This window comes from Acomys minous (assembly GCF_964271855.1).
Source record: "Acomys minous genome assembly, chromosome: 20".
Taxonomy (NCBI): domain Eukaryota; kingdom Metazoa; phylum Chordata; class Mammalia; order Rodentia; family Muridae; genus Acomys; species Acomys minous.
In genome coordinates, this window is record NC_140502.1 from 6,155,880 (window position 1) to 6,282,107 (window position 126,228).

Sequence of the window (126,228 nt, forward strand, 5' to 3'; positions counted from 1 at the left end):
TTGAGGACTGAACCAAGGCCCACGGGCCATGGTGGCCATGGGAAGGGTATCCATAACTCAGACAAATGCAGGATAGCAGGATCCAGATACTCCATGACAAAACAAATTCAAACAGTAGCTATCCACAAATCCCTCCCTATAGAAGTTACTAGAAGGAAAACACCAACCCAAAGTGAGTAACTACAACAAGTTTTTTTTTATTTGAACTTGAGAATTGATCTTTCAAGATCTGTAATGTGTAGGTATTTTGATAGTGATTGCAATGATTCTGTAGATTCTTTTCAGTAAAACAGACATTTTTCCTATGTTGATCTTCCCAATCCAGAGCATTGGAGATGTTTCCATCTTTTGAAATCTTCAATTTATTTCTTCAGAGTCTTTTAGTTTTTTCTTACAAATCAATCTCATACATGGTGCTGGGTCTTCTACCTGGATGTCTACATGTAGGAGAATGCAAATAAAGCTATATTTATCACCCTCCACAAAACTAAATTCCAAGCAGATTAAAGACCTTAACATAACACCAGACACACTAAATCTGTTAGAAGAAAAAGTGGGGCAGATCTTTGATCTCATTGGCACAGGAGACATCTTCCTGGCTTGAATATCTATAGCTTAGGCATTAAGATCAGTAAACCATCAACTGGACATCAGGAAGCTGAAAAGCTTCTGCAAGGCAAAGGGCACTGTCAACCGAACAAATCAGCAGCCTACAGACTGTGAAAAGGTATTCACCAGCTCTACATCTCACAATGGGCTAATATGCAAAATATATAAAGAACTAAAGAAGTTAAACAGCATCAAAAAAATTATCAAATTAAAAAATGATGTACAAAAATAATGATGTACAGAGTTAAAAAGAGAAATAGCAAATGGTCAAGAAACACTTAAAGAAGTGCTCAACATCCTTAGTTAACAGGGAAAGGAAAACCAAAAAGACTCTGAGATTTCATCCTGCACCTACAAGAATGGCTAAGATTAAAAATTCAAGGGACAGCACATGGTGGCAAGGATGTGGGAAAAGGGAAACATTCCTCTATTGCTGGTGGGAATGCAAACTTGTACAACCACTTTGGAAATACTCTGGTACTTTCTGAGAAAATTGGGAACAGTGCTACCACTCTTAGGCATATACCTGGAAGATACTCCACCATACAACAAGGACATTTGCTCAGTTATGCTCATAGCAACTTTCTTTGTAATAGCCACAATCTGGAAACAACCTTTAAATTAAAGAAAGGATAAAGAAGTTTGGGAGATTTATACAACGGAATACTACCCAGCCATTAAAAACTTGGAAAACTTGATATTTGCAGGTAAATGGATGGAACTAAGAAAGATCATCCCGAGTGAGTTAACCCAGACACATAAAGGTCCGTGTATCGTTATAAGTGGATATTAGTCCAAGATAGATGTCTTCTGAGCAACTCTACCCATCATAGGATTTGAACAAATGCTGTGACATGCTTCTGGAATCTGTGTGGAGTGCAGAAAGAGGTATGGAAGAATGGGAGTATGGAAGCTCCCAGAGGCTTCAGATACCCCACAAGGAGACCATCACAACTGTGGATGTGGACCAAGGGGCAGCCTTGCACAAATGGATGCATCAAAGAAGGACAAAGCATGCAGGGAACCTAGACCCCCTATTAACATATAACCAATGTACAGTAATTCTCCATGGTTGTGTTGGGGGGGTGGGGACTGCCTCTGGCATGACTCTGGTTCTCCTGACTGATAACTTCCCCTCGGTGGGGAGACCATGGAGTCACACAGGGGAAGGGGACGTAGGCTATCTGAATGAGACCTGATAGTAAGTGGTCAGACTGTGGGGAAAAGGGGACCCCATCCAGAGGTCTAGGAGAAAGGAATAAGATGGAAGAGGGAGAGAGGGTTTGAATGGGAAGATACAAGTTAGGGATTAACAAAAGTGATGTAATTTGAACACGAAATAATTTCTTGTTGGTGCAAATTTATTTGTAATTATGAAATGTCTCCCCTTCAATCTACTGACATCTTTTGGCTTGAAGTATATTTTGCTAGCCATCTGAATACTTATATACATGGTAATTTGGTTCTGTATTCTTTGAATCCATTTGAAGCCATTACCACAAACATGTGTTTATGTTTGATGTTGTGGGCAGCTTGTTAGAGTCAGGAAACAGATGAATCATCTTTCTTATTCAATCTGGTACTCTGTATGTTCCTACTGACATATTGAGACAAGTAATGTAGTTAGTATTGAAATATTTGTTTTGATTCTTTGCATTTCCTTGATTTCATGCTGTTTTTTGAATCTGTTTTGATAAACAAACATTGTACTTGCAATCTTAAATGTATTTATTCTTCTCTTCAGATTGAAGTAATGCTACTTTTCTCTATAGAACTGTTTTTGTACACATGAACTCTTTTAATATGTTTTTTCCCCACAAAAGCTTATTCTTTCTTCAATTTTAACACATACCTATTCTGACTCTTACAGTCTAAAATAAGTTATGGTGTTTCAGGAGTTAGAGTACATCGTTGTGTTTTCTTCAGAGTTTAAAGTTTCCGTCACACAGTCTCCTATTATTCTAATGGGCCTTTTTAAGTTACTTGATATTTCTCAAGGCAAATTTCAATACCTTTTTAAAAATTTGAGTCTCTAAAGGTTTACCTACCATATGTCATGGAGAATTTATTTTCTTTGGAGAAACTAAAATTTCCTGCTTAGTCTTCTATCCTCAGTTGTCAATACTGTTAGTGTGACTTCATGCTAAGGTTTATATTTGCTTTCTTGTGTTTTCCTTTCCAGCATTGTTGCAGTGTGGATTTTCTTGAGAAATTCAAAGATGGAAGTTTTCCCTATTCCCAACAGTTAACCTGAACCTGAATTACTGAGAAGCAGGTTTCACTGTGCCTTTTGATTGCCTACAGTCTTACAATAGACAGGATCTGGCTACTATGTGCTCACCTCATAATGTTAATCAGAACAAAAAAGTCCCACCAAGGTACAGTCTGACCTGTTAACACATCTTGTCATGATGCTTTTTATTGTTGTTTCACCTAAATGTTTGTTCACTCTAGTCACCCATCCTTGCTTAGTGGAGTCTATTTATTTTAGGGGGCATCCTTTCATTACCACATCACAATACACTGTACCTTCATTGCCCTAAACTCCTGGTGGCTAGGAAGCAGATCCCTGCTCTGGATAATTTCCTTCAGTACGTTAGGTAAAAGGACTGCTCTAGAAGCAGGGATGTGGAGAAGTTTAAATCTCAGAATATAAAGCAGGGACTTGATTCTTCACAGAAATTAAGTAAGTGAGAAATCTATCAGGACTATTGGCTTTTCCAAAGTGGGAAATAAGGTGACTCTGTTGGGCGAAGATACCATACAGTTTTTCAGATACAGATTTATTTATCATATGAAAATTCGGGGACACTCACAGTCAGTAGGAAGAGTTGTTTAAACAAATTGACTTATGTTTGGAAAAGCCTGTTGCACCTATTTTTCCTGTGTGTGAATGGCATGGGTACTTTCAGCCCTTCTCCCAATTCACCTACAGTGGCCACCTCTGAAGTAGAATGTTTTCAGCAGCCAAAGTAGTGAAAAGTTTCTTACTTGAAACTCAGCTATAATTGCCCAACCAGAACGTTGATCCCTGAGCTCTTGCTGTCCATCTTCTTTGCTGAAATAATAGTGTCTGTGCTTAGAGAAGAAGATTCAAAACATATTTTTCAACTTGTTTTTAAGCAGAACACAGGGCCTCAGATGCAGAGCCTAAGGGAACCAAGAGTTTCAGAACTCTCCATGAAAGTGGAGGAAGTGCCAGGAAGAACTTGGGGTGATTATCATAACTGCTGCACTCATTAACAAAGTTGAAGCACACGTGTTCACAAGCACTTGGGCTGAGTATATTCCTGCTGGGCATTGTTAGATCTGTATCTACCCAAACAAACACAGTTTTATAAAGATAACTGTAACGCACCATTCTCATGGCTGGGCATATACTTGTGTTGATAGGATGTTCTGGATTTTGACCTTTGGGCTCCTGTATATTCCTGATTTTGTTGGTGCCTTTACTGACAATGACTGCTATGTAACAGTCAAGGATGGATTTTCCCATGAAGGAGATGTGACAGTTGGTGCATTTTTCCCTCTTCATACTTACTACACAACAAAAAACAATCCTGTTATAAAGGAAACACAGTATTACCAGGACGTTCTTATACAGTAAGTACAATTATTCATTGTAATGGTTCAGAATTCATGTAACTTCAATGATATATGAATTTAAATAGTTTTCCACAGTCACTCTTCATTCTCAAATATAGCCAAGTATATTATCAAGTCTGTCCTCTTTCAAAGGAAAAGTGATCATTTTCATGTTATTAATTTTGCTTTCCATACATGTTATTGGAACATCACGATCTTCATTTTTCATGCTTGTAATGCCAGATAATTTCAATATTTTCAGTATTATTATTTCAGAGTATGAATAAGTTGGTGGTAATTCTGGGGCTTACTTCAAGTCCAATGTGATCTTGTCAGAAGACAGGATGTCCCTGAATCAAGTCTCCTAAGTGCCAGAATATTACTATAGTGATGAATAGTAGCTATATTACATACAGCTGATTTCACAAGAGGTCTATCACCATTAAATTTTGGAAGCACTTTCTTCTTTACACATATAGTTTTCTATATGTCTCATTTATTTGCACCTCAGTATTTCTTTGCTCATCCTCGTGCATTGTCAGACAGATTTTATGAATATTTATAGGTTTCTTTGCTTATTTGTATGGATGCACATGTTAATATGCCTTTTATGTCAGAATGGACACTTAAGACTGTTTTTAGCTTCTGTGAAATATGCAAAGTTAAGGAATAACATCAGAAAATTATGATTTCCTTAGAAAATTAATAACAAATGTTCCTGTGTGTCTCTCTTAGAGGAAATAAAGTGTGCTGGTCCAATACAGACATCCCATATCTCTAGGGATAAATTAAAAACTCCCTGAGATAAAGCAACAGGACTTGGAAATATATTAACACATAAAAAATTGGTAGAAAAATAGTAGGAAAATATAGTTATGAAGGTGAGTTGTACTCTGAGTGACATAATTGTGTATTTGTTAAAACTTTGGTGGGGTGTAAAGTGAAAATTCAGGAACTGTGGCAGAAGAAATATGTTCAGATGTAAAAGAAAATCAGATATTTGATGGTGACGACACATTTAAACTAATTGTTAGACTAAATACTATTTTGAAACTAACATAGTATAGATGTCCCCAAATCAAAAAGTTTATATGTAAATGCAAAAATCTGTAATTCAGTGCAGTAACTCACGGCAGATTGCGTTTCTTGAGGATTATATTTTATTGCAAATAAGATCACAAACTTGTCTCATAGGCTTAGCAGAGTGGGGACTTTGGATGCTGGGTGGAGCCCCTTGTAGTTCATCATAGCTGACGTGTCAGTTACTCTCCTTTTCCTTGCCCTTTACTCTCATGAGCTCAGGCACCGATGTACATCTGTATTTTCTCTATATCAAGCAACAAGCCCATATGTGAAAAGATCATACTCAGTTTCCCATGACAGTTGAATGTCTTTCTTGTCCATGATGAATGAAAGGATTGTATTCTATAAGTTTTATTCTACATTTTATATAGCCAAAAATAAAATCTAAGTAGTTCATGAAGGGAAAACAATATTTTTAATATGCCAGATTAACAATCTCTTAATCCCAAACATTTTTCTCAACATACACAAACAAATTTGTGCTATATTTTTTTCTGGAATAAAAATACATAAACCTCACCTCGATATTTTGGCCCTGTTTGAGTTCCTGTACTTACTTCTTTCAGTGATGGATCTCCTCATTTTGTTTTTTTCCCCATGGTATTTCATCAGAGAATTTGTAACCATAATAAAGCCACCAAATAAACTCTTTCTTCCCAAGTTCCCTCACTATGCCAAACACCTCCTTTCAGGACTATGAGATGCAGACAGGAAATATAAGGCATCCAGCTGAGTAACAGCTTGATGTCTCCATATTCTGTAATTGAAGTTTGTAGTATCCAGAGTAATGGATTCTTACCACCAGGTTCTGCAGGATGCAATCCTGTCCTTTTCTGATATATACTCTAGAGGATGAATATGAAAGATATATATGATATTTGACTTTCTTAATGTGACTCAGATGGTTATTCTAAATGTATACAAGTTCACAAAGATGTACAGACTCGACTCAACGTCTGGTCAGTTTTGGAGCCTGGTGTTTTTGATTTGAGAATTCTTTGTAACAGATTTTTTTATGTAAAATATTTGTATTGCTAGTCTCAGCATTCCTGCTTTAGTCTTTGAGGCCGGTCACACTGCTCCTAAATGTCGTGTTTTTTTTTTATTTCACTCTGCTCAGAGCAATTGCATCCTTACTTAATAGTTTTAAATTATGACATATGCAGGATCTATTGTTTTGTTTTCTTTCATGTGAAGTTTCTAGACAAATCCATTAAGGTTAAAAGAAACACAGCCTCCGTGCATGCAAATTGAAAATCTCAGTAGCCTATGGGAAAGCGGGTATAGAGGAGGGAAGGAAACATTGCAATGTTCTTTTAGCCATTGTGCAGGCCAGATATGTCACACCACCAGTTACTCTATGGGAAAAAGTTTAAAAAAGGAATATGAGAGCTCAATGAATCAGAGACGCAAACAAGTAATGAGAAAAAAACCCAACCCAAACCAAAATAAATAGCAATGTGATTAAAAGTTCAGAACGTAGCAGTAAAATTCTATATTTAAAGATTTCTATTCTTTTCAAGTATGTATAATATAGAATTAATTTCTTTCTCTATAGCTCTTTCCTAAATATAACTTCATTGTGATTCAATAAAATCCTGAAAAAGACTTTGTATTAAATATTTTTATATCCACCTGAAGAACATTTTAATGCATATAACTTTAGGAAAACTGTTTTCTGAACAGCACACTTGACACTAAAATGAAATGCGATTGTTTGTGTAGGTGTCTTTTAGCATCCTACAGAGTGCATGTTCTTTCTTCACCATGTTATTATTAGACAGATGAAGATTTGCCTACCAGCTGAGTGCAGAGGCCGAGACCGTAATACATTAGTGTTAATATTCTAGATCTTACCTGATCCTATCAACTTAAAATGTTCATGCTAATTCAAGTCACTCATGATATGATGTTAAAGTAATTATATTACAGGAACATTGGCATTTGAATTATAATAGCCATTTCACCAGATATTAAGGTTTATGTTCTTTGTCTTCCTCCTGTATCCTTTTATGAAATCTGTGCAGGTATAAATTGAAGAACTACCGTTTTGTTCTGGCCTTGGTGTTTGCCATTGAGGAGGTCAACAGAAACCCTCATCTTCTACCCAACACAACTCTGGGCTTTGATCTCTACAATGCTACGCCTTATGAAATGAGTACCCTTATTCCTCCCTTTGTTTGGCTTACCAGGACAAGGAACCCCCTATTTAATTACAAATGTGTAAGGAAGAGAATGTCACCTGCTGCACTCACAGGAACATCAATGACTATATCTGCACGAATAGCGAATTTGTTACAAGTTTACAAAGTACCTCAGGTGAGGACTTGGGTGTGGAAAGTAGGAATCAAGTATCCATTTTTTTTTACATTATTGGCTGTCTTAAAATGTAAAATAGGGACAATTGGAGAAATAGCTATCAAAGGAAAGTCTGAAGTCCTTGATGGATCCACATTTACAGTACTTGAAAGAGAAAGGAAGGAGAAGTAGATGAGACCATCTAGTCACTGAAACTGAATACATGTCAGTAATTTCATTTTGGAAAATTCTATATTGGGTTTGATTTTTAAAATATGACAAAATATCTTAATCCTGACTGTTGACACTTGTTTATTCAGAACTGATATTGTGTTTGATGCCAATGCTCTTCCTCTGGTTTCCATTTTTTTCCTACAGCTCACTTTTGGGCCATTTGATCCTGCTTTAAACAACCCAGATCAGTTTAAATTCCTCTACCAGATGGCCCCCAAAGACACTTCTCTGCCACTTGCTATAGTTTCTTTGATGTTTCATTTTAACTGGTCCTGGGTTGGTGTGATCCTCCCAGATGACCACAGAGGGACTCTGTTTTTCTCAGGGTTGAGAGAAGCTATGGAGAGTAAGGACATCTGCATAGCCTTTTTGAAAATGATCCCTGGCACCTGGAATTCATTTTCCAGGGCAGTATGGAAAAATCTGGTGAATATTCAGGAATCAACAGCAAATATAATAGTTATTTATGGGGACGTTGCTTCTTTACAAGGTTTAATGCGACACATTTTGCAACTGTTAGTGACATGGAAAGTCTGGATCTTGACCTTTCAGTGGGATGTTGATGAAGATTCTGATTATTTCATGATAGAGTCGTTTCATGGGAGTCTCATGTTTTCACACCACCATAAAGAGATGGTTGACTTCACAAATTTTGTTCAAACAGTTAATCCCTACAAATACCCAGAAGACATTTATCTTCCTAAGTTTTGGTATTTATTCTTCAAGTGTTCATTTTCTGAGGCTGATTGTCAACTTTTGGAGAACTGCCAACCCAATGCTTCTTTGGAGTTACTGCCCAGACACCTTTTTGACACAACCATGAGTGAAGAGTGTTATAATATATATAATGCTGTGTATGCTGTGGCCTACAGTCTCCATGAGATGAATCTTCAACAAGTAGAGATACAACTAAATTCTAAAGGAGAAGGAATGGAATTTTCCCCCTGGCATGTAATATCTTTTTTATGTATTGTAATATGAGCAATGTGATATCTTATTATATAGCTTTTTATTGTCTAAGTCATTCATTTTGGGCATCTTAGCTTTTAGAATCTCTGGCCAATAAGCAAGGATGTACTCTTCAGAGCAGAGGCAGGAGCAGTAGATACTTAAGGGTAAATATGTTTCTGGGCACTACTGCAGGGTTATGAAGGATCACTTTCAAGTTAACATAACACTTCAGGACCCTCATGTTGAGAGTGAAAGGGCTAAATATATTCCAAATGTTTCTGAGATTCGCTAGTTTTCCAAGAAGTTTGAATCAGCTGAATCCAGACAACTTGCAGCCTTGATGACTTAGCTATGTTTAGTTCAATGAGTTATCTTGAACGGAAAGTGATTTTCAAATTTTAATGCATTTTAATCCAAGAATCTTTCATTTAATCAGCCTCATTGATTCCTCTCTTAGAGAAGGTATGAGTATAAGGGGCTAAAAACATTTAGATTCTTTGTGTTATTTAAAAACGTTTTTAGTATTCCCGTTGTACCTCAACATCTGTTCCTACATATCTTCCAGTTCCTTCCTTTCCTCAAGAACATCCTACTGAACAATCGCATGAGAGGTCACATAGTGATGGAGGAGAGGAGAAACTTAGATTCACAGTATGACATCCTCAACTTTTGGGGTTTCCCAAAGGGTCTTGGATTAAATGTGAAAGTAGGAAGTTTTTCTCCAGGTGCTCCCCTTGGACAACAGCTCTCTTTATCTGAGCAGATGATTCAATGGCCTACAAGGTTTATAGAGGTATGTAGAGGCTTACCGCTATACTTTGACTGTTCATAAAAACAAAAACAATTTTGAGGATGTCATGATCTTTGGACACTCATTCAGTACCAGCCAATATTCAGCTACAGATAAAGTCTTCACATAACAACAGACAACACACACTATTTTCTTATTCTCTGGCTGATGAATGGAAAAATTTACCTTCACATTTTATTGATGATCTCATATTTCTTTTGTTTTATTTTAAAATATTACCTAATTATTCACTTAATATCTCATTTGTAGCTGCTAATTCCTCTCTTTATTTCCCTCCCCTCTGTCCCTCCATCATCTTCCCATCTCCCTCCTCTGCCCCTCAGAAAAGGGAAAGCTACTCCCTAGAGATCTGTTACAACACTTAGCAGGACTCTACCCATCCTCTTATGCAGTGTCCTAGTGAGAAAGCCACATCACAGTGAAGTGATTGAAAGGCATCCTACTGAGAACTTATCAGATACAGCTCCTGTCCCATTTGTTGGAGACTCACATGGAGTCTAAGCTTCCTATGCCTATATAAGTATAGAAAGTTTAGGCCTAGTCCATGCCTGGTCCTTTGTTGTTGCTTCATTCTCCTTTAGCCCATCTGGGCCCAGATTATTTGTGGCTATTGGTCTCCTTGTAGAGTTCTTTTCCCCTCCTGACTGTGCTATCTCACACCACTCTTTGACAAGACTCCCTTTGCTCTGCCTAATGTTTGACTATGAGTCTCGGTTCATTTTTCTGTCTACTGCTAGTCAGATCCTCTCAGTGTCAGCCATGCTAGGTTCTGTATGCAATCACAGAAGAGCATTGTCAATAGTGTCATGGGTTCTCTCTCTACCATGGAGCGGTTCTTAGGTGGTCCAGGCATTACCCTGAACACATGTTTTTATGCATTGAGTGTCTGTTATGATATTGTCACTGATACAAAACAATGATTTTTTGTTTCCAAATCCTAAAAATGTCAGAGAAATGTTAAGTTTAGATTTTCTATTTTGTCAGCCTCTAAAAAGGTAGGATGGTATGGCAGATGTGTTTTGTGTGTGTGTGCAAGTGCATGTGCATGTGTATGTTTTTTGTGTGTGTTATACTTGCTTTTCTACTTTGAGTAAATAGTCAACAAATGCCATTCACAGGAGGATAGGGTTGTCTTGGCTGACACTGTGACCATGCTCTATAAGATGGTAGAAAAAAATGTTTCAGGGGTCAGAGGAGGTGATGATGTCATGTGCACAGAGCAGAATCAGAGATTAAAAAAATATGTTTGTTTACCTTCTATCTACTTTCCATTATTTCTGTGACAGCAAGCAAGGAAATATTGACTCCATTTTGTGATTTTCCTCTTCTCATAAATGTTTCTATAGAATTCTGCATAGAAATGCCCAAAGAGTTGTTTCCATAATGAATCCAAAACCTGTGAAGTTGTCAATCACCATTCTCAACTTCATTAAGATAAAACCTCAGACAAGCATCGCATAAGTATAGAGATAGATTGAATATGAAGTCATAAATTGACCTTCTAGAATACTATATTAACGACCTATTCTTAACAATGGTTTCATATATTGGCGTAATATTTAAACGTGTGTTACATAAGCCTCAAAGCTGCCAAAAGTAGCAATACCAAGACATATTATTTTACTTGTAAGTGAAAGCCTATCCAAACGAATATTCAATTATACTCAGAAATACTCCCTTTACTCAGATGTTTCACAAAAATGCAAAGATTTGCTAACGGCTTTCGTTTCTCTTAGATTCCTCAGTCGGTGTGCAGTGAGAGCTGTAGACTTGGATTCCGGAAAGCTGCCCAGGAAGGCAAGGCTGCCTGCTGCTTTGATTGCATTCCTTGTGCAGAAAACGAGATTTCCAACGAGACAGGTAAATACAGGAATACAGCCAACTTTCTACCCTATCTACAGGAGTCAGCAATGCCTCAGAAAATGGAATGAGACTGGAGGGATAAGAATTACAGCAATTGTCTGTTGTAGGCATTGATCCCAGAAGAGACCACCTTGCCCATAATTTAACAGACTGTTTCCTTTCACCATGAACACAGTGTGTTGAACACCATTTCATTTTTTCAGACCATGCTCAGTCACATATTTGTTGCCATCTACTCCTCTTGGGTGTGATTACATTTTTTGTTCTAGAGCTTTTGGGTGTTCTGTTAAGTTCTTAGATTAAGATGTCTTCAATTTTTTTATGTAGGCACCAAGTCTTGTGGACATTTCTCTTTGTACCATAAATATTGTGGCCCAATATTGGTATGCTGTGTTTTAATTTTCATTGAGTTATTTAAAAAATCATTAATTTTGTTCTTTTTTATGTCCTTTTATGTTGTTTCAAGACATGATTTCTCTGTGTATCTTTGGTTGTCTTGTACTCACTTTTCAGACAGGCTGGTTTCTGACTCACAGAGATCTACCAGACTCTGCTTCCCTGAGTGTTGGAATTACAGGCTTTGCACCACCAAGTCTGGCTATTTATGCCTTATCCTGCTTTTTATTCAGTAGATAGTTGTTCAGCTTCCATAACCTCTTAAGCTTGCTTGCTTGTTGCTTCTGTAGTTGTAGCCCAGCTTAGTCAATAATAGTCTTATGAGATGCAGGGAGTTATTTTAATTTAATTTTCTTGTGTCTGTTGAGACTTGACTTATGTCTGAATATGTAGGTAGTTTTGGAGAAAGTCCATGAGGTGCTGAGAGGAAGGTATATCCTTTTGTGTTTGGGCAAACTGTGCTGTAAACAGATTAAGTCTTTTTGGTTTAAAATATGTAAGCGCTAGTATTTCTCTGTTTAGTTTTTGTCTAGATGAGATATGCATTGATGCGATGGTGTACCGACATCCCTCACTCTCATTTCTTGAGGGTTCATTTAGGATTTCAGTGGAACTTGTTTCTAGATATTTGTTTTTGTTGTGTTGGGATTTTGTTTATTGTTCTCTGGATGTTTTAAAGAGTGTGATGTCTGTGTGTTACTTGTTTTACATGATTTTTCAGCTGGTGTGTACATGGGGAATACCTGCTGTGATTAGAAGTTGGCCTAATAGAATGAGTTGGGGGAAGACAACTTGGAAGAGAAGGATCTTGTGATCTGTTTCCACTTAGAAGTTTGTTTTAAAGTAAGCAGTAAAGTAAGCTAAATTGGAGCATCAAATTTTTCATTATGTGATATGCCCCACTCAGACCATGAAATTTCATGTGTGTTCATAGCAATAATCTTTTGTTAAATATCAGTCCCCTGCACTTTAACTATATGCTAAGTCCATAAATTCATTCAATACGCCCAGTTTGAATACTGCAGTCATAAATACAATAACCTACACAGTTCTGTGTTAGTGACTATATTTTGAAACCATATGTAATTAAAAAAGGCTGACCACATATATGTGATCAAAATTAAAATTTGAAAATATCAGTGATTCAATATTCTGGACTAAGAAAAGTGTATTTTTAATAAAGTAATGTTATTCATATAAAAATTAGTTAATGAAACATATATCAGGGACCTAAATTAAGTCAGAGTTGGGATTCTACACTTAGAGCACACCTATGTACAACAGAAAAGGAACAAGAAAACACTCATAATAGAAGCAATGAAATAAGCTGTGTGTGATTAGCTTGAGAACATATCTTGAGAAAAATTATTAGGGTTCCATAATCACTACAGAGGAACAAACCAATCTATCAAAATAGAGACTTGATTCTCCTGACAGGAAACTTGATAAACATTCAGTGTATATTGTAAAACAGAGAAAATTATTTGATGAGGTGATAGTTTTCAGATACACAGTGATTTAATGCAACAGAAACATTTTGTTGTATACCATGGTGTATGTGTTTCTTTTTGTTTTTTGTTTTTGTATCATTTTGTTTTTTCTTCAAGATAGGGTTTCTCTGTGTAGCTTTTGCTGTCTGGGATTCACTTTGTAGACCAAGCTGACCTGGAACTCAGATTGATCCATCTACCTCTGCCTCCCAAGTGCTCAGATTTAAGGCATGCACAACCATACCCAGTGAAGTATTGATTTTTTAAAATTCAAGATAAAGTAACAAATGTTAAGAGCATAATATTCAAGTATTATTTTTTAATACATATAAATATTCCAGAAATTCTCTCCCTATATGTTAAAATATAATGCTATAACTACGTGTATCAACATACTACTAGTGAATGATTTGAAATTCAAGATGTAATGGCATAGATTATTTCAAAACTATTCATACAATAAACCAAAGTAGTGTACAAAAAGGAGTTCATGGAAATAAGGAAATATGTGACCAATGCTTACAACACCATATAAGAAATGATTTTCAAAGATTATTGTCTATATTTTAATACACACACACACATATGTATATACAGAAATTAGTGATTTTAATAAGGTAGTATCTGAGTGAAATCATGTTTATACAATATTGTTCTGTAATTTTATGACTTACCAAATAGATGCAACAGAGTTAAAAATTTAGGGTAAAGATATAAAGATTAGGAAAAAAAACACTGGGCTTCTTCCATTTGTGTCAACATAGCCAACGATGGCTGCATAGATTTGAAATTATTCACAGAGTATTTGAAATTTTATGAAACAATAAAGGAAGGTGAATCAGAAAGTATTCCCACAAGGTAGGGTGGAGTAAGAACTTGTTGGGAAAGACAAGTCCTGAGGTTTGACTCACAATCACCTTCATTTCTGAACAGATATGGATCAGTGTGTGAAGTGTCCAGAAAGTCACTATGCAAACTTGGAGAAGAGCCACTGCCTCCAGAAATCTGTGAGCTTTTTGGCCTTTGATGACCCCTTAGGTATGGCTCTCACCATCACTGCACTGTGTTTCTCTGTTCTCACAGCTGTGGTTCTTGTAGTCTTTGTAAAGCACAGAGACACACCCATTGTCAAGGCCAATAATAGGACCCTAAGCTACACCCTGTTACTGACACTCATCGTCTGTTTCCTCAGTTCCTTGCTCTTCATTGGGAAGCCCAACACAGCCTCGTGCATCCTGCAAGAGACAGCATTTGGAATTTTGTTCACTGTGGCTCTCTCCACAGTGTTGGCTAAAGCTATTACAGTGGTTATTGCATTCAGGGTCACTGTTCCAGCTAGAATGGTGAGGTGGCTAATGGTATCAAGGGCCCCTAATTTTATCATTCCCGTGTGCACTCTGATTGAACTTGTTCTCTGTGGGATCTGGCTGCTTACCTCTCCACCCTTCATTGATCAAGATGCTCATGCTGAACATGGCCACATCATCCTTCTGTGCAACAAGGGTTCATCAGTTGCCTTCCACTCTGTCCTGGGGTACTTGTGCTTCTTGGCACTTGGGAGCTACACCATGGCCTTCTTGTCCAGGAATCTACCTGATACATTCAATGAAGCCAAGTTTCTGTCATTCAGTATGCAGGTATTTTTCTGTGTCTGGGTCACCTTCCTTCCTGTCTACCACAGCACAAAAGGAAAGGTCATGGTGGCTATGGAAGTTTTCTCTATCTTGGCTTCCAGTTCAGCACTCCTTGGCTTGATTTTTGCCCCCAAGTGCTACATTATTTTGTTAAGGCCAGATAAGAACTCCTGTGTTGACATCAGGCATAACATCCATTCAAGAATAAATAGCCATTTACAGTTTAGTTAAAATTAATATATTCTATGTTAGTAAATTAAAGAGAATGTTTGAAACCTGTTCCACACCAGTCTATATGTCTTATTCAGATATAATAAGATAATAATATGAGGGTTCACAAGTCCACATTCAATTGTACTAAAGTCCCTTTGCACTGGAACCATGACTGTTTTCATATTTAAAATCCATGTTATACTTTCCTCTGTAATAGAATTTCACTATGTATACTTTGTTAGCCTTTAGCTCCTTAAGTGTAACAGTGTGGAATAAACCCATGGACATCTCTCTTTCTCTGCCCACAAAGTGCTTGTACTTAAAATGTATCATCATGTTTAGATATGTTGTATTTTTTGACCCTTCATTGATTAAAACCCGTTAAATTTCATGTAACTTACTTTGTTTATTTTTGAACACCAGAAGATTCTGTTACGTTCTACTGTGTAAACTGAAAGTAACATCAGCAGATTGTTTCTCAAGCATCAGTTACACAGGTTCATTTGTTTCTGTGACTTTGAGAAGAAATTTCATGGTATAGAATGAATTTCAGAACTCCTATTTTCGTATTTCAATATTTTGTTACACGTAGAAACCAATGATGTCTCTTATTTTGCAGTTCCACAGTGGATGCCTGACTTGTAACTAGTAGTTTTTTAGATATATAGAGCTCAGAAATGGGATGTGAGTTCAGGTAGTTCATGCTTTGTTATGAGGACAATGTATTGGAGCAAGGTAAGCAGTGTGAGCAAAAGGCATTATGGAAGATGGAGTTACTCAAATGCTACAGAAGAGTTATATTGAGGTTTGAATCATCACTGTAATAAACTAAATTTATTTATTTTTCTTTTTTTTTTACTTTTGTTGAATGTCTATAATTTTCTCACCATGCACCAAAATCGCCCTCCTCTCCCCATTCACTCATGTCCACACTCTGCCCTTGCTACCTCTCCCCAGTAGAAGAAACAAACAAACAGACAAACATCTTGTGTCAGAAGCTGTAGTGTATCATGCAGTATAGACATTTGTCCACATGTTTACTTTCAAATGTTCATTGCTATGAGTCATGGGTCTGATTTCAGGCCTACACCACCGTTACCGGATCCTCAGTGGGATTTCTGTGAGAAATCTCATTGTTGCTGTGTGTCAAGGAGATTATTAATCTTTGAATATGCAAGTCCATCTCCTTCATGTGTTCCAGCAGGTCATACGTGGGGTAGATGCTGGAGTGAGGACAACTCAGAGGCCGGAAGCAGAGTCCATTTCCTTGTCCTCAGGGCAGAGCCTGCTCTCACTGCTCTGTCATCATGGCAGGGCCTGCTCTCTCAGTCCCTTCTCTTCAGGGCAGGGACCACTCTCCTCCTCCCGTGTCCTCAGGGCAGGGCTGGCCTACCTGCTTCTATGTCATCAGGGCAATGCCCATCCTCCCATTCCTCTATCCTCAGGGCTGGGCCAGACCTGCATCTCCCATGACATTATGGAAGGAACACCTGTTATCATGGCATGGCTGGCTCTCCTGCTCCCGTGTCCTCAGTGTAGGGTGCTCTCTCCCAATCCCATGTCATCATTGCAGGGTTGGCTCTCCAGTACCTGTGTCCTCAGGGCAAGACTGGCTCTCTTGCTCCCATGTCCTCAAGGCTGGGACAGCTCTCCTGGTCCCTTTCTATTTGATAGATGTTTGCTGGCTTTCAAGGCATGGATGGCTTCCTACTCCTGTACATACTTCATCTTGAGGACCATCAAATAGGTGGCAAGTAGAGGCGCCTCAAAGCCTTTGTTCCATTACTGTATGGCCCTAGCATATCAGGTCTCCTTAGGACAACCTTTATTCTCTTACTCTGTGGCCTGGCAAGGCTGCCCTACCAGGGGATGTGATCAAAATTTGGGCCCCAGAGCCCATGTCATAAAAAGCCTCTGTACCCCTTAGTAGGGAAGCCTCATGGAGACAGAGCTGCTCATTGGCTACATCTGAGCAGGGTCCAAAGTTTTCACCATGTGTTGTCCTTGGTTGGTGCATCAGTCTCTGAAGGTGCCCTGAGTGCAGATTTTCTCTTGTAGGTCTCCTGGTGAAGTTCCTGTCACTTCCTGTTTCCTCTCCCCTCACTTTCATATAATGCCCATTGCTCTGATGTGAGTCTTACCATCTGCATTGATGCACTGCCTGGTGGAATCTTTCAGAGAATATCTATGTTAGACACCTACCCTGTTCACTATCCTCAACCTGTTCGTGTCTCTACCCTATTTGCCCCTCTAAATGTGAATCAAGCAACATCCCCAGGGGCATCCTTGTTATTTAATTTCTTTAGATCTTTGGATTGTATCACAGATATTCTGTGACATATATATTAACTGCCTATATGGAAGTCTATACATTATGTGTGTGCCTGGATCAGGGTTATCTCACCGAGGATGATCTTTTCTAGTTCTATGCATTCACCTGCAAATTTCAAGATTTCCCTCTTTATAGGGGAGGAGTAATGTGTAAATTTACCATAGTTTCATTATCCATCCTTTGGTTGAGGGATGTCTTGCTCATTTTTAAATGCTAGCTATTATGGATAAAGTAGGTATGAGCATAGTTCAGCAAATGTCCTTGTTGTATGGTAGAGTGTCTTCTGCATATATGCCAAGTAGTGGTACAGCTAAGTATTGAGGTAGAGCTATTCCCAATGTTATGAGAAGATCCCAGATTGATTTCCACTGTTGTTGTGCAAGGTTGCATTCCCATCTGTAATGGATGTGTGTTCCTCTTTCTCCGCATCCTCACCAGTATATGCTGCCACTTGAGTTTTAATCTTAGCCATTCTGATAAAAGTAAGATAGAATCTCAGAGTTGTTTAGATTTTCATTTCCCTGATGAATGAGGGCTTTCAATGTCTAGTGAAGGACACCAGACACTACCATCCAAAGTTAGAAGCAGCAAGATTATTAAAGGCCAGCATAAAAAACACACACAACAGTGAAAATACTATGGCATCTCCAGGTCCCAGTTATCCCAAAGCAGTCAACCCTGGAAAGTCATACAGAACTGAAGCACAGGAACATGACCTCATACATTTAATAATGAAGATGGTAATTGTGGAAACAAAACAAACACAGGAAGATGCATCCAAACAGACTGAGGATCTTAGGGAAGCCATACAAGAGGCCTACATAACATTGAACAGAATAGACTAGAAAACATCCTCCTGACACATAATAAAATAAAAAACTGTACAGAACAAAGAAAAAATATTAAAACCATAAAGGGAAAAAGACCATGTAGCATATAAAAGTGACACATGACTTTTCAGAAGACACCATTAAATCCAGAAGAGCCTAGGCAGACATCTTGCAAAGCCTAAGAGACCAGCTTATTATACCCAGCAAACTGTCCAATAAGCATTGATGGAGAAAACAAGATATTCCATGATAGGAACAAGTTCAAACAGTACCTATCCACAAATCCATCCCTAGAGAAGTTACTTGAAGGAAAGCTCCAACCCAATGTGGCTAACTACAACAAGGATAGCACAGTAAAACTAAAACCATACAAACACACAAACACACTACTACAAGCAATATAAAAATCAAGGGACATTAATAGTCACTGGTCATTAATCTCTCTCAACATCAATTGCCTCAACTCTCCAATAAAATACAGATACTGACTGATTGGATGAATAAACAAACCCAACATTCTGATGCATTCAAGAAACACATATCAGCCACTACGATAAAACATCACCTCAGCGTAGAAGGGTGGAAAAGTTCTTCTAAGCAAACAGACACAAGAAGTAAGCTGCTATAGCCATTCTTATATGAAATAAAATCGACTCTCAACCAAAATTAATCAGAAGAGATGAGGAAGGACACTTCTTATACATCAAAGGAAAATTCAACCAAGATAACATCATCATTCTGAGCATCTATGTCCCAAATGCAAGGGCCACCACATTTGTAAAAGAAGTATTCATAGATCTTAAACCACACTTCATTACACACACGTTATTAGTGGGAGGCTTCAATATCCCCTTACACCAAAGAATAGGTTTATGAGACAGAAGCTAAAATGAGAAATTATGACCCTAACCTATGTCACAAATCAAAGGGACCTCAGAGATATCTACAGAACTATTAATACACACAAAAGATTATACCTTCTTCTTAGCAACTCATGGAACCTTCCTCAAAATTGATCATGTAGTAGGTCACAAAGCAACCCTCAACAGACACAAGAGGATTGAAATAATACATTGTATCCTGTCAGGTCCCCGTGGACTAAAGCTGCACATCATCATCATCAGGAAAGCAATAAAGAAAAAAATTAGGGAATTAGTTATCACAGCTGCAGCATTTGCTTTTGCATAAGGTTTTGAGTGAGACCCAGAGTAACACAGGTTGAAGGGAAATATAGATTTAAAATGTTAACTTTGCTTTCCTAACTCTGAAACTGACGAAAGTAAGCACAGTGTCAACATAGTCTGCTCTCCTAGCAACAGATGAGGCTATGGGACTCGGCTACTCAGTTACACCTTAAATACAGGGGCAAACCCATTTTTCACAGTCAATTCCATCTTTTTATTGACTAACTTATTTTTCTTCAGTGGTCATCCTTATATTATTGTGAGAATCTATTTTGCTGTGTCTTATGTTTTACTTGAACTATGATACCCTGTATCAGCAATAGATTACATTATTAGAATCGCTCACTTCAGATATTATAACAGTGATTTTTTTGTCAGAAAAAGTCAAGGACAGCAATACATAGTAAATGTCCAGTCCTCTTTCCTGGACATTCTCCAATTGCATTTTATGATACATTTATTTTATTACACATGTACAAAACAAAAACACACTACAATAGCAGGGAGGACCATGAGACAATCATGAGACTAATGAGTTCTATACATGTTACATTCATAGTGAATTGCTCATGTGCATTCGTCCTGTTTGAAGTGAGTGTCTCTCCTGTCTTGTTGCGTCTAAATTTCTGAATGAAATTCAATATCTATCCTATCTCAACTCTAATAGCTTAACTTCTTTATCTTGATCTAAAACGACCTTGTCCCCTAACGACCTAAACTTGGTTGTAAAACTATACTATCTTCTCTTCAATGCCCCTCAGAGACTTAAGAAGGAATTAAATTCCCGAGTGAACCAACGGTGTGAGTTAGCAGCTTCCAAAATGTACAAATTGACTAAAGAACATTTAATGCCCGACTAGTCACCCAATACACTATATAACGTAGGAGGCTCATCTTCAGTTTTCTGGTCTCATATCTCTGTGAGACTTGTTCGCAGGGCAGGAACTACTGAGGACTTGCTTACCCTGTCTTGGCAGAGTGTGGCTTAGTTTCTCGGCTTAATTTCTGTTTCAATGACTTATCCTTCAGTGAGAGTGGGGTGTTGAAGTCTCCCACTATTATTGTGTGGGGATCAATATGTGGTTTAAGCCTTTTTAGCAGATCTTTTACAAATGTGGGTGCCCTTGTATTGGGAGCATAGATGTTCAGAATTGTGATGTTATCTTGGTTGACTTTACCTTTGATGAGTATGAAGTGTCTGTCCTCATTCCTTTTGATTAATTTTGGTTGAAAGTCTATTTTGTTCGATATCAAAATGGCTACGCCTGCTTGCTTCTTGTGTCCATTTGCTTGGAATATTTTTTCCAACCTTTTATCCTGAGGTAATGCCTATCATTATGGGTGAGATGTGTTTCTTGAATGCAGAAGAATGTTGGATCTTTTTTATGCACCCATTCAGTGAGTCTGTGTCTTTTTATTGGAAAATTGAGACCATTGATGTTGAGAGATATTAATGACCAGTGACTGTTAAGAGTCTTAATTTTGATGTTGGTTCCAGTCGAGCGTTTGTGTAGTTTTGTTTTTGCCATGGTATAGTTATCTATTTCCTGAGTAGTTTTGGTTGTAGCTTGACCCTTTGGGATAGAGTTTTCCTTCCAGTACCTTCTGTAAAGCTGGATTTGTGGATAGGTACTGTTTGAATTTGGTTTTGTCATGGAATATTTTGTTTTCTCTATCAATGGTTATTGATAGTTTTGCTGAGAAAAGTATTCTATCCTGGCATCTGTGGTCTCTTAGGGTTTGCAAGATCTCTGTCCAGGCCCTTCTGGCTTTTACGGTCTCTGCTGAGAAGTCGGGTGTAATTCTGATAGGTTTGCCATTAAATGTTATTTGGCCGTTTTCCCTTGCAGCTTTTAATATTTTTTCTTTGTTCTGTATGTTTTGTATATTGATTATTATGTGACGGGCAGTTTTTCTTTTCTGGTCAATTCTATTTGGTGTTCTGTATGCCTCTTGTATGTTTATAGGCATCTCTTTCTTTAGATTGGGGAAATTTTCTTCTATGATTGTGTTGAGAATAGTTTCTGGGCCTTGGAGTCTGATATCTTCTCTTTCTTCAATGCCTATTATCCTGAGATTTCTTCTTTTCATGATGTCCTTAATTTCTTGGATGTTTTGTGTCAGAAGTTTTCCAGATTTGGCATTTTCTTTAATGGTTGCTTCAAGATCTGTGATTTATCTTCTAGACCTGAGATTCGTTCTTCCATCTCTTGGATTCTGTTAGAAAAGCTCAGCACTGTGTCATTTGCCTTCTTCTCTGAGGTCTCACGTTCTCGTTTTTCTTCTGTCTGTGTGTTTATCATTGAATCCATTTTCATCTTCATATCTTGAACAGATTTTTTGATTTCTTTCATCTGATTTTTTGTATATTCCTGAGCTTCTTCCATTGTCGCTTTATAGGTCTTCAGATCTTGAACCGTTTTATTTATTTCTTTCCTCTGGTTGTTTACATTTTCCTGAAAATTTTCCAGTTCCACTCTATGTGCTTCTTTTATGTCTCGCACCTGCTTGGCTGCGTCTTCTTGCATCTGATTATGAATTTTATTTGTTTCCTCCATTATCATCCTCATTACCAAGGATTTGAGTTCATTTTCTTGTGTTTCCATTGTATTTGAGTTCTCTGGGTTGTTTTCTTTGGGATAGCTGGAAACTGGAGACGCCATGTTGTTTTGGGTTTTTTTTTTTTGCGTATGCTTTTACGCTGTCCTTTAGACATCTTGCTGTCTCTGTTTTTGTTGGGTAACTTCCAGAGTTGGGTGGAGGGAGTCTGATGATAGATTCACTTGTTTTCTCACGATTTCCGTAGGCTGGAAGCCCTGATACTTCACTGGTGTGGATGGCAGGAGGTTAGCCTTGTCGTTTTGGACTCTCACAGCCAGTGATCCTCAGCTCCCCTTTGCTGTGGGTCCTGCAATCATTCTGGGTCTCTGAATGAGCGTTGGATCAGGCCAAGATATCCACAGACTTTTGGGTCCCCTGCCAAGTCCAGCCAGGGATACTGGGCCCGAACTACGAGTCGAGCTCAGCTAGATTCTCAGGGCCTGAACCGTCTGCCACAGCAGGAGAACTGCAACTACACTGAGCAAGCGCCTAGGGTCGAACTGAGCGCTCTGCCCAGCCTGTGTCACAGCTGGAAAACTGCGGCTGCACTAAGCTGGTGCCTAGGGTGGAAGTGAGCGCTCAACCCAGCCTGCGTCACAGCAGGAGTGCTGCGGCTCTGCTGAGCAAGCACCTAGGTTGGAACTGAGCACTCAGCCCAGCTCGTGTCACAGCAGGAGAACTGCAACTGCGCTGAGCAAGCGCCTAAGTTGGAACTGAGCGCTCCGCCCAGCTTGTGTCACAGCAGGAAAACTGCGGCTGTGCTGAGCAAGTACCTAGGGTGGAAGTGAGTGCTCCACCCAGCCTGTGTCTCAGCAGGAGAACTGCAGCTGCGCTGAGGAAGCACCTAGGGTGGAACTGAGCACTCTGCCCAGCTTGTGTCACAGCAGGAAAACTTTGGCTGCGCTGAGCTGGTGCCTAGGGTGGAAGTGAGCACTCGGCTCAGCCTGTGTCATAGCAGGGGAGCTGAGCCTCAGGCAGAATTGCTTGCTGAGCTGAGCCAGTGTCTCCATGGCACAGCTCACTGAGCAAACCCAGGACTCTGGGGGCTGAACTGTCTGCCGAGTCCAGTTTGGGTCTCAAGGCACCACACGACCCAAATCCTGTCCAGACTCCCCTCTCCCGCAGCAACTCCCACCATCCACCACACCAATCGCCTCCACTGGAAGGCTCTGAGCTGCAAACCTCAGCCACCGCCGCTGGTGCCTCTGGTGCCACTGCTGCTGCTGGTGCCGCTGCTGCTGCTGGTGACACTGCTGTCTCTGCCGCTACTGCTCTGATCCGAGAAAATGCATGCTCCTCCCGTGTGCAGGGGCAAGCAGGTCCTCTGCACCCTGGTCCCTCCGAACCATGGAGCACTTCTGCTGCCGTGGTGTGGGGACCTTGGTCTTCCTGGCACAGAAATTTGTGCAATTCCCTGAATTGTTCACTGGGGCTTCCAAACACAGTCCACACTGCTCGCCGCCATCTTGGATCCCACAGTCTATATGTCTTATTCAGGTATAATAAGATAAGAATATGAGCATTCAAAAGTCATCGTTCACTTGTACTAAAGTCCATTTTCATATGGTTGTTCTTGTCAATCCCTTAGCATATGTAGTCCTTCTGTCTTCTGTTTTTCTCCAAAGTCTAAATGTATTACTTGTATCTGTTAGGTACTTTTGTCTTATGGTGTTTTTTAACTGCAAGGTTCCTCAGGTGAGTTTATTTCCAGATAACCTTTTTATTGGCATAAGTGGATTATTGATTATCACTATGTTGGAGGTAAATCTGTTGTTTCATATCTAATTTTGTTTCTTTTATGAAGCTGCGTGCAGTTCTGTTTGGTACATGTACTCTTAGGTTTGCAATTTCTTGTTGGTGGAATTTACTTGGTAAATAGGAAGAGTCTCCCCTTCAATCTACTGACAACTTTTGGCTTGAAGTATATTTTGTTAGCCATCAGAATACCTATGCACATGGTAAATATCTGGTTCTATATTCTTGGAATCCACTTGAAGCTAATCCCACAAGCAAGTGTCTATGTTTGATGTTGATGGGAGCTTGTTAGAGTTAGGAAACACATGAATCATCTTTCTTATTCAATGTGGTACTCTGTGTGTTCCCATTGAGAAATTGAGACAAGTAATGTAGTGATTATTGAAAGATTTATATTGATTCCTGCCATTTTCCAGATTTCATGCTGTTTTCTTGAATATATCTTGATATACAAACACTGTACTTGCAATGTTTATTAGTACCTGTGGCATCTTAGATGTGTTTATTCTCCTCTTCAGATTGAAGTAATTCTATTTTTCTCTGTAGAACTATTTTTGCACACATAAACTCTTTTAATATATTTTTCGATAAAATTTTATTCTGCCTTCAGTTTTAACACATACCTTTTCTGACCCTTACAGCCTAAAATATGTTATGATGATTCAGAGGTTAGAGTACATATTTGTCTTTCCTTGAGAGCTTAAAGTTTCTGTCAAGCAGTCACCTGTTATAGTAATTGGCTTGGTCTTTTAAGTTACTTGATATTTCTCAAGCCAAATTTCAATATATTTTAAAATCTTAGAGTCTCAAATATTTTAACTGTAATAGTGCATGGAGAATTTCTTTTCTTGTGAGAGACTAAAATTTCCCACTTAGTCTTTTATCCTCAGTTGTCAATGCTGTTAGTGTGGCCTTAGGCTAAGGGTTGTATTTGCTTTATTGCATTTTCCTTTCCACTATTGTTACAGTTTGGGTTTTCTTAAAAAATTCAAACTCTATTTTCATGTCCTGGAGAGATTTCCCTATTGAATTTTCTTTATAGTTGTTTTCTTCAAGTACTTTGACCAAATTTATAGTCATTGTTTTGACTTCTTTGTTTTTAATGTCTTGCATGTCATTTCCTAGGGGTTCACTCCCATGGGATTTGAAATTTTGGAGAAGACATGTTACCTGGGTTTTTCATGTATTTAAAATTATGTTTTAATTAGTAGAAAGATTTCTGCGTTGGTACTTTCCCATTGCCAGCTGGTTTGCTGGAAACATTTTTCCTCAAATCACCTTTGAAATTTCACCAGAAGTATTCAGTGTTCAGAATGGGGCAATATGCTTTTACTATTTTTATGTGTATTTGTGTTTTCCCACATGTATGGCTGTACACAACATGAATGCCTGTTATCTGAAGAGGCCAGAAATAGCATGGGATTCCATGGAATTGTACTTATAATAAGTTGTGAGCCACTTGCAAGTGCTGTGAATATATCCGAAGTCTTTTGGAAGAGCAGCCAGTGACTTTAAATGATCAAATCAGCTCTCCAGCAATAATGTTGGTGCCTTGACTTACTCTGTGTAATATTTGAAAATACACCTTTGACTCAGGCCTTATTATGGCTACCACAGAGGGCTTCTAACAGTTAGGTAAAATAATTCCCAATGAGTTTCTTTTTTTTTTTTGACTTAAGTAAACATTTATTCTTCAACAATTTGATATCATCCATAAGAATAATTATAGCCTGTATAACATTGCATTATATAGGCATGCCAAAACAACTTATTTTAATATATGATTTAATTTAATCTTCTGTACAATTTCCCTGCGTTGCCACAGTGGATTACCACAAATTTGGTGACTTATGGCCGTGTGGAGTGGTACTGCCTTTCAATATGTATAAGGAAACTTAAGGATGTTAGTAAGGCATCTTGCAGGTGTATGTGACCTTGGGTCATTTGTGATGCCTGCAGATCGCTCGGTTCTGCCAGTTATCATTGCTGCATGGTCTGTGGTTGCACAAGTTTTGAGTGAGACCCAGAGTAATACAGGTTGAAAGGAAGGGTAAATTTAAAATTTTAACTTTACTTTCATAACTCTGAAACTGTGAGAGTGAAAGTAATTAGAGTTTTAATATAGTCTGCTGTCCTAGTAACAGAAGAGGCCAGAGGACTCAGGGCTACTCAGTTACACCTTAAAAGCAGGGACAAACCCATTTTCACATTACTGTCCATCTGTTTACTAACTAAATTATTTTTCTTCCATGTTCATCCTTATGTTCTTCTGAGAACCTTGCTTTCTGTCTCTTATGTTTTTCCTGCATTATGATATCCAGGAACAGAAATAGATTACATTTTCAGAATCACTCACTTCAGACATTGTAACAATTATTTTTTTTGTCAGAAAAAGTCAAGAACAGCAATATTTAATAAATGCCCAGTCCGCTTACTTGGACATTCCCCAATAGCACGTGCGTAAATCCCATGGTTAATCTGATTCAAAGAATCCTCTGGAGGAATTTTTCAACTAATTTCCTCTTCTGCAGATTTAGTACTTTTTGTCTAAGGTAGGAGCAGCGTTTAGTTGATTGACATGGAGATTTTCCATATTTCCAACAATTGCACTGAACTGTGAATTACTGAGAAGCAGGTTTCACTCTAACTTTTCATTGCCTACTGTCTTATAATAGCAGGATCTGTCTATGATGAGCTCTTTTCATCTTGTTAATCTGAAGAAAATAAAAGTCCCACCAATCTATAGTCTGACCTCTTAACACATCTTTTTTGAACTTATATATTCATGATTTTATTAAACTGAATAATAACAAAATAATTTTAACAATAAAAGTAATATTTTGAATAATGTAAAATATACATGGAAACTGAATTGTATTTTCCAGTATTTCATAGAATAAAATGTTCTGGCTGAAAATATTCAATGATACACATTTTATACTATCAGTAACATGGTATAATGTTGCTACAAGGACTCAGTAATGACTTAATGGATATACACTGGACGACCATTGATGTCACAAAATAAAGATATACCAACCCAGACTGACTCAAGATTCTCACCAATTCTTAACACATCTTATCATTGATACTTTTTGTTGTTCTTTCATCTGATTTTTGTTCAGTCTACTCACCCATCCTTTCTTAGTGGAGTCTATTACTTTAGCAGGCATCCTTTCATTACCATAACACAATACACAGTCCCTTCATTTCCCTAAACTCCTGGTGGCTAGGAAGCAGATCCTTGCTCAGGATAACTCCTTTCAATATATTAGGTGAAAGGACAGCTCTTGATTCAGGGATGGATCATAAAGGCATGTCTACACAAAAACTCACACAGGATAAAAGAAAGGAGAAGATGTTGAGAAGTTTAAATCTTAGACTATAAAGCAAGGAACTGATATTTGCTCTGAAATTAAGTCTTGAGGAGCATCAGGACTGCTGGCTTTTTAAAACTGGGAAATAAAGTGATTCTATTGGGTGACGACATCATAATGTTTTGCAGATACAGATTTATGTATCATATAAAAATCCAGAAACACTCAGAGTCAGTAGGAAGAGTTGATTCCACCAGTTGACTTGGTTTGTAAAAGCATGGCCCACCTTATTTTTCCTGTGTGTGCACGGCATGGGTACTTTCTGCCCTTCTCCCAATTCACCTACAGTGGCCACCGCTGAAGTAGAATGTTTTCATCAGCCAAAGTTGTGAAAAGTTTCTTACTTGAAACTTGGCCATAATTGCCCAACCAGAATGTTGGTCCCTGAGCTCTTGTTGTCCATCTTCTTTGCTGAAATAATGGTGTCTGTGCCTGGAGAATAAGATTCAAAACATATTTTCCAACTTGTTTTTAAGCAGAACCCAGGGCCTCAGATGCAGAGCCTAAGGGAACAAAGAGTTTCAGAACTCTCCATGGAAGTGGAGGAAGTGCCAGGAAGAACTTGGGGTGATTATCATAACTGCTGCACTCATCAACAAAGTTGAGGCACACACATGTTCACAAGCACTTGGGCTGAATATATTCCTGGTGGGCATTGTTAGATCTGTATCTACCCAAACAAACACAGTTTTATAAAGATAACTGTAACACAGCATACGCATGGCTGGGCATGTACTTGTGTTGATAGGATGTTCTGGATTTTGACCTTTGGTCTCCTATATGTTTCCAATTTTGTTGGTGCCTTTACTGACAATGACTGCTATGTAACAGTCAAGGATGGATTTTCCCATGAAGGAGATGTGACAGTTGGTGCATTTTTCCCTCTTCATACTTACTACACAAGAAAAAACATTCCTGTTATAAAGGAAAAACAGTATTACCAGGATGTTCTTATACAGTAAGTACAATTATTCCTTGTAATGGTTTAGATTTCCTGTAAATACAATGATTTAAGAATTAAAACTGTTTTCCACAATCACTTTCCATTCTCAAGTATAGTCAGGTATATTATCAAATGTGTCCTCTCTCAAAGGAAAAGTGATCATATTCATGTTATTCATTTTGCTTTCTATACATGTTATTAGAACAACGTGATCTTCATTTTTCATGCTTGTAATGCCGGATTATTTGAATATTTTCATGTTATTATTTCAGAGCATGGATAAACTAGTGGTACTTCTGGGGCTTTCTTCAAGTCCAATGTGATCTTGTCAGAAGACAGGATGCCCCTGAATCAAAAGTCTCCTAAGTGCCCAGAATGGTGCTAAAGTGAAGAATAGTAGCTATGTTACATACAGCTGATTTCACAAGAGGCCTATCACCATTAAATTTTGGGGACACATTCTTCTTTACACATATATTTTTCTATCTCATTTATTTGCATCTTAGTATTCCTTTGCTAATCCTTGTGCATTGTGTTTCCTTGTGTATATAGATGCGCACATTAATATGCCTTTTATATGAGAATGGACCCTTAAGACTTATTTTAGATTCCGTGAAATATGCAAATTTAAGGAATAACATCAGAAAATTATTAATTCCGTAGAAAAGAACATTAATAACAAATGTTCAAGTGTGTCTCTTTATAGAGGAAATAAAGTGTGCTGTTCCAATACAGACATCCCATATCTCTAGGGATAAATTAAAAACTCCCAGAGATAAAGCAATAGGACTTGGAAATATATTGACACATGAAAAATTGGTATAAAGATAGTAGTAAAATATAGGTATAAAGGTGAATTGTAGTCTGAGTGACATAACTGTGTATTTGTTAAAACTTTGGTGGGGTGTAAAGTGAAAATTCAGGAATGGCGGTGAAGAAATATGTTCCAATGTAAAAGAAAATCAGATATTTGATGGTGATGACACATTTAAACTAATTGTTAGACTAAATACTATTTTGAAACTAACATAGTGTAGATGCCCCCAAATCCAAAATTTTATATGTAAATGCAATAATCTGTAATTCAGTGCAGTAACTCAAGGCAGATTGTTTCTTGAGGATCATATTTTCTTTCAATAAGATCACAAATTTGTCACATAGGCCTAGCAGAGTGGGGACTTTGGATGCTGGGTGGAGCCCCTTTTAGTTCATCATAGCCGATGTGTCAGTTACTCTCCTTTTCCTTGCTCTTTACTCTCAGCAGCTCAGGCAACGGTGTACATCTGTATTTTCTCTATATCAAGCAAGAAGCCCATGTGTGAAAAGATCACATTTTCAGTTTCCCATGAGCGATGACTGTCTTTCTTGTCTTTGATGAATGAAAGGATTGTATTCTATAAGTATTATTCAACATTTTATGTAGCCAAAAATAAAATCTAAGTAGTTCATGAAAGGAAAAAATGTTTTTACTATGACAGATTAACAATCTCTCAATCCCAAACATTATTCTGAACATACACAAACAAATTTGTGCTATATTTTTTTTTTGGAATAAAAATACATTACCTCTCAACTTAATATTTTGGCCCTGTTTGAGTTCCTGTACTTACTTCTTTCAGTGATGGATCTCCTCATTTTTTTCCCCCATGGTATTTCATCACAGCAATTGTAACCATAATAAAAACTCCAAATAAAACTCTTCCCAAGTTCCCTCACTATGGCAAACATCTCCTTTCAGAACTACGAGTTGTAGACAGGAAATATAAGGCATGCAGCTGAGTAACAGCTTGATGTCTCCATGTTTTGTAATTTAAGTTTGTAGCATCCGGACTAATAGATTCTTACCACCAAGTTCTGCAGGATCCAACCTTGTCCCTTTCTGAAGTATATTCTAGAGAAAGAATATAAAAGATATATATGATATTTGACTTTCTTAATGTGACTCAGATGGTTATTCTATGTGTATACAAGTTCACAAATATGTACAGACTCAACTCAACGTCTGGTCAGTTTTGGAGCCTGGTGTTTTTGATTTAAGAATTCTTTGTTATAGATTTTTTAAATTTAAAATATTTGTATTGATAGTCTCTGCATTCCTGTTTTAGTTTTGTAGCCAGTCACACTGCTCCTAAATGTTGTGTTTTTCTTGATTTCACTCTGCTCAGTACAATTGCATCCTTACTTAATAGCTTTAAAATATGACATATGCAGCATCTATTGTTTTGTTTTCTTTCATGTGAAGTTTCTAGACAAATCCATTAAGAATAAGAGAAGCACAACGTCAGAGCATGCAAATTGAAAGCCTCAGTAGCATCTGGAAAAACGGGTATAGAGGAAGGAAGGAAACATTGCAATGTTCTTTTAGCCATAGTGCAAGCCAGATATGTCACACCACCAGTTACTCTATGGGAAAAAGTTTTAAAAAAGGAATATGAGAGCACAATGAATCAGAGATGCAAACAAGTAATGAGGAAAAAAACTCAACCCAAACCAAAATAAATAGCAATGTGCTTAAAAGTTCAGAACATAGCAGAAAAATTCTATATTTAAAGATTTCTATCCTTTTCATGTATGTATAATGTAGAATTAATTTCTTTCTCTATAGCTCTTTCCTAAATATAACTTCATTGTGGTTCAATAAAATCCTGAAAAAGTCTTTGTATGAAATATTTTTATATCCACCTGAAGAACAATTTAATGCATATAACTTTAGGGAAACTGTTTTCTGAACAGCACACTTGACACTCAAATGAAATGCGATTGTTTGTATAGGTGTCTTTTAGCATCCTACAGAGTGCATGTTCTTTCCTCACCATGTTATTATTAGACAGATGAAGAGTTGCCAACCAGCTGAGTGCAGGGGCGGAGACCGTAATACATTAGTGTTAATATTCTAGATCTTACCTGATCCTATCTACTTAAATTATTCATGCTAATTCAAGTCACTCATGAGATGATGTTAAGGTAATTATATTACAGGAACATTGGCATTTGAATTATAATAGCCATTTCACCAGATATTAAGGTTTATGTTCTTTGTCTTCCTCCTGTATACTTTTATGAAATCTGTGCAGGTATAAATTGAAGAACTACCGTTTTGTTCTGGCCTTGGTGTTTGCCATTGAGGAGGTCAACAGAAACCCTCATCTTCTACCCAACACAACTCTGGGCTTTGATCTCTACAATGCTACACCTTATGAAATGAGTACCCTTATTCCTCCCATTTATTGGCTTACCAGGACAAGGAAACCCATGTTTAATTACAACTGTGTAAGGAAGAGAATGTCACCTGCTGCACTCACAGGAACATCAATGACCATATCTGCACGGATAGGGAATCTGTTACAACTTTACAAAGTACCTCAGGTGAGGACTCGGGTGTGGAAAATAGGAATCAAGTATCCTTTATTTTTGGACAATATTGGCTGTCTTAAAATGTTAAATAGGGACAATTGTAGAAAACAACTATCAAAGGAAAGTCTGAAGTACTTGATGGATCCACATTTACAGTACTTGAAAGAGAAAGGAAGGAAAAGTAGATGAGACCAGCTAGTCACTGAAACTGAATACATGTCAGTAATTTCATTTTGGAAAATTCTATATTGTGTTTTATTTTTAAAATATGACAAAATATCTTAATCCTGACTGTTGACACTTGTTTATTCAGAACTGATATTGTGTTTGATGCCAATGCTCTTCCTCTGGTTTCCATTTTTTTCCTACAGCTCACTTTTGGGCCATTTGATCCTGCCTTAAACAACCCAGATCAGTTTAAATTCCTCTACCAGATGGCCCCCAAAGACACTTCTCTGCCACTTGCTATAGCTTCTTTGATGTTTCATTTCAACTGGTCCTGGGTTGGTGTAATCCTTCCAGATGACCACAGAGGGACTCTGTTTCTCTCAGGGTTGGGAGAAGCTATGGAGAGTAAGGACATCTGCATAGCCTTTTTGAAAATGATCCCTGGCACCTGGAATTCATTTTCCAGTGCAATATGGAATAATCTGGTGAATATTCAGGGATCAACGGCAAATGTAATAGTTATTTATGGGGACGTTGCTTCTTTACAAGGTTTAATGCGACACATTTTGCAACTGTTAGTGACATGGAAAGTCTGGATCTTGAACTTTGAGTGGGATGTTGATGAAGATTCTGATTATTTCATGATAGAGTCGTTTCATGGGAGTCTCATGTTTTCACACCACCATAAAGAGATGGTTGACTTCACAAATTTTGTTCAAACAGTTAATCCCTACAAATACCCAGAAGACATTTATCTTCCTAAGTTTTGGCATTTGTTCTTCAAGTGTTCATTTTCTGAGGTTGATTGTCAACTTTTGGAGAACTGCCAACCCAATGCTTCTTTGGAGTTACTGCCCAGACACCTTTTTGACACAACCATGAGTGAAGAGTGTTATAATATATATAATGCTGTGTATGCTGTGGCCTGCAGTCTCCATGAGATGAATCTTCAACAAGTAGAGATACAACCAAATTCTAAAGGAGAAGGAATGGAATTTTCCCCCTGGCAGGTAATATCTTTTCTTATGTATTGTAATATCAGCAATATGATATCTTATTATATAGCTTTTTATTCTCTAAGTCATTCATTTTGGGCATCATAGCTTTTAGAATCTCTTTCCAATAAGCAAGGATGTACTCTTCAGAACAGAGGCAGGAGCAGTAGATACTTAAGGGTAAATATGTTTCTGGGCACTACTGCAGGGTTATGGAGGATCACTTTAAAGTTAACATAACACTTCAGGACCCTCATGTTGAGAGTGGAAGGGCTAAATATATTCCAAATGTTTCTGAGATTCGTTAGTTTTCCAAGAATTTTGAATCAGCTGAATCCAGACAACTTGCGGTCTTGATGACTTAGCTGTGTTTATTTCCATGATTTATCTTGAATAGAATGTGATTTTCAAATTTTAATGCATTATAATCCAAGAATCTTTCCTTTAATCAGCCTCACGGATTCCTGTTTTAGAGAAGGTATTCGTTATAATGGGCTAAAAACATTAGATTCTTTGTATTATTTAAAAACGTTTTTATTACTCCCGTTGTACCTAAAACTCCGTTCCTACATCTCTTTCAGTTCCTTCCTTTCCTCAAGAAAACCCTAGTCAACAATCACATGAGAGGTCACATAGTAATGGACGAGAGGAGAAACTTAGATTCACAGTATGACATCCTCAACTTTTGGGATTTCCCAAAGGGTCTTGGATTAAATGTGAAAGTACGAACTTTTTCTCCAGGTTCTCCCCTTGGACAACAGCTCTCTTTATCTCAGCAGATGATTCAATGGCCTACAAGGTTTACAGAGGTATGTAGAGGCTTTCCGCTATACTTTGAATGTTCATAAAAACAAGGAACAATTTTCAGGATGTAATGATCTTTGGACACTCATTCAGTACCAGCCAATATTCAGCTACAGATAAATTCTTCACTCAAAACAGACAACACACACCATTAAGATCTTATTCTCTGGTTGATGAATGGAAAAATTTACTTTCACATTTTATTGATAATCACATATTTCTTTTGTTTTGTTTTAAAATTTTACTTAATTATTCACTTTATATCTCTATTGTAGCTGCTAATTCCTCTCTTTATTTCCTTCCCCTCTGTTCTTCCATCATCTCCCAATCTCCCTCCTCTGCCCCTCAGAAAAAGTAAATCACACCCTAGAGATCTGTTACAACACTTAGCAGGACTCTATCCATCCTCTTATGCAGTGTCCTAGTGAGAAAGCTGCATCACAGTGAAGTGATTGAAAGGCATCCAACTGAGAACTTATCAGATACAGCCCTGGTCCCATTTGTCGGGGACTCACATGGAGTCTAAGCTTCCTATGCGTATATAAGTATAGAAAGTTTAGGCCTAGTCCATGCCTTGTCCTTGGTTGTTCCTTCATTCTCCTTTAGCCCCTCTGGGTCCAGGTTATTTGTGGCCATTGGTCTTCTTGTAGAGTTCTTTTCCCTTCTGGACTGTTCAGTCTCACACCACTCTTTGACAATACTCCCTTTGCTCTGCCTAATGTTTGGCTGTGAGTCTTGGTTTCTTTTTCCGTCTATTGCTAGTCAGATCCTCTCAGTGTCAGCCTTGCTAGGTTTCTGTATGCAATCACAGAAGAGCATTGTCAATAGTGTCATGGGTTCTCTCTCTACCAAGGAGTGGTTCTTAGGTGGTCTAGGCATTACCCTGAACACATGCTTTTTATGCATTGAGTGTCTGTTATGTTATTGTCGCTGATACAAAACAATGATTTTTTTTATTTACAAATCCTAAGAAATGTCAGAGAAATGTAAGTTTAGATTTTTTATTTTGTCAGCCTCTAAAAAGTTAGGATGGCATGACAGATGTGTTTGTTTGTGTGTGTGTGTGTGTGTGTGTGTGTGTGTGTGTGTGTTATATTTGCTTTTCTAATTTGCGTAAATATTCAACAAAAGCCACGCACAGGTGAATAGGTTTGCCTGGCTGACACTGTGACCATGCTCTCTAAGATGGTAATAAAAACGTTTCAGGAGCCAGAGGAGGTGATGATGTCATGTTCATAGAGCAGAATCAGAGGTCAAAGAAATGTGTTTGTTTACCATCTATCTACTTTCCATTATTTCTGTGAGAGCAAACAATGAAAAACTGAATCCATTTTGTGATTTTTCTCTTCTTATAAATGTTTCTATATGCCCAATGATTTATTTCCGTGATGAATCCAAGACCTGTGAAGTAGTCAATCAACATTCTTAACTTCATTAATATAAAAGCTCTGCCTGGTTCCCAGTAAGTATGGAGACAGATTGAATTTGAAGTCATACATTGATGTTCTAGAACACTAGTTTAGCCACCTATTTTTAACAGTGGCTTCAAGTATTGAACTAATATTTAAACATGTGTGTTATGTAAGCCCCAAAGCTGCTAAAATTAGCAATACCAAAAAATTATTTTACTTGTAAGTGTAAGCATTTCCAAACCTACATTCAATTATACTCAGAATTACTCCATTTACTCAGATTTTTCACAAAAGTCCAAACACTTGTTAACAGCTTTCATTTCTCTTAGATTCCTCAGTCGGTGTGCAGTGAGAGCTGTAGGGTTGGGTTCCGGAAAACTGCCCAGGAAGGCAAGGCTGCCTGCTGCTTTGATTGCACTCCTTGTGCAGACAACGAGATTTCCAATGAGACAGGTAATTACAGGAATACTGACAACTTTCTAACCCATCTACAGGAGTCAGTGATAGCTAAGAAAATGGAATGAGACTGGAAAGAATTAGGATTTACTGTGTTGTTGCATTGCAGCCATTGATCCCTGAAGAGATCCACCTTATCCATGAATGACAGACTGCTTCATTTCACCATGAGCACAGTATGTTGAGCACCATTTTTTTTTGTATTTTCAAAGCATGCTCGTCACATGTAGGATTCACTTAAAGTTTGGAATTCTCACATCTTGTTCATGATTTCTCCCAATCAATGATTTTCTTTCTTTCTTTCTTTCTTTCTTTCTTTCTTTCTTTCTTTCTTTCTCTCTCTTTCTTTCTTTGTTTAATACAGCATTTGATTGGAGAGTTTGTTTGATATCTTCAGTACATGTATTTTATATCTTTCCTGATTAACTTTCTTTTGTTTACCAGAAAATATATTATTCAAGAATATAATTTGTTCTTTTTAAGTCTTTCCCTTTTTTGTTTTTGTTTTTCTAAAATTCATTTATTTATTAATTCATTCATATTTGATCTCAATTGTTATCCCTTCCCTTCTATCCTCCCATTCCTCCCTCCATCCAGCTTTCACCTTACTCCCCTCCCCTATGACTGTGACTGAGGGGGACCTTCTCCCTCTGTATATGCTCAAAGCTTATAAAGTCTTTTCTTGGTAGCCTGCTATCCTTCTCCTGAGTGCCATCGGTCCTCCCCATCAAGGGGACCTGGTCAAATGCGGGGCCCCAGAGTTCGTGTGGTTTTCAGTCCCAACTCTCCACTCATCTTAGAGAGTGACCTGTCCTTTGGCTAGATTTGGGGAGAGGTTCCATATTTACTGCACGTATTGTCCTTGGTTGGTTCCATATCTGTGCAGAACCCCTGGGTCCAGATCTGCCCACCATAATGTTCTACTTGTAGGTTTCTAGGACCCCCTGGTCCTTCTATTTCCCCATTCTCCCAAACTTCTCTCACCTAGAGTCCCATAAGTATGTCCTCACTTCTATCCCACTTTACTGGTAGGTTCAGACTTTCATGGGACATGTCCCTTGGACTAGTGTCTAGTTTAAGTGAGTATATATCATTTGAGTCTTTCAGTTTGTGGGTGAACTCACTCATTATGATCATTTCTAGTTCAATCTATTTGTCCACAATTTTTGGGAATTCCTTGTTTTTTTATTAATTTTTTTATTTTTTATTGAAAAATAAAATCGTGTTACATCTCATTTGCTATCCCATTCCATACATCCTCCCATTCCTCTCTCCCTCTCACTTTCACCCCATTCCCCTTCCCTATGACTGTGACTGAGGGGGACCTCATCCCCCTGAATGTGATGCTAGGGTATCAAGTCTCTTCTTGGTAGTCTGTTATTCTTCTCCTGAGTGCCATCAGGCCTCCCCATGAAGGGTACAATGGCAAATATGGGGCACCAGAGATAATGTGAAAGACAGTCCCCATCTCTTCTTAACTGTGGAAATTGTCCTGTCCATTGGTTAGATCGGGGTAGGGGTTTGATGATGACTGCACATATTGTCCTTGGTTGGTGCCATAGATTGAGCAGAACCCCTGGGCCCAAGTCCACCCATCATAGTGTTCTTTTTGTAGGTTTCTAGGACCCCCTGGTTCCATCTATTTCCCTATCTCCTATATTTCTCTCACTTAGAGTCCCAATAGGATGGTCTTACCTCCATCCCATTTTCCTTGTAATTGAAGACTTTCATGAGACACTTCCCTTGGGATAGTGTCCAGTTATAAGTGAGTATATACCATTTGACTCTTTCTGCTTCTGGGTTGACTCATTATGATCATTCCTAGTTCAATCCATTTGTCCACAAATTTCGAGTATTCCTTGTTTTCAATAGCTGGGTAGTATTCCACAATGTAAATGTACCACAGTTTCTTTATTCATTCTTCTATTGAGGGACACATAGGCTGTTTCCATGTTCTGGCTCTTATGAATAAGGCCGCTATGAACATGGTTGAGCATATGTCCTTGTTGTGTGCTGGAGCATCCTCTGGGTATCTTCCGAGGAATGGAATAGCTGGGTCTTGAGGATACCCTATTTCCTATTTTCTGAGATATCATCAGATAGATTTCCAAAGTGGTTGTACTAGTTTGCATTCCCACCAGCAATGAAGGAGTGTCCCTCTTTCTCCACATCCTCACCCGCATATGGTATCACTTGAATTTGTGATCTTAGCCCTTCTGATGGGTGTAAGATGGTATCTCAGACTCAATTTGATTTCCATTTTTCAGTTGACTAAAGACGTTGTCTCTCCTTTTTTTTTGAACACAGAATTTTATCACACTATATAATCGGAATCAATTTTCCCCTCCCTCTGTCTCCCTAATCCTCCCCACATCCTCTCTGACCCATATCGACTCCTTATCTATCTCTCATTAGAAAATAACAGGAAAACAGGCCCAAGAAGCAAATGTTAAGAGTTGAACATTTGGGTATTCTTTTTTATTACCTAGAAATATTTCAAGAATTCTCTCCCTATAAGTTAAAACATGGTATATCTATATGTACCAATAAACTATGAGTGAATGACTTAAAATTCAAAGATATAATGGCATTTATTATTTCAATATCATTCATAGTATGAACCAAAATAGTGTACACAAAGGAGTTTATGGAAATAAGGAAATATGTGATCCTATGCATAGAACACCATATACGAAATGAGTTTCAAATATTATTGTCTATATTGTAATACATACACAAATATATATGTACAGAATCTCATGATTTTAAAAAGGTAATGTTTGAGTGAAGTCATGTTTTTACTGTATTATCCTGTAAATTTATGATTTATAAATTAGATGCAAATTCAGGGGAAGGATCCAAAGATAAGGAAAAAAACATTGGGTTGCTTCCATTTTTGTTAACATAGATAATGAAGGCTGCATAGATTTGAAATTATTCACAGACTGTTAAAATTTTCAGAAACAATAAAAGAAAGGCGAGTCAAAAAGTATTTCAATAAGCTAAGGCTGTGTAACAACTTATAGCGAAGGACAAATCCTGAGGATTGATTCACAGTCACCTTCCTTTCTGAACAGATATGGATCAGTGTGTCAAGTGTCCAGAAAGTCACTATGCAAACTTGGAGAAGAACCACTGCCTCCAGAAATCTGTGAGCTTTTTGGCCTTTGATGACCCCTTAGGTATGGCTCTCACCATGACAGCACTGTGTTTCTCTGTACTCACAGCTATGGTTCTTGCAGTCTTTGTAAAGCACAGAGACACACCCATTGTCAAGGCCAATAATCGGGCTCTCAGCTACACCCTGTTATTGACACTCATTGTCTGTTTCCTCAGTTCTTTGCTCTTCATTGGAAAGCCCAACACAGGCTCGTGCATCCTGCAGGAGACAGCATTTGGAATTTTGTTCACTGTGGCTCTCTCCACAGTGTTGGCTAAAGCTATTACAGTGGTTATTGCATTCAGGGTCACTGTTCCAGCTAGAATGGTGAGGTGGCTAATGGTATCAAGGGCCCCTAATTTTATCATTCCTGTGTGCACTCTGATTGAACTTGTTCTCTGTGGGATCTGGCTGCTTACCTCTCCACCCTTCATTGATCAAGATGCTCATGCTGAACATGGCCACATCATCCTTCTGTGCAACAAGGGTTCAGCAGTCGCCTTCCACTCTGTCCTGGGGTACCTGTGCTTCTTGGCACTTGGGAGCTACACCATGGCCTTCCTGTCCAGAAATTTGCCCAACACATTTAATGAAGCCAAGTTTCTGTCATTCAGTATGCAGGTATTCTTCTGTGTCTGGGTCACCTTCCTCCCTGTCTACCACAGCACGAAGGGGAAGGTCATGGTGGCTATGGAAGTTTTCTCTATCTTGGCTTCCAGTTCAGCACTCCTTGGCTTGATTTTTGTCCCCAAATGCTACATCATTTTGTTAAGGCCAGAGAAGAACTCCTGTGTTGACATCAGGCATAAAATCCACTCGAGAAGAAATAGTCATTTACACTTTAGTTAAAATTAATATTAATCTACGTTAGTAAATTAAAGACAATGGTTGAAACCAGTGCCACATCAGTCTAATATGTCTTATTCAGGTATAATCAGACAGAGTATGAGCGTTCATAAGTCCTCATTTAATTGTACTAAAGTCCCTTTGCCATGGAACCATGACTGATTTCATATTTAAAACCCATGTTATACTTTCCTCTGTAATAGAATTTCACTATGTATATGTTGTTAGCCTTCAGCCCCTTAAGTATAACAGTGTGGAATAAACTCATGGATCTTGGTCTTTCCCTGCCCACAAAGTGCTGGTATTTAAAATGTATCATCATGTTTAGACATGTTGTATTTATGTGATCATTCATTGATTAAAACACATTATATTTCATATAAATTACTTTGTTTAATTTTGAACATCAGAAGATTCTGTTATGTTCTACTGTGCAAATTGAAAATTATGGCAGCAGATTGTTTCTCAGACATCAGTTTTAAAGTCTCTTGGTTTTCAGTGATTTTGAGAAGAAATTTCATGATACCAAAAGAATGTAGGATCTCCTATTTTCAAATTTCATTCGTTTGTTACATGCAGAAAACAATGAAGTCTCTTACTTTTTAGTTCTACAGTGGATGCCTGATTTGTAACTAGCGTTTTTTTTGATAGACAGATCTCAGAAATGGGATGTGAGTATTCAGGGTGTTTATGCTTTGTTATGAGCACAATGCATTGAAATAGAAGCAAACAGTGTGAACAAAAGATGTCATGGAAGATTGAATTACTAAAATACTACAGAAGATTTATGTTGAGGTTTTGTTCATCATTGTAATAAACTAAATTTACTTATTTTTGTTTTCTATGCTTTTATTGAATATCTATGATTTACATGTCATGTACCAAAATTTCTCTTTTTTCACCATCCCCTCATAACAGCCCTCTGCCCTGGACACATCTCTCCAGTAAAATAAAGCAAACAAACAAATATCTTATCACAGAAGCTCTAGTTCACCATGCAGTATAGCCTTTTGTCCACATATGTTTACTTTGAACTGATCATTGCTATGAATATTGGGTCTGATTGGAGTCCTATACTATCATCACCGGATCCTCACTGAGATTGCTATTGCATATCCCCTTGTTGTATTGTCAAGGTGATTCTTAATCTGTGAATCTGCCGGTCCGGCCTCTTTATGTGTTCCAGAAGGTTATCCATGGCGTGAATGTTGTGGTGAGGATGACTTAGAGGGCTGGAGCAGGGTCTGATCCCTCGTCCTAAGGACCTGTCCTGCTCTCCTGCTCCTGTATCCACAGGGCAGGGACAGCTCACCTGCTCCCATGTCATCAGGAGAGGGATTGGTGTTGTCATGGCAGGGCTGGCTCTCCTGTTTCCAAGTCCTCAGGGCATGTCCCACTTTCCCAATCTGGTGTCACCATGGCAGGGCCTGCTCTCCCATTCCCATGTCCTCAGGAAAAGACTGTATTTCCTGCTCACACGTCATTAGGGCAGGCTCATGTTTAAGTTGACAGAGTTTTGATGGCCGTCAAGGCATGGATGGCCTCCTATTCCTGCGAGTACTGGATCTTGTGAGTCATCAAGCAGGTGGCAAGTGGGGGCTCCTCAATGTCTTTGTTCCCCTACCATCTGATTCCAGCCTATCAGGTCTACTTTATACAATCTGTATCCTCTTCCTTTTTGGCCTGGCAAGGCTGCCCTGCCAGGGGAAGTGATCTAATATTGGGTACCAGGGTGCATGTCAGAAACATCCTCTGTCCCTCTTACTAGGAAAGCCTCATGGAGACAGAGCTGCCCATTGGCTACATGTGAACAGGGTTTAAAGTCTTACCATGCATTTCTTGTGGTTGGTAGATCAGTCTCTGATGGCCCTCCAGAATGCAGAATTTTTTCTTTGTTGGTCTCTTTATGAAGCTTCTGTCCATTTTTGGTTCCTTCCACACTTTCGTATAATGACCAGTGCTCTGCTGTGAGTCTTAGCATCTGCAATGATGCACTGCTGGGTGGAATCTTCCAGAAGGTATCTATGTTAGATTCCCATCCTATTTACTCTCTTCAACCTCTTACTGTATCTACTCTAATTTCCCTTCTAAACGTGAATCAAGGAACATCCCTAAGGGGCCTCCTTGTTATTTAGTTTCTTTAGATCTTTGGATTGTATCACAGATCTACTCCCAATGTTCTGAGAAGATCCCAGATTGATTTCCACTGTTGTTGTGCAAGATTGCATTCCCACCTGCAATGGATGTGTGTTCCCCTTTCTGCATATCCTCACCAGTAAATCCTGTCACTTGAGTTTAAAATTAGGCATTCTAACAGGAATAATATAGAGGTTCAGAGTTGTTTGGATTTACATTTTTCTGATGACTAAGGACATTGATCCTTTCCTTCACAGTTTCTCCACTATTTGATATTTCTGTTGTTGAGGGTTGTCTATTTAGCTCTATACCCAATTTTGTGGAATTATTTGGTTTGGTTGTGCTAAGTTTTATGAGTTTTGATATTAGCTTTCTTTAGAATGTTTGGTTGGTGCCAGCATGGTGGTGCATGCCTTTAATCCCAGAATTTGATAGGTAGATGAAGGTGGATCGACTTGAATTCAAGACCAGCCTGGTCCACAAGTGAGTTCCAGGACAGCCAGGGCTACACAGAGAAACTTTGTTTTAAAAACACAAAAACAAACCAGAAAGAGAATATACAGTTTGTTACAACTTTTCCTAGTGTGTTTTGTTTTGCTCTATTGACAATTTCCTTTTTTCAAAGAAGCATTTCAGTTTTATCAGGTCCCATTTATTAGTTGTTGATTTTTTAGCCTGCGCTGTTGATGATCTGTTGAAATAGTTGTCTCCTGAGGGATCCAAACGATAGTGCTGACCACTTATTGCATCTGATTCACAGGACAGAGTCTAAGGACTGGGCTGAGAGCTACACACAGGAAGTCCTGAGGAGCTGTTGGTGAGAGGGATCCACATGGTGCAGAGCACAGGTGGGTCTGGCCTCTGGCCATCTAACTGGACCACAGATTATGGGTGCCCAATGCCTAGATTATGGACGCATACCTGCCTTTGAGCTGCATTTGAGCTCTATATCTTGGACTCTGTATCTGGTTCGGGACTGTGGGCAATGAGGTGCCAGTATCTGCATCTCATGTCCCAGAGGAGAACTCTGGAGAATAGCTAGATCTGAGCTCAGACCATGCAACAGTCTATAGAAAACCTGAGGTCCTCTGATGACACAGGCAAACTCACCAAAATCCAGCCAAATTCAGGCTACTTGGGATGTACCTGCACTCTGACAGAATGTGGTCCACAGAAAACAAGAGTCAGTGTTTGCTGGTCCAGGGTGGAGCCCAGAGTGTGGATATTGGATAGATCTGACTTTGGATCTCCTTGCCTGTCTACTGAGGGACCTAGGACCCAGGTAGATGTGGACATGGTCTCCAAAGGGCAGCCAAACACTGCATACTATCACACCCTACCAGCATTATCTTGAGGACTGAACCAAGGCCCACGGGCCATGGTGGCCATGGGAAGGGTATCCATAACTCAGACAAATGCAGGATAGCAGGATCCAGATACTCCATGACAAAACAAATTCAAACAGTAGCTATCCACAAATCCCTCCCTATAGAAGTTACTAGAAGGAAAACACCAACCCAAAGTGAGTAACTACAACAAGTTTTTTTTTATTTGAACTTGAGAATTGATCTTTCAAGATCTGTAATGTGTAGGTATTTTGATAGTGATTGCAATGATTCTGTAGATTCTTTTCAGTAAAACAGACATTTTTCCTATGTTGATCTTCCCAATCCAGAGCATTGGAGATGTTTCCATCTTTTGAAATCTTCAATTTATTTCTTCAGAGTCTTTTAGTTTTTTCTTACAAATCAATCTCATACATGGTGCTGGGTCTTCTACCTGGATGTCTACATGTAGGAGAATGCAAATAAAGCTATATTTATCACCCTCCACAAAACTAAATTCCAAGCAGATTAAAGACCTTAACATAACACCAGACACACTAAATCTGTTAGAAGAAAAAGTGGGGCAGATCTTTGATCTCATTGGCACAGGAGACATCTTCCTGGCTTGAATATCTATAGCTTAGGCATTAAGATCAGTAAACCATCAACTGGACATCAGGAAGCTGAAAAGCTTCTGCAAGGCAAAGGGCACTGTCAACCGAACAAATCAGCAGCCTACAGACTGTGAAAAGGTATTCACCAGCTCTACATCTCACAATGGGCTAATATGCAAAATATATAAAGAACTAAAGAAGTTAAACAGCATCAAAAAAATTATCAAATTAAAAAATGATGTACAAAAATAATGATGTACAGAGTTAAAAAGAGAAATAGCAAATGGTCAAGAAACACTTAAAGAAGTGCTCAACATCCTTAGTTAACAGGGAAAGGAAAACCAAAAAGACTCTGAGATTTCATCCTGCACCTACAAGAATGGCTAAGATTAAAAATTCAAGGGACAGCACATGGTGGCAAGGATGTGGGAAAAGGGAAACATTCCTCTATTGCTGGTGGGAATGCAAACTTGTACAACCACTTTGGAAATACTCTGGTACTTTCTGAGAAAATTGGGAACAGTGCTACCACTCTTAGGCATATACCTGGAAGATACTCCACCATACAACAAGGACATTTGCTCAGTTATGCTCATAGCAACTTTCTTTGTAATAGCCACAATCTGGAAACAACCTTTAAATTAAAGAAAGGATAAAGAAGTTTGGGAGATTTATACAACGGAATACTACCCAGCCATTAAAAACTTGGAAAACTTGATATTTGCAGGTAAATGGATGGAACTAAGAAAGATCATCCCGAGTGAGTTAACCCAGACACATAAAGGTCCGTGTATCGTTATAAGTGGATATTAGTCCAAGATAGATGTCTTCTGAGCAACTCTACCCATCATAGGATTTGAACAAATGCTGTGACATGCTTCTGGAATCTGTGTGGAGTGCAGAAAGAGGTATGGAAGAATGGGAGTATGGAAGCTCCCAGAGGCTTCAGATACCCCACAAGGAGACCATCACAACTGTGGATGTGGACCAAGGGGCAGCCTTGCACAAATGGATGCATCAAAGAAGGACAAAGCATGCAGGGAACCTAGACCCCCTATTAACATATAACCAATGTACAGTAATTCTCCATGGTTGTGTTGGGGGGGTGGGGACTGCCTCTGGCATGACTCTGGTTCTCCTGACTGATAACTTCCCCTCGGTGGGGAGACCATGGAGTCACACAGGGGAAGGGGACGTAGGCTATCTGAATGAGACCTGATAGTAAGTGGTCAGACTGTGGGGAAAAGGGGACCCCATCCAGAGGTCTAGGAGAAAGGAATAAGATGGAAGAGGGAGAGAGGGTTTGAATGGGAAGATACAAGTTAGGGATTAACAAAAGTGATGTAATTTGAACACGAAATAATTTCTTGTTGGTGCAAATTTATTTGTAATTATGAAATGTCTCCCCTTCAATCTACTGACATCTTTTGGCTTGAAGTATATTTTGCTAGCCATCTGAATACTTATATACATGGTAATTTGGTTCTGTATTCTTTGAATCCATTTGAAGCCATTACCACAAACATGTGTTTATGTTTGATGTTGTGGGCAGCTTGTTAGAGTCAGGAAACAGATGAATCATCTTTCTTATTCAATCTGGTACTCTGTATGTTCCTACTGACATATTGAGACAAGTAATGTAGTTAGTATTGAAATATTTGTTTTGATTCTTTGCATTTCCTTGATTTCATGCTGTTTTTTGAATCTGTTTTGATAAACAAACATTGTACTTGCAATCTTAAATGTATTTATTCTTCTCTTCAGATTGAAGTAATGCTACTTTTCTCTATAGAACTGTTTTTGTACACATGAACTCTTTTAATATGTTTTTTCCCCACAAAAGCTTATTCTTTCTTCAATTTTAACACATACCTATTCTGACTCTTACAGTCTAAAATAAGTTATGGTGTTTCAGGAGTTAGAGTACATCGTTGTGTTTTCTTCAGAGTTTAAAGTTTCCGTCACACAGTCTCCTATTATTCTAATGGGCCTTTTTAAGTTACTTGATATTTCTCAAGGCAAATTTCAATACCTTTTTAAAAATTTGAGTCTCTAAAGGTTTACCTACCATATGTCATGGAGAATTTATTTTCTTTGGAGAAACTAAAATTTCCTGCTTAGTCTTCTATCCTCAGTTGTCAATACTGTTAGTGTGACTTCATGCTAAGGTTTATATTTGCTTTCTTGTGTTTTCCTTTCCAGCATTGTTGCAGTGTGGATTTTCTTGAGAAATTCAAAGATGGAAGTTTTCCCTATTCCCAACAGTTAACCTGAACCTGAATTACTGAGAAGCAGGTTTCACTGTGCCTTTTGATTGCCTACAGTCTTACAATAGACAGGATCTGGCTACTATGTGCTCACCTCATAATGTTAATCAGAACAAAAAAGTCCCACCAAGGTACAGTCTGACCTGTTAACACATCTTGTCATGATGCTTTTTATTGTTGTTTCACCTAAATGTTTGTTCACTCTAGTCACCCATCCTTGCTTAGTGGAGTCTATTTATTTTAGGGGGCATCCTTTCATTACCACATCACAATACACTGTACCTTCATTGCCCTAAACTCCTGGTGGCTAGGAAGCAGATCCCTGCTCTGGATAATTTCCTTCAGTACGTTAGGTAAAAGGACTGCTCTAGAAGCAGGGATGTGGAGAAGTTTAAATCTCAGAATATAAAGCAGGGACTTGATTCTTCACAGAAATTAAGTAAGTGAGAAATCTATCAGGACTATTGGCTTTTCCAAAGTGGGAAATAAGGTGACTCTGTTGGGCGAAGATACCATACAGTTTTTCAGATACAGATTTATTTATCATATGAAAATTCGGGGACACTCACAGTCAGTAGGAAGAGTTGTTTAAACAAATTGACTTATGTTTGGAAAAGCCTGTTGCACCTATTTTTCCTGTGTGTGAATGGCATGGGTACTTTCAGCCCTTCTCCCAATTCACCTACAGTGGCCACCTCTGAAGTAGAATGTTTTCAGCAGCCAAAGTAGTGAAAAGTTTCTTACTTGAAACTCAGCTATAATTGCCCAACCAGAACGTTGATCCCTGAGCTCTTGCTGTCCATCTTCTTTGCTGAAATAATAGTGTCTGTGCTTAGAGAAGAAGATTCAAAACATATTTTTCAACTTGTTTTTAAGCAGAACACAGGGCCTCAGATGCAGAGCCTAAGGGAACCAAGAGTTTCAGAACTCTCCATGAAAGTGGAGGAAGTGCCAGGAAGAACTTGGGGTGATTATCATAACTGCTGCACTCATTAACAAAGTTGAAGCACACGTGTTCACAAGCACTTGGGCTGAGTATATTCCTGCTGGGCATTGTTAGATCTGTATCTACCCAAACAAACACAGTTTTATAAAGATAACTGTAACGCACCATTCTCATGGCTGGGCATATACTTGTGTTGATAGGATGTTCTGGATTTTGACCTTTGGGCTCCTGTATATTCCTGATTTTGTTGGTGCCTTTACTGACAATGACTGCTATGTAACAGTCAAGGATGGATTTTCCCATGAAGGAGATGTGACAGTTGGTGCATTTTTCCCTCTTCATACTTACTACACAACAAAAAACAATCCTGTTATAAAGGAAACACAGTATTACCAGGACGTTCTTATACAGTAAGTACAATTATTCATTGTAATGGTTCAGAATTCATGTAACTTCAATGATATATGAATTTAAATAGTTTTCCACAGTCACTCTTCATTCTCAAATATAGCCAAGTATATTATCAAGTCTGTCCTCTTTCAAAGGAAAAGTGATCATTTTCATGTTATTAATTTTGCTTTCCATACATGTTATTGGAACATCACGATCTTCATTTTTCATGCTTGTAATGCCAGATAATTTCAATATTTTCAGTATTATTATTTCAGAGTATGAATAAGTTGGTGGTAATTCTGGGGCTTACTTCAAGTCCAATGTGATCTTGTCAGAAGACAGGATGTCCCTGAATCAAGTCTCCTAAGTGCCAGAATATTACTATAGTGATGAATAGTAGCTATATTACATACAGCTGATTTCACAAGAGGTCTATCACCATTAAATTTTGGAAGCACTTTCTTCTTTACACATATAGTTTTCTATATGTCTCATTTATTTGCACCTCAGTATTTCTTTGCTCATCCTCGTGCATTGTCAGACAGATTTTATGAATATTTATAGGTTTCTTTGCTTATTTGTATGGATGCACATGTTAATATGCCTTTTATGTCAGAATGGACACTTAAGACTGTTTTTAGCTTCTGTGAAATATGCAAAGTTAAGGAATAACATCAGAAAATTATGATTTCCTTAGAAAATTAATAACAAATGTTCCTGTGTGTCTCTCTTAGAGGAAATAAAGTGTGCTGGTCCAATACAGACATCCCATATCTCTAGGGATAAATTAAAAACTCCCTGAGATAAAGCAACAGGACTTGGAAATATATTAACACATAAAAAATTGGTAGAAAAATAGTAGGAAAATATAGTTATGAAGGTGAGTTGTACTCTGAGTGACATAATTGTGTATTTGTTAAAACTTTGGTGGGGTGTAAAGTGAAAATTCAGGAACTGTGGCAGAAGAAATATGTTCAGATGTAAAAGAAAATCAGATATTTGATGGTGACGACACATTTAAACTAATTGTTAGACTAAATACTATTTTGAAACTAACATAGTATAGATGTCCCCAAATCAAAAAGTTTATATGTAAATGCAAAAATCTGTAATTCAGTGCAGTAACTCACGGCAGATTGCGTTTCTTGAGGATTATATTTTATTGCAAATAAGATCACAAACTTGTCTCATAGGCTTAGCAGAGTGGGGACTTTGGATGCTGGGTGGAGCCCCTTGTAGTTCATCATAGCTGACGTGTCAGTTACTCTCCTTTTCCTTGCCCTTTACTCTCATGAGCTCAGGCACCGATGTACATCTGTATTTTCTCTATATCAAGCAACAAGCCCATATGTGAAAAGATCATACTCAGTTTCCCATGACAGTTGAATGTCTTTCTTGTCCATGATGAATGAAAGGATTGTATTCTATAAGTTTTATTCTACATTTTATATAGCCAAAAATAAAATCTAAGTAGTTCATGAAGGGAAAACAATATTTTTAATATGCCAGATTAACAATCTCTTAATCCCAAACATTTTTCTCAACATACACAAACAAATTTGTGCTATATTTTTTTCTGGAATAAAAATACATAAACCTCACCTCGATATTTTGGCCCTGTTTGAGTTCCTGTACTTACTTCTTTCAGTGATGGATCTCCTCATTTTGTTTTTTTCCCCATGGTATTTCATCAGAGAATTTGTAACCATAATAAAGCCACCAAATAAACTCTTTCTTCCCAAGTTCCCTCACTATGCCAAACACCTCCTTTCAGGACTATGAGATGCAGACAGGAAATATAAGGCATCCAGCTGAGTAACAGCTTGATGTCTCCATATTCTGTAATTGAAGTTTGTAGTATCCAGAGTAATGGATTCTTACCACCAGGTTCTGCAGGATGCAATCCTGTCCTTTTCTGATATATACTCTAGAGGATGAATATGAAAGATATATATGATATTTGACTTTCTTAATGTGACTCAGATGGTTATTCTAAATGTATACAAGTTCACAAAGATGTACAGACTCGACTCAACGTCTGGTCAGTTTTGGAGCCTGGTGTTTTTGATTTGAGAATTCTTTGTAACAGATTTTTTTATGTAAAATATTTGTATTGCTAGTCTCAGCATTCCTGCTTTAGTCTTTGAGGCCGGTCACACTGCTCCTAAATGTCGTGTTTTTTTTTTATTTCACTCTGCTCAGAGCAATTGCATCCTTACTTAATAGTTTTAAATTATGACATATGCAGGATCTATTGTTTTGTTTTCTTTCATGTGAAGTTTCTAGACAAATCCATTAAGGTTAAAAGAAACACAGCCTCCGTGCATGCAAATTGAAAATCTCAGTAGCCTATGGGAAAGCGGGTATAGAGGAGGGAAGGAAACATTGCAATGTTCTTTTAGCCATTGTGCAGGCCAGATATGTCACACCACCAGTTACTCTATGGGAAAAAGTTTAAAAAAGGAATATGAGAGCTCAATGAATCAGAGACGCAAACAAGTAATGAGAAAAAAACCCAACCCAAACCAAAATAAATAGCAATGTGATTAAAAGTTCAGAACGTAGCAGTAAAATTCTATATTTAAAGATTTCTATTCTTTTCAAGTATGTATAATATAGAATTAATTTCTTTCTCTATAGCTCTTTCCTAAATATAACTTCATTGTGATTCAATAAAATCCTGAAAAAGACTTTGTATTAAATATTTTTATATCCACCTGAAGAACATTTTAATGCATATAACTTTAGGAAAACTGTTTTCTGAACAGCACACTTGACACTAAAATGAAATGCGATTGTTTGTGTAGGTGTCTTTTAGCATCCTACAGAGTGCATGTTCTTTCTTCACCATGTTATTATTAGACAGATGAAGATTTGCCTACCAGCTGAGTGCAGAGGCCGAGACCGTAATACATTAGTGTTAATATTCTAGATCTTACCTGATCCTATCAACTTAAAATGTTCATGCTAATTCAAGTCACTCATGATATGATGTTAAAGTAATTATATTACAGGAACATTGGCATTTGAATTATAATAGCCATTTCACCAGATATTAAGGTTTATGTTCTTTGTCTTCCTCCTGTATCCTTTTATGAAATCTGTGCAGGTATAAATTGAAGAACTACCGTTTTGTTCTGGCCTTGGTGTTTGCCATTGAGGAGGTCAACAGAAACCCTCATCTTCTACCCAACACAACTCTGGGCTTTGATCTCTACAATGCTACGCCTTATGAAATGAGTACCCTTATTCCTCCCTTTGTTTGGCTTACCAGGACAAGGAACCCCCTATTTAATTACAAATGTGTAAGGAAGAGAATGTCACCTGCTGCACTCACAGGAACATCAATGACTATATCTGCACGAATAGCGAATTTGTTACAAGTTTACAAAGTACCTCAGGTGAGGACTTGGGTGTGGAAAGTAGGAATCAAGTATCCATTTTTTTTTACATTATTGGCTGTCTTAAAATGTAAAATAGGGACAATTGGAGAAATAGCTATCAAAGGAAAGTCTGAAGTCCTTGATGGATCCACATTTACAGTACTTGAAAGAGAAAGGAAGGAGAAGTAGATGAGACCATCTAGTCACTGAAACTGAATACATGTCAGTAATTTCATTTTGGAAAATTCTATATTGGGTTTGATTTTTAAAATATGACAAAATATCTTAATCCTGACTGTTGACACTTGTTTATTCAGAACTGATATTGTGTTTGATGCCAATGCTCTTCCTCTGGTTTCCATTTTTTTCCTACAGCTCACTTTTGGGCCATTTGATCCTGCTTTAAACAACCCAGATCAGTTTAAATTCCTCTACCAGATGGCCCCCAAAGACACTTCTCTGCCACTTGCTATAGTTTCTTTGATGTTTCATTTTAACTGGTCCTGGGTTGGTGTGATCCTCCCAGATGACCACAGAGGGACTCTGTTTTTCTCAGGGTTGAGAGAAGCTATGGAGAGTAAGGACATCTGCATAGCCTTTTTGAAAATGATCCCTGGCACCTGGAATTCATTTTCCAGGGCAGTATGGAAAAATCTGGTGAATATTCAGGAATCAACAGCAAATATAATAGTTATTTATGGGGACGTTGCTTCTTTACAAGGTTTAATGCGACACATTTTGCAACTGTTAGTGACATGGAAAGTCTGGATCTTGACCTTTCAGTGGGATGTTGATGAAGATTCTGATTATTTCATGATAGAGTCGTTTCATGGGAGTCTCATGTTTTCACACCACCATAAAGAGATGGTTGACTTCACAAATTTTGTTCAAACAGTTAATCCCTACAAATACCCAGAAGACATTTATCTTCCTAAGTTTTGGTATTTATTCTTCAAGTGTTCATTTTCTGAGGCTGATTGTCAACTTTTGGAGAACTGCCAACCCAATGCTTCTTTGGAGTTACTGCCCAGACACCTTTTTGACACAACCATGAGTGAAGAGTGTTATAATATATATAATGCTGTGTATGCTGTGGCCTACAGTCTCCATGAGATGAATCTTCAACAAGTAGAGATACAACTAAATTCTAAAGGAGAAGGAATGGAATTTTCCCCCTGGCATGTAATATCTTTTTTATGTATTGTAATATGAGCAATGTGATATCTTATTATATAGCTTTTTATTGTCTAAGTCATTCATTTTGGGCATCTTAGCTTTTAGAATCTCTGGCCAATAAGCAAGGATGTACTCTTCAGAGCAGAGGCAGGAGCAGTAGATACTTAAGGGTAAATATGTTTCTGGGCACTACTGCAGGGTTATGAAGGATCACTTTCAAGTTAACATAACACTTCAGGACCCTCATGTTGAGAGTGAAAGGGCTAAATATATTCCAAATGTTTCTGAGATTCGCTAGTTTTCCAAGAAGTTTGAATCAGCTGAATCCAGACAACTTGCAGCCTTGATGACTTAGCTATGTTTAGTTCAATGAGTTATCTTGAACGGAAAGTGATTTTCAAATTTTAATGCATTTTAATCCAAGAATCTTTCATTTAATCAGCCTCATTGATTCCTCTCTTAGAGAAGGTATGAGTATAAGGGGCTAAAAACATTTAGATTCTTTGTGTTATTTAAAAACGTTTTTAGTATTCCCGTTGTACCTCAACATCTGTTCCTACATATCTTCCAGTTCCTTCCTTTCCTCAAGAACATCCTACTGAACAATCGCATGAGAGGTCACATAGTGATGGAGGAGAGGAGAAACTTAGATTCACAGTATGACATCCTCAACTTTTGGGGTTTCCCAAAGGGTCTTGGATTAAATGTGAAAGTAGGAAGTTTTTCTCCAGGTGCTCCCCTTGGACAACAGCTCTCTTTATCTGAGCAGATGATTCAATGGCCTACAAGGTTTATAGAGGTATGTAGAGGCTTACCGCTATACTTTGACTGTTCATAAAAACAAAAACAATTTTGAGGATGTCATGATCTTTGGACACTCATTCAGTACCAGCCAATATTCAGCTACAGATAAAGTCTTCACATAACAACAGACAACACACACTATTTTCTTATTCTCTGGCTGATGAATGGAAAAATTTACCTTCACATTTTATTGATGATCTCATATTTCTTTTGTTTTATTTTAAAATATTACCTAATTATTCACTTAATATCTCATTTGTAGCTGCTAATTCCTCTCTTTATTTCCCTCCCCTCTGTCCCTCCATCATCTTCCCATCTCCCTCCTCTGCCCCTCAGAAAAGGGAAAGCTACTCCCTAGAGATCTGTTACAACACTTAGCAGGACTCTACCCATCCTCTTATGCAGTGTCCTAGTGAGAAAGCCACATCACAGTGAAGTGATTGAAAGGCATCCTACTGAGAACTTATCAGATACAGCTCCTGTCCCATTTGTTGGAGACTCACATGGAGTCTAAGCTTCCTATGCCTATATAAGTATAGAAAGTTTAGGCCTAGTCCATGCCTGGTCCTTTGTTGTTGCTTCATTCTCCTTTAGCCCATCTGGGCCCAGATTATTTGTGGCTATTGGTCTCCTTGTAGAGTTCTTTTCCCCTCCTGACTGTGCTATCTCACACCACTCTTTGACAAGACTCCCTTTGCTCTGCCTAATGTTTGACTATGAGTCTCGGTTCATTTTTCTGTCTACTGCTAGTCAGATCCTCTCAGTGTCAGCCATGCTAGGTTCTGTATGCAATCACAGAAGAGCATTGTCAATAGTGTCATGGGTTCTCTCTCTACCATGGAGCGGTTCTTAGGTGGTCCAGGCATTACCCTGAACACATGTTTTTATGCATTGAGTGTCTGTTATGATATTGTCACTGATACAAAACAATGATTTTTTGTTTCCAAATCCTAAAAATGTCAGAGAAATGTTAAGTTTAGATTTTCTATTTTGTCAGCCTCTAAAAAGGTAGGATGGTATGGCAGATGTGTTTTGTGTGTGTGTGCAAGTGCATGTGCATGTGTATGTTTTTTGTGTGTGTTATACTTGCTTTTCTACTTTGAGTAAATAGTCAACAAATGCCATTCACAGGAGGATAGGGTTGTCTTGGCTGACACTGTGACCATGCTCTATAAGATGGTAGAAAAAAATGTTTCAGGGGTCAGAGGAGGTGATGATGTCATGTGCACAGAGCAGAATCAGAGATTAAAAAAATATGTTTGTTTACCTTCTATCTACTTTCCATTATTTCTGTGACAGCAAGCAAGGAAATATTGACTCCATTTTGTGATTTTCCTCTTCTCATAAATGTTTCTATAGAATTCTGCATAGAAATGCCCAAAGAGTTGTTTCCATAATGAATCCAAAACCTGTGAAGTTGTCAATCACCATTCTCAACTTCATTAAGATAAAACCTCAGACAAGCATCGCATAAGTATAGAGATAGATTGAATATGAAGTCATAAATTGACCTTCTAGAATACTATATTAACGACCTATTCTTAACAATGGTTTCATATATTGGCGTAATATTTAAACGTGTGTTACATAAGCCTCAAAGCTGCCAAAAGTAGCAATACCAAGACATATTATTTTACTTGTAAGTGAAAGCCTATCCAAACGAATATTAAATTATACTCAGAAATACTCCCTTTACTCAGATGTTTCACAAAAATGCAAAGATTTGCTAACGGCTTTCGTTTCTCTTAGATTCCTCAGTCGGTGTGCAGTGAGAGCTGTAGACTTGGATTCCGGAAAGCTGCCCAGGAAGGCAAGGCTGCCTGCTGCTTTGATTGCATTCCTTGTGCAGACAATGAGATTTCCAACGAGACAGGTAAATACAGGAATACAGCCAACTTTCTAACCTATCTACAGGAGTCAGCAATGCCTCAGAAAATGGAATGAGACTGGAGGGATAAGAATTACAGCAATTGTCTGTTGTAGGCATTGATCCCAGAAGAGACCACCTTGCCCATAATTTAACAGACTGTTTCCTTTCACCATGAACACAGTGTGTTGAACACCATTTCATTTTTTCAGACCATGCTCAGTCACATATTTGTTGCCATCTACTCCTCTTGGGTGTGATTACATTTTTTGTTCTAGAGCTTTTGGGTGTTCTGTTAAGTTCTTAGATTAAGATGTCTTCAATTTTTTTATGTAGGCACCAAGACTCGTGGACATTTCTCTTTGTACCATAAATATTGTGGCCCAATATTGGTATGCTGTGTTTTAATTTTCATTGAGTTATTAAAAAAATCATTAATTTTGTTCTTTTTTATGTCCTTTTATGTTGTTTCAAGACATGATTTCTCTGTGTATCTTTGGTTGTCTTGTACTCACTTTTCAGACAGGCTGGTTTCTGACTCACAGAGATCTACCAGACTCTGCTTCCCTGAGTGTTGGAATTACAGGCTTTGCACCACCAAGTCTGGCTATTTATGCCTTATCCTGCTTTTTATTCAGTAGATAGTTGTTCAGCTTCCATAACCTCTTAAGCTTGCTTGCTTGTTGCTTCTGTAGTTGTAGCCCAGCTTAGTCAATAATAGTCTTATGAGATGAAGGGAGTTATTTTAATTTAATTTTCTTGTGTCTGTTGAGACTTGACTTATGTCTGAATATGTAGGTAGTTTTGGAGAAAGTCCATGAGGTGCTGAGAGGAAGGTATATCCTTTTGTGTTTGGGCAAACTGTGCTGTAAACAGATTAAGTCTTTTTGGTTTAAAATATGTAAGCGCTAGTATTTCTCTGTTTAGTTTTTGTCTAGATGAGATATGCATTGATGCGATGGTGTACCGACATCCCTCACTCTCATTTCTTGAGGGTTCATTTAGGATTTCAGTGGAACTTGTTTCTAGATATTTGTTTTTGTTGTGTTGGGATTTTGTTTATTGTTCTCTGGATGTTTTAAAGAGTGTGATGTCTGTGTGTTACTTGTTTTACATGATTTCTCAGCTGGTGTGTACATGGGGAATACCTGCTGTGATTAGAAGTTGGCCTAATAGAATGAGTTGGGGGAAGAAAACTTGGAAGAGAAGGATCTTGTGATCTGTTTCCACTTAGAAGTTTGTTTTAAAGTAAGCAGTAAAGTAAGCTAAATTGGAGCATCAAATTTTTCATTATGTGATATGCCCCACTCAGACCATGAAATTTCATGTGTGTTCATAGCAATAATCTTTTGTTAAATATCAGTCCCCTGCACTTTAACTATATGCTAAGTCCATAAATTCATTCAATACGCCCAGTTTGAATACTGCAGTCATAAATACAATAACCTACACAGTTCTGTGTTAGTGACTATATTTTGAAACAATATGTAATTCAAAAAGGCTGACCACATATATGTAGTCAAAATTAAAATTTGAAAATATCAGTGATTCAATATTCTGGACTAAGAAAAATGTATTTTTAATAAAGTAATGTTATTCATATAAAAATTAGTTAATGAAACATATATCAGGGACCTAAATTAAGTCAGAGTTGGGATTCTACACTTAGAGCACACCTATGTACAACAGAAAAGGAACAAGAAAACACTCATAATAGAAGCAATGAAATAAGCTGTGTGTGATTAGCTTGAGAACATATCTTGAGAAAAATTATTAGGGTTCCATAATCACTACAGAGGAACAAACCAATCTATCAAAATAGAGACTTGATTCTCCTGACAGGAAACTTGATAAACATTCAGTGTATATTGTAAAACAGAGAAAATTATTTGATGAGGTGATAGTTTTCAGATACACAGTGATTTAATGCAACAGAAACATTTTGTTGTATACCATGGTGTATGTGTTTCTTTTTGTTTTTTGTTTTTGTATCATTTTGTTTTTTCTTCAAGATAGGGTTTCTCTGTGTAGCTTTTGCTGTCTGGGATTCACTTTGTAGACCAAGCTGACCTGGAACTCAGATTGATCCATCTACCTCTGCCTCCCAAGTGCTCAGATTTAAGGCATGCACAACCATACCCAGTGAAGTATTGATTTTTTAAAATTCAAGATAAAGTAACAAATGTTAAGAGCATAATATTCAAGTATTATTTTTTAATACATATAAATATTCCAGAAATTCTCTCCCTATATGTTAAAATATAATGCTATAACTACGTGTATCAACATACTACTAGTGAATGATTTGAAATTCAAGATGTAATGGCATAGATTATTTCAAAACTATTCATACAATAAACCAAAGTAGTGTACAAAAAGGAGTTCATGGAAATAAGGAAATATGTGACCAATGCTTACAACACCATATAAGAAATGATTTTCAAAGATTATTGTCTATATTTTAATACACACACACACGTATATACAGAAATTAGTGATTTTAATAAGGTAGTATCTGAGTGAAATCATGTTTATACAATATTGTTCTGTAATTTTATGACTTACCAAATAGATGCAACAGAGTTAAAAATTTAGGGTAAAGATATAAAGATTAGGAAAAAAAAACACTGGGCTTCTTCCATTTGTGTCAACATAGCCAACGATGGCTGCATAGATTTGAAATTATTCACAGAGTATTTGAAATTTTATGAAACAATAAAGGAAGGTGAATCAGAAAGTATTCCCACAAGGTAGGGTGGAGTAAGAACTTGTTGGGAAAGACAAGTCCTGAGGTTTGACTCACAATCACCTTCATTTCTGAACAGATATGGATCAGTGTGTGAAGTGTCCAGAAAGTCACTATGCAAACTTGGAGAAGAGCCACTGCCTCCAGAAATCTGTGAGCTTTTTGGCCTTTGATGACCCCTTAGGTATGGCTCTCACCATCACTGCACTGTGTTTCTCTGTTCTCACAGCTGTGGTTCTTGTAGTCTTTGTAAAGCACAGAGACACACCCATTGTCAAGGCCAATAATAGGACCCTAAGCTACACCCTGTTACTGACACTCATCGTCTGTTTCCTCAGTTCCTTGCTCTTCATTGGGAAGCCCAACACAGCCTCGTGCATCCTGCAAGAGACAGCATTTGGAATTTTGTTCACTGTGGCTCTCTCCACAGTGTTGGCCAAAGCTATTACAGTGGTTATTGCATTCAGGGTCACTGTTCCAGCTAGAATGGTGAGGTGGCTAATGGTATCAAGGGCCCCTAATTTTATCATTCCCGTGTGCACTCTGATTGAACTTCTTCTCTGTGGGATCTGGCTGCTTACCTCTCCACCCTTCATTGATCAAGATGCTCATGCTGAACATGGCCACATCATCCTTCTGTGCAACAAGGGTTCATCAGTTGCCTTCCACTCTGTCCTGGGGTACTTGTGCTTCTTGGCACTTGGGAGCTACACCATGGCCTTCTTGTCCAGGAATCTACCTGATACATTCAATGAAGCCAAGTTTCTGTCATTCAGTATGCAGGTATTTTTCTGTGTCTGGGTCACCTTCCTCCCTGTCTACCACAGCACGAAGGGGAAGGTCATGGTGGCTATGGAAGTTTTCTCTATCTTGGCTTCCAGTTCAGCACTCCTTGGCTTGATTTTTGTCCCCAAGTGCTACATTATTTTGTTAAGGCCAGATAGGAACTCCTGTGTTGACATCAGGCATAAAATCCATTCAAAAAGAATGAGTCAGTTAAAATTTACTTAAAGATTAATATCAATCTATTTTGACAAATTAAAGACAATGGTTGAAACAAGTACCACACCATTCTATATCTCTTATTTAGGTATAACGAGATCAGACTATGAGGCTTCATAAGTCCTCATTCAATTGTACTAATGTCCCTATTCACTGGAACCGTTACTCTTTTTATATTTAAAATCCATGCTCTACTTTTTTCTGGAAGAAAGTTTTACTATGTATATTTTGTTATCCTTCAGTCCCTTAATACAACAGTGTGGAATAAACTGTGGGTATGTTCCTTTCCCTGCCTACAAAGTTCTGGTAATTAACATGTGTCCTGACACTCAGACAGGTTATATTGATTTGATCCTTCACTGATTAATACATATTAAATTTCATATAAATTTAAAAAATTTTTGTGCAACAGAAGGTTCCGTTATGCTCTACTGCATAAATTGTAAATTATGACAACAAATTGTTTCTCAAGCATCAATTGTATGGATTCTTTTGTGTGAGTGATTTTGAGAATAAATTTCATGATATAAATTGCATTTCGAATCTCCTATTTTCATATTTCAATATTTTGTTACATGAGGAGAACAATGAAGTCTCCTTTTTTACAGTTCCACAGTGGATGCATGTTTGTAACTTGTAGATTTCTAGAGATATGGAGATAAGAAATTAGATGTGAGTGATTGTTCAGGTAGTTCATGAGTTGTTATGAGTACAATTCATTGGAGCAGAGGCAAGCCGTGTGAGCAAAAGACATTACAGAAGATGGAATTACTAAAATTCTGCAGAAGAGCATTTATTCTTCACTGTAATAAACTGAGTGTTTTTATTTTTGTTTTTTTACTTTTATTGAATGTCTATGATCTTCACATATGCACCAAAATCCCTCTCCTCTCCCCATCCCCTCATATCTGCCCTCTGCTTTGCATGTTCTCCACAGTAAAAGAAAACAAACAAACAAACAAACAAACATACATCTTGTCACAGAAGCTGTAGTATATCATGCAGTATAGACATTTGTCCACATATCTTTACTTTCAAATCTTCATTGCTATGAGTCATGGGTCTGATTTCAGGCCTACACTACCGTTGCTGGACTGCTGTGAGAAATTTCATTGTTGCTGTGTGTCATGTCGAGGATATTCTTAATCTTTGAATATGCAAGTCCATCTCCTTCATGTGTTCTAGCAGGTCATACATGGGGTCGATGCTGGAGAGAGGATGACTCAGAGCCCCGGAGCACAGTCTGATTCCTTGTCCTCAGGGCAGAGCCTACACATACTCCTGTGTCATCATGGCAGGGCCTGCTCTCTCACTTCCTTCTCTTCAGGGCAAGGACCACTCTCCTGTTCCCATGTTGTCAGGGCAGGGCTAGCTCACCTGCTCCCATGTCATCAGGGCAGGCCCCATTCTCCCAATCCACTATCCTCAGGGCAGGGCCAGGTCTCCAACTCCCATGTTATCATGGAAGGGGCACTTGGAATCATGGCATGGCTGGCTCTAGAGCTCCCGTATTATCAGGGCAGGGCTAGCTCTTTTGCTCCCGTGTCAGGGCAGTGACAGCTCTCCTGCTCCCTTTCCATTTGACAGAATTTTTGCTTTCCTTCAAGGCATGGATGGCCTCCTACTCCTCTGTGTACTTGATATGAGGGTCATCAAACAGGTGGCAAGTAGAGGCCCCTCAAAGTCCTTGTTTCACTACTGTATGACCCCACCATATGAAGTTTCCTTAGTACAATGTTTATTATCTTATTTTGTGGCCTGGTAAGGCTGCCCTGCCAGTGGAAGCGATCAAATATGGGTACCAGGGTCTGTGACAGAAATAGCTCTGCATCCCATCCTAGGAAGCCTCATGGAGACAGATCTGCCCATTGGCTACATCTGAACAGGAATGTACGTTTTCACCATGGCTTGTCCTTGGGTGGTGCATCAGTCTCTGAAGGTGCCCTGAGTGCAGATTTTTTTCTTTGCTGGTTTCCCTGTGAAGATCCTGTTCCCTCTTGGTTTCTTCCCCCACTCTCATATAATGCCCATTGCTCTACTGTGTGTCTTAGCATCTGCATTGATGCACTGCTGTGTGGAATCTTTCAGAGAACATCTATATTAGACTCCCACTCGGTTCACTGTCTTTAGCCTCTTACTATATCTACTCTATTTGCCTTTCTAAACGTGAATCAAGCCACATCCCTAGGGACTTCCTTGTTATTTAGTTTCATTAGATCTTTGGATTGTATCACAGATATTCTGTGATGTATAAATATAACTATAAATATAAATATAAACATAAATATAAATATAAATATAAATATATCTGCTTATATGGAAGTTTATACAATGTGTGTCTTACTGGTTTAGAGTTACCTCACTGAGTGTGATCTTTTCTAGTTCTATGCATTTGCCTTAAAATTTCAAGATTTCCTTCATTATAATGAGGAGCAATATGTAAATTTACCATAGTTTCTTTATCCATCCTTTGGTTGAGGGAAGTCTTGCTTTTTTTAAAAAATTCTGGCTATTATGGATAAAGTAGGTGTGAATATAGTTCAGCAAATGTCTTTGTTGTATGATAGAGTGTCTTCTGCATGTATACCAAGGAGTGGTGCAGCTAAGTATTGAGGTAGAGTTATTCTCAATGTTCTTAGAAGATGCCAGATTGATTTCCACTGTTGTTGTGCAAAGTTGTATTCCCATATGCAATGGATGTGTGTTCCCCTTTCTCCACATCCTCACCAGTATATGCTGTCACTTGAGTTTTAATCTTAGCCATTCTGACAGGAGTAAGATAGACTCTCAGTGTTGTTTGGATTTGCACTTCCTTGATGAATGAGGACATTGATCATTTCTTTCACGGTTTCTCTACTATTTGACATTCCTTTTGTTGAGAATTCTCTTCATAAGTATGTATCCCGTTGTAATGTGATTGGTGGTTTTGTGGTGCTCAGTTTCATGAGTTCGGATATTAGCTTTCTTTAGTATGTATAGTTGGTCATGACTTTTGCATGTGTTTAGGTGTTGTTTTTTTTTCTATTTAGAGTTTCCTTTTCTTTCTAGAAGCTTTTAAGTTTCATGAAGTCCCATTTATTACTGCTTGATTTTATAGCCAGGGATGTTGATGATCTGTTGAAAAAAGTTGTCTCCTGAGGGATCCGAGAAGATGGTACTGACCACTCACTGCATCTGATTGGTAGGGCAGAGCCTAGGGACTGGTCTGGGAACTACAAACTACAAGACCCAAGGAGCCATTGGTGAGAGGAGTCCACAAGGTGCAGAGCACAGGTGGGTCTGGCCTCCGGCCATCTAACTGGCCCCTGGATGATAGATGGTCATTCACCAGAGTATGGATGCTGACATGTAAATGAGCAGCATTTGAGCTGTACATCTCAAAATCTGTAACTGGTTCTGGACCATGGGTGGTGAAGTGTCAGTATCTGGATCTGCTGGCTCAGGCTAGACTCCAGATGAATGGGTAGATTTGATATTAGACCACCCAACAGTCCATAGAAAAACTCAGGACATGTGCAGACACAGACAAGCTCACCAAAGCCCAGAGACCTGCAGGCTAATTGGGATGTACCTGCCTTGTCTTTGACAGAATGGCGGGCTATGCTAGAGCACCAGTGTCAGTTTCTGCTGGCCCAGGTGTGATCCCAGAGTGTGGCTATGGGATAGATCTGAATTTTGGATCACCCTGCTGATTCACTGAGGGACGGAGGGCCCAGGCAGGGACCCAGGCAGCTGTGGACGTGTTCTCCAAAGCTCAGCCAAATGCCAGAGGCTATGTCACAGTAGTCCACTGTATGGCAGACGGAACAAGGCCAAAGGGCCCTAGTGTGGTGGGGCAGGTTATCCAAAGCCCAGGCTAACACAGCCTAATGGACTGTTCCTGCACACTCTTTCTCTCTGGCAGAACTGTGAGCTCCAGAGCACCAGTATTAATGTCTACTGACACAGTTGGGGGCGGGGGGAGAACGCAGTGTGTACGTGGGATAGATCTGACTTTGGATCACTCCATCAGTCCACAGAGGGACCCAGGATGCATGTGGGTGGGGACCCGGTCTCCAAAGCCTAGCCAACCCGCAGAGTAGCACACTGTACCAGCAGTGCTCTCTTGAGGACTGAACCAAGGCCCAAGGGCCCTGGTGGCCATGGGCAGGGTGTCTAAAAATCGGGCAAATGATGGACAATAGTCTGTAACTACACTCTTTTGAATTGAACAGTGGAGTGCAGAGCGCCAGCATCAGTGTGTGCTGTCCCAGTGGGGAACTCAGGGTGTGGATCAAAGTCACCCAGACCTGAATCCATGTCACCTTCCCGATCCAGGGAGGAGTTACCTGATCCCCACAGTTGAGGGTTGTCATCTTAATGCCACTCAACTATGAGCAGCGTTTGTTGGCCAGTGAAGGACACCAGAAACTACCATCCAAAATTAAAAACAGCAAGATGATTAAAGGCCAGCAAAAAAACCAAAACAAAAAACAACAAACAGTGAAAATATTATGGCATTTCCGGATCCCAGTTATCCCAAAGCAATCAACTCTGGAAAATCATACACAATTGAAACCCAGGAACGTGACCTCATATATTTAATAATGAAGGTGGTATTTGAGGAAACAAATGAAATAAATACAGGAAGATGCATCTAAACAGATTGAGGACCTTAGAGTAGCCAAACAAGAGGCCTACAGAATAACAAATAGAACAGACCAGGAAACATCCTCCTGACACATAATAAAGCAAAAAATGTAGAGAACAAAGAAAAATATTAAAACCAGAAAGGAAAAAGGACCAAGTAGCATATTAGAGTGACACACGAATTCTTAGAAGACACCATTAAAGCCAGAAGACCCTAGGCAGAGGTCTTGCAAAACCTAAAAGGTCACAGATATAGTCCAGATTACTATACCCAGCAACCCTTCCAATAAGCATTGATGGAGAAAATAAGATATTCCACGACAGAAACAAATTCAAACAGTACCTTTCCACAAATCCACCCCTAGAGAAGTTACTTGAAGGAAAACTCCAACCCAAAGTGGCTAACTACAACAAGGATAACACAAGAAATATATAACTTCACTTCAGTAAAACAAAAACCAAACAAACACACAAATACACTACTCCAAGCAATATCATAATCAAGGGACATTAATAGTCACTGGTCATTAATCTCTCTCAACATCAACTGCCTCAACTCTCCAATAAAATACACAGACTGACTGAATGGATGAACAAACAAACTCAACATTCAGATGCATTCAAGAAACACATATCAGCCACTATGATAGACATTACCTCAGGGTAAAAGGGTGGAAAAAGTTCTTCTAAGAAAACAGACACAAGAAGTAATCTGCTGTAGCCAATCTTATATGCAATAAAATAGACTTTCACCCAAAATTAATCAGAAAAGATGAGGGAGGACACTTCATATACATCAAAGTAAAATTCAACCAAGATAACATCATAATTCTGAGCATCCAAATGTAAGTGAAACCACATATGTAAAAGAAATATTAATATATTTATATACCACACTTCATTATTAGTGGAAGGCTTCACCACCCCCTTACACCAAAGAATAGGTGAATGAGACAGAAGCTAAAATGATAAATCATGACCCTAACCTATGTCATGAATCAAACGGATTTCAGAGATGTCTGCATAACTTTTCACACAAACACAAAATATTCTACCTTCTTTTTAGCAGCTCATGGAATCTCAAGGTCATTTTGATTTGCATTTCCATGATGAGTAGGGAGGTTGAGCATTTCTTTAAGTGTTTCTTAGCCATTCGATGTTCCAAGGTGGCGGTGAGAGGTGAGGACCTTTTTTAGAAGCCATAGAAATCAAGTCAGAAAATTGGACTTATTTTTGAATCAGGAACCCCAATCTCCCACCTCATTACAGTGGGAGAATGATAGTATGCAAGGACGAAACTAGGGACAGTTGTGTGTGTTTTAAATCTCATGCTTACCCTGAATCAAAGAATCTTCTGGAGTAATGTTTCAACTAACTTCCTATTCTGCATATTTAATGCTTGTGTATAAAGGAGGAGCAGCTTTTAGTTGATTGGAATTCAGGTTTTCCCTATTCCCAACAATTGCACTGACCTGTGAATTACTGAGAAGCAGGTTCTACTGTGCCTTTTCATTGCCTGCAATCATATAATAGACAGGATCTGGCTACTATGTGCTCACTGCTTATTGTTAATCTGAACAAAAAAGTCCCACCAAGCTACAGTCTGACCTGTTAACAAATCTCATCATTGATGCTTTTTATTATTGCTTCACCTGAATGTTTGTTCACTCTAGTCACCCATCCTTACTTAGTGGAGTCTATTTATTTTAGGGGGCATCCTTTCATTACCATAGCACAGTACACAGTAACTTCATTGACCTAAACCCCTCGTGGTTAGGAAGTAGATTACTGCTCAACATGACTTCCTTCAGTACATTAGAAGAAAGGAGTGCTCTAGATGCAGGGATGGATCACAAAATCATGTCTACACAAAGACTAATAGAGAGTAAAAGCAAAGAGTAGAAGTGGAGAGGTTTGAAATCTCAAACTATAAAGAGGGGAATTGATATTTACTCTGAAATTAAGTAAATGAGGAGAGCATCAGGACTATTGGCTTTTCCAAAGTGGGAAATAATCTGACTGTGTTGGGTGAAGACATTATAATGTTTTGCAGATACAGATTTATGTATCATATAAAAATTCAGAAACACTCAGAGTCAGTAGGAAGAGTTGATTCCACTGGTTGACTTGGTTTGGAAAAGCATGGTCTACCTTACTTTTCCTGAGTGTGTATGGCATGGATACATTCAGCCCTTCTCCCAATTCACCTACAGTTGCTACCTCTCAAGTAGAATGTTTTCATCAGCCAAAGTTGTGAAAAGTTTTTTACTTCAAACTCTGCCATAATTGTCCAACCAGAATGTTAACCCCTGAGCTCTTGCTGTCTATCATCTTTGCTGAAATAATGGTGCCTGTGCCAAGAGAAGAAGATTCAAAACATATTTTCCAACTTGTTTTTAGGTAGAACACAGGGCCTCAGATGCAGAGCCTAAGGGAACAAAGAGTTTCAGAACTCTCCATGAAAGTGGAGGAAGTGCCAGGAAGAACTTGGGGGTGATTATCGAAACTGCTGCACTCATTAACAAAGTTGAGGCACACACATGTTCACAAGCACTTGGGCTGAGTGTATTCCTGCTGCGTATTGTTATATCTGTATCTACCAAAACAAACACACTTTTATAAAAATAACTGTAACACAACCTTCTCATGGCTGGGCATGTACTTGTGTTGATAGCATGTTCTGGATTTTGACCTTTGGGCTGCTGTATGTTCCCAATTTTGTTGGTACCTTTACTGACAATGAGTGCTATGTAACAGTCAAGGATGGATTTTCCCGTGAAGGAGATGTGACAGTTGGTGCATTTTTCCCTCTTCATACTTACTACACAAGCAAAAACGTTCATGTTATGACAGCAACACACTATTTCCACGACGTTCTTATACAGTAAGTACAATTATTCATTGTAATGGTTCAGAATTCTTCTAACTTCAATGATATAACAATTAAAACTGTTTTCCACAGTCACTTTCCATTCTCAAGTATAGTCAAGTACATTATCAAGTGTGTCCTCTTCAAAGGAAACGTGATCATTTTCATGTTCTTCATTTTGCTTTCCATACATGTTATTGGAAGATCACGATCTTCATTTGTCATGCTTGTAATGCCAGATAATTTGAATATTTTCATGTTATTATTTCAGAGCATGGATAAACTAGTGGTACTTCTGGGGCTTTCTTCAAGTCTAAAGTGCTCTTGTCAGAAGACAGGATGCCACTGAATCAAAATTCTCCTAAGTGCCTAGAAATGGTGCTAAAGTGAAGAATAATAGCTATGTTACACACAGCTGATTTCACAAGACGTCTATCACTATTAAATTTTGGGACCACTTTCATATTTACACATATATCTTTCAATCTATCTCACGTATTTACATCTCAGTATTTCTTTGCTAATCCATGTTTATTGTCAGATAGATTTTATAAATATTACAAGTTTCATTTTTCCCTTGTTTATATGGATGCACAATATAATATTCCTTTTATGTGAGAGTAGACACAGAAGACTGTTTTTTAGGTTTTCTGAAATATGTAAGGTTAAAGAATAACATCAGAAAAACCTGATTTTTTTAGACAAATTAATAACAAATATTCAAGTGTGTCTCTTTATAGAGAAAATAAAGTGTGCTGGTCCAATACAGGCATCCCATATCTCTAGGGATAAATCAATAACTCCCTGAGATAAAGCAACAGGACTTGGAAATATATTAACACATGAAAAATTGGTATAAAGATAGTAGGAAAATATAGTTATGAAGGTGAATTGTACTCTGAGTGACATAACTGTGTATTTGTTAAAACTTTGGTGGGGTGTAAAGTGAAAATTCAGGAATGGTGCAGGAAGAAATATGTTCAGATGTAAAAGAAAATCAGATATTTGATGGTGATGACACATTTAAACTAATTGTTAAACTAAATACTATTTTGAAACTAACATAGTATAAATGCCCGAAAATCCAAAATTTTATATGTAAATGCAATAATATGTAATTCAGTGCAGTAACTCAAGGGAGATTGTATTTTCTGAGGATCATATTTTATTTCAAATAAGATCACAAACTTGTCACATAGGCCTAGCAGAGTGGGGACTTTGGATGCTGGGTGGAGCCCCTTTTAGTTCATCATAGCTGATGTGTCAGTTACTCTCCTTTTCCTTGCCCTTTCCTCTCATGAGCTCAGGCACCGATGTACATCTGTATTTTCTCTATATCAAGAAAGAAGCCCATATGTGAAAAGACCACACTTTCAGTTTCCCATTAGTGATGAATGTCTTTCTGTTCCTTGATGAATGAAAGGATTGTGTTCTATAAGTACTTTCTATAGCCAAAAATAATATCTATGTAGTTCATGAAAGAAAAACAGTATTTTTACTTTGAGAGATTAACAATCTCTTAACCTGAAACATTATTCTGAGTTTATACAAGCAAATTTGTGTTATTTTGTTTATGAACTTGAAATACATTACCTCTCACCTCCATATTTTGGCCCTGTTTGAGTTCCTGTACTTTCTTCTTTCAGAGATGGACTATGATGTGGAAGTACAGGCGTAATAAACATTTTCCTCATCATTTCATTTTTTTTTCACGGTATTTTATGACACAATTTTACCCATAATAAAGACACCAAATAAACCCTTTCTTCCCAAGTTCCCTCACTATGCCAACCACCTCCTTTCAGAACAATGAGATGTAGACAGGAAATATAAGGCATCCAGCTGAGTAAAGGCTTGAGTTCTCCATGTTTTATAATTCAAGTTTGTAGTATCCAGAGTAATGGAATCTTACCATCAAGTTCGGCAGGACCCAATCTTGTCCCTCCCTGATATATGCTAGAGAATGAATATGAAGTGGACACACACACACACACACACACACACACACACACACACACACACACACAGCATTTGGCTTTCTTAACGTGACTCAGATGGTTATTCTAATTGTACACAAGTTCACAAAGATGTACAGAATTCTCATCTGATTAATTTTGCTGCCCAGTGCTTTTGATTTGAGACATCTTTATAATAGATTTTTTACTTAAGATTTTGTATCGCTACTCTCTGCATTCCTATTTCAGCCTTTGTAGCCTGTCAGACTGCTCCTACATTTTGCGTTTTTTCATGATTTCACTCTGCTCAGTACAATTGCATCCTTACTTATTAGCTTTCAATTATGACATATGCAGCATCTCTTGTTTTGTATCATGTGAAGATTCTAGACAAATCCATTAAGGTCCAAAGAAACCCAAGCTCAGAGCATGCAAATTGAAAGCCTTAGTAGCTTCCAGGAGAAGGAGTATACAGGAGGGAAGGAAATAATATAATGTTTTTTGACCCAGTGTGCATGTTAGATATGTCACACCAGCAGTTACTCAAAGGGAAAAGAGTTTTTAAAAATGAGTAAGAAAGCACAAAGAATTAGAGATACAAATAATTAATGAAGAAAAAAAAAAAACAAAGCAAATCATTAAAAAAAAACCAATGTGACTAAAAGTTCAAAACACAGCAGGAACATTCTATATTTAAAGATAAATTTTTGTATTCTTTTCTAGTACGTTTAATGTAGAATTAATTTCTTTTTCTATAGATCTTTCTAAAATATGAAATAATTTCATTACTTTTCAGTAAAATCCTGTAAAAGTTTTATTATTATGCATTTTATATCCAGTTGAAGTACAATTTAATACATGTAACTTTAAGGAAACTTTTGGGAACAGCACACCTGACACTAAAATGAAATACTATTCCTTGTGTAGGGGTCTTTTGGCATCCTACAGAGTGCATGTTCTTTCCCCAACACATTATTATTAGACAGATCAAGAGTTGCCTACCAGCTGAGTGCAGTGGCTCAGATCATAATTAATTAGTGCTAATAATTAATCATATCTACTCAAAAGGTACATCATGCTTATTCAAGTCATTCATGAGATGATGTTAAAATATTATAGGAAATTTGGCACTTGAATTATAATAGCCATTTCACCAATGTTAAGGTTTATGTTTTTGTCTTCCTCCTGTATACTTTTATGAAATCTGTGCAGGTATAAATTGAAGAACTACCGTCTTGTTCTGGCCTTGGTGTTTGCCATTGAGGAGGTCAATAGAAACCCTCATCTTTTACCCAACACAACTCTGGGCTTTGATCTCTACAATGGTACACCTTATGAAATGAGTATCCTTCTTCCTCCCAATTTTTGGCTTACAGGGATGACGCAACCCCTATTTAATTACAACTGTGTAAAAAAAGAGACTGTCACCTGCTGCACTCACAGAAACATCAATGACAGTTTCAGCACAAATAGGGAGACTGTTACAACTTTACAAAATACCTCAGGTGAGGACTCGGGTTGGAAAATAGGAGTCAAATATACTTTTTTGACATTATTGGATGTCTTAAAATGTTAAATAGGGACACCTGGAGACATCATCTATCAAAGGAAAGTCTGACAGTACTTGATAGATTCTTACTTCTGGTACTTGAAATACAAACGACGGAGAAGTAGATGAGACCATCTAGGTCACTGAAAGTATGTCAGTAATTTTATTTTGGAAAATCCTGTATTATGTTGAATTTCAAAATGTGAGAAAAATATCTTCATTTTTTAAATTAATTTATTCTTGGTACATCTCAATGGTTATCCCATCACTTGTATCCTCCCATTTTTCCCTCCTTCCCATTTTCCCCTTACTCCCCTCTCCTATGACTGTTCCTGAGGGGGATATCCTACCCTGTATATGCTCATAGGGTATCAAGTCTCTTCTGGGTAACCTGCTATCCTTCGTCTGAGTGCTACCAGGTCTCCCCATCCAAAGGACATGGTAAAATATGAAGCACCAGAGTTCATGTGAAAGTCATACCCCACTCTCCACTCAACTGTGGAGAATGTTCTCCCCATTGGCTAGATCTGGATAGGGGTTTAAAGTTTACTGCCTGTATTGTCCTTGGCTGGTGCCTTAGTTTGAGCAGGACCCCTGGGCCCAAATCTGCCTATCACAATGTTCTACTTGTAGGTTTCTAGGACCCTCTGGATCCTTCTACTTTGCTATTCTCCCATGATTTTCTCATCTAGAGTCCCAATAGGATGTCCTCCCCTCTGTCCCAGTTTCCTAGTAAGTGAAGGCTTTCATGGGACATGCCCCTTGGGCTAGTATGCAGATATAAATGAGTATACATCATTTGAGTCTTTCTGCTTCTGGGTTAACTCACTCATTATGATCATTTCTCCTTCAATCCATTTGTCCACAAATTTCGGGAATTCTTTGTTTTTAATAGCTGAGTAGTATTCCATAGTGTATATGTACCACAGTTTCTTTATCCGTTCTTCTACTGCTGGACACTTAGGCTGTTTCCATGTTCTGGCTATTATGAATAAGGCTGCTATGAACATGATTGAGCAAATTTTCTTGTTGTGTGCTGGAGCATCTTCAGGGTATATTCCAAGGAGCGGAATAGCTGGGTCTTGAGGAAGCCTTATTCGCAGTTTTCTAAGACAGCGTCAGATAGATTTCCAGAGTGGCTGTACCAGTTTGCATTCCCACCAGCAGTGAAAGAGTGTTCCTCTCTCTCCACATCCTCATCAGCATGTGGTGTCGCTTGAATTTTTGATCTTAGCCATTCTGATAGGTGTAAGATATTCAGAACTGATATTGTGTTTGATGCCAGTGCTGCCAATGTTTTTCCTCCGGTTTCCATTTGTCCCCTAGAGCTCACTTTTGGGCCATTTGATCCTGTCTTAAATGACCCAGATCAGTTTAAATTCCTCTACCAGATGGCCCCCAAAGACACTTCTCTGCCACTTGCCATAGTTTCTTTGATGCATCATTTTAACTGGTCCTGGGTTGGTGTGATCGTCTCAGATGACCACAGAGGGACTCAGTTTATCACAGGGTTGAGAGAAGCTATGGAGAGTAAGAAAATCTGCATAGCCTTTGTGAAAATGATCCTTGGCACCTGGAATTCATTTTCCATTGCATTATGGAAAAATCTGGTGAATATTCAGGAATCAACAGCAAACGTAATAGTTATTTATGGGGACGTTGCTTCTTTACAAGGTCTAATGCGACACATTCTGCAACAGTTAGTGACATGGAACATCTGGATCTTGAACTCGCAGTGGGATGTTGATATCAATCATGATTATTTCATGTTAGATTCGTTTCATGGAAGCCTTGTGTTTTCACACCACCATAAGGAGATGGTTGACTTTACTAATTTTGTTCAAAGAGTTAATCCCTACAAGTACCCAGAAGACATTTATCTTCCTAAGCTTTGGCATTTGTTCTTCAAGTGCTCATTTTTTGAGGTTGATTGTCAACTTTTGGAGAACTGCCAAACCAATGCTTCTTTGGAGTTACTGCCCAGACACCTATTTGACTCATCTAGAGTGAAGAAGGTTATAATATATATAATGCTGTTTATGCTGTGGCCTACAGTCTCCATGAAATGATTCTTCAACAAATACAGATAAAGCCAAATGTTAAAGGAGAAGGAATAGAATTTCCCCCCTGGCAGGTAATATCCTTTCTTATGTATTGTAATATTAGCAATGTGATATCTTATTATTTCCCAAGGCATTCAAATTTAGCATCATAGGTTTTGAATCTCTTTATAAAATATAACTATATATACATATTCAAATTATTCATATTACATCTCTGTTGTTATCCCATCCCTTGTATTTTACCATTTCCCTCTCCTTACCACTTTCCCCCTATTCTGCTCCCCTATGACTGTGACTGATGGAGACCTCCTCACCCTGTATATGCTCATAGAGTATCAAGTCTTTTCTTGATAGTCGGCTATCTTTCCTCTTAGTGCTACCAGGACTCCTCATTCGGGAGATATGGTCAAATATGGGGCACCAGAATTTGTATGAAAGTCAGTCTCCACTCTCCACTCAACTGTGGGAAATATCCTGTCCATTGTCTAGATCTGCGTAGGGCCTCAGAGTTTACTGCATGTATTGTCTTTGGGTGGTGTCATAGTTTGATCAGGACCCCTGGGCCCAGATCTGCATCTCATAATGTTCTAGTTGGTTTCGAGGTCCCTCTGGATCCTTCTATTTCCCCATTCTACCATGCTTCTCTCACCATCTCAAAAGGATGTCCTCTCCTCTGTTCCACTTTCCTGGTAAGTGAAGACTATCGTGGGACATGCCCCTTAGGCTCGTGTCCAGATATAAGCGAATAAATACCATTTGACTCTTTCTTCTTCTGGGGAAGAATTCTGTGCAATTCCCTGAACCATTTACTAGAGCTTCTAAATACAGTCCACACTGCTCACCACCATCTTGAGGTCTCCAGAATCTCTTGGCAATAAACAAGGATGTATTCTTCAGAGTAGAGGTAGGGGCAGTAGATACTTAAGGGTGAAAATGCTTCTGAGCACTACTGCAAGGTTATGAGGGATCACTTTAAAGTTAGCGTTACACTTCAGGGCATTCATGTTAAGAATGGAAGGCCTAAATATAGTTCAAAAGTTTCTAGGAGTGGCTAGGTTTGCAAAGAACTTTGAATCAGCGGAATCCACGTAACTCTGTTTCTTGCTGACTTAGTTGAATTTAGTTCAGTGATTTCACTTGAACAGAATATGATTTTCAAATTTTAATGAATTTTAATCCAATAATCTTTCATTTACTCAGGCACATTGATGCCTCTTTCAGAGAAGGCTTTCATTAGGATGGGCTAAAACCATTGAGATGTTTGTTTTACTTAAAAAATATTTTTAGTATTCCAGTTGTCCTTCAACATCTGTTCCTACATCTCTTTCAGTTCCTTCCTTTCCTCAAGAGCAGCCTACTTAAAAATCATGTGGGAAGTCGCATTGTAATGAATGAGAGAAAAAACTTAGATCCAGAGTATGAAATTCTCAACTTTTGGAATTTCCCTAAGGGTCTAGGATTAAATGTGAAAATAGGAACCTTTTCTTCATATTCTCCCATTGGACAACAGCTTTCTTTATCTGAGCAGATGATTCAATGGCCTACCTCATTTACAGATGTAAGTAGTGACTTATCTCTATACTTTGACAGTTCATAAAAAAACAAAAACAATTTTCAGGATGTAAAGATCCTTGGGCACTCATTCAGTACCAGCCAATATTCAGCTACTGATAAGGATCTTCACAAAAAACAAACAAACAAAGAAACAAACAAACAAAAAACAGTCAACATAGACTATTTTCTCATTCTCTGGCTGATCCATGGAAAAGTTTCTTCCTACATTATATTGATGCTCACATATTTCTTTTGTTTTGTACTCAAAATTTATTTAGTTATTCACTTTACAGCACCTCCTTTATGTCCTTCCCCTCTGTCCTTCCATCATCTTCCTATCCCTCCTCCCATGCCCCTCAGAAAAGGGAAAACCACACCCTAAAGGTCTAGTACAGCTCTTCAAGTCTTCTCAGGACTGTGTACATCCTCTTACACAGTGTCCAGGCAAGGAAGCCACACCAGAGAGAAGTGATTGAAAGGCCTCCAACTGAGACCATATCAGAGACAGCCCCATCCCTTCTGTGGGAGACCCACATGGAGTCTAAGCTTCCTATTGCTTATATACGTATAGAAAGTCTAGGTGTAGTCCATGCCTTGTCCTTTGGTGGTGCTTCAGTCTTTCAAGTCACTTAGGGCCCTGATTATTTGGGGCTGTTGGTTTTCTTGTAGAGTTCTTTTCATCTTCTGTCTGCTCTATCTTACTTCACTCGTTGACAAGGGTCCCATTGCTCTGCCCAATGTTTGGTTGTGAGTTAAGGATTATGTTTCAATCTACTGCTAGGCAGATCCTCTCAGAGGCAGCCATGCTAGGTTTCTGTATGCAAATACAGTAGAGCATCATCAATAGTGTTATGAATTTGCTCTCTCCCATAGAGTGGGTCTTAGTTTGTTCCAGAAATTACCTTGAACATATTTCTTATGAATAAACTGTCTGTTAGGGTTTCCTCACTGATGCAAAACAATGATATGTTTAATTTATCACCTAGCCTAAGAAATGTAAAGTGACATTTTTAGTTTGTCAGCCTCTGAAAAGGTAGGATAGAATGACAGGTGTGTGTGAGTGTGTGTGTGTGTGTGTGTGTGTGTGTGTGTGTGTGTGTGTGTGTGTGTTTTATAGTTTTATACTTCTTTTCTAGTTTGAGTAAATAGTCAACAAAATCCACTTAGAGGAGGACAGGGTTGTCTTGGCTGGCACTGTGACCGTGCTGTATATCATGGTTGAAAAAATGTTTCAGGAGCCAGAGGAGGTGATGATGTCATGTTCACAGACCAGAATCAGAGATCAAAGAATATGATTGTGTATTTTCTGTCTCCTTTCCATATTTCCATGACAGTAAACAATGAAATACTGACCCCATTTTGTGATGTTTTTTCCCATTTCTTACAAATGTTTCTATAAAATTCTGCATAGAAATGCCCAAAGAATTGTTTCCATGATGAATCCAAGACATGTGAAGTTGTCAATCAACGTTCTCAACTTCATTAATATAAAAGCTCTGCCTGATGGCCAGTAGAGTATAGAGATAGATTGAATCTGAAGTCATACCGTGACCTTCGAGAACACAATTTTAGCCACCTATTCCTAACAGTAGCTTCATGTATTGGATTAATATTTAAACACATGTGTTATGTAAGCCCAAAAGCTGCCAAAATTAGGAATACCAAAACATATTATTTCAGTTATAAGTGTAAGCCTATCCAAACCATTATTTAATTATACTCAGAAATACTCCATTTACTCATATTTTTCACAAAAGCTCAAAGATTTGCTAACAGCTTTCATGTCTCTTAGATTCCTCAGTCAGTGTGCAGTGAGAGCTGTAGACTTGGATTCCGGAAAGCTGCCCAGGAAGGCAAGGCTGCCTGCTGCTTTGATTGCATTCCTTGTGCAGAAAACGAGATTTCCAATGAGACAGGTAATTACAGGAGTACGGACAACTTTCTAACCCATCTACAGGAGTCAGCGATACCTAAGAAAATGGAATGAGACTCGAGAGAAGCAGGATTTACAGTGTTGTTGCAATGCAGGCATTGATCCCTCAAGAGATCCACCTTGTCCATGAATGGACAGACTGTTTCATTTCACCATGAGCGCAGTATGTTGAGCGCCATTTTTTTGTATTGTCAAAGCATGCTCAGTCCCATGTAGGATTCACTTAAAGTTTGGAATTCTCACATCTTGTTCATGATTACTCCCGATAAAAGATTTTCTTTTTTTTCTTCCTTCCTTTGTTTTAATACAGCATTTGACTGGAGAGATGTTTGATATTTTCAGTACATGTATTTTATATCTTTCCTGATTAAGTTTCTTTTGTTTAACAGAAAATATATTAATTAATATAATTTCTTCTTTTTAAATCTTTCTCTCCCTTTTTTGTTTTTGTTTTTCTAAAATTTATTTATTTATTAATTCATTCATATTAGATCTCAATTGCTATCCCTCCCTATTCCCCTCCCCTATGACTGTGACTGAGGGGGACCTCCTCCTTCTGTATATGCTCATAGGGTATAAAGTCTCTTCTTGGTAGCCTGCTATCCTTCTCCTGAGTGCCATCGGTCCTCCCCATCAAGGGGACCTGGTCAAATATGGGACCCCAGAGTTCGTGAGAAAGTCAGTCCCAACTCTTCACTCATCTTAGAGAATGACCTGTCCTATGGCTAGATATGGGTAGTGGTTCAGTGTTTACTGCACGTATTGTCTTGGTTGGTGCCATAGTCTGTGCAGAACCCCTGGGTCCAGATCTGCCCATCATAAGGTTCTAACTGTAGATTTCTCGGGCCCTTGGATCCTTCTATTTCCCCATTCTCCCATACTTCTCTCACCTAGAGTCCCAAAAGTATGTCTTCACATCTATCCTACTTTCTTGGTAGATTCAGACTTTCATGAGACATGTCCCTTGGGCTAGTGTCTAGTTATAATTGAATATATACCATTTGAGTCTTTCAGTTTGGGGGTTAACTCACTCATTATGATCATTTCTAGTTCAATCCATTTGTCCACAATTTTTGGGAATTCCTTGCTTTTTATTAATTTTTAAATTTTTATTGTAGAGTAAAATCATTCATATTACATCTCATTTGCTATCCGATCCATGCATCCTCCCATTCCTCTCTCCCTCTCGCTTTCACCCCATTCCCCTTCCCTATGACTGTGACTGAGGGGGACCTCACCCCCCTGAATATGATGCTTCTTGGTAGTGTGCTATCCTTCTCCTGAGTGTCATCGGGCCTCCCCATGAGGGAACATGGGCAAATATGGGGCACCAGAGATCATGTGAATGTCAGTCCGCAGTCTTTACTTAACTGTGGAGAATGTCCTGTCCATTGGCTAGATCTGGGTAGGGGTTTGATGTTGACTGCAGGTATTGTCCTTGGTTGGTGCCATAGATTGAGTAGAACCCCTGGGCCCAGATATACCCATCATAGTGTTCTTCTTGTAGGTTTCTAGGACCCTCTGGTTCCATCTATTTCCCTATCTCCTTTATTTCTCTCACTTAGAGTCCCAATAGGATGTCCTCACCTCTATCCCATTTTCCTTGTAATTGAAGACTTTCATGAGACATTCCCCTTGGGATAGTTTCCAGTTAGAAGTGGTTATATATCATTTGACTCGTTCTGCTTCTGGGTTGACTCACTCATGATCATTCCTAGTTCAATCCATTTGTCCACAAATTTCGGGAATTCCTTGTCTTTAATAGTTGAGTAGTATTCCACAGTGTAAATGTACCACCATTTTTTATCCATTCTTCTACTGAGGGACACTTAGTCTGCTTCCATGTTCTAGCTCTTATGAATAAGGCTGCTATGAACATGGTTGAGCATATGTCCTTGTTGTGTGCTGGAGCATCTTCTGGGTATATCCAAGGAGTGGAATAGCTGGGTCTTGTGGATATCCTATTTTCTGTTTTCTGAGATATCATCAGATAGATTTCCAAAGTAGTTGTACTAGTTTGCATCCCACTGGCAATGAAGGAGTGTTCCTTTTTCTCCACATCCTCAACAGCATGTGGTGTTACTGAATTTGTGATTTTAGCCCTTCTGATGGGTGTAAGATGGAATCTCAGAGTCATTTTGATTTGCATTTTTCTGATGACTAAAGACCTTGTCTCTCCCTTTTTGTGAACACAGACTTTTATCACACTATATAATTTGAATTTCCCTCCCTCTGTATCCCTAATCCTCCCCACATCCTTTCTGACCCATATCGACTCCTTATGTATATGTCATTAGAAAATAACAGGAAAACAGATCCAAGAAGCAAATGTTAAGGGTAGAATATTTGGGTATTCTTTTTTAATACCTAGAAATATTTCAAGAATTCTCTCTCTATATGTTAAAACATGCTACATCTATATGTATCAACAAACTACTAGTGAATGACTTAAAATTCAAGGATGTAATGGCACTTATTATTTCAAAATCATTCATAGTATGAACCAAAGTAGTGTACACAAAGAATTATATGAAAATAAGTAAATATGAAACCCTATGCATAGAACACCATATAAGAAATGAATTTCAAATATTATTGTGTATATTGTAATACATACATAAATAACTATATATGTACAGAAATTCATGATTTTAGTAAGGTAATTTTTGAGTGAAACCATGTTTATACAATATTATCCTCTAACCTTATTATTTATAAAATAGATGCAAAATCAGGGGAAGGATCCAAAGATAAGGAAAAAAACATTGTGTTGCTGCCATTTTTGTTAACGTAGACAATGATCGCTGCATAGATTTGAAATTATTCACAGACTATTTAAAAATTTCTGAAACAATAAATAAAGGCGAGTCAAATAGTATTCAATAAGCTAAGGCTCTGTAACAATTATAGTGAAGGACAAATCCTGAGGATTGATTCACAGTCACCTTCATTTCTGAGCAGATATGGATCAGTGTGTCAAGTGTCCCAAAAGTCACTATGCAAACTTGGAGAAGAACCACTGCCTCCAGAAATCTGTGAGCTTTTTGGCCTTTGGTGACCCCTTAGGTATGGCTCTCACCATCACAGCGCTGTGTTTCTCTGTTCTCACAGCTGTGGTTCTTGCAGTCTTTGTAAAGCACAGAGACACCCCCATTGTCAAAGCCAATAATAGGGTTCTCAGCTACACCCTGTTACTGACACTCATTGTCTGTTTCCTCAGTTCCTTGCTCTTCATTGGAAAGCCCAACACAGCCTTGTGCATCCTGCAGGAGACAGCATTTGGAGTTATGTTCACTGTGGCTCTCTCCACAGTGTTGGCCAAAGCTATTACAGTGGTTATTGCATTCAGGGTCACTGTTCCAGCTAGAATGGTGAGGTGGCTAATGGTATCAAGGGCCCCTAATTTTATCATTCCCATGTGCACTCTGACTGAACTTGTTCTCTGTGGGATCTGGCTGCTTACCTCTCCACCCTTCATTGATCAAGATGCTCATGCGGAACATGGCCACATCATCCTTCTGTGCAACAAGGGTTCAGCAGTCGCCTTCCACTCTGTCCTAGGGTACCTGTGCTTCTTGGCACTTGGGAGCTACACCATGGCCTTCTTGTCTAGGAATCTGCCTGATACATTCAATGAAGCCAAGTTTCTGTCATTCAGTATGCAGGTATTCTTCTGTGTCTGGGTCACCTTCCTCCCTGTCTACCACAGCACGAAGGGGAAGGTCATGTTGGCTATGGAAGTTTTCTCTATCTTGGCTTCCAGTTCAGCACTCCTTGGCTTGATTTTTGCCCCCAAGTGCTACATTATTTTGTTAAGGCCAGATAAGAACTCCTGTGTTGACATCAGGCATAAAATCCATTCAAAAAGAAAGAGTCTGTTAAAATTTAGTTAAAAATTAATATTAATCTATGTTGAAAAATTAAAGACAATGGTTGAAAGAAATGTCACACCATTCTATATCTGTCATTTAGGTATAATCAGATCAGACTATGAGGGTTCCTAAGTCCTCATTCAATTATACTAACGTCCCTTTTCACTGGAACCATTACTCTTTTCATATTTAAAATCCATGTTATACTTTCCTGTATGAGAATTTTACTATGTATACTTTGTTAGCCTTCAGCCTATTAATATATCAGTGTGGAATAAACCATGGGTATGTGTCTTTCCCTGCCTACAAAATGCTGGTACTTAAGATGTGTCCTCACATTCCGTCATGTTATATTGATTTGATCCTTCACTGATTAATACATATTAAATTTCACACAAATTTAAAAAATTTTTGTGCAACAGAAGCCTCTGTTATGCTTTACTGTGTAAATTGTAAATGTTGACACCAAATTGTTTCTTAAGCATCAATTGTATGGATTCTTTTGTTACAGTGATTTTGAGAAGAAATTTCATGATATAAAATGAATTTCGAATATCCTAGTTTCATATTTCAATATTTTTGTTACATGAGGAGAACAATAAAGTCTCTTATTTTACAGTTCCATAGTGGATGCATAATTTGTAACTCATAGATTTTTTAGAGATATGGAGATCAGAAATTGGATGTGAGTCATTGTTCATGTAGTTCATGAGTTGCTATGAGCACAGTGCATTGGAGCAGAGGGAAGCCATGTGAGCAAAAGACATTACAGAAGATGGAATTACTAAAATTCTGCAGAAGAGCATTTATTCTTCACTGTAATAAACTGAGTGTTTTTATTTTTGTTTTTTTCTTTTATTGAATGTCTATGATCTTCACATCATGCACCAAAATCCCTCTCTTCTCCCCATCCCCTCATATCTGCCCTCTGCCTTGCATCCTCTCCCAAGTAAAAGAAAACAAACAAACAAACAAACAACTTCTCACAGAAGCTGTAGTGTATCATGCAGTACAGACATTTGCCCACGAATCTTTACTTTCAAATCTTCATTGCTATGAGTCATGGGTCTGATTTCAGGCCTACACTACCGCTACTGGATCCTCAGTGGACTACTGTGAGAAATCTCATTGTTGCTGTGTGTCATGTCAAGGAGATTCTTAATCTTTGAATATGCAAGTCCATCTCCTTCATGTGTTCCAGCAGGCCATAGATGGGGTCGATGCTGGAGTGAGGATGACTCAGAGCCCTGGGGCAGAGTCTGATTCCTAGTCCTCAGGGCAGAGCCTACACATACTCCTGTGTCATCATGGCAGGGCCTGCTCTCTCACTTCCTTCTCCTCAGGACAGGGACCACTCTCCTGCTCCCATGCCCTCAGGGAAAGGCTAGCTCACCTACTCCCATACCGTCAGGGCAGGGCTAGCTCACCTGCTCCCATGTCATCAGGGTAGGGCTAGCTCACCTGCTCCCATGTCCTCAGGGCAGGGCTAGCTCACCTGCTCCCATGTCATCAGGGCAGGGCCCATTCTCCCAATCCCCTATCCTAAGGGCAGGGCCAGGTCTTCAACTCCCATGTTATCATGGATGGAGCACTTGGTATCATGGCATGGCTGGCTCTACAGCTCCCGTGTTATCAGGACACGGCTGGCTCTCTTGCTTCCATGTCAGGGCAGTGACAGCTCTCCTGCTCCCTTTCCATTTGACAGAATTTTTGCTTTCCTTCAAGGCATGGATGGCCTCCAACTCCTCTGTGTACTTGATATGAGGGTCATCAAACAGGTGGCAAGTAGAGGCCTCTCAAATCCTTGTTTCACTACTGTATGACCCCACCATATGAAGTTTCCTTAGTACAATGTTTATTATCTTATTTTGTGGCTTGGCAAGGCTGCCCTGCCAGTGGAAGCGATCAAATATGGGTACCAGGGTCTGTGACAGAAATAGGCTCTGCATCCCATCCTAGGAAGCCCATGGAGACAGAGCTGCCCATTGGCTACATCTGAACAGGAATCAAAGTTTTTCAACATGCATTGTCCTTGGGTCTCTGAAGGTGCCCTGAGTGCAGATTTTTTGTCTTTGCTGGTTTCCTTGTGAAGATTCTGTCCCCTCTTGGTTCCCTCCCCCCACTCTCATATAATGCCCATTGTTCTACTGTGTGTCTTAGCATCTGCATTGATGCACTGCTGGGTGGAATCTTTCAGAGAACATCTATATTAGACTCCCACCCTGTTCACCGTCTTTAGCCTCTTACTGTATCATCTCTATTTGCCCTTCTAAATGTGAATCAAGCAACATCCCTCGGGACCTCCTTGTTATTTCGTTTCATTAGATCTTTGGATTGTATCACAGATATTCTGTGATATATAAATATACATATAAAAATAAAAATAAATATAAATATATCTGCTTATATGGAAGTATATATAATGTGTGTCTTACTGGTTCAGGGTTACTTCACTGAGGATGATCTTTTCTAATTCTAAGCATTTGCCTCCAAATGTCAAGATTTCCTTCTTTATAACGAGGAGCAATATGTAAATTTACCATAGTTTCTTTATCCATCCTTTGGTTGAGGGATGTCTTGCTTCTTTTTAAATTCTGGCTATTATGGATAAAGTAGGTGTGAATATAGTTCAGCAAAGGTCTTTGTTGTATGGTAGAGTGTCTTCTGCATGTATACCAAGGAGTGGTACAGCTAAGTATTGAGGTAGAGTTATTCTCAATGTTCTTAGAAGATGCCAGATTCAATTCCACTGTTGTTGTGCAAAGTTGCATTCCCATCTACAATGGAAGAGTCTTCCCCTTTCTCCACATCCACACCAGTATATGCTGTCACTTGAGTTTTAATCTTAGCCATTCTGACAGGAGTAAGATAGACTCTCAGTGTTGTTTGGATTTGCACTTCCTTGATGAATGAGGACATTGATCATTTCTTTCACTGTTTCTCTACTATTTGACATTCCTTTTGTTGAGAATTCTCTTCATAAGTATGTATCCCATTGTAATGTGATTATGTGGTTTTGTGGTGTTCAGTTTCATGAGTTCGGATATTAGCTTTCTGTAGTATGTATGGTTGGTCATGACTTTTGCATGTGTTTAGGTGTTGTTTTTTTTTCTATTTAGAGTTCCCTTTTCTTTCTAGAAACTTTTAAGTTTCATGAAGTCCCATTTATTACTGCTTGATTTTATAGCCAGGGATGTTGAAGATCTGTTGAAAAAAGTTGTCTCCTGAGGGATCTGTTGAAAAATGTCACCTGTGGAATCGAAAATGATGGTACTGACCACTCACTGCATCTGATTGGTAGGGCAGAGCCTAGGGACTGGGCTGGGAACTACAAACTACAAGACCCTAGGAGCCATTGGTGAGAGCAGTCCACAAGGTGCAGAGCACAGGTGGGTCTGGCCTCTGGCCATCTAACTGGCCCCTGGATGATAGATGGCCAGTCCCCAGAGTATGGATGCTGATGTGTAAATGAGCAGCATTTGAGCTGTACATCTCAAAATCTGTAACTGGTTCTGTACCATGGGTGGTGATGTGTTAGTATCTGGGTCTGCTGGCTCAGGCTAGACTCCAGATGAATGGGTAGATTTGATATTAGACCACCCGACAGTCCATAGAGAAACTCAGGACATGTGCAGACACAGACAAGCTCACCAAAGCCCAGAGAGCTGCAGGCTAATTGGGATGTACCTGCCCTTTCTTTGACACAATGGCGGGCTATGCTAGCATACCAGTGTCAGTGTCTGCTGGCCCAGGAGTGATCCCAGAGTGTGGTTATGGGATAGATCTGACTTTTGGATCACCCTGTTGGTTCACCGAGGGACGGAGGGCCCAGGCAGGGACCCAGTCAGCTGTGGATGTGTTCTCCATGTCTCAGCCAAATGCCACAGGCTATGTCACAGTAGTGCACTGTATGGCAGACGGAACAAGGCCAAAGGGCCCCAGTGTGGTGGAGCTGGTTATCCAAAGCCCAGGATAACACAGCCTAATGCGATGTTTCTGCACACTCTTTCTCTCTGACAGAATTGTGAGCTCCAGAGCAACAATATTAGTGTCCACTGACACAGTTGGGGGGGGGGGAGCACGCAGTGTGTATGTGGGATAGGTCTGACTTTGGATCACTCTATCAGTCCACAGAGGGACCCAGGGCCCACATGGGCAGGGACATGGTCTCCAAAGCTGAGTCAAACATGCAGACTAGCACACTGTACCAGCACTCTCTTGAGGACTGAACGAAGGCCCAAGGTTTTCCCTATTCCAACAATTGCACTGAACTGTGAATTACTGAGAAGTAGGTTTCACTGTGCTTTTTCACTGCCTAATTGCCTACAGTTTTATAATAGACATGATCTGGATCCATGTGCTCACTGTGTATTGTTAATGTGATCCAAAAAAGTCCCACCAAGCTGCAGTGACCTGTTAACACATCTGATCATGATGCTTTTTATTGTTTCACCTGAATGTTTGTTCACTCTAGTCACCCAACCTTGCTTAGTGGAGTCTATTTATTTTAGGGGTTATCCTTTCATTACCACATCACAATACACTGTACCTTCACTGCCCTACACTCCTGGTGTCTAGGAAGTAGATCACTGCTCAGAATGATGTCTTTCAGTACACTAAGTGAATGGATAGCTCTAGAAGCAGGTATGGATCACAAAGACATGTTGGCAGAAAGATTCACACACGATAAAAGAAAAGAGTAGAAGTTGAGAAGCTTAAATATCAGAATATAAAGAGGGTATTTATTTTTCACTGTAACTAAGTAAGTGAGGAATGTATCTGGACTATTGGCTTTTCCAAAGTGGGAAATAAGGTGATTGTGGTGCGAGAAGACACCATACTGTTTTTTCAGATACAGATTTATTTATCACCTTGAAATTCAGAAACACTCAGAGTCAATAGGAAGAGTTGTTTCCACTGATTGACCTTGGTTTGGAAAAACATATTTCACATATTTTTCTTGTGTGTGCATGGCATGGTTACTTTTAGCCCTTCTCCCAATTCATCTTCCATAGCAGCCTCTGATGTAGCTTGTTTTCATCAGCCAAAGTTGTGAAAAGTTTCTTACTTCAAACTCGGCCATAATTGCCCAACCAGAATCTTGATCCCTGAGCTCTTATTGTCCATCTTCTTTGCTGAAATAATGGTGCCTGTGCCCAGAGAAGAAGACTCAAAACATATTTTCCAACTTGTTTTAAGCAGAACACAGGGCCTCAGATGCAGAGCCTAAGGGAACAAAGAGTTTCAGAACTCTCCATGATATTGGAGGAAGTGCCAGGAAGAACTTGGGGTGATTATCATAACTGCTGCACTCATTAAAAAAGTTGAGGTGCACATGTTCGCAAGCACTTGGGCTGAGTATATTCCTGCTGGGCATTGTTAGATCTGTATCTACCCAAACAAACACAGTTTTATAAAGATAACTGTAACACAGCATACGCATGGCTGGGCATATACTTGTGTTGATAGGATGTTCTGGATTTTGACCTTTGGGCTCCTGTATATTCCGAATTTTGTGGGTTCCTTTACTGACAATGACTGCTATGTAACAATAAAGGAAGAGTTTCACCGTGAAGGAGATGTGACACTTGGTGCATTTTTCCCTCTTCATATTTTCTACACAAGCAAAAACGTTCCTGTTATACAGGAAACACAGATATTCCAGGACAATCTCATACAGTTAAGTACAATTATTCATCGTAAAAGTACAAAATTCTTGTAACTTCAGTGATACGTGAATTATAACTGTTTTTCTTCAATCATTTTTCCATTCTCAAATATAGTCAAGTATATTATCATGTGTACGCTCTTTCTAAGGAAAAGTGATAATTATCACATTATTCGTTTGGTTTTCCTCATATGCTATTTGAACATTAAGTTGTTCATTTGTCATCCTTGTAAAGCCAGATAATTTTAATATTTTGAGTGTTATGGTGTCAGAGTATGGATAAGTTAATAGTACTTCTGGGCTGTCTTTAAGTCTAGATGTGGTCTTGTGAGAAGAAATGATGCCACTGAATCTAGAGACTCCTAAGTGCGTAGCATATAGTTAAGTTGATGAATATTAACTATGTTATGTACAACTGGTTTCATAGCAGGTCTGTCACCATTAAATTTTGGGAGCAACTTCTTTACATATATATTTTTATATCTCATTTATTTGTAACTCAGTGTTTCTTAACTAATCTATTTTTATCCTCAGACAGATAATTAAGTGTTTATCAGTTTTCAATGCCTTTCCTTATTTGTATGGATGCACCAAATAATATACATTATATGTGAGGGTGGGCCCTTAAGATTATTTGTTTTTTGCTTATCTGAAATATGCCATGTTAAGGACTAACATCAGAACAGTCTTATTTCCTTAGACAATTTAATGACAAATATTCACATATTTCTCTGTATAGAGGAAATTAAGTGTGCTTGTCCAATAAAGACATCTTTAATCTCTCTGGAACAATTTTTTAAAAACTCTGAAATAAAGCAATAGAACTTGTAAATATATGAATATATGAGAAACTCAATAGAAAGAAAATAGGTAGAAATTTACAAAATAACATATAGTTATGAAGATTAATTGTGCTCAGTGTGACATTATTATGCATTTGCTACAACATTAATGTGGTGTTAAGTAAAAAAAAATCAAGGACAGTGGAGAAAGAAATATGTTCAGGTATAAAAAAAAGTCAGAATTTTGGGGGTGATGACACATTTAAACTAATGTTAAACTAAATAATGATTTGCAACTAACATAGCATGGATGGGCACAAATCCAAAATTTCATATCTAGATTCAATACTTTGTAAGTCAGTGCAATTATTGAAGGCAGATACAATTTCTTGAGGATCATATTTTATCTAAAATAAAATCACAAATTTGTCTCCGAGGCCTAGCAGAGTGGGAGCTCTGGATGCTGGGTGGAACCTCTTTAGTTCATCATAGCTAATATCCCTAGTTACTCTCCTTTTCCTCACTCTTTACTTTCAGAAGCTCAGGTACCAATGTACAAAATTATGTATTTTTCTATATTATGTAACAAAAAACCCATATATGAAAAGATTATACTTTCAGTTTTTTGTTAATGGGCCAGGGATGTCTTTTTTGTCCTTAATGAAGAAAAGGGCTGTATCCTACATGTAGTATTCAACATTTTACATGGTCAAAAATAAACTCAAAGTAGTTCATGAAAAAGTAGTGTTTTTACAATGAGAGATTCACAATCTCTGAATCCCACACATTGAGTTCCTGTACTGACTTCTTTCAGTGATCAATTATTAGGTAGAAGTGTAAGCCTAATAAAAATTTTCTTCTTCATCTTGTTTTTTGTCAAGGTATGTTATCACAGTAATTCTAAGCAGAATAAAGACAACAGGTAAATCTTGTTCTCCCTAGTTTCCTCACTACTTAGCAAATAATAACCTTAAGTAAACCATTTTGTTTAGGTTTTTTTATTTTAGTGTGTGTGTGTGTGTGTGTGTGTGTGTGTGTGTGTAGACAGGTACTCCTTTAACTCTACACAGCTCTGATTGTCCTGGAATGTACTATGGAGACCAGGCTGACATAGGCTTCACAGCGATCTCTCTGGATCTGCATCCTGAGTTCTGGGATTAAAGCCTTGCCCTACCATTCTCTCTCTGACCTATTTGTCTGTCCCTGTCCCTGTCCCTGTCCCTGTCCCTGTCTCTTTCTCTGTCTGTCTCTGTCTCTGTCTCTGTCTTTCTCTCTATAGTTTTATTGAAATAGGAGAGTTCCCATGTATGTGGTTGACCTCTTAGGTGTCACAAGAGTGAAGAAACTGACTCTCAACTCTCAGTAATTTATCAAGTCTTAATAGCATCTCAGCTAGGAGTGGCATTATTTTTAGCCATCTCCTTCTCCATGCTGATATTTTGCTTTATTTGAGCACACATGTTCTGGCACATCCTTTCATAAGCACTGTGAGTTCATGTGTGCAACAAGACTGTTGTGGACAGAAAATATTGTTTCCTTGAGGTAATCCACAGCCTCTGAGCCTTATAGTCTTCCCACTTCTCTTCATCCACGGTCCCTCAGTTTTGTTGGAAAGGTGTGATATGTAAGCCACATTTATGCTTGAACACTTCATAGTCTATTATTATATGTACCATGAGCACTCATTGGTTTCTGTATTATTTACCATCTCCCCCCAAAAGAAGCTTCTGTGGTAAAGGTAGACAGATGAACTAATCCATGGGTAGGTGCAGTAGCAAGCAGTAAGGAGTTGATTTCTTGCAATATTAATTTAGCTGAATAACAACATTTAATTTACCCCTTGTGTCTATAACCTACTAGTTACAGATTCTGGCCATTTTTATGGTACATGTGTTGCATACCATGGAAGGGGATTTATACTTAGTCAGGCAAAGGTTTGTTTCACATATAACATGTGTGCCCATTTTTGTAACATAGGACATATCATACAAGGCCTGTCATTACTGTATCCCTCTTCGTACACAGAGGAGTAAGAGTGGCATTACTTTTTATTTTCTTTGGTAGTATGCCTAGGACCTCCTTCTAGAAGTATGAGATGTAGACGGGAAATATAAAGCACCCAGCTGGGTAACAACTTGATGTCTCCATGTTTTTAATTCAAGTTTGTAGTATCCAGAGTAATGGAGTCGTACCATCAAGTTCTGCAGGATCCAATCGTGTACCTTCCTGATATATACTCTAGATGATGAATATTAAAGATATATATGGTAATTGAATTTCTTAATGTGACTCAGGTGGTATTGTAGACATGTTCACAAAGATGCACCGACTTCTGGTCTGATTAATTTTGTAGCCTGGTGTTTTTGATTTGAGAATTCTTTATAATAGATTTTTTTACAGAAGATATTTGTTTTTTTTTAACATAAGATATTTGTATTTCTAGTGTCTGCATTCCTATTTTAGTCTTCGTAGCCTGTCACACTACTCCTAAATTTTATGGTTTTTAATATTTTACTTTGCTCAGTACAATTGCATCCTTTTTTATTACCTCTAGAGTACGACATATACATTATTTTTTTTCTTTTGGTTTATTTCATGTGAAATTTCTAGACAAATCCATTAAGTTTAAAAGAAACTCAACCTAAGAGCAGACAAATTGTAAGTCTCAGGAGCATCTGAGAAAAGAAATATAAAGAAGACAATATTACAATGTCCTTTGAGCCGGCATGCATGTCAGATATGTCAGACCAGCAGCTACTCAAAGGGAAAAAGTTTTTAAAAGGGATAGGAAAGTACAAAGAATCTGAGATGCAAATAATTAATGATGAATCCCCTCCCAAAAAAACAAAATAAAATCAATGTGACTGGAAGCTTTTGACATTCATGTAGCTGAACCTGCACTGAGACTCATATCCACATATGTGCTACACACAGCTCATCAGTATACAGAATGTTAAAAATGGATATGGATTCGTATAAGTCAATCTCAGCAGCTGAGAGAGAGAGTAAAAATATCCCCATGAGTTCAAGGACAACCTGGTCTGCAAAGTGTGTTCCAGGCCGCCTTATCCAAAAATATAATAGAAATGACAACTTGGCAATATATTATTTGAATTAATATTGTGCTGTTTGTAACAAATGATATTATGACAAAAAGTGGTTGATTGGATCAAGATATAATGATGTTTCCTAACTGTGGAGGCTGAAGGGCCAAGATATAGACAGAAAGATGGGATGTCAGAATTTAATTACTTATTCATGGACAGTTTATTTTTCCACATAAAATATAAATAAAGTAATATAATCCTAAATTAGATTTGCTGAGACCACAATTAGTGTTGATACTGTTAATCTTCCTAACTCTATCTACCTAAAATGTCCATGCTAATTCATGTCATCATGGGTAGATGTTAAAATAAATTATTGTATAGGAACATGGGCATTTGAATTAAGATAGACATTCACACTACATATGAGGGTTTGTGGTCTTTGTCTTCCTCCCATATAATTTTATGAAATCTGTGCAGGTATAAGTTGAAGAACTACCAATTTGTTCTCGCTCTGGTTTTTGCCATTGAGGAAGTCAACAGAAACCCTCATCTTTTACCCAACATATCTCTGGGCTTTGATCTCTACAATGCTGCACCTTATGAAATGAGTATCCTTATTCCTCCCATTTTTTGGCTTACAAGGATGAGGCAACCCCTATTTAATTACAACTGTGTAAGGAAGAGAATGTCACCTGCTGCCCTCACAGGAACATCAACGACCATATCTGCCCAAATAGGGAATCTGTTACAACTTTACAAAATACCTCAGGTGAGGACTCGGGTGTGGAAAGTAGGAGTCAGGTATCATATATATACACATATATATATATATTATTCGATGTCTTAAAATGTTAGAGAGGGACAATTGGAGAAATCGTCTATCAAAGGAAAGTCTGACAGTACTGGATAGAACCATATTTACTGTACTTGAAAGAGAAAAGGAAGAGAGATAGAAGAGGCCAGCTTGGTCACTGAAACTGGGTGCTTGTCAGTAATTTTATTTTGGAAAATTCTGAACTGTGCTTGATTTTTAAATTATGACAAAATCATGTTAATCCTGACTGTTTACACTTGTTTAATCAGAACTGATATTGTGTTTGATGCCAGTACTGCCAAAGCTTTTCCTCTTGTTTCCATTTTTTCCCTACAGCTCACTTTTGGGCCATTTGATCCTGTCTTAAATGATCCAGGTAAGCTTAAATTTCTCTACCAGATGGCTCCCAAAGACACATCTCTGTCACTTGCTATAGTCTCTTTGATGTTTCATTTTAACTGGTCCTGGGTTGGTGTGATCCTCCCAGATGACCACAGAGGGACTCAGTTTCTCTCAGGGTTGAGAGAAGCTATGGAGAGTAAGAACATCTGCATAGCCTTTTTGAAAATGATCCCTGGCACCTGGAATTCATTTTCCAGTTCAGTATGGAAAAATCTGGTGAATATTCAGGAATCATCAGCAAATGTAATAGTTATTTATGGGGACGTTGCTTCTTTACAAGGTTTAATGCGACACATTTTGCAACTGTTCGTGACATGGAAAGTGTGGATCTTGAACTCTCGATGGGATGTTGATAACAATTTTGATTATTTCATGATAGAGTCATTTCATGGGAGTCTCAAGTTTTCACACCACCATAAAGAGATGGTAGACTTTACAAATTTTGTTCAAACAGTTAATCCCTACAAGTACCCAGAAGATACTTATCTTCCTAAGTTTTGGTATTTGTTCTTCAAGTGCTCATTTTCTGAGGTTGATTGCCAACTTTTGGAGAACTGCCAACCCAATGCTTCTTTGGAGTTACTTCCCAGACACCTTTTTGACCCATCTATGAGTGAAGAAGGTTACAATATATATAATGCTGTTTATGCTGTGGCCTACAGTCTCCATGATATGATTCTTCAACAAATAAAGACACAACCAAATGGTGAAGGAGAAGGAATGGAATTTTCCCCCTGGCAGGTAATATCTTTTGTATTGTACTATCAGCAATGTGATATCTCACTATTTCCTAAGGCATTCAAATGTGTGTCATAGGTTTTAAAATCTCTTGCCAAGAAACAAGTATGTATTCTTCAGAGTAGAGGTAGGACCTGTAGATACTGAAGGGTAAAAGTGCTTCCTAGCAGTACCACAGTGTTCTAAGGAATCACTTTAAAGTCAACGTTACACTTCAGGGCACTCGTGCTAAGAATGGAAGGTCTAAATATATTCCAAAAGTTCCTAGGAGTCATTAGGTTTGCAAAGAACTTTGAATCAGCTGGATCCATATAACTTGGTGTCTTGCTGACTTAACGGGTATAGATCAATGATTTCACTTGAACAGAATGTGATTTTCAAGTTTTAATGCATTTTAATCCAAGAATCTTTCATCTACAAACCCACATTGATGCCTCTTTTAGAGAGGGTTTTTAGTAGGATGGGCTAAAACCACTGAGATTCTTTGTATTACTTAAAATGTTTTTAGTATTCCAATTGTACTACAACCTATATTCCTACATCTCTTTCAGTTCCTTCCTTTCCTCAAGAACACCCTACTGAACAATCACGTGAGAGGTCACTTGGGAACGAATGGGAGAAAAAATTTAGATCCAGAGTATGACATTCTCAACTTTTGGAATTTCCCAAAGGGTCTTGGATTAAATGTGAAAATAGGAACCTTTTCTCCATATGCTCCCCTTGGACAGCAGCTCTCTTTATCTGAGCAGATGATTCAATGGCCTACATCATTTACAGATGTAGGTAGTGACTTGTCTCTATACTTTGACTGTTCATAAAAACAAAAACAATTTTCAAGGTGTAATGATCCTAGAACACTCATTCAGTACCAACCAATATTAAGCTACTGATAAGACCTTCACATAAAAAATCCTACACAGACTATTTTCTCTTTCCCTGATCAATGGAAAAGTTCATATTCATATTTTATTGATGCTCTCATATTTCTTTTTTTTTGGTTTAAAATTTTATTTAGTTATTCACTTTACATCTCAATTGTAGCTACTCCTTCTTCTCCTTTAAGTCCCTCTCCTCTGTCCTTCCTTCATCTTCCTATTCCTTCTCCCATGGCCTTCAGAAAAGGGAAAACCACACCCTAAACTACTGGTATAGCTCTTCAAGTCTCAGCAGTACATCATCTTACACAGTGTCCAAGCAAGGAAGCCACACCAGAGAGAAGTGATTGAAAGGCATGCAACTGAGACCATATCAGAGACAGCCCCAGCCCTTCTGTGGAAGACCAGCATAGAGTCTAAGTTTCCTATTGCTTATATGCATATAGGAAGTCCAGGTCTAGTCCATGCCTTGTCCTTTGGTGGTGCTTCTGTCTCCTCAAGGCCCCAGGGCCCTAATTATTTGGGGCTGTTTGTCTTCTTGTAGAGTTCTTTTCCCTTCCTTTCTGTTCTAGCTCACCCCACTCTGTGACAAGGCTCATGTTGCTCTGCCCCATGTTTAGCTGTGAGTCTCAGTTTATGTTTCAACCTATTGCCAGGCAGATCCTCTCAGAGGCAGCCATGCTAGGTTTCTGTATGCAAATACAGTAGAGCATCATCAATAGTGTCATGGATTTGCTCTCTCCCGTGAAGTGAGTCTTAGGTTGGGCCAGAAATTACTTTGAACATATATTTCTTATGAATAGAGTGTCTGTTAGGATTAACTCACTGATGCAAAAGAATGATACGTTTATTTTTTTCACCCAGTCTAAGAAAAGTAAGTTGACATTTTTATTTTGTCAGCCTCTGAAAAGGAAGAAAAGCATGACAGGTGTTTATGTGTGTGTGTGGGTATGTGTGTGTGTGTGTGTGTGTGTGTGTGTGTGTGTGTGTGTGTGTGTGTTTTATGTGCATTATACTTGTTTTTCTACCTTGAGTAAATAGTCAACAAAAGCCACTCACAGGAGAATAGGTTTGCTCTGGCTGACACTGTGACCATGCTGTATATCATGGTTGAAAAAAATGTTTGAGGAGCCAGAGGAGGTGATGAGATCATGTTCACAGATCAGAATCAGAGATCAAAGAATATAATTGTGTACTTTCTATCTTCTGCCCATATTTGTATGACAGTAAACAATGAAATACTGACCCCATTTTGTGATTTTTCCCATTTCTTATAAATGTATCTATAAAATTCTGCATAGAAATGCCCAAAGATTTCTTTCCGTGATGAATCCAAGACCTGTGAAGTAGCCAATCAACATTCTTAACTTCATTAATATAAAAGCTCTGCCTGGTGGCCAGTAAGTATAGAGATGGCTTGAATTTGAAGTCATACATTGACCTTTTAGAACACTATTTTAGCCACCTATTCTTAACAATGGCTTCATGTATTGAACTAATATTTAAACACATGTGTTATGTAAGCCCCAAGGCTGCCAATATTAGCAATACCAAAACATACTATTTTAATCGTAAGTGTAAGCATTTCCAAACCAATATTCAATTATACTCAGAAATACTCCATTTACTCAGATTTTTTCACAAAAGTCCAAACACTTGCTAACAGCTTTCATTTCTCTTAGATTCCTCAGTCGGTGTGCAGTGAGAGCTGTAGACTTGGCTTCCGGAAAGCTGCCCAGGAAGGCAAGGCTGCCTGCTGCTTTGATTGCATTCCTTGTGCAGAAAACGAGATATCCAATGAGACAGGTAATTACAGGAGTAATGACAACTTTCTAACACATCTACAGGAGTCAGCAATAACTAAGAAAATGGATTTAGAGTGGAGAGAAGTAAAATTTACAGTGTTTTTGCATTGCGGCCATTGACCCTTCAAGAGATCCACCTTGTCCATGAATGAACAGACTATTTAATTTCACCATGAGCACAGTATGTTGAGCGCCATTTTTTTTTAATTTTCAAAGCATGCTCAGTCACATGTAGGATTCACTTAAAGTTTGGAATTCTCACATCTTGTTCATGATTACTCCCAATAAAAGATTTTCTTTTTTTTTCTTTGTTTGTTTAATACAGCATTTGACTGGAGAGTTTGTTTGATATCTTCAGTACATGTATTTTGTATCTTTACTGATTAAGTTTCTTTTGTTTAACAGAAAATATATTAATTAATATAATTTGTTCTTTTTAAATCTTTCTCACCCTTTTTAGTTTTAGTTTTTAAAATTTTATTTATCTATTAATTCATTCATACTACATCTCAATTGTTATCCCTTCCCTTCTATCCTCCCATTCCTCCCACCCTCCTGCTTTCACCCTATTCCCCTCTCCTATGACTGTGAGTGAGGGGGACCTCCTCCCTCTGTATATGCTCATAGGGTATAAAGTCTCTTCTTGGTAGCCTGCTATCCTTCTCCTGAGTGCTATTGGTCCTCTCCATCAAGGGGACCTGGTCAAATATGGGGCCCCAGATTTCATGTAAAAGTCAGTCTAAATCTTCACTCATCTTAGAGAATGACCTGCCCTTTGGCTAGACATGGGTAGGGGTTCAATGTTTACTGCATGTATTGTCCTTGGTTGGTGCCATAATTTGTGCAGAACCCCTTGGTCTGGATCTGCCCATCATGATATTCTACCTGTAGGTTTCTAGGACCCTATGAATCCTTCTATTTCCCCATTGTCCCATACATCTCTCACCTAGAGTCCCACAAGTATGTCCTCACATCTATCCCACTTTCCTGGTAGGTTCAGACTTTCATGGGACATGTCCCTTGGGCTAGTGTCTAGTATAAGTGAGTGCATACCATTTGAATCTTTCAGTTTGTGGGTGAACTCACTCATTAGGATCATTTCTAGTTCAATCCATTTGTCCACAATTTTTGGGAATTCCTTGTATTTTAAAATATTTTTAATTGAAAAAAAATCATTCATATTACATCTCATTTGCTATCCCATCCCATGCATCCTCCCATTCCTCTTGCCTTCCCACTTTCACCCCATTCCCCTTCCCTATGACAGTGACTGAGGGGGAACTCATCCCTCTGAATATGATGCTAGAGTATCAAGTCTCTTCTTGGTAGTCTGCTATCCTTCTCCTGAGTGCCATCAGGTGTCCCCATCAAGGGGACATGGGCAAATATGGGGCACCAGAGATCATGTGAAAGTCAGTCCCCAGTCTCTACTTAACTGTGGAGAATGTCCTGTCGATTGGATAGATGTGGGTAGGGGTTTAATGATGACTGCAGGTATTGTCCTTGGTTGGTGCCATAGATTGAGCAGAACCCCTGAGCCCAGATCCACCCATCATAGTGTTCTTGTAGGTTTCTAGGACCCTGTGGTTCCTTTTACTTCCCTATCTCATATATTTCTCTCACTTAGAGTCCCAATATGATGTCTTCACCTCTATCCCATTTTCCTTCTAATTGAAGACTTTCATGAGACATTCCCCTTGGAATAGTGTCCAGTTATAAGTGAGTATATACCATTTGACTCGTTCTGCTTCTCGGTTGACTCACTCAATATGATCATCCCTAGTTCAATCCATTTGTCCACAAATTTTGGGAATTTCTTGTTTTTAATAGCTGCGTAGTATTCCATAGTGTAAATGTACCACAGTTTCTTTATCCATTCTTCTACTGAGGGACACATAGGCTGTTTCTATGTTCTGGCTATTATGAATAAGGCCACTATGATCATGGTTGAGCATATGTCCTTGTTGTGTGCTGGAGCATCCTCTGGGTATCTTCTGAGGAGTGGAATAGCTGGGTCTTGAGGATACCCTATTTCCTGTTTTCTGAGATATCATCAGATAGATTTCCAAAGTGGTTGTACTAGTTTGCATTCCCACCAGCAATGAAGGAGTGTTCCTCTTTCTTCACATTTTCAACAGCATGTGGTGTCACTTGAATTTGTAATCTTGGCCCTTCTGATGGGTGTAAGATGGAATCTCAGAGACATTTTGATTTGCATTTTTCTGTTGACTAAAGACGTTGTCTCTCCTTTTTTTGAACACAGACTTTTATCATACTATATAATCTGAATCAATTTTCCCCTCCCTCTGTCTCCCTAATCCTCCCCACATCCTCTCTGACCCATATGGACTCCTTATCTATCTCTCATTAGAAAATAACAGGAAAACAAGCCCAAGAAGCAAATGTTAAGAGTAGAACATTTGGGTATTCTTTTTTAATACCTAGAAATATTTGAAGAATTCTCTCCCTATAAGTTAAAACATGCTATATCTATATGTACCAATAAACTACTAGTGGATGACTTAAAATTCAAGGATGTAATGGCATTTATTATTTCAAATCATTCAAAGTGTGAACCAAAGTAGTGTACACAAAAATTATATGTAAATAAGTAAATATATGACCCTATGCTTAGAACACCATATAAGAAATGAATTTAAAATACTATTTTCTATATTGTAATACATACACCATTAAGTATATATGTACAAAAATTCATGATTTAAATAAGGTAATATTTGAGTGAAATCATGTTTATACAATATTATCCTCTAACTTATGATTTATAAAATAGATGCAAATTCAGGGGAAGGATCCAAAGTCAAGGAAAAAAACATTGGGTTGCTTCCATTTTTGTTAAAATAGACAATGATAGCTGCATAGATTTGAAATTATTCACAGACTATTTAAAATTTTCTGAAACAATGAAAAAATAAGTCAAAAAGTATTTCACTAAGCTATGGCTGTGTAACAACTTATAGTGAAGGAAAATCCTGAGGATTGATTCACCGTCACCTTCATTTCTGAACAGATATGGATCAGTGTGTTAAGTGTACAGAAAGTCACTATGCAAACTTGGAGAAGAACCACTGCCTCCAGAAATCTGTGAGCTTTTTGGCCTTTGATGACCCCTTAGGTATGGCTCTCACCATCACAGCGCTGTGTTTCTCTGTTCTCACAGCTGTGGTTCTTGCAGTCTTTGTAAAGCACAGAGACACACCCATTGTCAAGGCCAATAATAGGATTCTCACCTACATCCTTTTATTGACACTCATAATCTGTTTCCTCAGTTCCTTGCTCTTCATTGGAAAGCCCAACACAGCCTCGTGCATCCTGCAGGAGACAGCATTTGGAATTTTGTTCACTGTGGCTCTCTCCACAGTGTTGGCCAAAGCTATTACAGTGGTTATTGCATTCAGGGTCACTGTTCCAGCTAGAATGGTGAGGTGGCTAATGGTATCAAGGGCCCCTAATTTTATTATTCCTGTATGCACTCTGATTGAACTTGTTCTCTGTGGGATCTGGCTGCTTACCTCTCCACCCTTCATTGATCAAGATGCTCATGCTGAACATGGCCACATCATCCTTCTGTGCAACAAGGGTTCAGCAGTTGCCTTCCACTCTGTCCTGGGGTACCTGTGCTTCTTGGCACTTGGGAGCTACACCATGGCCTTCTTGTCCAGGAATCTGCCTGATACATTCAATGAAGCCAAGTTTCTGTCATTCAGCATGCAGGTATTCTTCTGTGTCTGGGTCACCTTCCTCCCTGTCTACCACAGCACGAAAGGGAAGGTCATGGTGGCTATGGAAGTTTTCTCTATCTTGGCTTCCAGTTCAGCACTCCTTGGCTTGATTTTTGTCCCCAAGTGCTACATCATTTTGTTAAGGCCAGATAAGAACTCCTGTGTTGACATCAGGCATAAAATCCATTCAAGAAATAATAGCCATTTAAACTTTAGTTAAAATTAATATTAATCTATGTTGATAATTTAAAGACAATGGTTGAAACCAGTGCCACACCATTCTATATCTGTTATTTAGGTGTAATTGGATAAGAGTATGAGGTTTCATAAGTCCTCATTCAATCGTACTAAAGTCCCTTTGCACTGGAACCATTATTATTTTCATATTTAAAATCCATGTTATCCTTTCCTCAGTAGTAGAATTTCACTATGTATAGTTTGTTAGCCTTCAGCATCTTAATTATAACACTGTAGAATAAACTCATGGGTATCTACCTGTCCCTGCCCACAGAGTGCTGTACTTAAAATGTACCATCATGTTTAGACATGTTGTATTTATGTGATCCTTCATTGATTAAAACCCATTAAATTTCATGTAACTTACTTGTTTATTTTTGAACACCAGAAGATTCTGTTATGTTCTACCATGTAAATTGAAATTTACGGCAGCGGAATGTTTCTCACGCATCAGTTTTAAGGCTCTTGGTTCTATGCTTTTGAGAAGAAATTTCATGATTCTGAAAGAATGTAGAATCTCATGTTTTCAAATTTCATTAGTTTATTACTTGCCAAAAACAATGAAGTCTCTTATTTTGTAGTTCTACATTGGATGCCTGATTTGTAACTAGTAGCTTTTAGATATACAGAGCTCAGAAGTGGGATGTGATTATTCAGGTAGTTCATGAGTTGTTATGAGCACAATGCATTGAAGCAGAAGCACACAGTGTGAACAAAAGATATTATGGAAGATGGAGTTATTAAAATGCAACATAAGAATTATATTGAGGTTTTGTTCATCATTGTAATAAACTAAAATTATTTATTTTTATTTTCTATACTTTTATTGAATGTCTATGATTTATATGTCATGCACCAAAATCCCTATCCTCTGCCCATCCCCTCATATCCACCCTCTGCTAGGGCAACCTCTCTCCAGTAAAATAAAACAAACAAACAAACATCGTATCACAGAAGCTATAGAGCATCATGCAGCATAGCCTTTTGTTCACGTATGTTTACTTTCAAGTATACATTCCTATGAATCATGGGTCTGATTTGAGTCCTACACTATCATTACCAGATCCTCACTGAGACTCTTTAGGATATCCTGTTGTTGTTTTGTCAAAGAGATTCTTAATCTTTGAATCTACAGATCTGGCCCCTTAATGTATTCCAGCAGGTCATCCATGAGGTAGATGTTCTTGTGAGGATGACTTAGAAGCCTGGAGCAGGGTCTGTTCCCTTGTCTTCAGGGCCTATCCTGTTCTCCTGTTCCTGTGTCCTCCATGCAGGGCCAGCTGACCTGCCCCCATGTCTTCAGGGCAGGATTTGGTTTTCCCATGACAAGGATGTCTCTCCTGCTCCAGACTCCTCAGGGCAGGGCCCACTCTCCCAATCTGGTGTCATCATGGCAGGGTTTGCTCTCCCACTCCCATGTTCTCAGAGCAGGACTGCCTTCCCTGCTCCAGTATCATTAGAACAGGCCCAACTCTCATGCTCACATTCAATTTGACAGAGTTTTGATGGTCATCAAGGCATGGATGGCCTCCTACTCCTGTGGGTACTGGATCTTGTGGGTCATCAAGCAGGTGCAGGCTCTTCAATGTCTTTGTTCCCCTACCATCTGATTGCAGCCTATCAAGTCTCTTTAGTACAACCTTTATCCTCTTTCTTTATGGCCTAGCAAGGCTGCTGTACCAGAGGAAGTGATCAAACATTGGGCACCAGGGTCCATCTCAGAAATAGACTCTGTACCTCTTACTAGGGAAGCCTCATAGAGACAGAGCTGCCCATTGGCTACATCTGAACAGGGTTCAAATTTCTCACCATGCATTCCTTTTGGTTGGTGCATCAGTCTCTGAAGGCACCTTGAATGCAGAATTTTTGTCTTTGTTGCTCTCCTTAAGAAGCTTCCATCCCTTTTTGGTTCCTTCCACTCTTTCATATAATGCCCATTGCTCTGCTGTGAGTCAGCATCTTCATTGATGCACTGCTGGGTGGAATCTTGCAGAAGACATCTATGTTAGAGTCCCATCTTATTCACTCTCTTCAACCTCTTACTGTCTCTACTCTATTTGCCCTTATAAATGTGAATCAAGTAACTACCCTAGGAGGAATTCTTGTTCGTTAGTTTATTTAGATCTTTGGATTGTATCACATATATATATATATATATTCTGTCCATATGTAAGTATGTAAAATATTTGTCTTACTGGTTCAGGGGTTACAACACTCAGGATGATCTTTTCTAGTTCTATGCATTTGCCTGCAAATTTCAAGATTCCGTCTTTATCATGGAAGAGTTATGTGTAGGTTTACCATAATTTCTTCATTATCCTTTGGTTGAGGGACATCTTGGTTGTTTCTAAATGCTGGCTATTATGGATAAAATAGGTATGAACATAGTTCAGCCAATGTCCTTTTTGTATGGTAGAGTGTCTTCTTCAGATATACCAATGAGTGGTACATCTAGGTATTGAGGCAGATCTATTCCCAGTGTTCTGAGAAGGTGCCAGATTGATTTCCAGGTTACATTCCCAGCTGAAGCGGAGAAGTGTTTCCCTTTCTCCACATCCTCACCAGCATATGCTGTCACTTGAGTCTTAATCTTAGCCATTCTGACAGGAGTAAGATAGACTCTCAGAGTTGCTTGGATTTGCATTTCCTTGACGACTAAGGACATTGATCATTTCCTTCACTATTTCTCCACTATTTGATATTCCTGTTGTTGAGGATTGCCTTTTTAGCTCTGTACCCCATTTTAATGGGATTATGTGGTTTTGTGGTGTTAAGTTTCATGAGTTTTGATATTCGCTTTCTTGAGAATGTTTGGTTGGTACTGGGTGTGGTGGTGCATGCGTTTTATCCCAGCACTTGGGAGGCAGATGCAGGCAGATTGACCAGAATTCGAGGCCAGCCTGGTCTACTAGTGACTTCCAGGACAGGCAGGGCTACCCAGAGAAACCTTGTCTTGAAAAACAAAAAACGAAACAAAAGGAGAATATACAGTTTGTTACAACTTTTCCTAGTGTGTTTTATTTTGTTCTATTGCCAGTGTCCTTTTTTAATAGAAGCTTTTCAGTTTCATGAGGTCCCATTTATTAATTGTTGATTTTATAGCCTAGGCTGTTGATGATCTGTTGAAAAAGTTATCTCCTGAAGGATCCAAATGATAGTGCTGACCACGTACTGCATGTGATTGGCAGGACAGAGTCTAGGGTCTGGGGTGAGAGCTACAACAACAAGTCCTGAGGAAATGTTGGTGAGAGGGGTCCACATCGTGTAGGGCACTGGTGAGTCTGTCCTCTGGCCATCTAACTGTCCCAGTATGATGGGTGCCCAATTTCTAGAGTCTGGATGCATACCTGCCTTTGAGGTGCATTTGAGCTCTATATCTCGGACTCTGTATCTGGTTCTGGACTTTGGTTGGTAAAGTGCCAGTATCTGGATCTGGTGTCCCAGGGGAGAACTCTGGAGAATGGTTAGATCTGATCTCAGCCCATGCAACAGTCTATAAAAACCCGAAGTCCTTTGCAGACACAGGCAAGCTCACCAAAGCCCATTCAAACGCAGGCTAATTGGGATGTACCTGCACTCTGACAGAACTGCAGGCTAGAGAAAACCAGAGTCAGTGTCTCCTAGCCCAGGAGAGGGAGCCCAGAGTACGGATATTGGATAGAGGAGACTTCAAATCTCTCTGCCTGTCTACCAAGGAACCCAGGACCCAGGTAGGCGTGGACATGGTCTCCAAAGGCCAGCCAAACACTACATCCTAGCACACTGTACCAGCACTATCTTGAGGACTGAATCAAGGCCCACGGGCCCTGGTGGCCATGGGCAGGGTATCCAAAACTCAGCCAAATGCAGGATAGCAGGCTGTACCTACACTCTCTTGGCCTGAACACTGGACTGCATAGCACCAGCATCAGTGTATGCTGTTCCAGTGGGGAGCCCAGGGTGTGGAGCAAAGTCACCCAGACCTGAATGCACGTCTCTTTAATGATCCAGGGAGGAGTTCCCTGATCACCAGAGGTGAGGTTTCTCATCCTCTAGTCACTCAGTTACGAACTGCTCTTAATGGCCTGTGAAGGACACCAGAAACAACCATCCAACTTCTGAACCAACACGATGAGTTAAGGCCAGCATAAAAAATACAAACAACAGTCAAAATACTATGTCAAATCAGTACCCAGGTATCCCAAAGCAATCAACTCTAAGTACAACAACGAAAGTACAAGAAAATGACCTCTTATATTTCATAATGGAAACGGTAATTGAGAAAAAATTAAAACAAACACAGGAAGATGCATCCAAAGACCTTGAGAACCATAGGCAAGCCATAGAAGAGCCCCACAGAACACCAAATAGAATAGACCAGAAAAAAATCCTCCTGACAATAATAAAACAAAAACTGTACAGAACAAAGAAAAATATTAAATCCAAAAAAGGAAAATGCCATGTAACATATCCGAGCCATGCCTGACAGTTCAGCAGAGACAATAAAAGGCAGAAGAGAGTAGGCAGAGGTCTTCCAAGCCCTAAGAGACCACAGATGCATGTCTAGACTACTATACCCAGCAAAACTTTGAATAAGCATAGATGAAGAAAACAAGATATTCCATGACAAAACAAATTCAAACAACAGCTAACCACAAATCCATCCCTACAGATGTTACCAGAAGGAAAACTCCAACCCAAAGTGACTAACTACTACAATTTTTTAAAAATTTGAACTTGAGAATTGATCTTTCAAGGTCTGTAAAGAATTGTTTAGGTATTTTGATAGTGTTTGCAATGATTCTGTAGATTTCTTTTGGTAAAATAGACATTTTTACTATGTTGATCTTCCCAATCCAGAGCATTGGAGATATTTCCGTCTTTTGAAATCTTCAATTTATTTCTTCAGAGTCTTTTAATTTTTTCATACAAATAATTGTCTTACATGGTGCTGGCTGTTCTATGTGGATGTCTACATGTAGGTAAATGCAAATAGAGCCATATTTATCACCCTGTGCAAAACTAGATTCCAAGTGGATTAAAGACCTTAACATCAAGCCAGCCACAATAAATATGTTAGAAGAAAAAGTGGGGTATATTTTTGATCTCATTGGCACAGGAGGCAACTTCCTGAACAGAACACCAGTAGGTCAGGCAATAAGATCAGCAATCAATAAACTGGGCCTCAGGAAACTTAAACTCTTCTGCAAGGTATAGGACCCTGTAAACAGAACAGAGCAACAGCCTACAGGCTGGGGAAAGGTATTCACTAGGCCTACATCTAACAAAGGACTAATATCCAAGATATATAAAGAACTCAAGAAATTAAACAACATCAAAGAAAATTATCAAATAAAAAATTATGGACAGCGTTAAACAGAAAAATAGCAAGTGGTCAAGAAACCCTTGAAGAAATGTTCAGCGTTCTTATTATTCAGGGAAATACAAATCAAAAGGACTCTTAGATTCCATCTTACACATACCAGAATGGCTAAGATTAAACATTCTAGCCAGAGTCTATGTTTGATGTGGAAGGGAGCTTGTTAGAGTTAGGAAACACATGAATCATCTTTCTTATTCAATCTGGTACTCTGTGTGTTCCCATTGATAAATTGAGACAAGTAATGTAGTGATTATTGAAAGATTTGTATTGATTCTTGTCATTTTCTCGATTTCATGCTGTGTTCTTGAATCTATCTTGATAAACAAACATTGTACTTGCAATGTTTATTAGTACCTTGTGGCATCTTAGATGTGTTTATTCTCCTCTTCAGATTGAAGTCATTCTATATTTCTCTGTAGAACTGTTTTTGCACACATAAACTCTTTTAATATGTGTTTTCCATAAAAGCTCGTTCTGCCTTCAGTTTTAATACATACATTTTCTGACTATTACAGTCTAAAATAAGTTATGATGATTCAGAGGTTAGAGTACATCTTTGTCTTTCCTTGAGAGCTTAAAATTTCTGTCAAACAGTGATCTGTTACAGTAATTGGCTTGGTCGTTTAAGTTACTTCACATTTCTCAAGGCAACTTTCAATATCTTTTAAAATCTTTGAGTCTCTAATGTTCTAACTAAGATAGTGCATGGAGAATTTCTTTTCTTGTGAGAGACTAAAATTTCCAACTTAGTCTTTTATCCTCAATTCTCAATGCTGTTAGTGTGGCCTTAGGCTAAGGATTATATTTGCTTTATTGCGTTTTCCTTTTCACCATTGTTACAGTTTGGGTTTTCTTTAAAAGTTCAAACTCTCTTTTCATGTCCTGGAGGGATTTCCCTATTGAATTTTCTTTGTATTAGTGTACTTTAAGTACTTTGACAATATTTATAGTTATTCTTTCGACCTCTTTGTTTTTAATCTCTTGCATGTCATTTACTAGGGGTTCACTCCCAGGGGATTTGAAATTTTGGAGAAGACATGTTACCTGGGTTTTTCATGTATTTAAAATTATGTTTTTATTAGTAGAAAGATTTCTGCATTGGGACTTTCAAGGTGGGAAATAAGTTGATTCTGTTGGGTGAAGACATCATAATGTGTTGCAGATACAGATTTATGTATCATATAAAAATTTAGAAACACTCAGAGTCAGTAGGAAAAGTTGATTCCATCAGTTGATGTGGTTTGGAAAAAAATAGTCCACCTTATTTTTCCTTTGTGTGCACAGCATGGGGACTTTCATCCCTTTGTCAATTCACCTACAGTGGCCACCTCTGAAGTAGAATGTTTTCATCAGCCAAAGTTGTGAAGAGTTTCTTACTTCAAACTCGGCCATAATTGCCTAAGCAGAATGTTGATCCCTGAGCTCTTGCTGTCCATCTTCTTTGCTGAAATAATGGTACCTGTGTCCAGAGAAGAGGATTCAAAACACATTTTCCAATTTGTTTTTAAGCAGAACACAGGGCCTCAGATGCAGAGCCTAAGGGAAGAAAGAGTTTCAGAACTCTCCTTGAAAGTGGAGGAAGTGCCAGGAAGAACTTTGGGTGATCGTAACTGCTGCACTCATTAACAAAGTTGAGGCACACACATGTTCACAAGCACTGGGGCTGAGTTTATTCCTGGTGGGCATTGTTAGATCTGTATCTACCAAAACAAATACAGTTTTATAAAAATAACTCTAACGCACCCTCTCATGGCTGGGCATATACTTGTGTTGATAGTATGTTCCGGATTTTGACCTTTGGGCTGCTGTATGTTCCGAATTTTGTTGGTGCCTTTACTGACAATGACTGCTATGTAACAATCCAGGATGGATTTTCCCGTGAAGGAGATGTGACAGTTGGTGCATTTTTCCCTCTTCATACTTACTACACAAGCAAAAACCTTTTTGTTTTTTCGGCAACACAGTACTTCCATGACGTTCTTATACAGTAAGTACAATTATTCATTGTAATGGTTCAGAATTCTATAAGTACTTTCTATAGCCAAAAATAATATCTAAGTAGTTCATGAAATGAAACCAGTATTTTTACTATGAGAGATTAACAATCTCTTCATCTGAAACATTATTCTGAGTTTATACAAGCAAATTTATGTTATGTTGCTTATGGACTTAAAATACATTACCTCTCACCTCCATGTTTTGGCCATGTTTCAGTTCCTGTACTTACTTCTTTCAGAGGTGGACTATAATGTGGAAGCATAAGCCTAATAAACATTTTCCTTATCATTTTATTTTTTTCATGGTATTTTCTGACACAATTTTAACCATAATAAAGACACCAAATAAACCCTTTCTTCCCACATTCCCTCACTATGCCAACCACCTCCTTTCAGAACTATGAGATGTAGACAAGAAATATAAGGAATCCAGATGAGTAATGGCCTGAGTTCTCCATGTTTTATAATTCAAGTCAGTAGTATCCAGAGTAATGGAGTCTTACCATGAAGTTCTGCAGGATCCAATATTTTCCCTTCCTGATATATATGCTAGAGAATAAATATGAAGTATACACACACACACACACACACACACACATACACACACACACACACTCAGCATTTGGCTTCCTTAACGTGACTCAGATGGTTATTCTAAATGTACACAAATTCAAAAAGGTGTACAGACTTCTCGGCCGATTAATTTTGCAGACTGGTGTTTTTGATTTGAGATTTCTTTATAATAGATTTTTACTTAAGATATTTGTATTGCTATTCTCTACATTCCTATTTTAGTCTTTGTAGCCTGTCAGACTGCTCCTACATTTTGTTTTTTTTCATGATTTCACTCTGCTCAGTACAATTGCATCCTTACTTATTAGCTTTCAATCATGACATATGCAGCATCTCTTGTTTTGTATCATGTGAAGTTCCTAGACAAATCCGTTAAGGTCAAAAGACCTTATGCTCAGAGCATGAAAATTGAAAGCCTCAGTAGCTTAGAGGAGAAAGGACAAAGAGGTGGGAAGGAAACATTATAATGTTGTTTGAGCCAGTGTGCATGTCAGATATGTCACACCAGCAGTTACTCAAAGTTAAAAAAGTTTATGAAAATGAGTAAGGAAGCAAAAAGAATTAGAGATGCAAATAATTAATGAAGAAAAACCAAAGAAAACCATAATAAAGAACAATGTGACTAAAAGTTCAGAGCACAGCAGAAAAATTCTATATTTAAAGATCAATTTTTGTATTGTTTTCTAGTATGCTTATTGTAGAATTAATTCTTTCTCTATAGATCTTTCTAAAATATAAAATAATTTCCTGGCTTTTCCCTTATAATCCTGTAGAAGTTTTACTATGAAGCATTTTATATCCAGGTGAAGAACAATTTAATACATGTAACTTTAAGGAAACTGTTTTATGAACAGCACATCTGACATTAAAATGAAATGCTGATCTTTGTGTAGGGATCTTGGCATCCTACAGAGTGCGTGTTCTTTCCCCAACACGTTATTATGAGAGAGATCAAGAGTTGTCTACTAGCTGAGTGCCATGTCTCAGACCATAATTAATTAGTGCTAATAATTAATCATATCTACTTAAAAGGTCCATGCTAATTCAAGTCATTCATGAGACGATGTGAAAATAATCATATAATAGGAACATTGGCCCTCGAATTATAATAGCCATTTCACCAATGTTAAGGTTTATGTTTTTGTCTTCCTCCTGTATAATTTTATGAAATGTGTGCAGGTATAAATTGAAGAACTACCTGTTTGTTCTGGCCCTGGTGTTTGCCATTGAGGAGGTCAACAGAAACCCTCATCTTCTACCCAACACAACTCTGGGCTTTGATCTCTACAATGGTACACCTTATGAAACGACTATCCTTCTTCCTCCCTTTTTTTGGCTTACAAGGATGAAGAGACCCCTACTAAATTACAACTGTGTAAAGAAGAGAATGTCACCTGCTGCACTCACAGGAACATCAATGACGGTGTCAGCACACATAGGGAAACTGTTACAACTTTACAAAGTACCTCAGGTGAGGAGTCGGGTGTGGAAAATAGGAGTCAAGTATCCTTTTTTGACATTATTGTATGTCTTAAAATGTTAGAGAGGGACAATTGGAGAAATCATCTTTCAAAGGAAAGTCTGAAAGTACTTAATAGATCCATATTTCTGGTACATGTAATAGAAAGGAAGGAGAAGGTGAGGCCATTCAGGTCACTGAAACTGGATGTATGTCAGTAATTTTATTTTGTAAAATCCTATAATGTGTTGATTTTTAAAATATGAGAAAAACATCTTCATCCTGACTGCTTAAGTTTTTTTTTTTTAATTCAGGACTGATATTATGTTTGATGCCAGTGCTGCCAATGCTCTTCCTCTTGTTTCCATTTTTCCCCCTACAGCTCACTTTTGGGCCATTTGATCAAGTCTTAAATGACCCAGATCAGTTTAAATTCCTCTACCAGATGGCCTCCAAAGACACTTCTCTGCCACTTGCTATAGCTTCTTTGATGTTTCATTTTAATTGGTCCTGGGTTGGTGTGATCCTCCCAGATGACCACAGAGGGACTCAGTTTCTCTCAGGCATGAGAGAAGTTATGGAGAGTAAGGACATTTGCATAGCCTTTTTGAAAATGATCCCTGCCACCTGGAATTCATTTTCCAGTGCAGTATGGAAAAATCTGGTGAATATTCAGGAATCAACAGCCAATGTAATAGTTATTTATGGGGACGTTGCTTCTTTACAAGGTTTAATGCGACACATTCTGCAACTGTTAGTGACATGGAAAGTGTGGATCTTGAACTCTCAGTGGGATGTTGATATCAATCATGATTATTTCATGTTAGATTCGTTTCATGGGAGTCTCATGATTTCACACCACCATAAGGAGATGGTTGACTTTACAAATTTTGTTCAAACAGTTAATCCCTACAAGTACCCAGAAGACACTTATCTTCCTAAGCTTTGGTATTTGTTCTTCAAGTGCTCATTTTCTGAGGTTGATTGTCAACTTTTGGAGAACTGCCAACCCAATGCTTCTTTGGAGTTACTTCCCAGACACCTTTTTGATACAACCATGAGTGAAGAGGGTTATAACATATATAATGCTGTGTATGCTGTGGCCTACAGTCTCCATGAGATGACTCTTCTACAAGCAGAGATACAACCAAATTCTAAAGGAGAAGGAATGGAATTTTCCCCCTGGCAGGTAATATCCTTTTTTATGTATTGTAATATCAGCAATATGATATCTTATTATATAGCTTTTTATTTCCTAAGGCATTCATTTTGGGCATCATAGCTTTTAGAATCTCTTGCCAATAAGCAAGGATGTACTCTTCAGAGCAGAGGTAGGAGCAGTCGATACTTAAAGGTAAAAATGCTTCTAAGCACTACTGCAGGGTTATGAAGGATTACTTTAAAGTTAACATTACACTTCTGGGCCCTCATGTTGAGAGTGGAAGGGCTAAATATATTCCTAATGTTTCTGAGAGTCGCTAGTTTTCCAAGGACTTTGAATCACCTGAATCCAGATCACTTGCTGTCTTGATGACTTAGCTGTGTTTAGTTCTATGATTTTTCTTGAATGGAATGTGATTTTCAAATTTTAATGTATTTTAATCCAAGATCTTTCATTTAATCAGCCTCATTGATTCCTGTTTTTAGAAAAGGTATTCATTATAATTGGCTAAAAAGATTTAGATTCTTTATATTATTTAAAAATGTTTTTAGTATTCGTGTTGTTCCTCAACGTCTGTTCCTACATCTCTTTCAGTTCCTTCCTTTCCTCAAGAACACCCTACTGAACAATCACATGAGAGGTCACATAGTAATGGATGAGACGAAAAACTTAGATTCACAGTATGACATCCTCAACTTTTGGAATTTCCCAAAGGGTCTTGGATTAAATGTGAAAGTAGGAACTTTTTCTCCAAGTGCTCCCCTTGGACAACAGCTCTCTTTATCAGAGCAGATGATTCAATGGCCTACAAGGTTTACAGAGGTATGTAGAGGCTTACCTCTATACTTTGACTTTTCATAAAAACAAAAAACAATTTTGAGGATGTAATGATCTTTGGGGACTCATTCAGTACCAGCCAATATTCAGTTACAGATAGGCTTCACATAAATACCAACAACACACACTATTATCTTATTCTCCGGTTGATTAATGGAAAAGTTTATTTTCAGATTTTATTGATGATCACATATTTCTTTGGTTTTGTTTTTAAATATTGCTTAATTACTCACTTTATATCTCAATTGTATCTGCTAATTCCTCTCTTTTTTTCCCTCCCCTCTGTCCTTCCATCATCTTCCCATCTCCCTCCTCTGCCACTCAGAAAAGGGAAAACCACACCCTAGAGATCTGTTATAACACTTAGGAGGACTCTACACATCCTCTTATGCAGTGTCCTAGTGAGGAAGCCTCATCACAGTGAAGTGATTGAAAGGCATCCAACTGAGAACTTGTCAGATACAGCCCCCGTCCCATTTGTCGGGGACTCACATGGAGTCTAAGCTTCCTATGCCTACATAAGTAAAGAAAGTTTAGGCGTAGTCCATGCCTGGTCCTTTGTTGTTGCTTCAGTCTCCTTTAGTCCTTCTGGGCCCAGATTATTTAGGGCTATTGGTCTTGTTGTAGAGTTCTTTTCCCCTCCTGAATGTTCTATCTCACACCACTGTTTGACAAGACTCCTTTGGCTCTGCCTAATGTTTGGTTGTGAGTCTCGGTTTATTTTTCTGTCTATTGCTAGTCAGATCCTCTCATTGTCAGCCATGCTAGGCTCCTGTATGCAATCACAGAAGAGCATTGTCAATAGTGTCATGGGTTCTCTCTCTACCATAGAGTGGTTCTTAGGTGGTCCAGGCATTACCCTGGACACATATTTTTTTATGCATTGAGTGTCTGTTATGTTATTGTCACTGATACAAAACAATGATTTTTTTGTTTACAAATCCTAAGAAATGTCAGAGAAATGTAAATTTAGATTTTCTATTTTGTCAGCCTCTAAAGGTAGGGTGGCATGACATATGTGTGTGTGTGTGTTTGTGTGTGTGTGCACGAGCATGTGCATGTGTATGTTCTGTGTTTGTGTGTTATACTTGCTTTTCTACTTTGAGTAAATAGTCAACAAAAGCCACTCACAGGAGGACAGGTTTGTCTTGGCTGACACTGTAACCATGCTCTATAAGATGGTAGAAAAAAAAAAACATTTCAGAAGCCAGAGAAGGTGATGATGTCATGTTCACAGAGCAGCATCAGAGATCAAAAAATGTGTTTGTTTACCTTCCATCTACTTTCCATTATTTCTGTGACAGGAAACAGTGAAATACTGACTCCATTTTGTGATTTTCCTCTTCTTATAAATGTTTCTATGGAATTCTGCATAGAAATGCTCAAAGAGTTGTTTCCATAATGAATCCAAGACCTGTGACGTTGTCAATCAACATTCTCAAATTCATTTAGATAAAACCTCAGACTAGCAGCGCATAAGTGTAGATACAGATTGAATCTGAAGTCATACATTGACCTTCTAGAATACTATCTTAACGACCTATTCTTAACAATGGCTTCATATATTAGCATAATATTTAAACATGTGTGTTACATAAGCCCCAAAGCTGCCAAAATTAGCAATACCAAAACATATTATTTTAATTGTAAGTGTAAGCCTATCCAAACCAATATTCAGTTATACTCAGCAATACTCCATTTACTCAGATTTTTCAGAAAAATGCAAACATTTGCTAACAGCTTTCACTTCTCTTACATTCCTCAGTCGGTGTGCAGTGAGAGCTGTAGACTTGGATTCCGGAAAGCTGCCCAGGAAGGCAAGGCTGCCTGCTGCTTTGATTGCATTCCTTGTGCAGAAAACGAGATTGCCAATGAGACAGGTAAATACAGGAATACAGCCAACTTTCTAACCTATCTACAGGAGTCAGCAATTCCTCAGAAAATGGAATGAGACTGGAGGGATAAGAATTACAGCAATTGTCTGTTGCAGGCATTGATCCCAGAAGAGACCACCTTGTCCATAAATTAACAGACTGTTTCCTTTCACCATGAACACAGTGTGTTGAACACCATTTCATTTTTTCAGACCATGCTTAGTCACATATAGGATTTATTTAAAGTTTCAATATCTCACTTCATGTTTATGATCATTCCCATGACAAGATTGTCTTTTGTTTGTTTAATCCAGCATGTGACAGTAGATTGTGTTTGATAACTTCAGTACATATATATTTATATCTTTCATAACTATGTTTCTTTTGTTTAACAGAAAATATATTAAAGAAATGTTATTTAAAATAATTACTTTTTTAAAAATATTTTTCTCCCTTTTTTGAATATAAACTCCTTTATCAGATGATATAATCTGAATCAATTTCCCCTCCCTTTATATATCCCGAATCCTCCTCACATCCCTCTCTACCCTAATCTACTTCTATTCTGTCTCTCATTAGAAAAATAACAGGAAAACAGATCTAAGAGGCAAGCTATAGTAGCCATTCTAATATACAATAAAATAGACGTTCAACTAAAATTAATCAAAAGAGATGAGACAGGACACTTTATACTGGTCAATGAAAAATCCCACTGAATGACATCTCAATTCTGACCATCGACACCCCAAAGAAAAGAGCACCTACATTTGTAAAAGGAACATTATTAAAGCTAAAATCACTCATTGAAGTCCACGCATTAGTATGGGAGACTTCAACATTCCACTTTCACAAAGGACAGATCATTGAGACAAAAACAATCTGGAGAAATAATGAAACTAACAGATATCATGAATCAAACGGACCTAACAGACACCTACAGAACATTCACCAATACACCAAAGAATACATATGCTCCTCAGAACCTCATGGAACCTTTTCCAAAATTGTCAATGTAAATGGTCACATATCAATCCTAAACAGATATGAGAAAATTGAAATAATCCCTTATCGTATCACCATGAACTAAAGCTGGACTTAAATGATAACAGAAATAAGAAAAAGCCAAAATACACCTTGAAACTGAGCAAGTGTCTACTCAAAGGAAACTGAGTCATCTCTGAGATGATGACATCACAGAAATACTTTTGTTGTAAAGAATTGTTTGAGCACTCCTGAGATTTTCATATTTCAATGGAAAGTGGAGATTTTATCTTTCAACTTATGTAAAAAATTGTGTTTGATGCTGATGGTAATTGCATTGAATCTGTTGATTGCTGCTGGTAAGGTGGCAATTTTTATTATGTTAATCCTGCTCATGCACAAGCATGGGATATCTGTCCATCTTCTGAGGTTTTCTCTAAAATTTCCTTCAGAAAGTTGATGTTCTTGTCATATATGACATGCATTTACTAGGTTGGAGGTACTCCAAGACACTTTATATTATCTGTGGATATTGTGAAGGGTATTGTATCCCTAATTTGTTTCTCAGCTTTTTTTCTCATTTTTATAAAGTGGCATTACTAATTTTTTGAATTAATTTTATAACGAGCCACGTTCCTGATGGTATTTATGTGCCATAGGATTTCTCTTGCATATTTTGGGGATCACTTATGTATACTATCATATTCTCTGCAACCAGGGATACTTTGACTTCATTCCTTCCACTGTATACCCCCTTGATATTTGTTAGTGGTCTTATTGCTGTAGATAAAATTTCAAGTACTACATTGAGTAGATCCTGAGAAAGTGGACTGCTTTATCTTGTCTCTGAATTCGGTGAAATTCCTTTCTGTTTCTCTCGATTTATTTTATGTTGGCTATGGCTTGCTGTATAGTACCTTTATTGTGTTGGATTTTGTCAAAAGCTTTTCAGCATCTATTAGGATGTTCATGTAATTGTTTTCTTTCAGTTTGCTTATGACGGAACAAATTGAAGGATTTTTGTATGTTGAATTATGCCTACAGGCCTGAAATGAAGCCTACTTGATCATGGTGCATGATATTTTTGATATGCCATTGTGTTTGTGAGATTTTATTGCCTATGTTTGTGCCACTGTTCATAAGGTCAACTGGTCTGAAATTTTCTTCCCTGTTGGGATTTTCTTTTGTTTAGGTGTCAGGGTGACTATGGCTTTCTAGCCACCTTCTGTTTCTGGTTTTGATCCCAAGTTTAATGAAATTACTTTAAGTTTCCCTACATTTTATATGTTGCTTGCTATAGTTAAGAATTAGCAGGCATACATTCAGGAAAACAGAGAAAGGAGAATGTCTGTAGGCAGCCTACCTGGTTTTCTGGTAGGTATGACCTGTGATGTAGAAGGATTTGCCTGCTTGAGTTGGAACCTAGTACACAGTGATGAGTGCAAGAATAAGAGTAGGAGAGGATGATGTGTGAGATCAAAAATTTGGGCAGGGACACAGGGAGGCTGTATTTGATGTTCTGTTGTAGCACTAAGGGTGATATTATGGGATAGGATCTGGAAGAACTGAGAGAGGAGACGGTATCGAGGCAAGGCACCTGGCTTTCTAGGAGACATGACCTCTACTTTGTTTATTTTTGTCCAGTTCACTGTTTTATATTTTCCCAAATATCCTTGATATATATCCGAACTATGCTCCCTCTTTTGCGAACTTTAAAACTCATCTCATTCTTAACTATCTCTTTACAAGTTTTCTGATTGTTTTCACTTCTCTGGAGGACATATTTTGTTCAATCACTGACATTTTCTCGTTTGTTGAACTCGGATTGTATCTTGGAGCTGGATATACTCATCAGTTGTTATTCAAGCAGAATATAGTTTAGCAGGGAAGGAGAAGATAATTCCCTCATTCTTCTTCATCTCATCCTCAATCAGAACCAACCGGTGAACTTATGCACAGTTATTGAGAGTCCCTCAGTGACATGCACATGTTTTCCAGAAGGAAACAATTTGAAGCTTTCACCCTGCAACCATTTTGCCTTGATTTCCATTATATTTCTTTTTTATATTTTATTTTATTAATTTATTCATATTACATCTCAATGGTTATCCCCTTCCTTGTATCCTCCCATTCCTCCCTCCCTCCCATTTTCCCCTTACTCCTCTCCCCTATGACTGTGACTGAGAAGGACCTCCTTCCCCTGTATATGCTCATAGTGTATCAAATCTCTTCTTGGTAGCAGGCTTCCATTATATTTCTTGAGTGTTGAAATAGATGTTTTATAAGTACTTTATGGATGGGGATTCAAGCATCACTTATACTTAGGATCATCGACAGATTCTTAGATCATCACAGATCACCATAAAGAGAGGGTTCTTTGAGTTTTAATGTAAAGATAAAACCATTTACAATGTTGTTTTAGAGGAAGCAGATGAAGCTAAATTTGAGCATCAAATTTTTCATTATGTGATATGCTCCACTCAGACCATCAAATTTTATGTGTGTTCATAGCAATAATCTTTTGATAAATATCAGTCCCCTGCACTTTAGCTATATGCTAAGTCCATAAATTCATTCAATATACCCAGTTTGAATACCACAGTCATGAATACGATAACCTACACAGTTTTGTGTTAGTGACTATATTTTGAAACCATATGTAAGTCAAAATAGGCTGACCACATATATGTGATCAAAATCAAATTTGAAAATATCAGTGATTCAATATTATGGAGTAAGTAAAATGTATTTTTAATAAAGAAATGTTACACATATAAAAATTAGTTAATGAAACATATATCAGGGACCTAAATTAAGTCAGAGTTGGAATTCTCCACTTAAAGCCCACATTGTACAACAGAAAAGTTACAGCAAAACACTCATAATAGAAGCAATGAAATAAGCTGTGTGTGATTAGCTTGAGAACATATCTTGAGAAAAATTATTAGGGTTCCATAATCACTAGAGAGAAACAAACCAATCTATCAGAATAGACACTTGATTCTCCTGACAGGAGAGTTGATAAACATTCAGTGCACATTGTAAAACAGAGAAACTTCTTTGATGAGGTGATAGTTTTCAGATACACAACGATTTAACGCAACAGAAACATTTTGTTATATACCATGGTGTATGTGTTTCTTTTTGTTTTTTCTTTGTATCATTTTTGTTTTTCTTCAAGATAGGGTTTTTCTGTGTAGCTTTTGCTGTCTGGGACTCACTTTGTAGACCAAGCTGACCTGGAACTCAGATTGATCCATCTGTGAGTTTTTTGGCCTTTGATGACCCCTTAGGTATGACTCTCACAATCACAGCGCTGTGTTTCTCTGTTCTCACAGCTGAGCTCCCAAGTGCTCAGATTTAAGGCATGCACAACCACACTTTATGAATATTGGTTCTTAAAATTCAGGATAAAATAAACAAATGTTAAGAGCATAATATTCAAGTATTCTTTTTAATACATATAAATATTACAAGAATTCTCTCCCTATATGTTAAAATATAATGCTATTACTACTTGTATCAACATACTACTAGTGAATGATTTGAAATTCAAGATGTAATGGCATAGATTATTTCAAAACCATTCATACAATGAACCAAAGTAATGTACACAAAGGAGTTTATGGAAATAAGGAAATATGTGACCAATGCTTACAACAGCATATAAGAAATGATTTTCAAAGATTATTGTCTATATTTTAATACACACAAATATCTATACAGAAATTAGTGATTTTAATAAGGTAGTATCTGAGTGAAATCACATTTATATATATTGTTCTTTAATCTTATGACTTACCAAATAGATGAAACAGCGTTACAAATTCAGGAAAAGGATACAAAGATTAGGAAAAAAACCCTAGGGTTCTCCCATTTGTGTCAACATAGCCAAAGATGACTGCATAGATTTTAAATTATTCACAGAGTATTTAAATTTTTCAGAAACAATAAAGGAAGATGAGTCAGAAATTATTTCAATAGGTTAGGGTGGAGTAAGAATTTGTTGGGAAAGACAAGTCCTGAAGATTGACTCACAATCACCTTCATTTCTGAACAGATATGGATCATTGTGTCAAGTGTCCAGAAAGTCACTATGCAAACTTGGAGAAGAACCACTGCCTCCAGAAATCTGTGAGTTTTTTGGCCTTTGATGACCCCTTAGGTATGACTCTCACCATCACAGCGCTGTGTTTCTCTGTTCTCACAGCTGTAGTTCTTGCAGTCTTTGTAAAGCACAGAGACACACCCATTGTCAAGGCCAATAATCGGGCTCTCAGCTACACCCTGTTACTGACACTCATCGTCTGTTTCCTCAGTTCCTTGCTCTTCATTGGAAAGCCCAACACAGCCTCGTGCATCCTGCAGGAGACAGCATTTGGAGTTTTGTTCACTGTGGCTCTCTCCACAGTGTTGGCCAAAGCTATTACAGTGGTTATTGCATTCAGGGTCACTGTTCCAGCTAGAATGGTGAGGTGGCTAATGGTATCAAGGGCCCCTAATTTGATCATTCCCGTGTGCACTCTGATTGAACTTGTTCTCTGTGGGATCTGGCTGCTCACCTCTCCACCCTTCATTGATCAAGATGCTCATGCTGAACATGGCCACATCATCCTTCTGTGCAACAAGGGTTCAGCAATCGCCTTCCACTCTGTCCTGGGGTACCTGTGCTTCTTGGCACTTGGGAGCTACACCATGGCCTTCCTGTCCAGGAATCTGCCCGACACATTTAATGAAGCCAAGTTTCTGTCATTCAGTATGCAGGTATTCTTCTGTGTCTGGGTCACCTTCCTCCCTGTGTACCACAGCACGAAGGGGAAGGTCATGGTGGCTATGGAAGTTTTCTCTATCTTGGCTTCCAGTTCAGCACTCCTTGGCTTGATTTTTGCCCCTAAGTGCTACATTATTTTGTTAAGGCCAGATAGGAACTCCTGTGTTGACATCAGGCATAAAATCCATTCAAAAAGAAAGAGTCAGTTAAAATTTAGTTAAACATTAATATCAATCTATTTTGACAAATTAAAGACAATGGTTGAAACAAGTACCACACCATTCTATATCTCTTATTTAGGTATAACGAGATCAGACTATGAGGCTTCATAAGTCCTCATTCAATTGTACTAATGTCCCTTTTCACTGGAACCGTTACTCTTTTTATATTTAAAATCCATGCTCTACTTTTTTCTGGAAGAAAGTTTTACTATGTATATTTTGTTATCCTTCAGTCCCTTAATACAACAGTGTGGAATAAACCGTGGGTATGTTCCTTTCCCTGCCTACAAAGTTCTGGTAATTAAGATGTGTCCTGACATTCAGACAGGTTATATTGATTTGATCCTTTACTGATTAATACATATTAAATTTCATATAAATTTAAAAAATTTTTGTGCAACAGAAGGTTCCGTTATGCTCTACTGCATATATTGTAAATTATGACAACAAATTGTTTCTCAAGCATCAATTGTATGGATTCTTTTGTGTCAGTGATTTTGAGAATAAATTTCATGATATAAATTGCGTTTCGAATCTCCTATTTTCATATTTCAATATTTTGTTACATGAGGAGAACAACGAAGTCTCCTTTTTTACAGTTCCACAGTGGATGCATGTTTGTAACTTGTAGATTTCTAGAGATATGGAGATAAGAAATTAGATATGAGTGATTGTTCAGGTAGTTCATGAGTTGTTATGAGTACAATTCATTGGAGCAGAGGCAAGCCGTGTGAGCAAAAGACATTACAGAAGATGGAATTACTAAAATTCTGCAGAAGAGCATTTATTCTTCACTGTAATAAACTGAGTGTTTTTATTTTTGCTTTTTTTCTTTTATTGAATGTCTATGATCTTCACATATGCACCAAAATCCCTCTCCTCTCCCCATCCCCTCATATCTGCCCTCTGCTTTGCATGTTCTCCACAGTAAAAGAAAACAAACAAACAAACAAACAACCAACAAACAAACAAACATCTTGTCACAGAAGCTGTAGTGTATCATGCAGTATAGACATTTGTCCACATATCTTTACTTTCAAATCTTCATTGCTATGAGTCATGGGTCTGATTTCAGGCCTACACTACCGTTACTGGATCCTCAGTGGGACTGCTGTGAGAAATTTCATTGTTGCTGTGTGTCATGTCGAGGAGATTCTTAATCTTTGAATATGCAAGTCCATCTCCTTCCTGTGTTCTAGCAGGTCATACATGGGGTCGATGCTGGAGTGAGGATGACTCAGAGCCCCGGAGCAGAGTCTGATTCCTTGTCCTCAGGGCAGAGCCTACACATACTCCTGTGTCATCATGGCAGGGCCTGCTCTCTCACTTCCTTCTCTTCAGGGCAAGGACCACTCTCCTGTTCCCATGTTGTCAGGGCAGGGCTAGCTCACCTGCTCCCATGTCATCAGGGCAGGGCCCATTCTCCCAATCCCCTATCCTCAGGGCAGGGCCAGGTCTCCAACTCCCATGTTATCATGGAAGGGGCACTTGGTATCATGGCATGGCTGGCTCTACAGCTCCCGTGTTATCAGGGCAGGGCTGGCTCTTTTGCTCCCATGTCAGGGCAGTGACAGCTCTCCTGCTCCCTTTCCATTTGACAGAATTTTTGCTTTCCTTCAAGGCATGGATGGCCTCCTACTCCTCTGTGTACTTGATATGAGGGTCATCAAACAGGTGGCAAGTAGAGGCCCCTCAAAGTCCTTGTTTCACTACTGTATGACCACACCATATGAAGTTTTCTTAGTACAATGTTTATTATCTTATTTTGTGGCCTGGTATGGCTGCCCTTCCAGTGCAAGTGATCAAATATGGGCACCAGGGTCTGTGACAGAAATAGCTCTGCATCCCATCCTAGGAAGCCTCATGGAGACAGATCTGCCCATTGGCTACATCTGAACAGGAATGTACGTTTTCACCATGACTTGTCCTTGGGTGGTGCATCAGTCTCTGAAGGTGCCCTGAGTGCAGATTTTTTTCTTTGCTGGTTTCCCTGTGAAGATCCTGTCCCCTCTTGGTTTCTTCCCCCACTCTCATATAATGCCCCTTGCTCTATTGTGTCTTAGCATCTGCATTGATGCACTGCTGGGTGGAATCTTTCAGAGAACATCTATATTAGACTCCCACTCGGTTCACTGTCTTTAGCCTCTTACTATATCTACTCTATTTGCCTTTCTAAATGTGAATCAAGCCACATCCCTAGGGACTTCCTTGTTATTTAGTTTCATTAGGTCTTTGGATTGTATCACAGATATTCTGTGATGTACAACTATAACTATAACTATAACTATAAATATAAACATAAATATAAATATAAATATATCTGCTTATATGGAAGTTTATACAATGTGTGTCTTACTGGTTTAGGGTTACCTCACTGAGGATGATCTTTTCTAGTTCTATGCATTTGCCTGAAAATTTCAAGATTTCCTTCATTATAATTAGGAGCAATATGTAAATTTACCATAGTTTCTTTATCCATCCTTTGGTTGAGGGAAGTCTTGCTTGTTTTTAAATTCTGGCTATTATGGATAAAGCAGGTGTGAATATAGTTCAGCAAATGTCTTTGTTGTATGGTAGAGTGTCTTCTGCATGTATACCAAGGAGTGGTACAGCTAAGCATTGAGGTAGAGTTATTCCCAATGTTCTTAGAAGATGCCAGATTGATTTCCACTGTTGTTGTGCAAAGTTGCATTCCCATCTGCAATGGATGTGTGTTCTCCTTTCTCCACATCCTCACCAGTATATGCTGTCACTTGAGTTTTAATCTCAGCCATTCTGACAGGAGTAAGATAGACTCTCAGTGTTGTTTGGATTTGCACTTCCTTGATGAATGAGGACATTGATCATTTCTTTCATGGTTTCTCTACTATTTGACATTCCTTTTGTTGAGAATTCTCTTCATAAGTATGTATCCCATTGTAATGTGATTATGTGGTTTTGTGGTGTTCAGTTTCATGAGTTCGGATATTAGCTTTCTTTAATATGTATGGTTGGTCATGACTTTTGCATGTGTTTAGGTGTTTTTTTTTTCTATTTAGAGTTTCCTTTTCTGAATAGAAGCTTTTAAGTTTCATGAAGTCCCATTTATTACTGCTTGATTTTATAGCCAGGGATGTTGATGATCTGTTGAAAAATGTCACCTGAGGGATCCAAGATGATGGTACTGACCACTCACTGCATCTGATTGGTAGGGCAGAGCCTAGGGACTGGGCTGGAAACTACAACCTACAAGACCCTAGGAGACATTGGTGAGAGCAGTCCACAAGGTGCAGAGCACAGGTGGGTCTGGCCTCCGGCCATCTACCTGGCCCCTGGATGATAGATGTCCAGTCCCCAGAGTATGGATGCTGACATGTAAATGAGCAGCATTTGAGCTGTACATATCGAAATTTGTAAGTGGTTCTGGACTGTGTGTGGTGAAGTGTCAGTATCTGGATCTGCTGGTTCAGGCTAGACTCCAGATGAATGGGTAGATTTGATATTAGAGCACCTGACAGTCCATAGAGAAACTCAGGACATGTGCAGACACAGACAAGCTCACCAAAGCCCAGAGAACTGCAGGCTAATTGGGATGTACCTGCCTTGTCCTTGACAGAATGGCGGGCTATGCTATGCTAGAGCACCAGTGTCAGTGTCTGCTGGCCCAGGATGATCCCAGAGTGTGGCTATGGGATAGATCTGACTTTTGGATCACCTTGCTGGTTCACTGCAGGAAGGAGGCCCCAGGCAGGGACTCAGGCAGCTGTGGACATGTTCTCCAAAGCTCAGCCAAATGCCACAGGCTATGGCACAGTAGTGCACTTTATGGCAGACAGAACAAGAACAAAGGGCCCCAGTGCGGTGGGCTAACACCCCCTAATGGACTGTTCCTGCACACTCTTTCTCCCCGACAGAATTGTGGGCTCCAGAGCACCAGTATTAGTGTCCACTGACACAGTTGGGGGGAGAGAACGCAGTGTGTATGTGGGATAGATCTGACTTTGGATCACAAAGGGACCCAGGACCCACGTGGGTGGGGACACGGTCTCCAAAGCCGAGCCAAACCTGCAGACTAGCACACTGTACCAGCAGTGCTCTCTTGAAGACTGAACCAAGGCCCACGGACGCTGGTGGCCATGGGCAAGGTGTCTAAAACTCGGACAAATTCAGGATAGCAGGCTGTACCTACACTCGCTTGGACTGAACAGTGGAGTGCAGAGCGCCAGCATCAGTGTGTGCTGTCCCAGTGCGGAACTCAGGGTGTGGAAAAAAGTCACCCAGCCCTAAACCTACATCAACTTTCTGATCCAGGGAGGAGTCATCTGATCCCCACAGTTGAGGGTTGTCATCTTATAGCCAGTCACTCGATCTGCTTTCACTGGTTTGTGAAAGACACCAGAAACTATTATCCAAAATTAAAAACAGCAAGATGATTAAAGGTCAGCAAAAGCAAACAAACAAACAAAGAAACAAAGAAACAAACAAAAAACCCCACAAAAACAGTGAAAATGCTATGGCATTTCCAGATCCCAGTTATCCCAAAGCAATAAACTCTGGAAATTCACACACAATTGAAGCCCAGGAACATGACCTCATATATTTAATAATGAAGATGATATTTGAGGAAATAAATGAAATAAATACAGGAAGATGCATCTAAATAGACTGAGGACCTTAGAGTAGCCAAACAAGAGGCCTACAGAATAACAAATAGAATAGACCAGGAAACATCCTCCTGACACACAATCAAGCAAAAAAATGTAGAGAACAAAGAAAAATATTAATACCAGAAAAGGAAAAAGACAAAGTAGCATATAAGAGTGACACACGAATTCTTAGAAGACACCATTAAAGACAGAATACCCTAGGCAGAGGTCTTGCAAAGCCTAAGAGACCACCGATATAAGTCCAGATTACTATTCCCAGCAAACCTTCCAATAAGCATTGATGGAGAAAACAATATATTCCATGACAAAAACAAATTCAAACAGTACCTATCCACAAATACACCCCTAGAGAAGTTACTTGAAGGAAAACTCCAACCCAAAGTGGCTAACTACAACAAGGATAACACAAGAAATATATAACTTCACTTCAGCAAAACAAAAACCATACAAACACACAAATACACTACTCCAAGCAACATCAAAATCAAGGGACATTAATAGTCACTGGTCATTAATCTCTCTCAACATCAACTGCCTCAACTCTCCAATAAAATATATAGATTGACTGAATGGATGAACAAACAAACTCAACATTCAGATGCATTCAAGAAACACAAATCAGCCACTATGATAGACATTACCTCAGGGTAAAAGGGTGCAAAAAGTTCTTCTAAGAGAACAGACACAAGAAGTAATCTGCTGTAGTCAATCTTATATGCAATAAAATAGACTTTCAACCAAAATTAATCGGAAGAGTTGAGGAAGGACACTTCATATACATCAAAGTAAAATTCAACCCAGATAACATCATAATTCTGAGCATCTATGTACCAATTGCAAGTTAAATCACATATGTAAAAGAAATATTAATGTATCTTATACCACACTTCATTACCCACGCATTATTAGTGGGAGACTTCAACATCCCCTTACACCAAAGAATAGGTGAGTGAGACAGAAGCTTAAGTGAGAAATAATGACCCTAACCTATGTCATGAATCAAGTAGATCTCAAAGATATCTGCAGACTTCTTCACAGAAACACAAAAGGTTCTACCTTCTTCTTAGCTGCTCATGGAACCTTCTTCAAAAGTGATCATATAGTAGGTCACAAAGCAACCCTCAAGAGATACAAGAAGATTGAAATAATACATTGTATCCTGTCAGGTCACCGAGGACTAAAGCTGGACCTCAACATCACCAACAACAACCACAACCACAACCACAACCACAACAACAGAAGCAACAAAAAGACTACTCACACATGGATACTGAAGAACTCTACTCAATGACAACTTCATCATAGAAAAAATAAAAAAAATTAGGGAATCAGTTACCATAGCTGCAGCGTCTGTTTTTGCATAAGGTTTTATTTGAGACCCAGAGTAATACAGATTGAAGGAAAGTATAGATTTAAAATAATAACTTTGCTCTCCTAACTCTGAAACTGACAGAGTGAAAGTAAGCACAGTTTCAACATAGTCTGCTCTCCTAGCAACAGATGAGGCCATGGGACTCGGCTACTCAGTTACACCTTAAATGCAGGGGCAAACCCATTTTTCACAGTCAATTCCATCTTTTTATTGACTAACTTATTTTTCTTCAATGTTCATTCTTATATTATTGTGAGAACCTATTTTGCTGTCTCTTACGTTTTTCTTGAATTATGATATCCTGTACCAGCAATAGATTACATTTTTAGAATCACTTGCTTCAGATATTATAACAGTGATTTTTTTTTGTCAGAAAAAGTCAAGGACAGCAATACATAGTAAATGCCCAGTCCTCTTTCCTGAACATTCTCCAATTGCATTTTTATGATACATTTATTTTATTACACATGTACAAAAGAAAAACACACTACAATAGCAGGGAGAACCATGAGACAATCATAAGACTAAAGAGTTCTATACATGTTACATTCATAGTGAATTGCTCATCTGCATTCGTCCTGTTTGAAGTGAGTGTCTCTCCTGTCTTGTTGAGTCTAAATTTCTGAATGAAATTCAGTCTCTATCCTATCTCAACTCTAATAGCTTAACTTCTTCATCTTGATCTAAAACGACCTTGTCCCCTAACGAACTAAACTTGGTTGTAAAACTATACTATCTTGTCTTCAGTGCCCCTCAGAGACTTAAGAAGGAACTAAATTCCTGAGTGAACCAGCAGTGCGAGTTAGCAGCTTCCAAAATGTACAAATTGACTAAAGAACATTTAATGCCTGACCAGTCACCCAATACACTATATAATGTAGGAGCCTCATCTTCAGTTTTCTGGCTTCATATCTCTGCCAGACTGGTTCGCAGGGCAGGAACTATTGAGGACTTGCTTACCCAGTCTTGACAGAGTATGGCTGTCGACTCTGCCTGCAAATAAGTTGCCCATTTTTAGGCAGATTCTATTCGTGGCAGGAACGAGGACATTTTGCTCAGTGGCTGGTTGGCCACCTATGAAACTATGTCGATAATGAGGCTCATCATCTTCTTTGAGGTCAGTTGGGTGTTGTCAGGAGTTACGTTGTTTTGTTGTCAAAGAAATTTTGGATTGGAAGAACAAGTTTAAATGCTATATTCTGTGTGTTTCTTAGGCTTTTGTAGAACTTATTCAACTATTTTACCACATGTATTGATAGAATCATAACTATCTGTTAGACTTAGGATATATATTCTTGTGTTAAAATCTGCCAAGTATCTGACATGCCCATGTTTTGTATCAATATACTGAGTTCTATAGTGATGACTTAGACATAACCTTCATTATAAGTAGCAATTAAGGCCTTGAATTAAAGCGTAGGTTCAAACATCTAGCTTTTGTTCTATTCACCTTCTATGTTGCTAAATCTCCCTTCCTTTCCTTTCAACTCCCATCTCCTTGCCTACATATGCAAGATAAAGGCAAAGAGAAATATTCCTGCTTTCCCCCTAACTTTTCTCTGTATAATGCCAATAATGACTTATGACCACCTCCCGATGAGAATAAGCATTTGTAGATCAAGCGAAGAAACCAAAAACAATACAACCCCTCCCCTAGAGGGAATGTGGCATCACTCTCTTAAGGTTTCTTCAGGTTGAATTGGGGTGAATAATACCTAGGAATGGGCCCCCCAAAATTGGAGAGAATACGTAAGCAATCTAGTGATTGCATTTGTGGTTCAGTTTTTAAATGTTGAGAGATTCCAGGCTTAGTAGGAGATTGAAATCATGGTCGAAATTGGGTCAGAGATTTTCTCCAACAATCTTTGGGAAGGTGTCCAAATCTGATGGGTAACAGCCACAGAATCATCAGAGGATGGAACTAGGAGATGCAGGATGTCAGTGTCCATTGTGCTGAGAGGAATGATTCCTGTCAGGTCTGATCCAGCTGGTTCTTTTGTTCTGAAAACATAATTTCTCTCAAGCATTATACAGTTCCAATAGTATAATTGTATGAGGTGTGCAGGATGCACAGAACAATTAAAGGTAATTTTCTTGTCATTGTATTGGCCGACGTAAGGCATTTGCAAATCTTCTTTCATGCCTTACTAGTAGTGGCCTCTAATACTAAGTCACAGAGAATCTGTGGTCAACATGAGGTCTCTCTATGTCTTTACATTCATACCTCTGCAGGTTCAGAACTATGCCCATGTAGTGGGATCAGGAATACAAATTACCTACTTGTTCTGTAGTTTGAGTTCTTTACATCTCAATTGCAGCCCCCTCTCTCATCCCCTCCTGATCCAACCCTTTCACTCATCTGCCCCTGATCCCTTGTCTTCTTTTATTCCCTTTCCCTCCCTCCCCTAGTCCTTAGATAGGAGAGCTCTCCTCGCCTAACATCTGACCTTAGTTTATCTACTATCCTCTGTACTACATATGACCTCTTCCTCTGTGGCCTGACAGGGCCAACCTACACTCTTGGGAGTCTGTCCAATGTCCAGCTTTAAATAACTGTAACTGACTGTATATCCTTCTGGGTAGAGTCTCTCCTAGGCTGTCTATGTTGGGTTAAAATCCACATATGAATGAATATATACCATGCATGTCTTTTTTGGGTCTGGGTTATCTTGCTTAGGATGATCATTGCTAATTTCATCCATTTGCCAGCAAGACTCAAGATTTGCTTGTTCTTAATAGCTGAATAGTATTACATTGTGTAGATGGCTACAGTTTTTTTCACCCATTCTTCAATTGAGTGACATCTTGGTCTTTTCCAGGTTCTAGCTATTATGAATAAGGCTGCTATGAGCATAGTTGCACAAATGTCTTTGTTGCATGGTGGGGCATCTTTCAGGTATATGCCCAGGAGTGGTATAGCTTGGAGTACAGCTATTCCCAATTTTCTGAGAAAGTTGCCATACTCCTTTCCAGAGTGGTTGAAACAGTTTGCACTCTCACCAGCATGGAGAGGTGTTCTCCTTTCACCACATCCTCACCAACGTGTGTTGTCATTTGAGTAATTGATCTTCACTAATCAGATAGGTGTAAGATGGAATCTCAAGGTCATTTTGATTTGCATTTTCATGATGAGTAGGGAGGTTGAGCATTTCTTTAAGTGTTTCTTAGCCATTCAATGTTCCAAGGTGGCGGTGAGTGGTGTGGACCTTGTTTAGAAGCCATAGAAAGTCAGAAAATTGGACTTATTTCTTAATCAGGAACCCCACGTCGCACCTCACTACAGTGGGAAAATGATAGTAGGCAAGGAACAAACTAGAGGCAATTGCATGTGTTTTAAATCCCATGGTTACTCTGAATCAAAGAATCTTCTGGAGGAATGTTTCAAGTAACTTCCTATTCTGCATATTTAATGCTTGTGTATAAAGGAGGAGCAGCTTTTAGTTGATTGGAATTCAGGTTTTCCTTATTCCCAACAATTGCACTGACCTGTGAATTACTGAGAAGCAGGTTTGACTGTGCCTTTTCATTGCCTACATTCTTATAATAGACAGGATCTGGCTGCTATGTGCTCACTGCATATTGTTAATCTGAACAAAAAAGTCCCACCAAGCTACAGTCTGTCCTGTTAACACGTCTTGTCATGGTGCTTTTTATTGTTGTTTCACCTGAATGTTTGTTCACTCTAGTCACCCATCCTTACTTAGTGGAGTCTATTTATTTTAGGGGGTATCCTTTCATTACCACATCACAATACACTGTACCTTCACTGCCCTACACTCCTGGTGGCTAGGAAGCAGATTCCTGCTCTGGTTACCTTCCTTCTGTGTACTCGGTGCAAGGACGGCTCTAGATGGCAGGGATGGATCACACAGGCATGTCTACACAAAGAATAGGAGAGGATAAAGGAAAAGAGTAGAAATGAAGTTTAAATCTTGGAATATAAAGAGGAGCTTGATTCTACACTGAAATTAAGTAAGTGAGGAATGTATCAGAACTATTGGCTTTTCCAAAGTTGGAAATAAGCCGACTGTGTTGTGTTTAGACATCATATTGTCTTCAGATGCATGTTTATTTATCATATGAAAATTCAGAAACACTCAGAGTCAGTAGGAAGAGTTGTTTCCATTGATTGACTTTGGTTTGGAAAAGCATGTTGCACATACTTTTCCTGTGTATGCATGGCATGGGTATTTTCAGCCCTTTTCTCAAATCACCTTCCATGGCAACCTCTGATGTGGCTTGTTTTCATCAGCCAAAGTTGTGAAAAGTTTCTTACTTCAAACATGGCCAAAATAGCGCAACCAGAATCTGGATCCCTGAGCTCTTGCTGTCTATCATGTTTGCAGAAATAATTGTACCCGTGCCTAGTGAAGAAGATTCAAAACATATTTT

General features: G+C 38.4%; 5 protein-coding genes and 1 pseudogene across 6 annotated transcripts; all 6 read left to right on the top strand.

The window, feature by feature from the left end:
• Window positions 1-4,003: 4,003 nt before the first annotated feature.
• On the top strand, window positions 4,004-15,185 carry LOC311590751 (vomeronasal type-2 receptor 116-like; the record flags this gene model as incomplete). The annotated part of the gene is made up of 6 exons (XM_084770019.1): window positions 4,004-4,212; window positions 7,305-7,596; window positions 7,954-8,760; window positions 9,326-9,553; window positions 11,308-11,431; window positions 14,254-15,185. 6 exons carry the CDS (start codon window positions 4,004-4,006, stop codon window positions 15,183-15,185), a joined length of 2,592 nt encoding a protein of 863 aa, XP_084626145.1.
• Window positions 15,186-27,995: 12,810 nt separating this feature from the next.
• LOC311590752 (vomeronasal type-2 receptor 116-like) lies at window positions 27,996-39,387 on the top strand (the record flags this gene model as incomplete). Its single annotated transcript, XM_084770020.1, has 6 exons — window positions 27,996-28,204; window positions 31,264-31,555; window positions 31,915-32,721; window positions 33,288-33,515; window positions 35,252-35,375; window positions 38,456-39,387. 6 exons carry the CDS (start codon window positions 27,996-27,998, stop codon window positions 39,385-39,387), a joined length of 2,592 nt encoding a protein of 863 aa, XP_084626146.1.
• Window positions 39,388-46,873: 7,486 nt separating this feature from the next.
• Window positions 46,874-58,052, top strand: LOC311590753 (vomeronasal type-2 receptor 116-like; the record flags this gene model as incomplete). Its single annotated transcript, XM_084770021.1, has 6 exons — window positions 46,874-47,082; window positions 50,175-50,466; window positions 50,824-51,630; window positions 52,196-52,423; window positions 54,178-54,301; window positions 57,121-58,052. The coding sequence occupies 6 exons, from the start codon at window positions 46,874-46,876 to the stop codon at window positions 58,050-58,052; spliced, it is 2,592 nt and encodes an 863-aa protein (XP_084626147.1).
• A 7,295-nt stretch (window positions 58,053-65,347) lies between these two features.
• LOC311590754 (vomeronasal type-2 receptor 116-like) lies at window positions 65,348-96,564 on the top strand (the record flags this gene model as incomplete). The annotated part of the gene is made up of 6 exons (XM_084770022.1): window positions 65,348-65,556; window positions 88,445-88,736; window positions 89,118-89,924; window positions 90,473-90,700; window positions 92,479-92,602; window positions 95,633-96,564. The coding sequence occupies 6 exons, from the start codon at window positions 65,348-65,350 to the stop codon at window positions 96,562-96,564; spliced, it is 2,592 nt and encodes an 863-aa protein (XP_084626148.1).
• On the top strand, window positions 67,190-78,488 carry LOC311590755 (vomeronasal type-2 receptor 116-like; annotated as a pseudogene). The gene is made up of 6 exons: window positions 67,190-67,215; window positions 68,709-69,001; window positions 70,372-71,179; window positions 72,439-72,666; window positions 74,455-74,578; window positions 77,557-78,488. The product of its transcript is annotated as a vomeronasal type-2 receptor 116-like (transcript).
• A 7,157-nt stretch (window positions 96,565-103,721) lies between the features above and the next one.
• On the top strand, window positions 103,722-115,818 carry LOC311590848 (vomeronasal type-2 receptor 116-like; the record flags this gene model as incomplete). Its single annotated transcript, XM_084770123.1, has 6 exons — window positions 103,722-103,930; window positions 105,693-105,984; window positions 106,355-107,161; window positions 107,729-107,956; window positions 109,728-109,851; window positions 114,887-115,818. The coding sequence occupies 6 exons, from the start codon at window positions 103,722-103,724 to the stop codon at window positions 115,816-115,818; spliced, it is 2,592 nt and encodes an 863-aa protein (XP_084626249.1).
• Between the last annotated feature and the right edge of the window lie 10,410 nt (window positions 115,819-126,228).